The sequence below is a fragment of the Dendrobates tinctorius genome, unplaced genomic scaffold, assembly GCF_039654945.1.
Source record: "Dendrobates tinctorius isolate UK_male_01 unplaced genomic scaffold, ASM3965494v1 ptg000049l, whole genome shotgun sequence".
NCBI lineage: Eukaryota > Metazoa > Chordata > Amphibia > Anura > Dendrobatidae > Dendrobates > Dendrobates tinctorius.
The window spans coordinates 26,113,870-26,258,048 of NW_027361717.1; the positions used below are offsets into that span (position 1 = coordinate 26,113,870).

General features: G+C 45.8%; 1 protein-coding gene across 2 annotated transcripts; it reads left to right on the forward strand.

The window, feature by feature from the left end:
• The first annotated feature begins 17,758 nt into the window (after window positions 1-17,758).
• Window positions 17,759-76,670, forward strand: NRROS (negative regulator of reactive oxygen species). 2 transcript variants are annotated; one of them, XM_073576570.1, is made up of 3 exons: window positions 17,759-18,118; window positions 56,562-56,688; window positions 71,825-76,670. In XM_073576570.1, the coding sequence occupies exons 2-3, from the start codon at window positions 56,581-56,583 to the stop codon at window positions 73,760-73,762; spliced, it is 2,046 nt and encodes a 681-aa protein (XP_073432671.1). In that variant the 5' UTR covers window positions 17,759-18,118; window positions 56,562-56,580; the 3' UTR covers window positions 73,763-76,670. The 2 variants fall into 2 exon arrangements, with proteins under 2 accessions (XP_073432671.1, XP_073432670.1); XM_073576569.1 differs by having other exon boundaries at window positions 56,565-56,688.
• Window positions 76,671-144,179: the final 67,509 nt, after the last annotated feature.

Here is a 144,179-nt window from a genome sequence, read left to right on the forward strand (position 1 = left end):
GGCAGGGCTGGAACCAAGCTGGGCAGGAGGGAGTACCCGTGCCAAAGTCAGTTATGAGCAGCAACTGGCGATGTTGGAGCCCAGGACAAGCACTTAGCAGGCTGAGGCCTGATGTGCTGTCAATTGGGAGGCAGCAGGACAGATTGCCATCAAAACAGCAGGGGAACAGCTGACGTTACTGAACCCCACAAACACAGGAGCTAGTGTTTTACTCTGTGAAGACGGCACTTCCGAGCAACAACTGGCTGTGTTGAAGCCCAGGGACAAGCACGGAGCAGGCTGAGGCTGCATTGAAGAAATTTTAAGATCGGTTGTAGACTACTAATTTGAACCAAGCTCCACTTAGGCCTGTGGCTTCACTGATTTTCGTATTTCCCCTGTCCTCCAACCCCGCCAGTTACAGCTCCGAAGTGGCGTCTGCACAATCCACACTTGTTCCTGTGTTACAGGTGTTCAGTCCGGTCAGTTAATCCCCTGATGTGTGTCCGGCAATATCGCCTGCTCTGTCCACATTCACATAATGGGAATGTGGACAGAGCAGGCGACATTGCCGGACACACATCAGGGGATTAACTGACCGGACTGAACACCTGTAACACAGGAACAAGTGTGGATTGTGCAGACGCCACTTCGGAGCTGTAACTGGCGGGGTTGGAGGACAGGGGAAATAGGAGAGACAGTGGAGCCACAGGCCTAATTGGAGCACGGTTAAAAATCAGTAGTGGTATGACTGTGTAGGCAGCAGGAGACTTTGCCATCTACACAGCAGGGGATCAGCTGATGTTACTGAACCCCACTGAGACACGGGAGCAAGTGTCTCTTTCCGTGTGGACGGCACTTCCGAACTACAACTGGCTGTGTTGAAGCCCAGGAAATAGGAGGGTGTAGGCAGAGGCCTACTGTATTTTGAAAGAGGTGACAGCAGGAGAGACTGCCATCCACAAAGCAGGGGATCAGCTGACGTTACTGAACCCCACTGAGACACGGGAGCAAGTGTCTCTTTCCGTGTGGACGGCACTTCCGAACTACAACTGGCTGTGTTGAAGCCCAGGAAATAGGAGGGTGTAGGCAGAGGCCTACTGTATTTTGAAAGAGGTGACAGCAGGAGAGACTGCCATCCACACAGCAGGGGATCAGCTGACGTTACTGAACCCCACTGAGACACGGGAGCAAGTGTCTCTTTCCGTGTGGACGGCACTTCCGAACTACAACTGGCTGTGTTGAAGCCCAGGAAATAGGAGGGTGTAGGCAGAGGCCTACTGTATTTTGAATAAGGTGACAGCAGGAGAGACTGCCATCCACACAGCAGGGGATCAGCTGACGTTACTGAACCCCACTGAGACACGGGAGCAAGTGTCTCTTTCCGTGTGGACGGCACTTCCGAACTACAACTGGCTGTGTTGAAGCCCAGGAAATAGGAGGGTGTAGGCAGAGGCCTACTGTATTTTGAATAAGGTGACAGCAGGAGAGACTGCCATCCACACAGCAGGGGATCAGCTGACGTTACTGAACCCCACTGAGACACGGGAGCAAGTGTCTCTTTCCGTGTGGACGGCACTTCCGAACTACAACTGGCTGTGTTGAAGCCCAGGAAATAGGAGGGTGTAGGCAGAGGCCTACTGTATTTTGAAAGAGGTGACAGCAGGAGAGACTGCCATCCACACAGCAGGGGATCAGCTGACGTTACTGAACCCCACTGAGACACGGGAGCAAGTGTCTCTTTCCGTGTGGACGGCACTTCCGAACTACAACTGGCTGTGTTGAAGCCCAGGAAATAGGAGGGTGTAGGCAGAGGCCTACTGTATTTTGAAAGAGGTGACAGCAGGAGAGACTGCCATCCACACAGCAGGGGATCAGCTGACGTTACTGAACCCCACTGAGACACGGGAGCAAGTGTCTCTTTCCGTGTGGACGGCACTTCCGAACTACAACTGGCTGTGTTGAAGCCCAGGAAATAGGATGGTGTAGGCAGAGGCCTACTGTATTTTGAATGAGGTGACAGCAGGAGAGACTGCCATCCACACAGCAGGGGATCAGCTGACGTTACTGAACCCCACTGAGACACGGGAGCAAGTGTCTCTTTCCGTGTGGACGGCACTTCCGAACTACAACTGGCTGTGTTGAAGCCCAGGAAATAGGAGGGTGTAGGCAGAGGCCTACTGTATTTTGAAAGAGGTGACAGCAGGAGAGACTGCCATCCACAAAGCAGGGGATCAGCTGACGTTACTGAACCCCACTGAGACACGGGAGCAAGTGTCTCTTTCCGTGTGGACGGCACTTCTGAACTACAACTGGCTGTGTTGAAGCCCAGGAAATAGGAGGGTGTAGGCAGAGGCCTACTGTATTTTGAAAGAGGTGACAGCAGGAGAGACTGCCATCCACACAGCAGGGGATCAGCTGACGTTACTGAACCCCACTGAGACACGGGAGCAAGTGTCTCTTTCCGTGTGGACGGCACTTCCGAACTACAACTGGCTGTGTTGAAGCCCAGGAAATAGGAGGGTGTAGGCAGAGGCCTACTGTATTTTGAATAAGGTGACAGCAGGAGAGACTGCCATCCACACAGCAGGGGATCAGCTGACGTTACTGAACCCCACTGAGACACGGGAGCAAGTGTCTCTTTCCGTGTGGACGGCACTTCCGAACTACAACTGGCTGTGTTGAAGCCCAGGAAATAGGAGGGTGTAGGCAGAGGCCTACTGTATTTTGAATGAGGTGACAGCAGGAGAGACTGCCATCCACAAAGCAGGGGATCAGCTGACGTTACTGAACCCCACTGAGACACGGGAGCAAGTGTCTCTTTCCGTGTGGACGGCACTTCCGAACTACAACTGGCTGTGTTGAAGCCCAGGAAATAGGATGGTGTAGGCAGAGGCCTACTGTATTTTGAATGAGGTGACAGCAGGAGAGACTGCCATCCACACAGCAGGGGATCAGCTGACGTTACTGAACCCCACTGAGACACGGGAGCAAGTGTCTCTTTCCGTGTGGACGGCACTTCCGAACTACAACTGGTTGTGTTGAAGCCCAGGAAATAGGAGGGTGTAGGCAGAGGCCTACTGTATTTTGAAAGAGGTGACAGCAGGAGAGACTGCCATCCACACAGCAGGGGATCAGCTGACGTTACTGAACCCCACTGAGACACGGGAGCAAGTGTCTCTTTCCGTGTGGACGGCACTTCCGAACTACAACTGGCTGTGTTGAAGCCCAGGAAATAGGATGGTGTAGGCAGAGGCCTACTGTATTTTGAATGAGGTGACAGCAGGAGAGACTGCCATCCACACAGCAGGGGATCAGTTGACGTTACTGAACCCCACTGAGACACGGGAGCAAGTGTCTCTTTCCGTGTGGACGGCACTTCCGAACTACAACTGGCTGTGTTGAAGCCCAGGAAATAGGAGGGTGTAGGCAGAGGCCTACTGTATTTTGAAAGAGGTGACAGCAGGAGAGACTGCCATCCACAAAGCAGGGGATCAGCTGACGTTACTGAACCCCACTGAGACACGGGAGCAAGTGTCTCTTTCCGTGTGGACGGCACTTCCGAACTACAACTGGCTGTGTTGAAGCCCAGGAAATAGGAGGGTGTAGGCAGAGGCCTACTGTATTTTGAAAGAGGTGACAGCAGGAGAGACTGCCATCCACACAGCAGGGGATCAGCTGACGTTACTGAACCCCACTGAGACACGGGAGCAAGTGTCTCTTTCCGTGTGGACGGCACTTCCGAACTACAACTGGCTGTGTTGAAGCCCAGGAAATAGGAGGGTGTAGGCAGAGGCCTACTGTATTTTGAATAAGGTGACAGCAGGAGAGACTGCCATCCACACAGCAGGGGATCAGCTGACGTTACTGAACCCCACTGAGACACGGGAGCAAGTGTCTCTTTCCGTGTGGACGGCACTTCCGAACTACAACTGGCTGTGTTGAAGCCCAGGAAATAGGAGGGTGTAGGCAGAGGCCTACTGTATTTTGAATGAGGTGACAGCAGGAGAGACTGCCATCCACAAAGCAGGGGATCAGCTGACGTTACTGAACCCCACTGAGACACGGGAGCAAGTGTCTCTTTCCGTGTGGACGGCACTTCCGAACTACAACTGGCTGTGTTGAAGCCCAGGAAATAGGATGGTGTAGGCAGAGGCCTACTGTATTTTGAATGAGGTGACAGCAGGAGAGACTGCCATCCACACAGCAGGGGATCAGCTGACGTTACTGAACCCCACTGAGACACGGGAGCAAGTGTCTCTTTCCGTGTGGACGGCACTTCCGAACTACAACTGGCTGTGTTGAAGCCCAGGAAATAGGAGGGTGTAGGCAGAGGCCTACTGTATTTTGAAAGAGGTGACAGCAGGAGAGACTGCCATCCACAAAGCAGGGGATCAGCTGACGTTACTGAACCCCACTGAGACACGGGAGCAAGTGTCTCTTTCCGTGTGGACGGCACTTCCGAACTACAACTGGCTGTGTTGAAGCCCAGGAAATAGGAGGGTGTAGGCAGAGGCCTACTGTATTTTGAAAGAGGTGACAGCAGGAGAGACTGCCATCCACAAAGCAGGGGATCAGCTGACGTTACTGAACCCCACTGAGACACGGGAGCAAGTGTCTCTTTCCGTGTGGACGGCACTTCCGAGCTACAACTGGCTGTGTTGAAGCCCAGGAAATAGGAGGGTGTAGGCAGAGGCCTACTGTCTTTGTAATGCGGAGACAGCAGGAGAGACTGCCATCTCCACAGCAGGGGAACAGCTGGCAGTGCTGAACCCCACTAACACTTGAACGAATGTGTTTGGCTCTGTGGAGACGACACTTCTGAACACCAACTGACGTTGTTGGAGCCCAGGATTAGGCGAGGAGCAGGCTGGGGCCTACTGGATTTTGGCAGGTGAATGCAGCAGGAGACTTGCCATCTCCACAGCAGGGGAACAGCTGACAGTGCTGAACCCCACTAACACTTGAACGAATGTGTTTGGCTCTGTGGAGACGACACTTCTGAACACCAACTGACGTTGTTGGAGCCCAGGATTAGGCGAGGAGCAGGCTGGGGCCTACTTGATTTTGGCAGGTGAATGCAGCAGGAGATTTGCCATCTCCACAGCAGGGGAACAGCTGACAGTGCTGAACCCCACTAACACTTGAACGAATGTGTTTGGCTCTGTGGAGACGACACTTCTGAACACCAACTGACGTTGTTGGAGCCCAGGATTAGGCGAGGAGCAGGCTGGGGCCTACTTGATTTTGGCAGGTGAATGCAGCAGGAGACTTGCCATCTCCACAGCAGGGGAACAGCTGACAGTGCTGAACCCCACTAACACTTGAACGAATGTGTTTGGCTCTGTGGAGACGACACTTCTGAACACCAACTGACGCTGTTGGAGCCCAGGATTAGGCGAGGAGCAGGCTGGGGCCTACTGGATTTTGGCAGGTGAAGGCAGCAGGAGACTTGCCATCTCCACAGCAGGGGAACAGCTGACAGTGCTGAACCCCACTAACACTTGAACGAATGTGTTTGGCTCTGTGGAGACGACACTTCTGAACACCAACTGACGCTGTTGGAGCCCAGGATTACGCATGCCGCATGCAGAGGCCAATGGGCATCGGTTTTTATGGAGGTTGTGGACTACTACTGATTCTAACCATGCTCCACTTAGGCCTCTGGCTCCACTGTCTCTACTATTTACCCTGGCCTCCAACCCCGCCAGCTACATCTCTGAAGTGGCGTCAGCACAATCTACACTTGTTCCTGTGTTACTGGTGCTCAGTCCCATCAGTTGATCCCCTGATGTTTGTCCGGCAAGTTCGCCAGCTCTGTCCTCATTCCCACTACTGGTTATGGGAATGTGGACAGAGCAGGAGACCTTGCCGGACACACATCAGGGGATAAACTGATGGGACTGAGCCACAGGAACACAGGAACAAGTGTAGATTGTGCTGACGCCACTTCAGAGATGTAGATGGCGGGGTTGGAGGTCAGGGGAAATAGTAGAGACAGTGGAGCCAGAGACCTAAGTTGGGCACGGTTAAAAATCAGTAGTGGTTTGAATGTTGATGGAGCTGGTGACTCTGCCGTCCACACAGCAGGGGATCAGCTGGCATTACTGAACCCCAGTAACACAGGAGCTAGTGTGTTTCTCTGTGCAGACGACACATCTGAGCGACAACTCGCTGTGTTGAAGCACAGGGATTATAGTTCAGGTGGTAGAAAAATGAACACACCAGCAGACCTGGATACAGTTGCCAACCACTAATTTAGTCTGTAAGAGGAATGGCAAAGTCTTTGGAGATCCATGCCTTGTTCATTTTCAGAAAAGTCAGCCGGTCAACATTATCGGAAGATAGTCGCGTGCGACGGTCTGTTAGTACACCACCTGCGGCACTAAAGACACGTTCCGATAATACACTGGCAGCAGGGCAAGCCAGCACCTCCAATGCATACTGGCTAAGCTCTGGCCATGTATCCAGCTTAGAGACCCAAAACTTGAAGGGGGAAGAGCCATCTGGGAGTACAGCGACAGGGCAAGACATGTAGTCTGACACCATCTGACGGAAGCGTTGCCTCCTGCTGACCCGAGGCGTCGCTGATGGTGTAGACAATTGTGGTGGACACACAAAACTTTGCCACATTTGGGCCATAGTGGTCTTGCCTTGTGCTGCGGCACTGCCTCTGCTCCCTCTTTGTGCAGAGTTTCCTCCACTGCCTCGACGCACAGAGCTGCTTTGTAAAGCACTAGCAACAATGCTGTCGGGTGGAATGGAAAACATTATGGACTGCACCAGTGACTCTTCGTACTCCCGCATTTTACGCTCCCGGTTCAACGTTGGTATGAGCCTTTGTACGCTGTCCCGGTAGCGAGGATCTAGGAGGGTGTACACCCAATAATCAGCCGAGACGAGAATGTGGGCGATGCGGCGGTCGTTTCTCAGGCACTGCAGCATGAAATCAACCATGTGCTGCAGACTCCCAACTGCCAAAGAACCGCTGTCCCCTGTTTGAGGCGTGACCTCGACCTGCTCTGCATCACCCCACCCTCGCTGTACATACTGAGTAGAGGTTTGTGTACCTCCCTCCTCTGGAGAGATGTCTTCCTCCTCCATCGACTCCTCCTCATCCTCCTCACAAAGTGTCCCCTGCCTAGGCCTTTGTGAGGAAACACGTAGCGCAGACTGTCCAGAAGCAGATGGCATTTGGGACTCCTCATCCTCCACCTCTTCTGAAACCTCATCCCTTAGTGCTTGCAGTGTTTGTTGAAGCAGGCAGATAAGGGGGACAGTCATGCTGACTAGTGCATCATCTGCACTCGCCATCCGCGTGGATTCATCGAAGGCACGCAAAACGAGGCAGATGTCCTTCATAGAGGCCCACTCAATGGTGCTGAAGTGTGAACGGCGCACAGTGCGACTTGTTTGCGCCTGATGCAGCTGGTACTCCATGACTGCTGCCTGCTGCTCACACAACCGCTCCAACATATGTAACGTTGAATTCCACCGGGTGGGTAGGTCACATATGATGCGATGTTCCGGAAGGCCAAATCGTCGCTGCAGAGCAGCGAGGCGCGATCTTGCCGTGCTGGAACGTCGCAAGTGAGCGCACTCTATGCGGACCTTGTGCAACAGTGCATCAAGATCCGGATAGTCCCTCAGAAAGCTCTGCACGACCAAGTTAAGAACATGTGCCAGATATGGGATGTGTGTGAGGTTGCCTAGGCCAAGAGCTGCCACCAGATTTCGGCCATTGTCACACACTACCAAGCCCGGCTGGAGATTCGCTGGCCCAAACCACACATCGCTCTCCAGCTTGATAGCATTCCAGAGCTCCTGCGCTGTGTGGCTTCGATTCCCCAAAGAAATTAATTTGAGTACAGCCTGATGACGTTTGGCCACGGCTGTGCTCATATCGGTCGTAACAGGCTCCTGCTCTGCTGTTTCTGAGGAACTTGAGTAGGAGGAGGAGTCTATGTGTACAGACTGGAGTCCTGCAATCCGTGGCGTTGGAAGAACACGTACAGCGCCACTCTCCAGATCCGTACCCGGCTCCACAACATTGACCCAGTGGGCAGTGAGGGAAAGGTATCGTCCCTGTCCATGGTTACTGGTCCACGCATCGGTGGTCAGGTGGACCTTGCTACTAACGGCGATTAGTAGCGCATGTTTTATTTTGCCCTCAACATGTTTCTGCAGGGCAGGGACGGCTCGCCTGCTGAAATAAAAGCGGCTGGGCACGTTGTATTGGGGGACTGCCAATGCCATTAAGTCCCGGAAGGTGTCAGTGTCCACCAGCCTGAATGACAGCATTTCAACTGCCAGAAGTTTGGCAATGCCAGCATTCAGAGACTGTGCTCGGGGATGGTTTGCCGAGTAAGGGCGCCTTTTATCCCATGCCTGTGCTACCGATGGCTGTGATGGATGGGAACGTGCTGTTATGGGTGGAATCTGACAGGGTCTCCGGACAACAGTGGCAGAGGTTCTTCCTTGGCGATCCTGTGAGGAAGCCGAACCAGCAGTGTGTGAGCTGGAGGAAGAGGGCCCAACACGAACTGAAGAGGTGGTAGGTGGTGCTGTACGTTGGCCTACGTCTTCAGGGTGTCTCTGCAACTCCAACTCGTGCTTGGTGCGCACATGTTTCCACATATTTGTGGTATTGAGGTTGCTGACATTTCTCCCTCTTTTGACTCTCTGATGACACAGCTTGCATTTGACAAAGCAAATGTCATCTGCAACTGTGTCAAAAAAGGACCACGCACTGCAACTCTTGTGAGCGCCCGGTTTGCCTTTGGAAGGAGGAATGCTCCTAACGGGTGCCGAAGTGGAGGGTACAGGCAACCAAGTCTTCCCCCTCCCTCTGCCTCCTGTTTTGGCCGGTAGGGGAATCTCTTCCTCCGAGCTGCTCCCACCACCTTCCTGTTGCTCACGCCATGATGGGTCAAGGACCTCATCATCTTCCCTCCCCTCTTCAAACAGCTGCTTCTCCGGGGTTGTCTCGCCAGCACCGTACGCACCAGAAAGTGGCAACTGAGTCTCGTCATCATCTGATGCGTACTGAGGTGTGCTGACCATAGGCACTGGCCCACTCGCCTCTTCAGATTCAGAGGGACAAAGAAGTTGCGCATCACTGCATACTCCCTCTTCTTCACATTCAGGAATGCTGCTTGGCTGGCCCCCTCTTTCCAAGCCAACAGATTCCGAGAACAGAAGTAGAGACTGTGATGGCTCCTGTCCATGTCTCTCTGACTGCCTGGGCACTTTGGCAGGTGGTGAAGAGACAGATGGTTGCTCTTCGGTGCTCTGACCCTGAGAGGATGCGGAAGTAATTGAAGTCGATGCGTTAGCTGCCATCCATCCGACAACGGCTTCAATTTGTTCCTCCCGCAGCAGTGGGGTACGTTGAGGTCCTACAAAGCTGCGCATAAAGGACTGTTGCCTGCTAAAACTGGGGGATGCTGATCCACTGGTGCCCGCAGCAGGCCCAGAATCCCCACGTCCTCTACCTGTAGAATCCCCACGTCCTCTCCCTGCAGAATCCCCACGTCCTCTCCCTGCTGAAACTCCACGCCCACGCCCACGCCCCCGCGCCTTACTCCCTGCCTTCTTCATCTTGCAAGACTGCTTAAGATAGGCAAAAAAGTACAAAGGGGGGCCTTAGTGTGCTTATTCCTGAACAGCTGGTTACAGGTACAAGAAACACTAATTTTATGAAGTGTGTGTGTGTGTGGACTAGACTTTAATAGGAGCTGATGTGGCCTACACAAGTTCAAAATGTAGTGTTTGGTGAACTTTTTATGTGGTTTCTTTGTTTGAAACAAACTCAAAGTATGAGAACAAAGAATTGAAACTGATAGTATCACCAACTTTTTGGAGCTATTACAATGCAGGCAGGTAACCTACAATGCAAAAGATGAGGCTCCCAAAAAATTGGGTAATACTAATCTGGCTGCGCCGGCAGGGCACAAGCCAGAAAAAAAGGCTCCTCTATCTACTCCTATATAGTGTTTGCAACCAACCAATGTTGATGGATACGGATGGATGCACACTAATAGGAGAAGAAAAAATGAGCTGCACTCAAAGACAAATATGTGTGAGGCAGTGACGCACGTTGAGCGTCCTACAACCAGACGTAGCTGCAGGACACTCTACTCAGCGTGAGCTGCACTCACACACAGTCAGAGACCTCTCAGACAGCCGTCAACAGTGCAGCTAAGTGGGCACTGGCACTGACAGGCTGCAGAAAGGCTCCGCTGTGTACTCCTATATAGTGTTTGCAACCACCGTAGATGGAGACGGATGGATGCACACTAATAGAAGAAAAAATGAGCTGCACTCAAATAAAAATATGTGTGAGGCAGTGACGCACGCTGAGCGTCCTACAGCCAGATGTAGCTGCAGGACACACTACTCAGCGTGAGCTGCACTCACACACAGTCAGAGACCTCTCAGACAGCCGTGAACAGTGCAGCAAAGTGGACACTAGCACTGAAAGGCTGCAGAAAGGCTCCGCTGTCTACTACTAGTGTTTGCAACCAACGTATATGGATACGGATGGAAGCACACTAGATTGAAATTATTTAAAAAATGCAGCTCAAAAAATAAAAGATGTATGAGGCAGCAGTGATCACACTGGGTGGCCTACAGCCTGACGTGGCTGCAGGACCCACTCCACAGCGTGAGCTGCACTCACACAGCCCTTGCAGACAGCTGTGAACACTGCTGCTAGGGCAAAGAAGGCTACAGTGGTGGTTTATGTAGCCTGGGTAAAGCACTAGATGTTTGGTGGAATCGCTATTTCTAACTGTCCCTCACAGTCTTCTACAGCAGCCTGTCCCTAACTGAATTCACAGCAGAGTGACCAGAAATGGCGGCTGCGGTGGCTTTTATAGTGCATCATGACATCATTTCGGCAGCCAATCACAGCCATGCCAATAGTTAACATGCCTACATGCCTAACAGGATGTGCCCACACTTCGGAGGATTCCCATTGGCTTAATCAAAGCAAGCAGGCTCATAGCATGATGGGAACTTCCTATTCCGATTCCGATCCCGGAATCCGATATGAAAAAAGTATCGGAATTAAGTATCGGAATTCCGATACCGCTAATATCGGCCGATACCCGATACTTGCGGTATCGGAATGCTCAACACTAGTCACAGGTAGCGAGATCGCTGGCGAGGTCGCTGTTGCGTCAAAACCTGTGACGTTCCAGCGATCTCGCTAACGATCTCGTTATGTGAGACGGGGCCTTAAGAAAAACAAGTTAGATTATACTCACCGGGGGCGTGGTCGGGTCGGTGGGTGTCGTGGTCCAGTCCAGGGCCTCACATCTTCTAGAGATGCAGTGCGCAGGCGCCGGGAAAGATCAGAGAGGTCCGGCGCCTGCGCACTGCAGTACTTTTCTCTGCACTCAACAGGGCAGAGAAAGTATGCCTGCGCAGAAGCCACGGCAGAATTAAGAAGGAGGACGTCATCTCTAGAAGATGGGAGGCGCCGGACCGGACAGCGACATCCATCGGAGCGGACCGGATGCCGGGGTTAGTATAATCTGAAGGGGGTTTTACACTAAGCGATATCGCTAGCAATATCGCTAAAACGTCACTGGTTTTGTGACGTTATAGCGATATTGCTAGCGATATCGCTATGTGTGATACTTACCTCCGACCGGCTCCCCTGCTGTCCATCGCTGATCGCGCGAGAATGTCCGGCTCCATTTCTCGTCGGGCGCTTCCTGCTGGGCTTCCTGCTGTGTGAGATGAGCGACGCGTGGACGCGGGCGGGAGGACGTCAGGATCGCTGTGTGTGAAAGGTGAGTATCGTGCGCTGCGTCGCTGCTGCATCGCTGTGAGATCTGCCTGTGTGACAGCTCACTAGCGATCATTTAGCGATGCACCAGCGATCCTGACCGGGTCGGATCGCTGGTCGGATCGCTGGTGCATCGCTAAATGTAAAAGGGCCTTAACTCTTTTTTCTTATCTTTCAGGTTACATCGGGGGCTTATCTACAGCACTACAGAATGCTGTAGATAAGCCCCTGATTGCTGTGGCTGCTGCTTATAGGCCAAAAATGGGGTGACAGACTCCCTTTAACGCATTAAAGGCAAGACATAGATAACTATTTAAAAACAACAACACTTGACTTACAATGACTATGAGGTTGGCTGTCCCCAACTGACTGTGTCTTGTGCAAAAACCTCACTTGATAAAGTCATGGCCTTTGTGGTTTCAAAGCTTTTCCTGTAATGAACTACTCTTCTCAGATATGTAAATTGTTGAAAAGTAACAAAATGCAAAAAGAAAAAAACCTTCACCAAAAGAATCCAGTTGGAATCCAATTGGAACCTGTAACATCTCCAGATGCTATTTACCTGCAAATATAGGGTTATTCTGCAGATATATAGCTTTCTCAAAGCTATCCAGACGCTGTACTGAAAGTGTGACTACTCTGAAAAATGAATTTATACAAGCTCGGACTGGCACACAGGGGAATAGGAAAATTCCCCAGTAGGCCCCTATGCAGGAGTAAGCCACGTAATCCCAACATGAGCAGCAGCTGGCCCAATATCCCTTTGATCCACTGCATACAGAAAAAGCATCATCTCTTCATTCAGTAAACAAACTACAGTATTTTTACTTAGAAGCAGAGGTAAATTTGTGAATGAGGTCAATGAAATATTTGCATGTAGGTGAACAGTGGGCCACCAGAGTGTTACTGGTGGGCTTTTGCCACCCCTATCTGACACTGAACTTATTTCCTCCCAGGATTTGCCGGCTTTCAGTCATAGAGATGAGCACAGGGTGGCTACAGTCACCTTTCAGTGAACAGTGAGCAACAACTGTAAGCATGCCCAGGCACTTTGATTGCCGGCTCGCTCTTCACAGTTGAGGGGTTAATCAAAGTTCCACAGTGTGCTTACTGCCTCCGCCCACTGTAGACAGATAGGTGGCTGTACCCACTGGAGGCTCTTCTCTATGACTGAAAACTGGCGGCTGTCGTGAGGATATAGGCTAACTTTCTCCCAGTAATCACTCTTTTATGTGATGATGACGTAAAATGGTGTCCCTGATATAATTCACTTTGCAGATGTTGTAGCTGTTTTCATTCTGACCCAAAGTCAGGCATCCCAGATCACCAGTGAGGCCAAATTAGGAGTTTATGCCCTTAATTTACAAGCGCGCTTGGAGACAAAGGAGACTGCACACAGGTCGTGGGCAAATCACTTTATCTGATCTACTGAAAACACAAGGCAATATTTTATACCATTTACAACAAATGTAACTCTATGCAGCTCATGTAGCCGCCACCATTACCCAGGGTCATTCCTTATTTACCATGTACCCAGAACATGTTGTGGCTGACTATTGAGAATGTGGCGCCCCCAGGAGTATGGTCGCCACAGTGGCATTACCTTCCTCCTAGGGAGTGTGATGTCATGCTTGGAAGCAATAAAGGGTCTCTCTGGCAGTTACCACAACACACAACACAGTTTCCATTCCAGGTCAGCAGAGGGAGCTCTGAACCAAACCTGGGGGAGGAGCTACTCTCTGGGAGCCAGGAAGGAAGATTCAGGCATTCCTGTGAGGAGGGCAACATGTGTGGATGTGAGGAGAGGAGCTGGAAGATTGAGCAGAGTTCAGAGCTCACTTCTAGCTATAGCGCCTGATGTGGAGCCCCGTCTCCAAGGCTGTACGGACACTGATGGTCCTGCAACAGAAACCGGAGGAATAGGAAGCTGTAAAAGCTCTATTCCCACATAAGACTCGGAGGCACAACAGTGACGTGTGAGCCCGAAGAGGGAGGCTACAGCTGTCTGCCATACGAGGGAGTTCTAAAGAGAATAAGCAAGTGGAACTTCAGTGTAACACAGTACTGCAAGTACCTAAAACTAAGCGCTAGGAAGGAGACTACACAACCCATCTGCCTAGAGAGATTCCTAAGTTGCTTCCAGGCTAGCCAGCTCCTGTGCCATCTGTAATCTGGACCCTGGACTGCATTTGCCAAGCAAAGTAAAGGTAAAGAAACTGCACCCTGTTGTGTCCTTGCCTTCTTCCTGCAACCCTGTCAGCACTGCTACATCTCTGTGCCAGACACTACACCCTCTTCTCAACACCTATCCTCACTGCCCTGGGACTACAGCCCTGCCTGTGGAGGGCCACAACATCATTGCTGCACCACACCATCTGTCCCAGAGGATCTGTCTGCAGCGTCGGCTTAACATCTTCATTGCCGAACACCACAGGTGGCGTCACGAATCATTCACTCATAAACTTTATTCCATCACTTAATCCCTTTTACATGGGCGCCCAGGGCCACGGACCGGGTCACCGCTGCTGTGACAATCCCCTTTGAGAGTCGGGCCCGGTACCAAGTACCCCACAGCCCTGGGAGGGCGACCCAAGAACATATATGATAAGAAGTATAGTCTCATTGAAGAGGAGACTGACAGATTGCTGTGTCATGAGAATAAATTCTAGCAATTAAAGGCAAAAAGGCAATTAAAGAATTAAAGGCAGTTAAAGGCAAACCATTAACCCTTCTATATCACAGACTAGTCACGTGTCAGGTTGGGCTGCAGACTAAATACATAAAAGCTCCAAAGACCCGCATCGCATGTGACAAGAGCTGTATCACACTTACATCAATTGGAGGTGGTGGCCAGGAGCACGGCTGTCATATGTGAAGAAATATATCACTTTCTTGCCAAGAACAAGGATGGAGGTATCTCCAGCTTCATTATCCTAAATGTTTTTTTGATTTCCAGTTAGGTGCATCTGTCAATCTTTGTGTTCTGCTATAAAGCTGTCAGCCTGATGGAGGAGGAAGAAGGATCAAGCTGCAGATCTCCTCACCGAGCACAACTTGGGTTAAAACATATTTCTTCCCATATGACAATCGTGCTCCCAGCTGCCAACTGGGTATGTGTGGTACAGCTCTTGTCAGGTGAGATGCAGGTCCTGACATGTGACTAGGATGCATCTGGATGCCATTTTATCTTCTTAGAGAACATAATCACTTGGATATGCCAATACCTTATGGTAGCTCTTATCTTTAAGACCCTCTCTGATTTTAGGAAGTAAAGGGGTTGTCCGCTTCCTACTATTGTTAGACCACTGGTTTTGTGATGTATAAAAAAGCAGAGACAGTTTTTGATGATTGACTGCAGCAGTGACGATGTGACAATGCTGCTAACAATCATTGAACTCTATAGCGCACCCTGTCTGTATCGGCTGAGTCGCTGCGCTCAGTGATTGGCTGCAGTGCTATAAACTTGACATCACCTGTATATGAGCAAGACAACAGGATTGTTTTGCCACCCTACAGAAAGCTGTGCAGCTTGTGCTTCATATACTGTAGTTATCAGAACTTAATAGGGGGGAAATATCTGTCTGACTTCCCTCAGCAAAATTAAACCTCAGTGTAACCTTGTATAAGCTGCAACTGCAACCAAAGGAGAAATATATGAAAGATTAAGCCCGGAAAAACTAGCAATTTATGGGCTTACTGGGAGGGGACATTTATTAAGAATTAACGGGTTTGTCCATTACCTTGACAATCCCTTTTTAAAATATGGTACGTACTTTTTATAACATGAAAATATCCAATACTAACCTTGCGTACTCGTGCTGTTCCAGCTATGTCATATTAAAGTGGCCGAGGGCGGCAGCAGTGGCCGAGCTGTTGCTCCATAACGCCCTGGTACGTTACAGGAAAATCGTGTCCCAGTCCCATTGTGCTCTCATGTGTGGGGTGTATGGCACTCACTTGTAGGCTGCAAGCCTTCGCCGTCTCTAGGCCTCCATCTTCAAGAGTCACCGCACATAAAACAAACCAGGTGTCCCTTGATCTAACAGCCAAAAGTTTACTGGACAGTTAAAGTTCATCAGATTGTAACATGCAGTATTGATCACAACACTTCTTGTTTCCTTAACACAGTATACTTCAGCATTGCTTTCCATTCCTCCTAGATTATCCCTAAGATTACTGGTCCTTCAGCAACACAGATTTCCCATCAAGTCCCACAGTACACCCGGGATCCGTTACATTCCCTTCACACCTTAACGCTTCCATCGTCCCCTGTACATCAGAGGGTAAGACACTCTCCATAGTACCTGTACCGAGCCTTGAGCTCCGGACATTAAAGGAATGTCTGCAAGAGATTCCAGTAAAGCCTCTTACTTACTGCCGTGAACGATAGATCCTTGCTGACACTAGCAGTCCACTGCACTTGAACTTGACCTTGGTTAATGTACTTCCCTATCTAACTAACTACTAGGAAGCAGTCCCTTTTTACTGGGACTTGTAACTCCCGCTATGGGCTAGTCCCAAACTTTAACTATGTCTGTCCCTATAGTATGTAGCTGGGCAGATCTCCTTCACAACATTATGCAATACAATTCACTTCTGTAAAATCCTATTACACTTAAAGTCACTTATCTTTACATTATAGAGAATATCTGCTGCACACTATGTATATGGTACTAAAAATACTTAAATACCTTATCACTCTCTATACATTATATATTGAATATTTTACACTTACATTGCTTACCAAGTCCATTTTACATCCTAACTCTTAACCTATACCACTCTTACAATGTACACTATAGATTCCCATACCACAGTAAATATATAAAAATGCATAACCTTATTCACACTAGACTACATTGTGATTGGTGGCTTCAGGGGTAGTAACGTGACAGTGCACTCCACCACTCTTTCATCGGCACTGTGTCTCCCGGAGCTCATGTGACTTTGTTATACCATATGCGCCCTTCAGCCAATCAGCAGCACTTTTGGTCTCCTCTGCTCTTACTTCCCTCTAACAAACCTCAAACAAGTGGAAGAACTGAAAGCATGGCAGCTTAATAGAAGTCATTGATTGGCTGCAGAGCTCAGGTGGCATAACAATGTCACACATGCTACAGAAGACTAGGCACAGACATTGTCCAGGTAGTAGACAACCCCTTTAATTCTTAATAAGTCTTCCCCATGCCCTATTAAAGCAGAAGCCATCTAGTGGGCACATCCTTGCTCCATACACTTGCATTGAGTGAGGCCGCGCCCCATCTAGACAGGACAACGCCTCAAAGCGTAAAGTGACAGCAGACTTGTGAATCATCATATCAGGCGCACTGTGTATTGTGAGGACTCTCTGGCACTGAGAGTGAGCGTTAATGTGACCACAAGTATACAATTTGCCACATTATGACTAGACTTGTCCGGCCTCGCTCAATACAGTTACATTGAGAGGGGCCGCTTCACACCTTCTAGTTGGCATGTGATTGCATGTATGCAAATCACGTAATGGCAGTTATGCGCCTGCAGCTCTCTGCATCGGAGAATTTTCACTACTCACAGTACTCACAGTGTAGGTTAAGACCAAACAACCTACTACGCAAACATTCTCCAAATAGCCTCCATTCATGTCCCATGCATTCGGCTTTGCCTAAAACCATGCAAGAATAAGTGAGCTTTTCATGTTGTAGACCCCATTCCTCCCACCCAGTTCATGTAAATAGGCTTAAGAACAATGTGAGACAAAAACCAGAAGAAAAATATTGCGAGAGTTACCCAGAAAAAGTCTTTGAGGTTCTAAAGATAATTAACTTAAACCGAGAAGAAGAAAAAGAAGAAGTGTCTATAGGTGACACACAACCTGGTGACTGCTCTCAAACTTTTTTTCATTTCACAGCAGTTCATGTGACTTTGGTTTCCGTTATTTCCTTCCGCAAGAATTAAAATAACCTCTAAAAGGAAGAAATGTGCAGTTCTGCTTCTGAATGTGCCAAAGCCGACCACATGTACACCTCGCTAATCAACTGAGTGGCCAAGCCTCAAGCAACGTCCTACAGATGCCTTCAGTGGCCCATGGTCACCTCCAGGTCTGCCAATATTAGGTCACTTTGCTCTTTTCTTGGGGGATCTTTGCATGGCTGAAGCTGTGGGATTTTTCGGCACCTCCTCTACAAGGGATCTCCACGGAAGAGTTTCATACGAATGGTGTAGGTTTGCTTTGGGGATTTTGCTGATGAGTTCCAATTCCAAATCCCAAGGTCATTCAATGTGATGACACCACTTCTTCTTTCATTCCTGTGGCCCCGAGCAGCTCAAGTGGAACCCAAGATGGTGTGCTCTCAGTTATGTGCGGTAAGTGACTCTCCTATTGTGTCTTTTGGGGCTTTGTAGCCCACAAGCAAATGAATAAATCAAAGGAGTTGCACTATTAAACTATACGTATAGACACACATTATATCATGAGATTTAGGACACTGTAGGTCAGAAGATATTATAAGTGCAACTGTCATTGTATAACATTGCACATGTACTCACCTTTTCATTTTCGCTGCTAATTTCAGCACCTTTCTGCACGTTGCTTTAGATTTGTTGCTTTTATCAGATTAAAAGTCTATAAAAATCTTTATAAAAAAAAAATTATATTAAGAATGGCCAGCGCAAGCTGCATTTTAAGAAAAAAAATGGCTAAGAAATATGGCAAACTTAAATACTATGTATGTAAAGTCATATGGTCCTATAGACTAAATATGTGAAGAAATAGAAAAAAGGGGTTTGTGTGAATCTGAAGTTGTCTCGTGGAGGGCAGATCACCCTCTCTGGACCCCCTATTAGAGAATAACTCTGTAAGAGCGGGGATCCACCCTGTCCATCCATTACACAGACCACTATTCATCTGAATGGTGGCCACTGCAAGTACATTTTATGTCTGGACACCAAACTCCATATGAAAAAGGTCTCACCTCACTAGTAGAGGAACATTTATTTACAGAATTGCAAAAGTTGAATGGGTCACCATGTGAAAGCTTCAATACCAGTTATATTGGCTTTCCTAGAAACAGGTTTGCCTGATATGAGATACGGCCTTTTGGGGCTGAAATACTCCTGATTTTCTTGGCCGGTCTCCACAAGCCTCCATGCCCACATGGCTATCCGTGAGTCTATGAGTCTACAGTTAGGACGTTGGCAGAGGTGGTCACAGACTGCTCCTGCGTTTCACGGACAGGGCAAAAAAGTGCTAGATTTTTACGGACCGTTCAGGAATTCCTGGATGGTTGTGTATTTTGACTCTGGGTATATTCACACTGTTGTTACTACCTTCTATTAATGAATCTGTCATGGTCACCATTCATTTTGTCATCAGGAATAGTGCAGCAGGCGGCTTTACTTTTGCTGTCGAACAAAGCCCCAACAGCTCACATGTGACCTGAGTCAATAGTAAGGTGCTGCTGTGACGATGGCTGAAGGAGGAGAACTGTGGAGGCCGGAATAGTTCTATGACTATCGGGGAAAGCCTCTGCTGTGACTAATATGGAAGGGAAGGGAGACTATGACGTGACTATAAAGTATAACAGATCATTCTTAATCCTGGGAGGGAAGAGAGGGAGCACTAATTATTGAAATGACGTAGGGACAGCGAAATGATTTCTATTACTTTTTTGTGACTACTGAAAGTGAGAGTGGGAACAGTGCTGATGACCTTACAGAAGAGGTTACACGGTGCGGTGATGACTGTTGCGGGGATTGCGAGTTGGGAGTTGTACCAACCGGTGAGAGCGCATGACTGTTGTGTATACATTGTGAACACTATTCTATAGAGTGTTCACAATGTAAAGCCAGGACTGCATTTTCATTTTTGTTTTACAAGATGCAATGTTTACCTACACTAAAAGGCCCTACTGTATCCGGACCTGGTGGCCATACCAGCAGAATACCCTACTGATTATCTATTGTATAGTAACAAGGCTGTGTGCATATAACTAATGTAACCTATATAGGCCTCTGCAGGGAAATTTTAGTTTTACATAGCACCAGGGCCGGACTGGCCATCTGGCAATTCTGGAAAATGCCAGAAGGGCCTGTATGGTCATGGGCCGCCTTGTCTGCTACGTTGATAACAGAATTGGGGTTCTCAAGACGCCCACACTGTTAAAAGTTGTGAAAGAGCACAAAGTCGCCGACTCCGTCACTTACCCCAGCAGGTCACTGGTGTCAGTAGAAATATGGATCATGTATTAAATCTTGCTTTCCTCCATCCAGGGAAGCACCCTAATGGAAGAACTTATTTAGCCTTATATCAGAATCTACATGCAAAGTATAATACATTCGCAATTACTTTATTTACAGATCTTGCTCTCGTCCTGTTCAATAATGTACCTTGAGCAAAACTCACAAGAAATTAGGCTTTGTTCAGAACCGCATTTTGACATGCTGTTTCTCTTTTCTGTTTTGGGAAAAGACCAACACAATTAATGTCAAAAACAAATCTATTGCATAACTAATGCAAAGAGAAGTAGAAGGATCCCATTAATTACTATGGGATCTGGATGAGTTGCATTATGTATCCATATTTACAGTTAAAGAAAAGAAGGGGCCTCATGCAAAACTTTTACTTTCAATGTAACAATTTACACAAAATGGAAACTAGACAGATATCATAGCAATTGATAGGTCCCATCTCCTTCCATTTCCATCCATCATGCAATAGACCTGCTTCTTATACTAATTCTAGGGGCGGACACTGACAGCTTGGGGCCCCTACGCAAGAAACGTGTCTGGGCCCCCTTCCTTTTATGGTGACAACGCTACATATACATTTTCCCCGTAAATGTACCTACCTACTGTCAATGTAATGCCTTTATGCATCTGTATCTGTACTTGTTCCTGCCTTGCTACTGTAATGCTCTGAATTTCCCCATGGTGGGACGATTAAAGGATTATCTTATCTTATCTTATATAGCCACACACACATACATGTATATACAGTGCCTTGCAAAAGTATTCGGCTCCCTGGAACTTTTCAACCTTTTCCCACATATCATGCTTCAAATATAAAGATACCAAATGTAAATTTTTGGTAAAGATTCAACAAGTGGAATACAATTGTGAAGTTGAATGAAATTTATTGGTTATTTTAAATTTTTGTGGAAATTCAAAAACTGAAAAGTGGGGCGTGCAATATTATTCGGCCCCTTTACTTTCAGTGCAGCAAACTCACTCCATAAGTTCATTGTGGATCTCTGAATGATCTAATGTTGTCCTAAATGACTAATGATGATAAATATAATCCACCTGTGTGTAATCAAGACTCTGTATAAATGCACCTGCTCTGTGATAGTCTCAGGGTTCTGTTTGAAGCACAGAGAGCTTCATGAAGACCAAAGAACACAACAGGCAGGTCCGTGATACTGTTGTGGAGAAGTTTAAAGCCGGATTTGGATAAAAAATTATTTCTAAAACTTTTATACATCCCAAGGAGCACTGTGCAAGCAATCATATTGAAATGGAAGGAGTATCATACCACTGCAAATCTACCAAGACCCGGCCGCCCCTCTAAACTTTCATCTCAAACAAGAAGAAGACTGATAAGAGATGCAGCCAAGAGGCCCATGATCACTCTGGATGAACTGCAGAGATCTATAGCTGAGGTGGGACAGTCTGTCCATAGCACAACAATCAGTCGTACACTGCACAAATCTGGCCTTTATGGAAGAGTGGCAAGAAGAAAGCTATTTCTCAAAGATATCCATAAAAAGTGTTGTTTAAAGTTTGCAACAAGCCACCTGGGATATACACACCAAACATGTGGAAGAAGGTGCTCTGGTCAGATGAAACCAAATGTCATGATCCATGCTGGGTCATGACAGATATTAAACACAGGTAACCTTTTTTTTTCCTAAGCTGTGCTTATGGTGGGTTCTTGCCCCCGGTGGCCATTAGGATTATTGCACTGTGGTGTCGTTTTTTCTAAGTTTCCCCCCGGTGGTGGTGAGCGTCATTGCACTCTGGTTTCTTACTTAAGTGCACATGATTAGAATGCAGGTGTGATTGCTGGCTCTGCTATAAGAGAGTCACAGGTGTTGCAATCAGTGATGGTGATAGTGTTCATTTCAACCATCCTTGGTGGAGGAAGGAGCTGGAGAGCAGCTCTGACAGAGCCTGGTGTGAAAGGAGTCATAGGGGATTTCCTTAGCTCTGACAGAGCTTGGTGGCAGTGATTCTGAGGAGAGCTGCATGCTGGTGGTGGACTTTGTTGCCAGGAGCAAGTGCAACAGAGTAAAGCTAAGTGGTGTTTCCCTGTTTGTGTTTTTTCCTTAGTGTGTATTAGTACAGCGGTGGGGCCAGTGCCTGCGCCACCCAGCTCCCTAGCAAGGGATAGGTGTAGGGTGTGCTAGGGCGACAGGCTCATGATCGGCGCCCGGTGCGGAACCGGCATAGGGAACGCTAGGAGCGTTAGGGACAGTGACTCAGGGGAGTGCAGGAGGTCTCCACGTCCCCTTTCCCTATCGCAGGGCCCACCATTGTAACTGTTTCCCTACCCCTTGTCTTGCTGTTTTAGTTACCGTCCTGCAAGCCGTGTCACACAGGACAATATCACGTGCTGCGTCTTGTTACCGGCCCGCTGGTCGCGTCACACAGGATGGGTCTATGTGACATTTATCACCAACCTTAACATTTTTTTTTCTATTGAGCCATGGACCCAGTTAAGCCCTTTTCCCAATTGCTGCAGACCCTTACTAATGAGATTAGGGGGCTGCGCGGAGGGTTGGTGCGGCAACTGCGGCTGTTGGTGGGCTGTGGGGGCTTGGTCCAGGAACAGGCTCAGCCAGAACCCAAGATATCCTTCCATGACAGATTTTCTGGAGGGAGAGATCAATTCTTGGTATTTCAGCAAGCCTGCAAATTATATTTCAGGCTGCGCCCTCGTTCATCAGGGAGTGAAGAGCAACGAGTGTGAATCATTATGTCCCTTCTTAAAGGGGATCCCCAATCCTGGGTCTTCTCCCTACCAGACAATTCTCCATCTTTAGAGTCCGTGGACGAGTTCTTTGCAGCTTTGGCGCTTGTGTATGGGGATCCTGATGGCGTCGCCCTGGCGGAATCTCGAATCCGTAGGTGTAAACGGGCTGCCCGGGTTGCTGAGGAGTACTGCTCAGAGTTTAGGAGGTGGGCCACTGACACTCAGTGGAATGACACTGCACTTAGGAGTCAATTTGTGCAGGGTTTGTCTCCAAAGTTGCAGGATACTCTAGTGCAGTACGCCGCCCCCATGTCGCTGGAGGCCGCCATGTCCCTTGCCATCCGGGTGGATAGACGCCTTAGGGAAAGACATATACGAAGAGTGCCCCCTGATGTCCTCGCTAGGGAGGAGGACCCACCAGTGCGGACGGAGGAACCCAGACAGCCCGGTGTTGTTGATACAAAAAAGGGGGTGTCTGCGGCTCGTCGTGGTGGGGGGTATGCTTTTCCTGTGGGAAGCCTGGCCATTTTATGAGAGCCTGCCCAGTTCATGCCAAGTCTCCAGACGAACCTATGCAAGTAGGAGGAGCTAGTTTGTTTTCGGAGCTGCCTATGGTTCGGGGAGTGGTGTCGGCATGTTTGTATTGTGGGCAGACTGGTCATGTCCTGAAGGCTTGCCCATTGCACGCCAAATTATCTGTGCCTTCTGAGAAGCCACATTCCCCTGGGCGCTTGGAGGGAGGCGACCAGGGAGTATACATTTCCTCCATTTTGCCCTCCCAATGTACCTTGTCAGCAGAGGTCTTGGCTGGCGGGGTACCGGAGGTGATACCGATGTTTGTGGACAGCGGAGCAGGAGTCAGTCTGGTGGATTCTCGCTTTGTCCAGACTCATGGTCTGAGGTGTAGGATGCTAGCCCACCCTATAAGCGCCCAGGCCATAAACTCTGTTCCACTGAGCCAGAGGAGCTTGACCAAGGTCGTAGAGAATATCCATCTGCGTATAGGACATCATGAGGAGTCCTTGTCATGCTACGTCTTGGAGGGAATGTCAGTACTAGAGTTGAGCGACTTTTGGTTTTTTAGGGTCGCGTTTCGTTTCGTGAAACCCGACTTTTCCAAAAGTCGGGTCGAGCAAGATCGTCCGATTATAGGGAAAAGTCGGGGTCGTCCCGAAACACGAAACCCAATGTAAGTCAATGGGGAATAAAAGTCGGCAGTGAGAGGAGGACAGGAAACACACCTACAGTGCCCATTTGAATGCCAAAAGCATCAATTCTTCTTACTTAAGCTTGTCAACCTTAATTAACTTCATAATATAAGTTACGCACTGAAAAATGGGGGTTATTTGGCTAAAGTTGTGGGGGGGGAGGGCTGGCTGCAGGTTTTCATGTGCCCTGGGCGAAAGAGCGCCCCTTTAACACATACCACAACTCATCATGCTCCGATACGGCAGATAAATAGCGGTATAGTACAATGAAAAATACCTCACTTTTTACATCTCATGACGAGGCCCATCTATTTCTCCATACAGAATCATTGGTCCCATATAATGTTTGAAACAGTATATGATGAGCTCCACATAATGCTACAGTATATGTTGGTCCCCATGGATGAAGCTCCACTGTCTTATGGGCCCAAATAATGCTCCAAACATAATGGGCCCCATTTCTAATGCTCTAGTGTATAATGGGCCCTGTAAATGCTGCTCCAGTGTCTGATGTCCACCTTTGGAATGTTCCAGTGTATGGTGGGCCCCATCTATCATTCTCCAGAGTATAGTGCTCCCCAAAAATTGCTGTCCCAACATTGGAAACAATCAAATAAGTCTCCTCGCTAGGGAATCCCTGTACTTGTCTGGACAGGTGCTGTAGCTTGCTTAACAGCTCGCCAGCCGTTCTCACGCCCAGTATGGATTGCACGTGATTGCACAAATGTTAGAAAGGGTACTGTATCCCTGGATAACATGTATGGATAGCGTACACATTCAAAATATATGTCTCAGGAGGCAGGCTCAGACGGTGTCAGGCCCAGTATGGATTGCACGTGATTGCACAAAGGTTAGAAAGGGTACCGTATCCCTGGATAACATGTATGGATAGCGTACACATTCAAAATATATGTCTCAGGAGGCAGGCTCAGACGGTGTCAGGCCCAGTATGGATTGCACGTGATTGCACAAAGGTTAGAAAGAGTACCGTATCCCTGGATAACATGTATGGATAGCGTACACATTCAAAATATATGTCTCAGGAGGCAGGCTCAGACGGTGTCAGGCACAGTATGGATTGCACGTGATTGCACAAAGGTTAGAAAGGGTACCGTATCCCCGGATAACATGTATGGATAGCGTACACATTCAAAATATATGTCTCAGGAGGCAGGCTCAGACGGTGTTAGGCCCAGTATGGATTGCAAGTGATTGCACAAAGGTTAGAAAGGGTACCGTATCCCCGGATAACATGTATGGATAGCGTACACATTCAAAATATATGTCTCAGGAGGCAGGCTCAGACGGTGTTAGGCCCAGTATGGATTGCACGTGATTGCACAAAGGTTAGAAAGGGTACCGTATCCCCGGATAACATGTATGGATAGCGTACACATTCAAAATATATGTCTCAGGAGGCAGGCTCAGACGGTGTTAGGCCCAGTATGGATTGCACGTGATTGCACAAAGGTTAGAAAGGGTACCGTATCCCCGGATAACATGTATGGATAGCGTACACATTCAAAATATATGTCTCAGGAGGCAGGCTCAGACGTGTTAGGCCCAGTATGGATTGCACGTGATTGCACAAAGGTTAGAAAGGGTACCGTATCCCCGGATAACATGTATGGATAGCGTACACATTCAAAATATATGTCTCAGGAGGCAGGCTCAGACGGTGTTAGGCCCAGTATGGATTGCACGTGATTGCACAAAGGTTAGAAAGGGTACCGTATCCCCGGATAACATGTATGGATAGCGTACACATTCAAAATATATGTCTCAGGAGGCAGGCTCAGACGGTGTTAGGCCCAGTATGGATTGCACGTGATTGCACAAAGGTTAGAAAGGGTACCGTATCCCCGGATAACATGTATGGATAGCGTACACATTCAAAATATATGTCTCAGGAGGCAGGCTCAGACGTGTTAGGCCCAGTATGGATTGCACGTGATTGCACAAAGGTTAGAAAGGGTACCGTATCCCCGGATAACATGTATGGATAGCGTACACATTCAAAATATATGTCTCAGGAGGCAGGCTCAGACGGTGTTAGGCCCAGTATGGATTGCACGTGATTGCACAAAGGTTAGAAAGGGTACCGTATCCCCGGATAACATGTATGGATAGCGTACACATTCAAAATATATGTCTCAGGAGGCAGGCTCAGACGGTGTTAGGCCCAGTATGGATTGCACGTGATTGCACAAAGGTTAGAAAGGGTACCGTATCCCCGGATAACATGTATGGATAGCGTACACATTCAAAATATATGTCTCAGGAGGCAGGCTCAGATGGTGTTAGGCCCAGTATGGATTGCACGTGATTGCACAAAGGTTAGAAAGGGTACCGTATCCCCGGATAACATGTATGGATAGCGTACACATTCAAAATATATGTCTCAGGAGGCAGGTTCAGACGGTGTTAGGCCCAGTATGGATTGCACGTGATTGCACAAAGGTTAGAAAGGGTACCGTATCACCGGATAACATGTATGGATAGCGTACACATTCAAACTATATGTCTCAGGAGGCAGGCTCAGACGGTGTTAGGCCCAGTATGGATTGCACGTGATTGCACAAAGGTTAGAAAGGGTACCGTATCCCCGGATAACATGTATGGATAGCGTACACATTCAAAATATATGTCTCAGGAGGCAGGCTCAGACGGTGTTAGGCCCAGTATGGATTGCACGTGATTGCACAAAGGTTAGAAAGGGTACCGTATCCCCGGATAACATGTATGGATAGCGTACACATTCAAAATATATGTCTCAGGAGGCAGGCTCAGACGGTGTCAGGCACAGTATAGATTTGACGGCCCAGATTACACAGCGGAGGAGCAGGGAGAGGTAAAGATTGCAAATGCTGGGGCCCTGCCCAAGCAAGGGGGGCCCACTCGTGGGCGTCGGTACTGGCACTGGGCCCCTCATAGTACAGCGGTGTGTCTGACGGCGGGTGTGCACCACCACCGTCAGAGACACTTGATTGCACTATGAGGGACCCTGTGCCAGTGCCCGCGCCCAAGAGTCGGCCTACCCACCTGTCCAGGGCAACGGCACTCGCACGGTGTCGTGCGCTAGGTGGTGACCCCGGCCATGGGGGGGGAGGCAGCACAGTTAGGGAGTTTTAGAAAGTGGCATATGTTGATGTTGGACATTCAGCTGATGCAAAAGGCGAAATAGGTGAAGTACCAGGAAGAGGTGGACCAAAGCAAGCCATTTTTCTGTCACCCTATGTGTCATCAGGGGAAGGTGGGACAAAATCCTTGGAAACCCATGCGTGGTTCATTTTAATGAAGGTTAGATCATCCACATTTTGGGTTGACAGACGGGTCCTTTTTTCTGTCAGGATTGATCCAGCTGCACTGAAGACTCTTTCCGATAGCACACTTGCAGCTGGGCAAGCGAGCTCCTGTAAGGCATATTGGGCCAATTCAGGCCAGGTGTCCAGTTTAGCGGCCCAATAGTCAAAGGGGAATGACCTGTGTGGGAGAACATCGATATGGGAGGAAAAGTAGTTTGTAACCATAGTTGACAACTGCTGTCTCCTGTCACTTTCCATCGATGCAGTATTACCAGTTGTGTGAGCGGTATTTGAAAAATCAGTCCACAACATTGTCATGAAACCCCTGTCTCCAACGCCACTTCTGCTGTGTGCACCACGAACACCTCTGCCAAGCTGCCCCCGGCCCGTACGGCTCGTGTGAGAACCATCACCGCTGCTGTGTGCTGGGAATGCCTCAAGCAACCGATTTACCAGAGTTGCTTGTTTATTAGCCAATATTAGGTCAAGGTTCTCCTGTGGCATGATGTTTTGTAATTTGCCTTTATAGCGTGGATCCAGGATGCTGGCCAACCAGTAGTCGTCATCGTTCATCATTTTGGCAATGCGGGGGTCCCTTTTTAGGATCCACAAGGCATAATCTGACATGTGGGCCAATGTTCCCGGTGTCAATGATTCACTGCGAGTGCTGGGTGGAGGAGCACTTTCTGGCAAATCCACATCCCTCCAGTCACGCACAAACCCTGTACCAGACCTTGCCACGCCAACATTTTCACTTGCCCCACGAGATGCATCCTCCTCCCCTAAGTAATCATCCCCATCATCCTCCTCCTCCTCCTCTTCTTCCTCCACCTCGTCCAGGAGAGGTCCCTGAGCAGACAATGGCTGAATGTCATCAAGGATTCCCTCCTCCTCTTCCTCCTCATCAACATTGGCTGCAGACGCCTGCTCCTTAAGGTGCGTCAAAGTTTGCATGAGCAGACGCATAAGTGGGATGCTCATGCTTAGGATGGCGTCGTCTGCGCTTACCAGCCGTGTGCATTCCTCAAAACACTGAAGGACTTTACAAAGGTCTTTCAGCTTCGACCACTGCACGCCTGTCAACTCCATGTCTGCTCTCAAAGTGCCTGGCCGTGTATCCTCCCACAAATGCATTATGGCCTGCCTCTGCTCGCACAGCCGCTCCACCATGTGCAGGGTGGAGTTCCACCTTGTTGCAATGTCGATAATGAGGCGGTGGTTGGGAAGGTGGAGCAATCGCTGCAGCTTCTGCATACGAACGGAGTGTACAGGCGACCGGCGGATGTGCGCGCACAGTCTTCGCACCTTCTGGAGCAGGGCTGTTAACTCCGGATAATTTTTGAGGAAGCACTGCACCACCAGGTTCAAGGTGTGAGCCAAGCAAGGTATGTGGCTGAGTTTTGAAAGGGCTATGGCTGCCACAAAATTACGCCCGTTATCACTAACTACCTTGCCTGCCTCAAGATGTACACTGCCCAGCCATGACTCAGTTTGTCGCTTCAAGTACTCGGCCAGCACCTCGGCGGTGTGTCTGTCGCCCAAACACATCATCTGCAACACAGCCTGCTGACGCTTTCCACTAGCTGCTCGATAGGGGGACACATCGTGTGCAACAGTGGCAGCTGCAGATGGAGTGCTCGTACGACTGCGCTCTGTGGACGAGCTTTCGCTTCTGGAGGAGGAGGAGGGTCGAACGCCTACAGCCAACTGTTTCCTATACCGTGGGCTAGGCAGCACTGTCCCACCACCACTGTCCCCTGTGGACCCTGCATCCACCACATTAACCCAGTGCGCAGTGATGGACACGTAACGGCCCTGGCCATGCCGACTGGACCATGCATCAGTTGTGAGGTGCACCTTTCCGCTCACTGACTGCTTGAGTGCATGGACAATGCGGTCTTTCACATGATGGTGGAGGGATGGGATGGCTTTGCGAGAGAAGAAGTGGCGACTGGGTAGGTCATAGCGTGGTACTGCATAGGCCATGAGTTCGCGGAAAGCTGTGCTTTCCACCAACCGAAAGGGCATCATCTCAAACGAGATTAGTTTGGCAATGTGGGCGTTCAAACCCAGTGTACGCAGATGAGAGACTGAGTACTTTCTTGACCTACTCATAGTGTCTGGGAGGGTGGGCTGGACTTGAGAGCTGCATATGGTGGAAGTAGCGGTGGACAGGCGGACTGAGAGAGGGTTGATGATGGTGATGGAGTTGGTGTTCTTTCTGATGGCCTAGAATCAGTCTTTCGTTGATATAACAGTGGGATTCCCTGACTGCTGTGGCCTTGCAACGACACCTCAACATTTGCTGCTGTGCTAACCGGTGGGCTTACAGTGGGGGAAACAATGTAGCGTTGCTGACTACCTTCGTTGTGATCAGTTGCACATGTGGCACTTGAGGTTTGGTGTTGTGTCCACGCTTGCAAGTGCATGCTGGTTAAATGTCTAAGCATGCAACTGGTATTCAAATTTTTCAGATTTTTCCCTCGGCTAAAGGTCTTTGCGCACTTCTTACAGATAACCTTGGCCTGATCATGAGGATTTTGTTCAAAAAAGTGCCACACTGCACTCTTCCTACTTTGGCAGACATTTTGCGGCCTAGCACGCTGTGATCTTTTGACCCTCTGGACAAGCTGTCCAGCAACTCTTTTGATGTTTGGAACCTGTCTTTGGAGTGCTCCGGGCCTGCCAGATAACAGCTGTTGCGATGTCGATGTCTGCTGTGGATGCTCCTCATCTGAGCTATTGGAAGCAGCACCCTCTTCCCCCAATGGATGCCAATCTGGGTCAACAACTGGGTCATCCATCACCTCCTCTTCTATGTCATGTGCACCTTTCTCTGTGTCACCGTGTATGGTGGTATAGTGTGCGGGAAGGGGCACCTGAGTCTCATCAGGGTCAAAATCTGGCTCTGTACACTGCGAGGACAATGTAGTGCTCTGAGTGAATGTACCAGCAGAATCATCCATCAGCGGCTGTGCATCAGTGCACTCCATGTCAGATTCATCTTGGCCTGGGTAATTCACCATTTGACTTGATAATCCTGGCATGGTATGTGAAAACAGCTCCATGGAGTAATCAGTAGTATGGCCTGCGTCATCCTTCAATCTTGGTTGGGGTGAAGGACACAAGGAAAGGTGTGGTTCATGAACATGAGCCTCCAATGACGACTCAGTGCTTTTACTTTTTACAACTGAAGAAGAGGAGGCGATAGAGCTGGAGGCTGAGTCAGCAATGTAAGACAAAACTTTTTCCTGATGCTCTGCCTTTAAAAGCGGTTTGCCAACTCCTAGAAAACTAAGCGTTCGAGGCCTTATGTAGACAGACGATGACGCAGGGTCAGCACCTCCTGCATTCGGTCCTATTTTGCTCTTGCCACTACCATCAGATCCACCACCAACACCATCATTACCAGCTGCCATCCCCCGCCCAATTCCACGGCCTCTTCCACCAGCCTTCCTCATTTTTGGTAGAAATGTAGACAAAATCCAACAAACTATATAGTAATGTAAAACAAGGTACAAGGTGTCTATAGGACAGCGGAGATTTAGAATTTCTGCACACACTTGTGGACAGTGGACACTTTTGGATTGTGTGAGGCCCACTGATATCTGAGCGCTATGTGACACGCTCGATGTCACAGCTGCCTGTGACCAAAGTGACGAGAGGATAATGGAGATTTTGAATCTCTGCGCACACTTTTGGACACTGGACACTTGTGGATTGTGTGAGGCCCACTGATATCTGAGCGCTATGTGACACGCTCGATGGCACAGCTGCCTGTGACCAAAGTGACGAGAGGATAATGGAGATTTTGAATCTCTGCGCACACTTTTGGACACTGGACACTTGTGGATTGTGTGAGGCCCACTGATATCTGAGCGCTATGTGACACGCTCGATGGCACAGCTGCCTGTGACCAAAGTGACGAGAGGATAATGGAGATTTTGAATCTCTGCGCACACTTTTGGACACTGGACACTTGTGGATTGTGTGAGGCCCACTGATATCTGAGCGCTATGTGACAGGCTCGATGGCACAGCTGCCTGTGACCAAAGTGACGAGAGGATAATGGAGATTTTGAATCTCTGCGCACACTTTTGGACACTGGACACTTGTGGATTGTGTGAGGCCCACTGATATCTGAGAGCTATGTGACACGCTCGATGTCACAGCTGCCTGTGACCAAAGTGACGAGAGGATAATGGAGATTTTGAATCTCTGCGCACACTTTTGGACACTGGACACTTGTGGATTGTGTGAGGCCCACTGATATCTGAGCGCTATGTGACACGCTCGATGGCACAGCTGCCTGTGACCAAAGTGACGAGAGGATAATGGAGATTTTGAATCTCTGCGCACACTTTTGGACACTGGACACTTGTGGATTGTGTGAGGCCCACTGATATCTGAGCGCTATGTGACACGCTCGATGGCACAGCTGCCTGTGACCAAAGTGACGAGAGGATAATGGAGATTTTGAATCTCTGCGCACACTTTTGGACACTGGACACTTGTGGATTGTGTGAGGCCCACTGATATCTGAGTGCTATGTGACAGGCTCGATGGCACAGCTGCCTGTGACCAAAGTGACGAGAGGATAATGGAGATTTTGAATCTCTGCGCACACTTTTGGACACTGGACACTTGTGGATTGTGTGAGGCCCACTGATATCTGAGCACTATGTGACACGCTCGATGGCACAGCTGCCTGTGACCAAAGTGACGAGAGGATAATGGAGATTTTGAATCTCTGCGCACACTTTTGGACACTGGACACTTGTGGATTGTGTGAGGCCCACTGATATCTGAGCGCTATGTGACACGCTCGATGGCACAGCTGCCTGTGACCAAAGTGACGAGAGGATAATGGAGATTTTGAATCTCTGCGCACACTTTTGGACACTGGACACTTGTGGATTGTGTGAGGCCCACTGATATCTGAGCGCTATGTGACACGCTCGATGGCACAGCTGCCTGTGACCAAAGTGACGAGAGGATAATGGAGATTTTGAATCTCTGCGCACACTTTTGGACACTGGACACTTGTGGATTGTGTGAGGCCCACTGATATCTGAGCGCTATGTGACATGCTCGATGGCACAGCTGCCTGTGACCAAAGTGACGAGAGGATAATGGAGATTTTGAATCTCTGCGCACACTTTTGGACACTGGACACTTGTGGATTGTGTGAGGCCCACTGATATCTGAGCGCTATGTGACAGGCTCGATGGCACAGCTGCCTGTGACCAAAGTGACGAGAGGATAATGGAGATTTTGAATCTCTGCGCACACTTTTGGACACTGGACACTTGTGGATTGTGTGAGGCCCACTGATATCTGAGCGCTATGTGACAGGCTCGATGGCACAGCTGCCTGTGACCAAAGTGACGAGAGGATAATGGAGATTTTGAATCTCTGCGCACACTTTTGGACACTGGACACTTGTGGATTGTGTGAGGCCCACTGATATCTGAGCGCTATGTGACACGCTCGATGGCACAGCTGCCTGTGACCAAAGTGACGAGAGGATAATGGAGATTTTGAATCTCTGCGCACACTTTTGGACACTGGACACTTGTGGATTGTGTGAGGCCCACTGATATCTGAGCGCTATGTGACACGCTCGATGGCACAGCTGTGACAAAAGTGACTAGAGGATAAGGGAGATTGGATTGCTTTTAAAAAAGCAGTTTGCGGAGCAGTGGGTAAACAGCAATGCCAGCGTGTCAGGAAGCCTTAAAAGGCAGCCCAACAACCAACACCACTGATACACCACTATATAGCCTCCCCTTGCACTGCACACACAGTGACTTGTGTGTTGTGCAGGCCAAATCGCTAGCAGCAGAAGCAGTTTTTTTGTCTTCTTCCCTGCCTAACGCTCTCCCTACAGAATCAGCAGCAACCTCTCCCTATACTAAGATCGGCAGAAGTAAGATGGCGGTCGGCGTGCACGCCCTTTTATACCCCCTGTGACGCCCACCAAAGCAAGCCAATCACTTGCATGCCCTTCTGAAAGATGGTGGTGACCCGTGCCTAGGTCATCACGTTGCCCACAGTGTCCGTGGATCCTGATTGGCTGAAAAAGAGCGCAAAACAAACTTTTGAAACGCGACTTTGGCGCGTAAGTCGCCGACCTCGTGGCCGACCTCATCCTAGGGTCGGGTTTCGTTTCATGAAACCCGACTTTGCCAAAAGTCGGCGATTTTTGAATTTTTTCGACCCGTTTCGCTCAACTCTAGTCAGTACCTATTGTTTTAGGCCTCCCTTGGCTGAAGAGACACAACACGGTAATAGATTGGCGGGCGAGGGAAGTGGTCAGCTGGGGGCACTCGTGTGAGGGCTGCTGCCTAGGAACTACTGTCTCTGCCGTCTCTCTTCAACCGACCCCTTCCTCTCCGGTGAGGGCAGCAGATGTGCTGCAGGAGAGTAGGGGCAAGTCTCAACCCTCGCCATAGGCCAAAGGGTTGGAGGGTGGTGTACCCCTTGGTGAGGTGCGGGGGTGTGAGTATGGTGACACAGGGGGACTCCTCTGTTGTCAATCCTAGAAAGAGTTCTCCAAGTGGTGACAAACGAACGAGTGGCAATAAACATTCAGGTCCGGACCTGTGTGTGAACGAGCATGTATGGGTGGCCACCAAAAACCATCCAGTGGAAGTGTGTTGTGGAGTGTTACCAGCTCATACCAAACATACACATACACAACCCGTTCCCCAGGTCAGAGCTTCGGAGATGTGTGTTGCCTCCAGAACATACGTTGCCAATACCAGCGGGCTCGTTTCTCATCAACCTGACATGCAGGTAGTTGCTGGGGTGAACTCTGGGTCTGGGCGTCCCCGCTGTAGGTGGTTCCCTGATGGGGAGTGGTCTTGAGGGTCCAAAGGCCCCTCATTAAGGGGAGGGTACTGTCATGATCCATGTTGGATCATGACAGATATAAAGCACAGGTAACCTTTTTTTTTCCTAAGCTGTGCTTACGGTGGGTTTTTGCCCCCGGTGGCCATTAGGATTATTGCACTGTGGTGTCGTTTTTTCTAAGTTTCTCCCCGGTGGTGGTGAGCATCATTGCACTCTGGTTTCTTACTTAAGTGCACATGATTAGAATGCAGGTGTGATTGCTGGCTCTGCTATAAGAGAGTCACAGGTATTGCAATCAGTGTTGGTGATAGTGTTCATTTCAACCATCCTTGGTGGAGGAAGGAGCTGGAGAGCAGCTCTGACAGAGCCTGGTGTGAAAGGAGTCATAGGGGATTTCCTTAGCTCTGACAGAGAGCTTGGTGGCAGTGATTCTGAGGAGAGCTGCATGCTGGTGGTGGACTCTGTTGCCAAGAGCAAGTGCAACAGAGTAAAGCTAAGTGGTGTTTCCCTGTTTGTGTTTTTTCCTTAGTGTGTATTAGTACAGCGGTTAGGCCAGTGCCTGCGCCACCCAGCTCCCTAGCAAGGGATAGGTGTAGGGTGTGCTAGGGCGACAGGTTCGTGATCGGCGCCCGGTGCAGAACCGGCTTAGGGAACGATAGGAGCGTTAGGGACACTGACTCAGGGGAGTGCAGGAGGTCTCCACATCCCCTTTCCCTATCGCAGGGCCCACCGTTGTAACTGTTTCCCTATCCCTTGTCTTGTTGTTTTAGTTACCGGCCTGCGAGTCGTGTCACACAGGACAATATCACGTGCCGCATCTTGTTACCGGCCTGCTGGTCGCGTCACACAGGACGGGTCCACGTGACACCAAAGTCGAACTTTTTGGCAACAATGCCAAATGATATGTTTGTCATAAAGGCAACACAGCTCATCACCCTGAACACACCATCCCCACTGTCAAACATGGTGGTGGCAGCATCATGGTTTGGGCCTGCTTTTCCTCAGCAGGGACAGGGAAGATGGTTAAAATTGATGGGAAGATGGATGGAGAAAAATACAGGACCATTCTTGAAGAAAACCTGTTGGAGTCTGCAAAAGACCTGAGACTGGGACGGAGATTTGTCTTCCAACAAGACAATGATCCCAAACATAAAGCAAAATCTACAATGGAATGATTAAAAAAATAAACGTATCCAGGTGTTAGAATGGCCAAGTCAAAGTCCAGAAGTGAATCCAATCGAGAATCTGTGGAAAGAGCTGAAAACTGCTGTTCACAAACGATCTCCATCAAACCTCACTGAGCTTGGGCTGTTTGCCAAGGAAGAATGAGCAAGAATTTCAGACTCTCGATGTACAAAACTGATAGAGACATACCCCAAGCGACTTGCAGCTGTAATCGCAGCAAAAGGTGGCGCAACAAAGTATTAAGTTAAAGGGGCCGAATAATATTGCACGCCCCACTTTTCAGCTTTTGAATTTCCACAAAAATTTAAAATAGCCAATAAATTTTGTTCAACTTCACAATTGTGTCCCACTTGTTGCTGATTCTTCACCAAAAATTTACATTTGGTATTTTTATGTTTGAAGCATGATATGTGGAAAAAGGTTGAAAAGTTCCAGGGAGCCGAATACTTTCGCAAGGCACTGTATATTACATAGTCTCCATTATTATGTATATTGCCGTCCCTTATACAGTGCCCTTTCTTGTACAGCACCGTCCTTACATATTGGATTATATAGAGTCCTGTTTTTTATTACATACTGTCCTCTCTTGTTAGCTGTATAATGCAATGATGGCTGATGGAGCATGGGAAAGCTTCCTTTCTAATGGAGGAGCTGATGGACTGGTAGTCTGGTCACCGGCTCCTTGATCAGCAGTCATTTTATATCTAAAAAGAGAGGGTACTATGTAATAAAAGAGGGCACTGTGAATAACAAAATTCACAGGAATACACTATGTAAGAGACAGCACTATACATAACAGCAGAGGAAGCTGTATAATAAGGGACGGCACCGTGTATAACTAGAAAGGATGGTACGTAATAAGGGACGTGTTATACATAATAAAAGAGGAAACTATGTAACTAAGGATGGTGTTATACAGAATTAGTAAGTACACTATATACTAAGGGACTGTGTTAGACATAATAGGTGAGTACACTATATACTATGGGACTTTGTTAGACATAATAAGCAATAATGTCTCCCTCCACCTCCCTCTGTTCCTAAATCTGTTATAAATCCCCCTTCCTCCCATCCCAATCCCCCACACCCCTCATTGTCCTCCTCCCCCCGCATCTCATTATTGTCCTCTCCCCACCCCATCATTGCCCTCTTCACCACCTCCATCATTGCCTTCCCCCTACCACTCCCATCATTGCCCATTCCACAACCTCCATCATTTCCTCCTCCCCCACCACCCCCACTACTGCCCTTTCCAACACCACCATCATTGCCTTCTCCCCAACCACCCCATCATCATTTCTTTTTCCCCCACCGCCACATCATTGCCCTTACCACCGCCTTCATCATTGCCTTCTCCCCTACCACCCATCAATGCCCTCTCCATCACGCCCATCATTGCCTTCTCCCCATCATCCCATCATTGCCTTCTCCCCATCACCCCATCATTGCCTTCTCCCCATCACCCCATCATTGCTTTCTCCTCATCACTCCCATTATTGCCTTCTCCCCATCACTCCCATCATTGCCTTCTCCCCATCACCTCATCATTGCCTTCTCCCCATCACTTCCATCATTGCCTTCTCCATCACCCCATCATTGCCTTCTCAATCACCCCATCATTGCCTTCTCCCCATCACTCCCATCATTGCCTTCTCCATCACCCCATCATTGCCTTCTCCCCATCACTCCCATCATTGCCTTCTCCCCATCACCCCCATCATTGCTTTCTCCTCATAACTACCATCATTGCCTTCTCCCCATCACTCCCATCATTGCCTTCTCCATCACCCCATCATTGCCTTCTCAATCACCCCATCATTGCCTTCTCCCCATCGCCCCCATCATTGCCTTCTCCCCATAACTCCCATCATTGCCTTCTCCATCACCCCCATCATTGCCCTCTTCACCACCTCCATCATTGCCTTCTCCCCTACCACTCCCATCATTGCCCATTCCACAACCTCCATCATTTCCTCCTCCCCCACCACCCCCACTACTGCCCTTTCCAACACCACCATCATTGCCTTCTCCCCAACCACCCCATTATCATTTCTTTTTCCCCCACCACCACATCATTGCCCTTACCACCGCCTTCATCATTGCCTTCTCCCCTACCACCCCATCAATGCCCTCTCCATCACGCCCATCATTGCCTTCTCCCCATCACCCCATCATTGCCTTCTCCCCATCACCCCATCATTGCCTTCTCCCCATCACCCCATCATTGCTTTCTCCTCATCACTCCCATCATTGCCTTCTCCCCATCACTCCCATCATTGCCTTCTCCCCATCACCTCATCATTGCCTTCTCCCCATCACTCCCATCATTGCCTTCTCCATCACCCCATCATTGCCTTCTCCCCATCACTCCCATCATTGCCTTCTCCCCATCACCCCATCACTGCTTTCTCCTCATAACTCCCATCATTGCCTTCTCCCCATCACTCCCATCATTGCCTTCTCCATCACCCCAACATTGCCTTCTCAATCACCCCATCATTGCCTTCTCCCCATCACCCCCATCATTGCCTTCTCCCCATAACTCCCATCATTGCCTTCTCCATCACCCCCATCATTGCCTTCTCCCCATCACTCCCATCATTGCCTTCTCCCCATCACCCCCATCATTGCCTTTTCCCCATCACCCCATCATTGCCTTCTCCCCATCACTCCCATTATTGCCTTCTCCATCACCCCATCATTGCCTTTTCCATCATCCCATCAATGCCTTCTCCCCATCACTCCCATCATTGCCTTCTCCCCATCACCCCTATCATTGCATTCTCCCCATCACCCCCATCATTCCCCTCTCCTACACACACACACACACACAGACACACACACAGCACCATTGACCTCTCTGCATATTCCCATGCAGCGCTACGCATGCAAACACACACTCACCACCACCACTCATCTCTACACACACACACACAAAACACACACACACATACATAACACACACATACATACACACAAAACACACACATGCACACAAAACACACACACATATATACAAAACACACACACATATACACATACATACAAAACACACACACCAAACATATACACATACATACAAAACACACACATACATACAAAACACACACATACATACATACAAAACACACACACATACATACAAAACACACACACAGCACCTCTCACCTGTCCGCAGCATCACCGGCGCCTGCGCTTCCTCGCTCGTGCAGAGCGGCTAGCTGACCACTGAATAATGACGTCATTCAGCGGCGCTGCTCTCTGTGTCAGAGACAGGAAACGCGTGCACCGGGCAGGAAGCAGGACGGATCCTTGCAGCTCCACTCCTGCTATATTCTCTTGCAGGCAACGGAGCTGCTAGGATCGCTCCCTGCCCGCTGCACAGCAGGGCAATCTGGCCAGGGGCCCCCCGGAGCCTCGGGCTCAGAGAAACCGGCCAGATTGCCCTCATTATTAGCTGCCCTGCAGGGGCCTCCTGGAGCCTCTGGGCCCCGATGCAGCCGCACCGGTTGAACCGGCGGTATGTCCGCCCATGATTAATTCCATTTGTCTGTTCCTAAAAATGGAACAGAAAAGTGTAATGTTTCAAAACGCAAGTGTGAACATAGTCTACAACTTCTAAACTGTTTTCCAATAATGCAATTTTCTCTAATGCACAGCTTTATGGCAAAGAGAACTTTCCCTTACTGCTGCAGAATGCATGCTACCAATGCAAAGTGTGTGCAGACCCTGAACAGGCAGGGGTCATACGGAGTTTTTAGCTCACAAGCTTTAGTATTTTGCAATTGCACCATTTCCTGTCTAAAATATTTTTGGATTCTCATAAACCTATTCTTGTAAAAAACAAAAAATTGTCTTCAAAAACGCATGGCAGAAACGTTGCCCAGTGAATCTTTGCTACTACACTAAACTTGGTTTTATCACTGCCCACATCATGGATCCCTAGGGAAATATTAATTTTTCTAACAAAATGCATCTTTGTATGTGTCAGTTCTCCACAGCCTTTCTATTCTGTTGCTCTATTGCAGGCTCACTTTCAGATGATGCACTTTGTGGCCAATACATGAAAGTGTTTACACCAGAACTTTGCGCAATGCGAAGTTGTGCCAAAATGTCATGACTTTTACCGTTTTCACACCAGTTTTGAGCAAATTCACCAGGATGAGGCGTGGCAAAGAATTTTTAAATTCTTAAAAAGGGCAGTATTTCTGACACCAAAAATGTTACTACAGTCTGTGACTAGGGTAATTTTTTTTTGTGAGATTCACAGAGGCGTACCCCCTGATAAGATGTGCTAAATTAATTGAATTAGGGCACCTCTTGAGTACGCCTCTCAATGAATTTGGCTCATCTTATTACTGTGCACCGTTTATTAAAAGATAAATCAACAGAAAAACGGTGCTACAAACTATCTCAACTTTTTTAAACATAAAATATCACGCCCCTTATTAAGGCTGGTGTATGAAACACCAGCCTTAATTAATCAGAACCTTATTTGTTTTTTTTTTATACAATCACTGTATGTATTTCCAAAGTCTTCCAAAACAGTGAAAATCTGTCCCTGCATTCTGTCTGTTATGTAGCACACCTCCATTAAATAAGTTATATTACAATTTGATGAGGGTGTTTTTTTGCGTAATGAACGAGGACGTGTTCTTCAGCTGTAAAACCAGTGGATCCAAAGGTCCAGTGGTTTGTGCCAGGACAGGAAAAAGTGATGTGCCATTATTCGGTCAAATGACCGCTAAGATCTGTAATTGGCTGCAGCTGTCAATTAATTGGAACATGACATCATCTAAGGCAAGGTTAAATTGTGTTTTATAGCAGTTGGGCAATCGGTGTAGTGGATGGCACAGGGTGAGGCTTCGGTGTAGTGGCTGGCAGAGGGTCACGCTTTGGTGTAGTGGCTTGCACAGGGTGAGGCTTTGGTGCAGTGGTTTGCACAGGGTGAGGCTTTGGTGTAGTGGCTGGCATAGGGTGAGGCATTGGTGTAGTGTCTGGCATAGGGTAAGACTTCGGTGTAGTGGCTGGCATAGGGCGAGGCATTGGTGTAGTGGTAGAATAGAAACATGAGCCGGATTGTTGCATTCATAGTAGATTGGAGAGGGGAAGACTTAGGGCCCGTCACACATAGCGATGCACCAGCGATCCCGACAACGATATCACCTTGTCAGGATCGCTGGTGTGTCGCTACATGATCGCTGGTGAGCTGTCAAACAGGCAGCTTCACCAGCGATCAGGACCAGCGACACGTGGGTAACCAGCGACGCACGTCGCTTAGATACCCGCAGTGTATCTTAGTTACCAGCGCGCTGATGCAGGGAGCTGGTAACCAAGGTACACATCGGGTTTCTAAGGGGCGCGCGGCACTTAGAAACCCGATGTGCACCTTGGTTACCTGCTCCCTGCATCAGCGCACTGGTAACTTAGTTAAACATCGGGTTTCTAGGCGCAGCGCGCCTCTTAGAAACCCGATGTGTACCTTGGTTACCAGCTCCTGCTCGCTGGTCTCCCGCCTGTCACACGCAGCAATGCGTGCTGGCCAGTGGGAGACCAGCGATCCCAAAAATGTCCAGACATTTCAACAACGATCAGCGATACCCGGCAGGGGGGCCGGTCACTGATAGCTGTCACACACAGCAATCTCGCTGGTGAGATCGCTGTTGCGTCACAAAACTTGTGACTCAGCAGCGATCTCACTAGCGAGATCGCTGTGTGTGACGGGGGCTTTAGTCATGAACCACCTCATTTATGACTCTTTAGAAAATCCTCCTTTTTTGTAAAGTAGTAGAGATCCACTTGCAAGCAGGGCCCACAAATTCAATGTGAAATAAAGTAAATTGTTATATTATCTTGGAGCACTCTTTGTTCAGTGGCTGCACTACCCTAGGGGAATAATTGGTTAAAAGGGGGCTCCATCTACTAAATTTAACCACCTTTAACCACTTTGCCCCGCACGCCTGTTTTCACCTTTATTATCAGGCCAAATTTAACAATTCTGACCAGTGTGAATTTATGTAGTAATAACTCTGGAGCGCTTCAACGAATCCCACTGATTCTGAGATTATTTTTTTCATGACATATTGTACTTCATGATCATAGTACAAATTGTTTGCTATGACCTGTGTTTATCTGTGAAAAAATAGGAAATTTGGCAAAAATTTGGAAAATTTGGCAATTTTTAAACTTTTCTATATCCTTAAATCAGAGAGTTATGTTACACAAAATAGTTAATACGGTAAATAACATTTCCCACATATCTGCTTTACATCAGAACAATTTTTGAAACTTTTTTTTGTTAAGAAGGGTTAAAAATTGACAAGAGAGTTCTCATTTTTTCAACAAAATTTACTAAACCATTTTTTAGGGGCCACATCACATTTGAAGTGACTTTAAGGGGCCTATATGAAAGTAAATACCTAAAAGTGACACCATTCTAAAAAAACTACAGAAAACCACATTCAAGAAGTGTATTACCCTTCAGGTGCTTTATAGAATTTAATGGAATGTGATCGTTTAACTTTTTTTAACAAAAATTTTACTTTAAACCCAAATTATTTTATTTTCACAAGGATAACAGGAGAAAACGGACCCCAAATTTGTTGTGCAATTTCTCCCAAGTACGCAGATACCTCATATGTGGAGGAAAGCTACTGTTTTGGTGCTTGGAAGGGAAGGAGCGCCATTGGACTGTTAGAGAGCATTATTGGCTAAAATCATTAGCGGACACCATGTCGCGTTTGTAGAGGCCCTGATGTGTCTAAACAGTGGAAACCCCACCATTAGTGACACCAATTAATAAACTAGACCCCCTCAAGGAATTTATCCAGACATGTGGTAGGCACCTTGAACCCCCAGGTGCTTCACAGAATTTTACAATGTTCATCTGTGAAAATTAAAATAAAAAAAATTCCCACAAAAATGTTGCTTTAGCTCCAAATTTTGTTATTTTCACAAGTATAGCGGGAGAAAATGGACCCCAAAATATGTTTTTGCAATTTCTCCTTAGTACATCGAACACTTCTACGTTTGAAAACAGTGCAAAGCTCAGAAAAGAAGAAGCATCATATTGAAGTTCAGATTTTACTGGAATGGTTTTAGGGTGCCATGTCATATTGGCAGAAACCCTGAGGTACCAGAACAGCAGAATAAGTAAACTTGTTTTGCACACTACATCCCCCACCGAATTTCTCTAGAAGTACAGTGATCATATTGACACCACTTGTGCCTTACAGAAAATTATACTATTTGGCGGCGAAGAAAGAATAATTAAATTTTTACCACTAAAATAAAATGTTGTTTTAGGCCCAAGTTTTTTTTAATTTTTAAAAGGGCTAATAGGAAAAAATGGACTTCAGTTTGTTGTAAAAAATTCTCCTGATTGTGCGAATACCCTACATGTAATCAGGATCTACTTTTCAGGCACAGTGCAAAGTTCAGAAGGGAAGGAGCGCCATAATATTAGTGCAAATTTTACAATTACAGTTTGCGGTAGCCATGACCCACTGGGAGAGCCCATGAAGTTCCAGAACATCAGAACCCCCCATAAGTGACCCCATTTTACAAACTTTACCTCTAGGGGTGCAGTGATCATATTGACACCACAAGTGTCTCACAGAATTTTATATCATTGGGCTGTGAAGAAAAAATAATTACATTTTTACCACCAAAATTTAGTTTTAGCTCCAGATTTTACATGTAGAAATGGGTAAAAATGGCACCAAAATGGCTGTACAATATTGCTTAGTAGTGATGGGCGAACCCAAACAGTAAAGTTCGGGGTCCTTAACGAGCACCTACTGTTCAGGCACTGACCTCAAACACAGGAAGTCCTTGTTACTGTTAGGGTTCTGCACCCTAGATATCAGGTGTTTCGTATGCTGTCATCTGCATGACAGAGCGAGAAACACCGGTGTCTCTGATCGGCAGTAAGGTTACAACCGATCAGAGAGCTGCGGTTCTCACGCTTGTCAGTTGATGGCATGAGCCAGCAATCACGGAGGCGTTGGCTGATGTACTACTCTCATCAGCCTATGCCTGCTGTTGCTGATAACAGTGAGAGCAGGCGACACAGATGGGAGCATTCATCAGCAGGAGCCTGCGCTATAAATAAATACTTTTTTTTTTTAAAAATGACTTGGGGTCTGTTTTAATTGTGATAATAAATAAAAAAAATAGCAGCCCGGAGCTGCCCCCCAAAAAGCACATCATTTATTAGATGCGCTAATTCTGACGCTTCCCACTTGCCCTGTGGTGGTGGCAAGTGGGGTAATATTTGTGGGTTTGATGTCACCTTTGTATTATCAGGTGACATCAAGCCCACAGGTTAGTAATGGAGAAGCATCTATGAGACACCTATCCATTACTGACCGCATAGTCATATTGCAAATAAAAACACCCAGAACAAAGTCCTTCATTTGAAATGAAATCAACACCGTTTTACAAATTTAAAAAAAGTTATACTCACCGTATGCCCATTTCACCTTAGTCCCCTGTAAAAAAAACAGATAAGCTCATTGAGGTCACCACAGTTCATAATCCCAGCTCACAGTGAAGTGTGGGAACACAGTATCAGTGACTTGATGATGTCATCGCTAGTCACTGAGGCTGCGTTCCCTCATTCTCCTATGGTTTTCAGTCTGGACGGTCGCATCATGGCACTGTGCAGATTGTAAATCACATATCACAGACAAGGATTATGGCATGTTACATCTTCACTTCAGACAGGTGAGGGATATTGTTGCTTAGTATTTTTCTTTTTTTACAGGAGACAAAGACATTGATCGAATGAGCGTAAGGTTAGTATTTTTGTTGTTTATGATTTTCTGTTTTTTTAAAGGAGACAAAGACTTCAATGGATTGGGCATAAGGTGAGCATTTAGGGGGTGAAACTTCTGGGATCAGTGCAGGCAGTGAGTACTGGGTCTCAGCAGTGATATCAACTGATCATTTGGCTGCAATCAGTCACGTGTGCATGCCTTCAGTGCGAGCAATATCACCAAGTCGTACCCAGTACATCCAAGGTTGGAAAGTACTTCCCAATCATGCCATACTGGGTATGTCAAAGGTTGGGAAGGGGTTAAATAAAGTGATTATTACTGATAAGGACACTGACTGGTTAGTGCTTCCCATACTTTGCAAATTTGATTACATATAGCTTATTACAAAGTGCCCAATAAACTCAATGAGAACAGATAGATGTGCATAGTCTATCAGAGACTAGCTCACATTGCGCTTAAAGTGACTAGTTGACTTTTGTGAAATCTGCTGTGGTGCTGCGTCATTGGAAGACACAGTCTACTATCTCTGAGGTTCCATCTCCAGTAGGCGTATATACCCAAAAATTATGCACAGCAGAACATATTTGCTCTGTCAACACCATTTTTGTCCATTTTGCGAGGAATTCAGATGTAAGCAACGATGTGACCACTGGGCAGGTGCCACAACGCAATGTGAAAGCAACCTTTCAAAGTCTCCTAACGGGCAGCTCACTTAATAAGTAACAACGGTAATGTCATCAGTAAGTTTACACAGATCAATTCCAACATGCAGCTTACAGTGCAAGACATAAAACTTTTGTTAACACAGGAAAAAAAGTTATTCTCGATTTGTCCTATCTTCCAATGTCTCATTGGGCTTGTCATTGTCGCTGTTGACCACAAGAGTCTACCTAATCCACCATACTAGAAAAATAAGTAATTTCAACAGGCCTCAGGGCAACCAGTCTCAGTAACCTCGGCCTCTTCAACACTAGTTTGACACTTTCACTGCCCACACCGTCTCCTTTAGATTCTCGAAGTATCTCTCTATCACCACTCATTGCTGACTTCGACAGCAATGACACATGGTTGTATAGCTACAGCTTCATTCAGTGGTCTAAATCCTCTGGCACATCAGTCTGTCCCAATAACAGTCTCACGGCAGTTTTTTTGGACCACACAGAACTGCTCCACTCTCTGTGTGGAGCAGATATCCTTACTTAGAAGCAGTGACACAGCAAAATTTTAAGATACTGGCCTCAATAATTAACATCTGCCAAAACTAACCAAGATTTTAATCTCAGTATGGTTTTCTCTTTCTACTCCTGGATACCAATGACCCCTTTTTATTTTTTTTGTAATGCTTGTAATATACCTAGAAAGTGATTCATCTTTTAAAAAGAGTAGTGAAAACAGAGGGTTGAAAAAGACTGTTAGGCCTGAGTCACACTGGCGAGGAATACGGGTGCGTGAGAGGCGCAAAAAGCACGCATTAGACACGGACCAATGATTCTCTATGGGGTCACTCGCACCAGGCGTATATTTCTCCTCAGTATCCTACGCTCCGTGCCACTCGCAGCATGCTGCGATTGTCAGCGTACTACGGCCGTAATACGCCAATGCAAGTCTATGGGTGCGCAAAAAATACGGATTACACACGGACCACACGTGTGACCTGCGAGAAATACGCACCCGGTGTCTTTTAGCAAAGCCGGCAATTCAGTGCGCTATACAGTAAACTCACACTGACAGGTTTAATAAAGAAACGAAAGAATAGATATAGACACATAGAATACATATATATATATATATATATATATATGCATTCTATGTGTTTATATCTATTCTTTCATTTCTTTATTAAAACTGTCATAGGGCTCCATTATATGTCCATTTTGCAAGCCTGCGAGAAAATCTCACCATACGGATGCCATACGGATTACATACGGATGCTGACATGCGCAAAATACGCGACCACACCTTGATTACGGATGACATACGGAGCACTGTTTAGGGGTCTGTCATCCGTATTAGGCTGGTTTCACATTTGCGTTTTTTAGCGCTGGAAAAAAACGCATACCTGCGCATGCGTTTTTTCCCCTATATTTAACATGGGTGCGCATACCTGCGCGCTGGTAAGCGCATGTATGCGATTTTCATGCGCTGCGTTTTTTTGGGGTGTGCGTTGGTATTTTCCAGACGCAGCATGTTGCATTTTTTGGCCCTGCAAAAAAGCGCATGCGCACATATGCGCACGTTTTGCGCTAAAAATGGCCATTATAGCCTATGGATGCGCATATGTGCGCACTGGCATGCTCATGTATGCGTTTTTTTGCATATGCGTTTTTTTTTTTAACCATGGAATTTAGGGGTTTGGGTTAGAGTTAGGGTTAGTTAAGGGGGTTTAGGGTTAGGGTTAGGGTCAGGGTCAGGGTTAGGGTTGGGGTTTGGGTCAGGGTTAGGGTTAAGTATGGTTTGGTTAAGGGTTAGGGTCAGGGTTAGGGTCAGGATTAGGGTTAAGTATGGTTTTGTTAAGGGTTAGGGTCAGGGTTAGGGTTAGGGTTAGGGTCAGGGTTAGGGTTAGGGTTGGGGTCAGGGTTAGGGTTAGGGTCAGGGTTAGGGTTAAGTATGGTTTTGTTAAGGGTTAGGGTCAGGGTTAGGGTCAGGATTAGGGTTAAGTATGGTTTTGTTAAGGGTTAGGGTCAGGGTTAGGGGTAGGGTTAGGGTTAGGGTCAGGGTTAGGGTTAGGGTTAGGGTCAGGGTTAGGGTTAGGGTCAGGGTTAGGGTTAAGTATGGTTTTGTTAAGGATTAGGGTCAGGGTTAGGGTCAGGATTAGGGTTAAGTATGGTTTTGTTAAGGGTTAGGGTCAGGGTTAGGGTTAGGGTTAGGGTCAGGGTTAGGGTCAGGATTAGGGTTAAGTATGGTTTGGTTAAGGGTTAGGGTCAGGGTTAGAGTTAGGGTTAGGGTCAGGGTTAGGGTTAAGTATGGTTTTGTTAAGGGTTAGGGTCAGGGTTAGGGTTAGGGTTAGGGTCAGGGTTAGGGTTAGGGTCAGGGTTAGGGTTAGGGTCAGGGTTAGGGTTAGGGTTAGGGTTAGTTAGGGTTTAGGGTTTGGGTTAGGGTTAAGTATGATTTGGTTAAGGGTTAGGGTCAGGGTTAGGGTTAGGGTTAGGGTCAGGGTTAGGGTTAGGGTTAGGGTCAGGGTTAGGGTTAGTAAAGTCATGGTTTGGGTAGTGTGAGGGGCCACCTAAAAATGTTGGAAAAAAACGCAAACGCAGTAAAAACGCACTAAAAACGCATACAAACGCATAAAAACGCTGCGTTTTTTTCATGCATGCTCATAAAAATGCTTGAAAAAAACGCAGCAGTTGTATGCTTATGTATGCGTTTTTTCAATGCGTTTTTTTGCGGGAAAAACGCGCTGCAAAAAAAAGCAAGTGTGAAACTAGCCTTACGCATGTAAAATACTGACCGTATTTTACGCAGGTTAGTGTGACTCCAGCCTTATAGGAATTCTCATACAAGAGATATTTAGAAATTGTTGCCATTCTTTCCCACTATACGAAAAACTTGTTAGGTTGAAGATTTACCCAGTTGGCCCAGCGTGCTCTGACCTTTTTAAATAAATAATACATGTTTTAGTTGATGGACTTAATGACGCGTGTGTGGATGAATTGAGGATACATGCTTGGCAGAGTCATGGGCCATAGTATCTCTGATGATTATCAGAAAAAATGGTCTGAAGTATATGTTAGTATTCATGCAAAATATAGGAACTGTTAGGAACGGCGAAACGCACTAAAAGTAATAATAAAGTGCGTTCGCCGCTCGGGGTCCACCGTGCAGTAGGTGTTACAACCGCTGCTGAGTAATGGCAGACGAGCAATATGGCGATATAATGCGCACGGGTTCAAATTCACCCGAAGTGCGCAGAGCGGGCTCTGTTCACATACAGAGGCGCCGCAACAAAAACATACAAAAAGGCTGAGCCTGAAGTGCACACGTACCGGAACTCTCGCGGAAATTACCGCGAGAATTCCGGAATTCCAGTCCGCGGGAAAATCGCATTTTAAATTCCCGCGATTTTCCCGCGGAAAAACTAGCACTTTGCAAGCGTACTTAGCTTGCAAAATGCTAGCGTTTTCCAAGCGATCTATAGCATCGCTTGGAGAACTGATTGACAGGTTGGTCACACTCGTCAAACACAGTGTTTGACAAGTGTGACCAACTTTTTACTACTGAGGCTGCCTATGCAGCATCAGTAGTAAAAGATAGTATGTAAAAAAAAAAAAAAAAACGGTGTTATTCTTACCTTCCGACGTCCCGCGCAGCCGTTCCCAGTAATCCTTTGCGAAAATGCCCGCATGACGTCCGTTCTCGCGGGATCGCGACGTCTCGCGGTAATTCGCGATGACGTCGCGTGAATGACCGCGAGACTTCGCGATCCCGCGAGAACGGACGCCATCGCGGGCATTTTCGCAAAGGATTACTGGGAACGAAAGCGTGAAGAGAAGCGGGAAGACTGCGCGGGACGTCGGAGGGTGAGAATAACAATATTTTTTATTTTTAAATTCTATTTTTTACAGGGATATGGTACCCAAAGCCCGGAGGACAGTCTCCTTTCCTCCGGACCGTGGGTACCATCCGCAAATGTTCTGCTTACTTTCCGCATGGTGGGCACAGCCACATGCGGGAAGTAAGCGGAACAATGCATTCCTATGGGTGCGGGATCGCCGCGATTCCGCAAATTAATGAGCATGCTGCGGTTTTTACCGCGAAGCAATTCCGCCGCGGTAAAAACCGCAGCATTAGCACAGCATTGCGGAATCCCATAGGAATGCATGGGATGCTTATTTTTTGCGTTTTCGCGGCAAAATAGCGCGGTTAAAACCGCCGCGGAAACGCGAAAAAAACGCCACGTGTGAACTCAGCCTTAGAGTCACAGGCCTCAGGTAAATGCACACAAGGTATCAGGTCACAGGAGCAGGAACTAAGACAGAGGGGCTGCGTCCGTCTAGATCTACCGTGTGTGCGGCGTCGCTACTGCGAACGCCAAGAAGGGCTGCAACTGCAGCGCGGCGCAGGACACTGCCGCTGGACGACACAGCTACAAAGCAGGTGCTATGTCAGACGCTAGCGCAGAGGTGCGGTGTGCACAGTGGCCTAAGGCTTGCCACAGACTGGCGCAGACTACTGAACTAATTCCCTAACCACATGCCTAATATCAGAGGGAAGGGGTTTCATAATAAGTCAGTCACCAGAATCAAACATCCGTCACCATTAACACATAGCAGTATAGTCTATACTAGCGCATGGCGGAATGGCCATGCGCACTTTTTATAGCTGTGCGGGACCTTCCAGATCTCCGAGATGGACCAATGAGATCTGGAATAGGACCTGGACACATGACTCCCGATCTCCAATGGGAGATTGTCTAGTGAGCATGCCCAGTAGGAGCACAGAGGGACTTAGTCTCTGGAGTGGTCTGCTGCAAAGTAATCTCCTCTGCAGTAGAAAGACAGCAGGAGACCGCAGAATGTGAGGCTCTGGATTCCTGCAGAGCAGACGCAGAAACCTGACGCCTAACATTACCCCCCCTCCTAGGGCCCCCTCCTCTCTGAGTCTTTCAATCCACCTCCCTGTGCCCATCAGAGGCATAGGTCTCAGACTCGTCTGAAGGCAAGTCTGGTGTCCCGGTAGGTGACACGGAAAAGCGGGACACTTGAAAGGTATCAGAGGTGGCAAGATCGCCAGGTTTAAGAAGGGACATGTGGGAGACCACGGGAGTGGAAAAACCGCCCGGAGCATAAGTTGAAGTGGGACGCCGCGGTGTGTCGGCGGACGTCTCCACTCTCTGTTTAAGGAAGCTTACCCGAGCACACGAGGCACATGCCTGAATATATTTTTTAATGTCCCGAGCCCTGTACAGCCACCAATACGACCCTGCCAGGAGTTTTGTGGTCTGCATGTAGCCACAGAGACCACCTGCCCTGGATGCGTGTGCCCACGCGAGAACCTTCAGCCGAAGGCGAGGGGGGACAAAGGTCTTGCCTGGTGGCACAGAGTTTGGCCATTACGGGGCCCCGTTATCCTGGTAAACAGAGTGCTGACAGTGGCAGCCGCAAGTGGAGCTTAGAGCCGGACGCGCCTCGAGATTGGCGAGAGACACCTCAATGGGCTCTGGGAGTGAACACTCTGGCTCGGGTGATTCCAGAGGTTCAAAGAGGTTGGGAGCCGGAGTAACCTTCCGTCTGGATGGAGCACGCTCCAGCCCACACTCCGAAAAACAGAGATCAATGCAGGTGGCAATGGCAATCAGCTCCTCCAGACTTGCAGGAACCTCTCTGTTAGAAAGAGCATCCTTAACATGCTCAGCTAAACCTCTCCAAAACACATGGATGAGGGCTTTCTCAGACCACTCCAGCTCGGAAGTCAGTGACTGAAAACGAACGGCATACTGACTAACCGAGAGGGATCCCTGAGTCAAAGCCAGTAGCTGTAGAGAGGTGTCGTGCGTGACCCGTGGTCCCAGGAAGACCTGCTTAATAGCTGTTAAAAACTGAGCAGCGGTCCAAACCTCTGGGTCACCACGCTCCCATAGTGGCGTAGCCCACTCCAACGCCTTGCCCGACTGAAGGGAAACAATAAACCCCACCTTGGCACGCTCCGTAAGGAATCGCGCAGCCAGTAACTCCAGCTGGATAGAGCACTGGCTGACGAAACCCCTACAGGAGGCACCATCGTCAGAAAATTTATCGGGCAACGGGAGGCGGGTAACTGTCGACGCGGGGGAGGACATGGACGAGAAACCGCCTCTGCGATCGCCTGTACAGCAGCCTCCGAAGACTTCGCCGCTGCGATAACACTCTCAAGAGTAGCCGACCGGCCCTCTAGCTGGCGAATGCACTGAATGAGTTGCTGCTGATCTGCCATCACTAGCCAGACCCTGACGCTAGCATAATGTTAGGAACGGCGGAACGCACTAAATAAAAATAATAATAAAGTGCGTTTGCTGCTCGGGGTCCACCGTGCAGTAGGTGTTACAACCGCTGCTGAGTAATGGCAGACGAGCAATATGGCGATATAAGGCGCACGGGTTCAACTTCACCCGAAGTGCGCAGAGCGGGCTCTGTTCACACACAGAGGCGCCGCAACAAAAACATACAAAAAGGCTGAGCCTGTTAGAGTCACAGGTCTCAGGTAAATGCATGCACGGTATAAAGTCACAGGAGCAGGAACTAAGACAGAGGGGCTGCGTCCGTCTAGACCTACCGTGTGTGCGGCATCGCTACTGCGAACGCAAAGAAGGGCTGCAACTGCAGCGCGGCGCAGGACACTGCCGCCGGATGACACAGCTACAAAGCAAGCGCTATGGCGGACGCTAGCGCAGAGGTGCGGTGTACACAGTGGCCTAAGGCTTGCCACAGACTGGCGCAGACTACTGAACTAATTCCCTAACCACATGCGTAATATCAGAGGGAAGGGGTTTCATAATAAGTCAGTCACCAGAATCATATGTCCGTCACCATTCACACATAGCAGTATAGTCTATACTAGCGCATGGCGGAACGGCCATGCGCACTTTTTATAGCCGTGCGGGACCTTCCAGATCTCCGAGATGGACCAATGAGATCTGGAACAGGACCTGAACACATGACTCCCGACTCCAATGGGAGATCGTCTCGTGAGCATGCCCAGTAGGAGCACAGAGGGACTTAGTCTCTGGAGTGGTCTGCTGCAAAGTAATCTCCTCTGCAGTAGAAAGACAGCAGGAGACCGCAGAATATGAGGCTCTGGATTTCTGCAGAGCAGACGCAGAAACCTGACGCCTAACAGGAACATGTTCACAATGGCCACTAAACACACAAAACCATAGATAGAAACAAAATGAACATAAAACCTGTAAGTAAATAAGTAAAAGCAATAGTGCATATAAATAACCTAGGGCACTTAGTAAACACCATTTTTTATTAAAAATAAAAAAAAAGAGGAAAAGCCATTCCATCAGCGTCAAGGTGTATCGAAATCGAGATGGTCCTAAACTCTCCTTTTTTTTACGCTGCCTGTGTAAGCATGTGACTTGTGAGTTTATTTGTACTAAAAGTGTGAAGGAGTAAAAGAGTATTGCTGCCCTTGCTGAGTGAGAAAGTGCAGAGCACAGATGTTTCCACAGAAGAGTGAGTGCTTGAGGAGGAAAGAGTCCTTTGATTGTGAGCTTTGAGTTACCCAAAGAAGTAGCCTAAGATTTTGATGAGGCCACCAGAGAGAGAATTGTGGGTGGAAATGCCATTAAGGCCGGGTTCACACTTGCGAGTGCAATTCGAGAAACTCGCGCAAGTGTCTCACCTCAATACCCAGCATTGCTTCCGACACTCGGGACTGGAGTGTGCGGCTGCAAGTATTTCTATGCAGCTGAAGCTCTGATCTGAACTTCCGGCGGCAGTGCCGGGTATTGAGGTGAGAGACTTGCGCGAGTTTCTCGCATTGCACTTGCAAGTGTGACCCCGGCCTAAGACCTGAAAATGTCAGGTAGGTCCTGAGACTTGAAGGCATGAGGGAACCTTATGTTTAATCCCACCAGACTTTGTCCAAGAGGGCAACAGCCATGTGGGAAAAACAAAATGTCTGAGAAAAAGAGGAAAGATGCGGCTGAATGGACGGTGAAGGAAAATAAGCCAAACAGAAGTAAAAACAAGTTTGAACTCTTTTCTGTCCATGTCCTTGCCTGCTTGTTTGGGTAACAGTCTGGCCATATGGTCTAGCCTATTGTTGGTAGGGGAACACTAAAACAGCTCTTACAAGTTACATCAATGTTTATAAGAAGGTTTCAAATGTAGTCCTCCTTTATCAGGTGTCTGAAACACAACGCCCCCGATGCTGTCTTCTCAAGTCCACAGGGCACTGGAGCTCCACAGACATCCTCAGGGCAAAAGAAAGCAGGAGAAGCATGCTTTTCCAAGGAAGTTATGCAAATTGTGTCTTCAGAGAGGAAGAGGACTAGAACTCTAGTGCCACCTATTGGAAGTAGCAATCCTAAAAGTCAATGTCGACCCTTTAACAAGCCTTGTTACATGACTTAGGATAAAAGCCAAGCCAGCATCTCAATTTGCAGACACTGTGTTTCGGGGTACTGCACCTTGTCAGTGCAAAGAGTGAGATCTGGTTTGGCTGTGAGAGAGGCGTCTAACTGATATCCAAGAAGTATCATTTCTCCTTGCAGAGAATGATATGCTAAGCATGTCGAGATGAGGCGATTTAAAGCCACAATGCTCCTCTGGGAAATATGCTAATTAGGCAAATTGTCTCTTCAGAAAGGAAGAGAACTAGAACTCTAGTGCCACCTATTGGAAGTAGCAATCTTAAAAGTCAATGTCAACCCTTTAACGAGCCTTGTTACATGACTTAGGATAAAAGCCAAGCCAGAATCTCAATTTGCAGACACTGTATTTCAGGGTACTGCCCCTCGTCAGTGCAAAGTGTGAGAATTGGTTTGGCTGTGAGAGAGGCGTCTGACCGATATCCATGAAGTATAATTTCTCGCTTTAACATTTCCCTGATTTTTCATGTCCTAATAGACAATAGGCCATTAGGATGTAAAAGGGCAGTGATTAATAACCATGCGATCATAATTCTAGGGTGAATGCTGCATAGCAGTCTTTAGGTCCCCCTGCTAGCAGAGATGGAGCAGAGGGAATTCATTGTTGCTAGCATTTGCAGCAGCTCAATTAACTCAATTCATTAATCAATTTACTTTCTGCTGTCAAAGAGTGTGATAGAGAGATTGCTCCCTATTGTCATTCCATTGGCTTCTTGCTGTGCAATCGTAGGGAGCCGATGATTGCTATAGACCATAGAACCTAATATACTGTGTAAGGGTACGTTTACACTTAGCGACACTCCAGCGTTCCAAACAATGATACGACCTGGTAAGGATCGCTGGTACGTCGCTACATGGTCGCTAGTAAGCTGTCAAACAGGCAGACCTACTCAACGACGCAGCAACGATACGGCGATCCATATAACGACCGCGGCGGTCGTTGGGACCTTGTCACACAGCAGCTTTTCTGACGACTCACGCCTGCATCCCTGAGTTCTGCGTCGCCAACTAGGTCTCTCGTCGGCGTCAAACACAGCAATGCATGCTGGCCAGCGGGACGCCAATGATCAAAAAATGGCCTAGGACATTCGAGCACGATCAGCGATATCCAGCGGGGGAGCCGGTTGCCACTATGTGTCACATGTAGCGAGATCGCTGGTGAGGTCGCTGTTTCAGCGATTTCGCTAACGATCTCGTTATGTGAGACGGGGCCTTAAGAGACCAGGTCTATTAAATAGGCTGTCAGTGTAAACAATTGATCAAGGTCTGACACAGACATAATAGGGCTCCAGTGCAAAAACAATATATGGGCTTTTTTCAGTCTTTTTTAGCTCATGATAATGCACATCTCCACCTGCTTTGGAGGTGGTAGTGACTCCCTTACCTCCTAGGCCCTTGTGCAGCTGCACTGATTCCAACAATCATATGTTTGCACTGGGTAATGCTCTGTACTGCATATTTAGTGCAGAGCATTAGCATTGTGACCCCTTGTGGGACTAATACATATTTTAAAAAAAACCTTTTTAAAGAGTTGTCCAGGTTTAACATAAAATTCTGCAGTCACTTTATGTGAATCCTCACACTGCGCTGTGAGGATTCTCCAGTTCCGGCGGTGAGATCAGGAGGTCATGTGACCACAAGTACAGCTCTGGCAAAAATTAAGAGACCACTGCACAGTTTTATAAAAAATCAGCTTCTCTACATGTCTGACAGCCATTCCATTCCAGTGTCAGTTGAATTCCAACCAGAGTACACCTCATTCTACTTAATGTGCTTCTGATTAGGTGATCACCTGAACCAAATCTTATTTAACAAAGGAAAGTATGAAAAAACCCTGCTGTGGTGTTCACAATCCTCTTGCAATAGGGCAAGCTGGATGACGAAACAAGTGCTAGTAATATCCCAAAAGTAATAGGAATGACAAAATAACTTTTAACCATGCCAAAGGAGTTGAAAAGAAAAGTCTTGAGTGAGGAAAAGAAGGGCTCAATTCTGGCTTTACTAGCGTAGGGATACAGTGAACATCATGTTGCCTCCATCCTTAAAATTTCTAAGACAGTAGTCCATTACAACGAGGTCAAGCAGCAGACATTGGGGACAACAAAGCTACAGACTGGCAGAGGGCGAAAACGACTCTCCACTGACAGGGATAACCGTCATCTTTTTCGAATGTCACTCAGCAACCGTAGGATGACATCAAGTGACCTACAAAAGGAATGGCAAATGGCAGCTGGGGTGAAGTGCACGGCAAGAACAGTTCGGAACTGCTCCTAGAGGCCGGGCTCAAGTCATGTAAAGCTAGAAAAAAGCCTTTCATCAATGAAAAGCAAAGGAGAGCCAGGCTGAAGTTTGCCAAAGACCATAATGACTGGACCACAGAGGACTGGAGTAAGTTAATCTCTGATGAGTCTAATTTTCAGCTTTGCCCAACACCTGGTGGTCTAATGGTTAGAAGGAGACCAGGAGAGGCGTATAAGCTACAGTGTCTTGCACCCACTGTGAAATTTGGTTGAGGATCAGTGATGATATGGGGATGCTTCAGTAAAGCTGGAATTGGGCAGGTTAATCTTTGCGAAGGATGTATGAATCAAGCTGCATACAAGGTTAGCCTAGAAAAACAGTTGATTCCTTCTGCTCAGGCAATGTTCCCCAACTCTGAGGACTGTTTTTTCCAGCAGAACAATGCGCCATGCCACACAGCTAGGTCAATCAATGTGTGGATGAAGGACCACCACATCAAATCCCTGTTATGGCCAGCCCAATTTCCAGGCCTGAACCCCATTGAAAACCTCTGGAATGTAATCAAGATGAAGATGTATAGTCACAAGCCATCAAACAAAGAAGAACTGCTTAAATTTTTGTACCAGGAGTGGCAAAATGTCATCCAAAAGCAGTGTCAAAGACTGGTGGTAAGCAGCCAAGACGCATGAAAGCTGTGACTAAAAATCATGGTTATTCCACAAAATATTGATTTCTGAACTCTTCCAGAGTGAAAACATTAGTATTGTTGTTTCTAAATGATTATGAACTTGTTTTCTTTGCATTATTTGAGGTCTGAAAGCACTGTTTTTTTTTAATTTTGACCATTTCTCCTTTTCAGAAAAGAAATACAAACTTTATTGCTTGGAAATTCGGAGACATGTTGTCAGAAGTTTAAAGACTAAAAGAACAATTTACATTTTACTCAAAAATATAAAGAGAAAAATCAGACAAACTTAACATTTGAAAGTGGTCTCTTAATTTTTGCCAGAGCTGTATATATTATTATTATTTATTTTTTTTATCACCAGTGTTTGTCTCAGTTTTTTTTTTACTAACTTCTACTTACATGTATAGGAAAAATATGGTAAGATATCATCCTGTAAATGTGTCCTGAATAGCACATTGAGCTGTGATACCACAGTAATCATGACTGTCTCCTTTTCCTTCAGCAGGACATCTACTGATGATATGGCCATTGTGTCCTTTTGCTGCTTATTGAGTTACATGTCCATTTTATTACACTGGAGGAATATTGCTGATGGAGCAAAACATTTATCACCAAGCGGCTGCCAGCTGGTAAGTATGGCTATCCCAAACTGGATCCATTCATTATGGTAGAGTCTGTGCATCCAATCAGCATTTTATAGACACTACTGTATGCATTATTTTTTTGACAAATTTAACACAGGTCTATGGGAGGAAGCAGCTTCATATGTCCAAGGGTTATCAGTTTCATTATCTATTAATGTGCAACCTTTTATCTTCCATATATGTAAATCATACAAGTCATATAAAACAAACTAATAAAGGCCGCACTTTTGTAACATACTTGTTCAGCATAACTTTAAAGGGTGTCTGTCCGCAGATTTTTTCTATGTAATCTGAGGACAGCATGAGGTAAGGGTTAAAACACAGAACTGTGTACATAAAAATCCCCTTAAAACACAATTTTATTAATGATCATAAAACACACCTTCCCAGTGACGTTGAAAAAATGTCAAAAATTAGACCTAGTATAAGGTGCTGCATAGCCCTACATTAAGGCCTAACTGATACCTTCCTATCCGTGGAGGTTGGCACCCTAATAGTACGATATTGGCGCCCCCACTCAACGAGGACTATCCCTCACTTCCCTAGTGATCCCTAGTATCACAGAGGGGAAAACAATTTCCAAGATAGAACAGTAATGAAAAGATCAGAATGCCCTAGGACTTATGCAGACCAAACAGATAATACAGCAATAAAAACATTTACCACATCATGATATCATGTGACCCACAAAGATAGCAGCTATTCTCGCTTGGAGAGATAAACATCCTCAGATACAATCAGCAATTAATAAAAGGTCACTTATCATGTCTCATGGGGGACCCTCAACGCGTTTCCCCGCCGTAGCGGTTCATCAGGAGGAATAGTCCTATCAAAGATATTGTTGCTGCTTCATGCCTGATACCTTCAATAATAATGGCACCAGAAGTCTAGGAAACCGGATTTAAATAACCGGTGTGATTGTATTGCATACCACCCACAATCCGGCAGTCCAATCGGTGTGAAGATGTAAATAACTAAGAGCCAGGTGTGCAGCAAAAAATGTCATATACCTGAGAGCCCGCCGCTGCATTCGAAATTCAAAGCGGAAGGGGGGTCATTAGCGTGCGTTCCACCGTGGGGCGTATCCAATATGGCGCCCATACTTCCGGTCGCGCAACCCCCTCAGCGGGCTGTAGCCTCCGGAACCATCCTGTGCGGGCAGGACGGAGGGGAATCAAAAATGGCGCCGGAACTTCCGGTCACATGTTTCCCCTTTGCTCCCGGACACGCCCATAGTAACCAGCAATGGACGCATCACCAATGGGGCCGGACCTTCCGATCACATGTTTTCTCCCTGCTCAATGATGTAACCATAGAAACAGGCAGAGCGCATCACATGAGATCGCCAGAAAATAAAGAGTCTGCCCGCAATACAATGTCCCAGGAGTCAGATTTATCACAGTCAGGATAACCCCAATAAATCTAGTAGTACCAATGTCCTCATATTCGGCATAATGCTGCACATCAGAAATTCAAAGAATATAGAAAAATAAAAATATGTGCATATTGCTATGCGATAAGTCAAATCAACCATACAATGTGGTCCATGCCATACAGGCATCATCCAATATGCCAGACATATAGAGCCCCTTATCATAACCCCCTATAACAGAAAAAGGGCAAGTTCAGCCAACCAGAGAATCAAAAGATCATAAAAAACATGCATATGAGATGCATTCATTCATCCCATTAGGGAAGACCGATTGCAGTCTGAACATCCATTCACACTCCCGTCTCAGAATTAAATTGTCCAGATTACCTCCCCTAGCCCTTGGTTTGATTAGTTCAATCATATTAAAGGTGATGTCACCCATTCGACCCTGATGTATACCATTGATGTGTCTGGCGACAGGGGTATCACGTTTATTTCTGATATCCCCCAGGTGTTCACCCACCCTCACCCTTAATTCTCTAGTGGTTTTTCCCACATAGTCCAATGGGCAGGTACACGTAGCCTTATAGACCAGACCTATAGATACTGTCAGGGACACTGTTGTCAGACTTATTGGCACTTATGATGGTCAGTCAGACAGGGTGTACCATGTTCTTAAAAAGCACTGGGGGATACTCTTAGCTGACCCGAATTTGAAGGGGCTGGTACCATCTAAACCCTCTATTACATATAGAAAAGGGAGATCTATAGGGGATCGGCTTGTGCACAGCCTCTATCAAAGACCCAAGGGAACGGGTACATGGTTAGATAGAAAACCTTTGGGCTTCTTCAAGTGTGGGGACTGGTACCAAATGCAAATATATGCTTCAATGTAAGGCCTTTATGAGTTCACACAATGGTAAGACCTTTTATCTGAGGGATTTTGGAAACTGTAAATCAACAGGTCTGGTCTATAAGGCTACGTGTACCTGCCCATTGGACTATGTGGGAAAAACCACTAGAGAATTAAGGGTGAGGGTGGGTGAACACCTGGGGGATATCAGAAATAAACGTGATACCCCTGTCGCCAGACACATCAATGGTATACATCAGGGTCGAATGGATGACATCACCTTTAATATGATTGAACTAATCAAACCAAGGGCTAGGGGAGGTAATCTGGACAATTTAATTCTGAGACGGGAGTGTGAATGGATGTTCAGACTGCAATCGGTCTTCCCTAATGGGATGAATGAATGCATCTCATATGCCTGTTTTTTATGATCTTTTGATTCTCTGGTTGGCTGAACTTGCCCTTTTTCTGTTATAGGGGGTTATGATAAGGGGCTCTATATGTCTGGCATATTGGATGATGCCTGTATGGCATGGACCACATTGTATGGTTGATTTGACTTATCGCATAGCAATATGCACATATTTTTATTTTTCTATATTCTTTGAATTTCTGATGTGCAGCATTATGCCGAATATGAGGACATTGGTACTACTAGATTTATTGGGGTTATCCTGACTGTGATAAATCTGACTCCTGGGACATTGTATTGCGGGCAGACTCTTTATTTTCTGGCGATCTCATGTGATGCGCTCTGCCTGTTTCTATGGTTACATCATTGAGCAGGGAGAAAACATGTGATCGGAAGGTCCGGCCCCATTGGTGATGCGTCCATTGCTGGTTACTATGGGCGTGTCCGGGAGCAAAGGGGAAACATGTGACCGGAAGTTCCGGCGCCATTTTTGATTCCCCTCCGTCCTGCCCGCACAGGATGGTTCCGGAGGCTACAGCCCGCTGAGGGGGTTGCGCGACCGGAAGTATGGGCGCCATATTGGATACGCCCCACGGTGGAACGCACGCTAATGACCCCCCTTCCGCTTTGAATTTCGAATGCAGCGGCGGGCTCTCAGGTATATGACATTTTTTGCTGCACACCTGGCTCTCAGTTATTTGCATCTTCACACCGATTGGACTGCCGGATAGTGGGTGGTATGCAATACAATCACACCGGTTATTTAAATCCGGTTTCCTAGACTTCTGGTGCCATTATTATTGAAGGTATCAGGCATGAAGCAGCAACAATATCTTTGATAGGACTATTCCTCCTGATGAACCGCTACGGCGGGGAAACGCGTTGAGGGTCCCCCATGAGACATGATAAGTGACCTTTTATTAATTGCTGATTGTATCTGAGGATGTTTATCTCTCCAAGTGAGAATAGCTGCTATCTTTGTGGGTCACATGATATCATGATGTGGTAAATGTTTTTATTGCTGTATTATCTGTTTGGTCTGCATAAGTCCTAGGGCATTCTGATCTTTTCATTACTGTTCTATCTTGGAAATTGTTTTCCCCTCTGTGATACTAGGGATCACTAGGGAAGTGAGGGATAGTCCTCGTTGAGTGGGGGCGCCAATATCGTACTATTAGGGTGCCAACCTCCACGGATAGGAAGGTATCAGTTAGGCCTTAATGTAGGGCTATGCAGCACCTTATACTAGGTCTAATTTTTGACATTTTTTCAACGTCACTGGGAAGGTGTGTTTTATGATCATTAATAAAATTGTGTTTTAAGGGGATTTTTATGTACACTAAGTTTTTTCCAATCTCCATGAATTAGTGATTTTTTCTGGTTTAAAACACAGAACTCAATGATGTATCACATGTCAAGCTGTGTGCTGTTGTTTTCTTTGAAGGTTTAATCTATCAGACAAGCTGGCACTCATCCCACTCTGCCCCCTCCTGTGATAAGCCATGCAAGCTCTATGGACATTGTACACAGAGAGCCCGGTGTGGGCGGGGTTAGCTTTCTCAGCTCTGCTGCATGGCTCAATCTAAGACCTCTGATTGTGTGAGAACAGCTGCACCCAGTAATGTAAGTGATACATCTTTAGATTTGGGGTCTCTTTGCAGATGAGGTAGCAAAAATCTGCTGACAGATTCTCATTAAACCCTTCCAGGCCAGGAGATTTTAGATTTTTGGGTTTTTGTTTTTTCCTCCCTTTCTTCCAATAGCTCTAATTTTTTTTTTTATTTTGGATGGGTTTTTTTTAACTGTATTCATTGTTTACTAAAAATGACCTGCCAACATGATTCTCCAGGTCAGTATGATTTCACTGATACCAAACTTTTATCTTTTTTTTTATTAGGTGGAGCAAAAAATTTAGATACTCATAAAAAAATTGTTGCTTGTTTCACCATATTTAAATACTTGCAACATTTTTATTTTTTGGTTGATGGAGCTGTGTGAGGGATTGTTGTTTGCGTGACGATCTGGCACTTATTTAGATACCCTTTCTCATTACGGTGTTTACCAGTCAGGTTAATTAAATTAATTTTATATTTTGATAGATGAGACTTTTATGGTCACAGAAATTGCACATATGTATATTTTTTTAAATTTTTTATCATTCTTTATTTTTAATGGTAAAAATGGTAGTTGATTAAAACTTTTATATTTTTACACTTTAAAAAAAAATTGTCATTGTTCAGTCTCTTGCACTGTATACTGCAGTATCAGAGTATTGCAATACTGTATATAGTAAAAATCACAGTCTCCCATTAACGCCAGCCACGGGACCTTCCTTCCACTTTAAACGCTGTCGTCAGAGATTAAGGCTGAGTTCACATGTCGCTTTTTTTTGCGTTTTCGCAGCGGTTTTAAACGCGCGATTTTGCCGCGAAAAATAAGCATCCCATGCATTCCTATGGGATTCCGCCATGCTGTGCTAATGCTGAGGTTTTTTTCCACGGCAGAATCGCTTTGCGGTAAAAAACGCAGCATGCTCATTAATTTAGCGGAATCGCGGCGATTCCGCCCACATAGGAATGCATTGTTCTGCATGTGATAAGTAAGCAGAACATTTGCTGATGGTACCCACGGTCCGGAAGAGAGGAGACTGTCCTCCGGGCTCTGGGTACCATATCCCTGTAAAAAATAGAATTAAAATAAAAAATATTGTTATTCTCACCTTCCAGCGTCCTGCACAGCTTTCCCGCCTCTCTCCACGCTCCCGGTCCCAGTAATCCTTTGCGAGAATGACTGCGATGATGTCGCGATCTCACGGGAGCGCGAAGTCTCACGGTCATTCGCGCAAAGGATTACTGGGACCGGGAGCGTGGAGAGAGGCGGGAAAGCTGTGCAGGACGCCGGAAGGTGAGAATAACAATATTTTTTAATTTTTTTATTATTTTTTACATTTTATCTTTTATTACTGATGCCACATAGGCTGCTTCAGTAGTAAAAAGTTGGTCACACTTGTCAAACACTATGTTTGACAAGTGTGACCAGCCTGTCAATCAGTTCTCCAAGCGATGCTCCAGATTGCTTGGAAAACGCTAGCATTCTGCAAGCTAATTACGCTTGCAAATTGCTAGTTTTTCCACGGGAAAATCGCGGGAATTTAAAATGCGATTTTCCCTCGGAATGGAATTCCGGAATTCTCGAGATAGCTTCTGCGAGAGTTCCGCTACGTGTGAACGTAGCCTTATAGTTGCATTTAGTTGGTTAAAAGCAGTGGATGGAGCTCGGCTTAGAGACAGATCCTGGCTGCTAAACACAGCCATTATGTGGCAGGAATGATGCAAGCTCTGATGAGGACCCAACATTGGATGTTCCAGCATGTCCAATATCGGTACAGGGTTTATAAAAAATATAAAATGAATCAACTTTCTCAAGTTGAAAATAAATGTATTCCTTGCCATGTTATTTCATAGAGACTTGTGTATCCTTAAAGGGGTATTCCCATCTCCAAGATCCTATCCCAATATATAGTAGGTTTATTAATAATAATAATAATAATAATAATAATAATATTAGCAAACATCTCCAATTACAAATGTAGTACAGTTTTTCTGATTCGCTATGTCTTTTTCCTCATGAGCAGGCATTGCAGGACCTTAGGTATCCATGGTTACGACCACTAGAAACTAGCTTGATCAGTGGGAGTAACAATGGATACCTAAGGTCCTGCAATGCCTACTCATGAGGAAAGAAACATAGCGATGCAGAAAAACTATACTACACTTCTAATTTGAGGTAATTGCTAATATCATTATACCTACTATATATTGGGTTACGATTTTGGAGATGGCAATACCCCTTTAATATTAAAGAGCACAAATAAATCCTGTGCTTGGAGTGATCCCCTGATTAAGTGTTATAATCTTCCAAAATGGAAACGTTAACTCTTCACGCAAAAAAATAAACCCTCGCACAGCTCAGTAGATGAAAAAATTATAGCTCTCTGAATATGATGATAAAACAAAAACCAAATGAATAAGTAAAACTGAAAAAATAAAACACAGTACCAAGTAGAAAAACATAGAAAACATACGTCTGTAGAAATATTGAAGAAATGTTATATTATTATGTTTACTTGCCTTTTGTATTAACATTTCTATCTTAGCATATCACATTTTCTAAAACTTTTACTATTGAACCTCCATGACTGAATTAAGAAGGCCACGCGCATTAGATTAAATGGTCTGAATCTCATAATTTCGGTTAAATTGGCTGCTGGTATACAGTTTAAGGTGACAGTCTGACTTTATCCCAATTTTCACATACCTGATTATTTCCTCCATAGCAGTTACAGTATTGGTTAAAAGTTTGTCCGCACCTGTTCATTAAATGGTTTTCCTTGTTCTTATTTGGAATGTGCATATTGTAGAATCAGAGTGAAGGAAGCAAAACTACAAAAGGAAAAATTATAGTAACAAGAAGAAAATAAAGCGTGAAACAATCCAGTATATGTCTTACCTTAGTTCTTCAAAGTACACCTATTTTACTCTGATGCCAGCTTTATACCCGCTTGTCATTCTATAAAGCAGTTTCATCAAGTAGTTAGTCACCTGGAATAGCTCCAAATAAACAGGCATGCCTCATCAGAGTTCATTTGTGGAACCACCAGGGTACATAAAGTGTTAGCAGCCATCAGATATGGTTTGCAGAGGCATTTTTAGTACTCAGCTTCATACAGTGCTGAGCTGTATTCCACAACAGTTCTAAGCCAGGATATGGCAAGAATCACTGAACTAAGAAAAAGAGACAACAGTCCATTACTACAAGGTTTTAAGATCAGTCTATCCAGGAAATTGCTGGACGTGATGCTGAATCGCTTTCTCATGGACATGCAGTCAGGTGTGGAAATCAAGGAGTCAAAGGTCAAAAGCCAGGAGGTTACATCAAAGACAAAGGAGACAAACAGATATTCAGAGGCAATGTCCAGGGTCAGGTAACTAAGGTCAGAGTGCGGCAAAGGGTGTAATACAAATGAGTAGTCATGAGGCAAACCCAAGGTCTGGCCACAAAGGTCAGAAAATTAGAACTCACTCACAAACACACCACAGAGCAAGGCTACAACTGGCAATGTTCTTATCATTGCCAGCCAGCTAAATAGCCAGGTAATATCCCTGAATGGGTGACACCTGGAGGAAACCATTATTACAAAATAAATGTCGAGGTTCTAGTGGACTGATTGACCCGACTGTTAAAGGGAACCTGTCACCCCCCCAGGCGTTTTTAAGTAAAAGAGCCACCTTGTGCAGCACTAATGCTGCATTCTGTCAAGGTGGCTCTTTTATTTAGGGTACCTTGCACTGCAGAAATAATCGTTTTAAAAATTGGTCAGACATACCTGATATTTGTCAGGGGGGCAGGTCTTTCTCCATCTGACAGAGACGCCTCACATACATCAGCCATGTATTCCTGCATTGTGTCGCCGCCTCCAAATCTTTATTTTCAAATCCTGGCGCCTGCATCGGCTGTACTATGTATTCTTGGTTACCGTCGCCCGTCCTCTGTCATGATGTCGGCGGCCAGAGATCCAGCCCCACAGTCGCTTATGGTTTATTCACACTGCGGGGCTGGGAATCTCGGACGCAGATAACTACTGCGCATGCCCGAGATTCCTGCCCCGCAGTGTGAATAAACCATAAACGACTGCGGGGCCGGATCTCTGGACGCCGACATCATGACAGAGGATGGGCGATGGTAACCAAGAATACATAGTAAAGCCGGTGCAGGCGCCAGGATTTGAAAATATAGATTTGGAGGCGGCGACACAACGCAGGAATACATGACTGACGTATGTGAGGCGTCTCTGTCAGATGGGGAAAGACCTGCCCCCCTTGACAAATATCAGGTATGTCTGACCAATTTTAAAAACGATTTTTTCTGCGGTGCAAGGTACCCTAAATAAAAGAGCCACCTTGACAGAATGCAGCATTAGTGCAGCACAAGGTCTCTCTTTTACATAAAAACACCTGCAGGGGGTGACAGGTTCCCTTTAAAGGCAAACTCAGCAAGAGATACAAATGAAGAACAATCGTCCTGCTGAGCCGCAACAAAACACCTTAAAATTTGTTCCAAAGAATGATTTGTCCTTTCTGTCTGAACATTGGTTTCAGTTTGGTAGGCAGACGAAAATGACAAGTCAATCACCGATCTATTACAAAAAGCTCTCCAGAATTTGAAGACAAATTGCACTCCCCTATCAGGCACAATGTTAAATGGAATTCCATGCAATCTCACAACATGACAAATAAACAACCTGGAGAATGTCTCTGCATTAGGTAAATTTGACAAAGTAATAAAATGAGCCTGTTTACTGAATCGGTCAACCACCACCCAAATGACAGTTTTCCCGCCAGACAGAAGCAAATCTGTGATAAATCCATGGATAGATGAGTCCAAGGTCTTTCTGGAATTGACAATGGAGCCAATTCACTGTAGACCACTAAAGCCAGAATCATTAAACTCCTGCAACAGACGCAGTCTATTAGGTACACAGGTACAAATAACTTGGATTCTGTAGCGGTGGGAGGAGTAGTTTATGAATCTCCACTTCCAACTTTGAGGATACCACAGAGACCACAATGCCTTTAGGGAGAATGGAGGATGGAGATTCTGAAAGAGAAACTGAATTAAGATTGCATGATAATGCCTCAGCCTTTATATTCTTGGATCTCAGCCTGAATGTGATAGAAAAATTGAATCTAGAGAAAAATTAAGACCATCTGGTCTGTCTAGAAGATAGCCATTTAGCTTATTCAATGTACAGTGTGTCCGTAAAGTCATAGTGCACTTCTGACCAGTCACTGGAAAGTAACAAAAAACAATAGAAATGTGAATTCTGCTCCAAATAAAAGAATATGCAAATAAAGTCTGTGGAGTCTCATTTAAGACTCTCAAACACGAGACTAGCCAGATCTTCCTCCAGGGAAGGATCCAGCCAAGGGGTGGTTTCTTTCGGAAACCACCATTACCACCATGTTAAGTGGCCCTTTAACGCCTTCACTTCCAAGGGTGATTTGCACGTTAACTCCCGGGCCAATTTTTACAAATCTGACCACTGTCCCTTTATGAGGTAATAACTCTGGAACGCTTCCATGGATCCCGGTGATTCTGACATTATTTTCTCATGACATATTGTACTTCATGTTAGTGGTAAAATTTCATTCATATAACTTGCGTTTATTTGTGAAAAAAATGGAATTTTGGCAAAAATTTTGAAAATTTTGCAATTTTCCAACTTTGAATTTTTATGCTCTTAAATCACAGAGATATGGCACTCAAAAAACTTAATAGATAACATTTTCCACCTGTTTTCTTTACATCAGCACAATTTGGGAACCAAAATTTTTTTTTTGTTAGGAAGTTATAAGGGTTAAAAGTTGACCAGCGATTTCTCATTTTTACAGCACCATTTTATTTTTACGGACCACATCACATTTGAAGCCACTTTGAGGGGTCTATATGATAGAAAATACCCAAAAGTGACACCATTCTAAAAACTGCACCCCTCAAGGTGCTCAAAACCACATTCAAGAAGTTTATTAACCCTTCAGGTGCTTCACAGGAATTTTTTGAATGTTTTAAAAAAAATGAACATTTAAATTTTTTTCACAAAAAAAATTACTTTAGGTTCAATTTTTTTATTTTACCAAGGGTAACAGGAGAAATTGGACTGCAAAAGGTATTGTGCAATTTGTCCTGAGTACGCTGATACCTGATATGTGGGGGGAGCCACTGTTGGGGCGTATGGCAGAGCTCGGAAGGGAAGGAGCGCTGTTTGACTTTTTCACTGCAAAATTGGCTGGATTTCAGATTGGACGCCATGCCACGTTTGGAGAGCCCCTGATGTGCCTAATCAGTGGAAACCCCCACAAGTGACCCCATTTTGGAAACTAGACCCCCCCAAGGAACTTATCTAGATATGTGGTGGGCACTTTGAAGCCCCAAGGGCTTCACAGAAGTTTATAACGTACAGCCGTACAATTAAAAAAATCATATTTTTTCCACAAAAATGATCTTTTCACCCCAAATTTTTATTTTCCCAAGAGTAACAGGCCCCCAAAAGTTATTGTGCAATTTCTCCTGAGTACGCTGATACCCCATATATGTGGGTAAACCACTATTTGGGCACATGGCAGAGCTCGGAAGGGAAGCAGCGCCATTTAACTTTTTTGGCTGGAATTGAGATAGGACGCCATGTCGCGTTTGGAAAGCCCCTGATGTACCAAAACAGTGGAAATCCCCCAATTCTAACTCCAAACCTAACCCTAGCCCTAGCCCTAATGGGAAAATGGAAATAAAGAAAAAAACAATTATTTTTCCCTAACTAAGGGGGTGATAACGGGGGGTTTGATTTACTATTTATGGCGGTTTTTATGTTTGGCAGCTGTCGCACGCTAAAAGACGCTTTTTATTGTAAAAATAGTTTATGCATCACCACATTTTGAGAGCTATAATTTTTCCATATTTTGACCCACCGAGTCATGTGAGGTCTTATTTTTTGCAGAACGAGTTGATGTTTTTATTGGTACCATTTTCGGGCACGTGACATTTTTTGATCGCTTTTTATTCCAATTTTTGGGACACAGAATGAACAAAAACCAGCGTTTCATGAATTTCTTTTGGGGGGTGCGTTTACACCGTTCCGCGTACGGTAAAATTGATAAAGCGGTTTTATTCTTCGGGTCAGTACGGTTACAGTGATACCTCATTTATGTCATTTTTTTATGTTGTGGCGGTTTTATGCAATGAAAACAATTTCTATATAAAAAATAATTATTTTTGCATCGCTTTATTCTGCGAGCTATAACTTTTTTATTTTTTTGCTGTTGACACTGTGTTGTGGCTCTTTTTTGCGGGACAAGATGACGTTTTCAGCGGTACCATGGATATTTATATGCGTCTTTTTGATCGTGCGTTATTGCACTTTTTGTTCGGCGGTATGATAATAAATCATTAGTTTTTGCTTCGTTTTTTATTTTTATTTTTTAAGGGGTTCCTCCAGGGAAGGACCCAGGGAAGGCAACACCCCGAAACAGCTGTCTGTGGATGGATACCTGGCCTTGGTATTTCCCTTGTCTTATCTGTAAACTCGTAAAGAGCTGGATATTGACTTAAAGGGCCACTTAACATGGTGGTAATGGTGATTTCCAAAAGAAGCCACTCCTTGGCTGGGTCCTTCCCTGGAGGGAGATCTGGCTAGTCCTGTGTTTGAGACTCTTAAATGAGGCTCCACGGACTTTATTTGCATATTCGTATTTCCCAGGGAGCATTGCACCTAGGATTTCACTGATTGAGCGCCTTTGCCGGCTACCGCAGTGTTTTCTTTGACTGGTCTCCCTGAGGTCAGTGATTTTTTCGAAATAAAAGAATAACTCTCTCAGTTTCATACCTATTCAGTGCAGTTCAATGTGGGCTCCATTTTTTGCTCTACACACATCCAAACGATAGTGAAGTTCTTGCCACACACGGGTAAGGACGTCTGGTGTAACATTGTGAATAACATCTGTGATTCTCTGGTTTAAGTTATTAATGTCGTTGATACGTTCAATGTACACATGTTGCTTCACACAACCCCAAAAGTAAAAGTCTAAGGGCGTCAGATCCGGGGATCGTGGTATACTTGTATGCTTTCCTGTGACTGGTCAAAAGTGCACCATGACTTTACGGACACACTGTGTACTAAATTCTTTTGGTCAGTGACCACAATGAGTTGATGAACTGCCCCCTCCCAAAGATGCCTCTATTCCGCAAAGGCTAATTTAACAGCGAGTAACTCATGATTCCTATGTTAATACTCAAGAAAAAAATAAGTGTGTACAAAAAATGGCCAGGATCACCATGAATAAATTTCAAATAGTAGAAACAATATATTTTATTAAAGCATAATTACACAGGATCACACAAACAAGGTACAGACCACATGTTAAAAATAATTTAAAAACCATTGAAGGTATAAACCATAACACCTGAAGGGAAGGGTATGTACCTTACAGCTATCTCCACTGTGTGCACCAGATATGTTAAAAATAACGCAGCATTGAACAAATGACAATCAGCCAATAGTCTAAATGAAGTAAATTACCCCAAAAACAGACAGAATATTCAAGTCCAGTAGCTAAAGCTGCACTGAGAGACCACCAATAGAGAAAATGCAAAAAACCTTAAAAAATGGGGTCAGTTGGGCTATAAGTTTAAATAAAAAACTATAGCATATGGCAAAAGCCATTTAGGGATAAAAAAAAAAAAGAAGGCAGCAAAAAAGCCTGTAGGTGGATGCGGAGATACAAATACCCGGTCACAGCATGGTGTGTGGAGAGAGGAACCCCACGTGTATCGCCAACTCATTATTTTTGACATATCTGGTGCACACAGTGAAGATAGCTGCAAGGTGCCTAACCGGTCCTTCAGATGTTATGGTTTATACCTTCAGTGGTTTTTTAATTGTTTTTAACATGTGGTTTGTACCTTGTTTGTGTGATCCTGTGTAATCATGCTTTAATAAAATGTATTGCTTCTAATATTTGAAATTTATCCATGGTGATCCTGGCCATTTTTTGTACACACTTCTTTTTTCTTGAGTATTAACATAGTCATGTTTCAAGTGTTGAGCTAGTGATTCCTAGTATTATTTTGTGGTTCCCTCAGACTTCTTTTATGTAACTCACGATTCCTCACATCATAATTTCTTTCAGCAGACAAAAGTTTTCTCGAGAAAAAAGCACATGGCCACAAATTGGTCAAATTTTTGGAATGCTGAGATAAAACACAATGAATGGTTCTTAAAGATTGGGTTGGATTAGGACAGGGGAAGACCTAAAACACTCTTTCAAATGTCTCAAAAACCAATCTTTGAAATCCAGCCCCTTACGAGTGAGGTCAGTAAGATGTTTTGCAATCTGAGAGGAACACCTAATGAATTTCCTATAATAGTGGGTGAATCCTAGAAAATGTTGCAACGCTTTCAGGTCCGTAGGATCAGCCCAAACTGATTTGGCTTTCACCTTCCCAGGATTCATCTTAAACCCATCAGCCAATAAAATAAATTCCAGAAACAAAATTTTCTGAACAGGAAATATACATTTCTCAATTTCTCAACCTTTGTAATACAAACATATTCCTGGTGAGAGTCCAAATCAGGTGGAAAACTTAAAATATCATCAAGGTAAATCACAAGAAATGTCCCAATGCAATCATAAAAATTATCATTCATAAAGTTTTGAAATACTGCTGTCGCATTGATTAATCCAAATGTCATGACAAGATTTTCGAATAAACCCTCAGACATCAAAAACACCGTTTTCCACTCATCACCCTTCTTCATGAGTTTAAAATTTTAAGCCACCCCCTAAGGTCAAGCTTAAAAAACGCTTATCTCCCACAGGCTGATTATAAAAGTCGGGGATGAGTGGAAGTTGGTATGTATTCTTCACTGTGGTTTTGTTCAGTACTTGAAAATAGAGGTAAGGACGGAGGCCATCAACTTTCTTTTTTACAAAGAAAAATCCAACGGCTACAGGGGAGAAGGAAGGATGGCTATGACCCTTCCGTAAACTTTTGTTCATGTAATTTTTCATGCCGGTGCGTTCGGGCCAAGACAAATTGTAAAGGCGAGCTTTCTGTAATTTGGCATTAGGGACAAGATTAATAGCAGAATTGTAAGGACGTTTGGGAGGTAATGTTTCTGTCCCTTTTTCCAACAACACTTCTCTGAAGTCTTTCATTGGAACCATCATTTTTCTTGCAACAGGACAAAGATCCAAAACACAGCTCCAGGGAATGTAAGGGTTATGTGACCAAGAACGTGAGGTATGAAGTGCTGCATTAGATGACATGTCCTCCACAATCCTCAAATTCAACAAAATTTAGATGGACTGGATAGTGAAAGCAAAGTAGGCAAGAAGTGCTCATAGTCAGTACCTCTGGGAACTCCTTCAATACTGTTGGAAAGACATTCTAGGTGAACACCTGATGAAGCTGCTTGACAGAATCCCAAGAGGGTATATTGTTGTCAGAGTAACAATGGGGTACATTCAGAAATATAAGGTTTAACACATATTCTTGTTTATTTCATAAGTGTTTCTTTACTCCTTAGTTCCATGTGTTCCTTCATGTTTTTTGCCTTCAGTCTAAATATACAATGTGCACATTCTAATAAGAGCAAAGAAAATCGGGGGCTGGGTTGTGTATAAGAGGTATGTCTCAAATCTGTATGTTAAAACTGTGTGTGCCTTGTCTCAATTTTGTAAGTTAAAACTGTTTAATAAAAATAATCTGATTTAAAAAAAAGAGCAGAGAAAATCAGTTCAAGATGTGTTAACTTTTTACTAGCAGTAAGTCACTGCTAATGACAATATGTTACCTGTATGACCATCATTACTTAATAATATATTATTTTGTTTTCTTGCATATATTAAGTAACATGTTGACTCTTCTTCAGGTTTCCAAAGCAGCAAATTGCAGATATTTACAGCTAACTTCAATTCCTGAAGACCTCCCATCTGATATACAAGAACTGCACGTAGATCACAACAATGTGAAAAGTCTAGATGAAGATACTTTGCAGCGATATCCCAATCTTAACAGTTTGAGCTTAAGATCCAACAGTTTGTGTCACATAGACTTGAATGCTTTTAGGCACACTTCAAAGCTGGAGTCACTATCACTACAGGACAACACTATTTTCAGTAAATATACTTTGGTATCTTCTGGCTTGAGTTCTGCTTCATCTCTTAGGTGGTTGGATCTTTCTAGAAACGCTCTGAATGAGGACATGATAATTACTCTGGTATCAAATTTGACGTCCCTGGAATATCTAAATCTGGACTATAATGTTATCATGCGTCTGGATAGATTCTCATTTGAAGGTCTGAAGAACTTAAAAGAGTTGAGCCTTCAATGGAATTATATTTACGAGATTGGAATAGAGACATTTGACAGTCTGGTGAACCTGAAGACTCTGAACCTTGCTTTCAACCTGCTGCCATGTATTGTGGACTTTAGTCTGACGCAGTTACAAATTCTCAATCTCAGCTACAACCATATCGAATGGTTTTTCTCACGGGAAGTTGATGTTGACTTCCAGCTGCAGAAACTAGACATTTCTCACAACCAATTGTTATTTTTTCCTTTTTTGCCAAAGAGGCATCACTTACATACATTGCTGCTCTCTGATAACAAAATGAGGTTTTATAGCAAACATTTTGATGAATATTCTTCCTCTGCGGATTTCCTAATTTTTAAAAACAATGGGTCCAATATCACCACTGTTTATCTGTGGGGGGATATCATAAGTGACCTCTCTGCATTAAGTGTTGTGGATTTTAGCAGAAACCAGTTTGATTACTTGCCAGAATACTTTCTTGCTGCAATGTCATCTATGTCTTACCTGAAGCTGAACTGGAACTGCTTACAAACATTTGATTTATCGAGTAAACAGATTACAAGTAATCTCAATTTTTTGGATCTTAGTAATAATAGACTGTCAAGGATAAGCTTAGAGGAGAGTAGCTCCAGCCTTCCCCAGCTAAGCTTCTTTAACCTTAGCCAGAATGAACTACAGGAACTTCCCAGTAAGATTTTCCACACCATGAAAAGTCTTAGAACCCTGGATTTGAGCCATAACCATATCTCCCTTTGTTCTTCTTCAACTAATATGGTTGGTTACCCGAACTGTGTGGACCTTAGAAATATACCATCTCTTCAGCATCTTCGCTTGTCAGGCTGTGGGTTAAAAATGGGAAAACAATTTATTTTCCATGGAACTACATTAACATGTCTGGATGTTTCATACAACCAACTTATGAGCCTTGACTTTTTGCAAGACACCGTCAAAATGCTAAAGTCTCTCTCTCTTCGAAATAGCTTACACTTTGTGAGCATCATTGACTTCTCTGAGTTCAAGAGCTTGACTTCCCTTGATATATCTGAAAATAACCTCACTACATTCCCCATGTCATTAATGGATCTTACTCTTCAGTTTTTGGATGTCCATGAAAACAAGCTAACTTCAGTACCGGTATTTAGTTCTTACCAACCTCTCATAAGGAGCCTCAATACAATTTACCTAAGTGGAAACTCATTTGATTGCTGTAAGATAAGCTGGTATGAGACAATTACCACATCCAAGGGTATTATCATCCCTGATCTCAAGCAGATCACATGTAATTTCACCAACAACTATATGTTTGTGCAGGATCTTCCGGAGTCTGTTATTCATGCTTGCCATTGGAGAAATGGAGGCACTTTGCTGTCACTGGTACTTTCTCTTCCCATTTGTTTGACTTTGTTGGTGGCTTTTATCCTTTTGTTTCTTCTATTTAAGAAACCATTGCTTAAAATGTTCAAGAAACATTTCAGGACATCATCAAGCTACTAAGATGTAAAAGTAGATGTAGCAGATGTAGCCAAAAATATAGAATGACAATTCCAGAGATAGTGGTGCTATACATTTTTTTGTTTGAAGGAAAAATGGTAAGCATGCATAATGCATTAGTAAAGAAACAGATTAACAGTAGATTAAAAAAAATGCTAACTGCATACATTATTAAATAGATATTTTATACCTGAGGAGACTGGTGTATTTACTTTGAATATCCATGTCAAAATGGCTGTATAATCCAGATAAAAAATATGAAGATGAAAGAAACTTGGCCCCCCAATAAGTATAATAAATCTTTATTCAGGCAATCCAAAAAGTGAGTCAGTAACGTTTTGACCCTACAACATTTGACTTCTTCAGACACGGATTACAATAAGAAGAGGTATAGTGTAGTATGTCCACGCTATGGAATGATGAATTGAACTGCATTGTACTAAGCGCTCGTCTTTTCATTTGTATGGGGTGGAACTCTTCCTGAGCTCCCAAACCCTTTATTCTTCAAGAGTCCTGTATACCTACTTTTATGCCAGATATAAAATAAGAACAAATGAGCTCATGAGTCCAAATGTGTTTAGTCTCTATCCAGCCAGCCTTAACGACAGATGCAGCTTGTACTGAGCAGTGAGGGATTAGAGCAGGGAGGAGGGACACTTATATGCTGTCAGTTAGGCTAGGTTGACAGAGAGGGAGTTTAAAATTTCAAAAAGGATTACACAACCTTTCCATTCTGACATGAATTATCAAACTAACTAAACCAGTCTCAGGTTGAAAAGACCTATTAAATAACTTTTACAGTTTATATGGTGAAATTTAATGATAGTGCTGCTTTTAAGGGAGTCTATGATCCAAAACAAACTGACAGTGTTAACTTAGCATGTAGTCAAGTATCTACTATGTAATCGTCTTATTCTGACTGTCTGTAACCGAAATCAGCGACAGGCACAACTGTTTGTAAAGGTAAGCTGCGCCTGTCGCCGATTGGTCGCGGCTGCCAGGCTGCGACCAATGAGCGACAGGCGCAGTCGGGCGCAGCGCTCAATGTGTGGATGGTACCCAGGGCCCGGAGGAGAGGAGACTCTCCTCCGGGCCCTGGGTAGCATAAACCTGTAAAAACTAGAATTAAAATAAAAAATAGAGATATATTCACCTTCCGATGGCCCCCGGACTCTTTCCCTCCTCTCACCACGCGCCCGGCACCTTCCAGTCCCAGTAATGCTTTGCGTGAAACACCACTGATGACGTCGCGCTCTCACGAGAGCGCGGTGTCATCAGCGGTGTTTCACGCAAAGCATTATTACTGGGATAGGAAGGTGCCCGGAGCGTGGAGTGGAGATTGGGGGCCATCGGAAGGTGAGAATATGTAAAAAATAGAATTAAATTAATAAATAGTTATATACTCACCTTCCGACAGCCCCTGATCTCCACTCCACGCTCCACGCGCCCGGCATCTTCTGGTCCCTGTAATGCCTTGCGCGAAGGGCCGCGATGTCATCAGCGGTGTTTCGCGCAAAGCATTACTGGGACCGGAAGATGCCGGACGCTTCGAGCGTGGCGTGGAGATCGGGGGCCATCGGAAGGTGAGTATAAAACTATTTTTAATTTTAACAGAGACTCTAGAATACCCGATGCGATAGAATTGGGCCACCATCTAGTGATTTATAGCTCTTGTTAAACCTCTCATATTTAGTATTCTAATTCCTATCTCCATTTTGCAAGAATTGAAGTTTAATCAAATATGCAAATTAGGGTGCTCGATGTACCCTTTGTGTGGCCAAGATGCTCAGTGTATCTTTGTGCCCACTGGTTTTGCATGTCCCTGCCTGAATCACTGATGATTGGCAGCTCTGGCTTGCCTGGAGCGAGCAGTGTCTGCAGAGAAAGATCCGCATTGTCCATCACCAGTGAGGGTGGCGGGGATCGGCAAAACCAGTGGGCGGAACAGTGCACTAAGTCTCTTGACCCCACCAAGGGTGCACTGAGCTTCCCTATTACCATATTGATTAAGCTTCAGTTGGTGCAGAATAATGGCAAGAATTAGAACTGTAAAAGTGCAGTTTTTACAGGGGCTATATCCATTGCAGGGCTGTTTGCTTAATTTATAGTATTAGTTTGGGCTGACAGATTCCCTTTAAATAGTGAGCCCATTTTTAATATTGTATAGATTATGTAATACATGTACGCCATAACGTTTAATCATAATACATCTATAAACTCAACAAATTGCAATACACTTCACCTTATATACCATCCTGACGTTGAGCTGAACCGATGCAGTTATGAGCCAGTAGGTCTGTTATCTAATTATCTGTAAACTCTTAGCTGACAACATAAAACTGTGGTCACATCTACCTCTGAATAAAAGGAATATTTATTTTCAGAGACTTTTAGATATTAGAGTAATAGAATAGTTTTGAAGTTACCAACATATTGATAAATATCAGCGCTTAGAACACCGCCCCAAGGTAAAAATTAGAAAAATGCCAATTACACTTTTGGCTTAAAGTGAAAGTATAAGAAAATTTATGACTCAGTGAAAGCTGTCATTTTAACAGTGATCCTTAATTAAACGCATAAAAGAATAAGAAAAAAGTAGATTTCAATCTATTTCTTTGATGATTAATAAGTTATACAATTGGATGTGTTTAAGTAAATGTTTTTGTGCTTAGATACTTTTATAAATGTGTCCCTGCTGTGTACTGTGTAATGGCTTTGTCTGACCATGATGAGCTGCTCCAGTTTATGTTCATGTATACACACCTCCTGGTCAGGGAAGGAAGCAAAAGTGAATATACTTTAGTAAAGTCGGGAACTCTCAACTGCTTATTTGTGTGTGGTAACACATTTCCCTGCCTGCTTGTTTTATCACTACCCATACACTTGATATACGGTGCGGCCAATTGGTTGTTTGAGCATATAATATTAATGACTTATTCTTAACATAGGTCACCAATTTCAGATGGGTGAGAGATCGACACCTGGTACCCCCACTGATCAGATGTTACTCACGACAGTAGAACAGTTCCATTCAATGTGCATCAGCTCAACAGAACTGCAGATCAGCTGTTGAGTTATTGTCAGGATACCCACAACTGCTCCAGAATTTGTGTTGTGTATTCGGACTGTGAATGTCACATGTATGAAAACCGTCTTAGTTTCCACTTTTTTTAAAAAAAAAATAACATTTAACAGGACTTATTTTTCCGGGTCCTTCTGCTTCTAATGTGGGTTTCCAAGCCAAAAATATGTATATTTTTGCTATGCAGTAGATGCTCTGCTCACAAATATCAGCTGATTATAATTGTTCTAGATTTTCCCTTCCCCTTGGTCACGTAACCAAAATGTTTGCATGTGTGTGAGCTCATAAGCTCAAGCTTCAGTGATTTTATCAGAAAAATAAGTTTTCAATTTGAATCTAAACTACTGCTAAATTACTAAACTCATATGATCTAGTGGTAAACAGAATAATACGTCGCTACAATGTCAGTAAACACATTCAAAAAGAGGAACCGTTCATGTACCTAATAAAATGGCTTCAAAATAGACTAGTTGCTGACATGTATGTCCCCACAGTTCTTAAAATTATTATTATTGTCAAAGAATACAAAAAAAACTAGCCTGAATTTTAGTCACTTCTGATGGTGCTGGACATGCCTCCAAAACTCTCCCTAGCCTAATATTAAATACCATATATACTCGTGTATAAGCCGACCCCCTAATTTTGTCACAAAAAAAGTGAATACTTATTGACTCGCGTATAAGCCTAGGGTGCACAGTGAGTGGCCCCAGTTATGCCGCACAGTGAGTGGCACAAGGTAATGCTGCACAGTTAGTGGCCACAGATAATGCTACACAGTGAGTGGCCCCAGATAATGCTGCACAGTGAGTGGCCCCAGATAATGCTGCACAGTGAGTGGCCCCAGATAATGCTGCACAGTGAGTGGCCCCAGATAATGCTGCACAGTGAGTGGCCCCAGATAATGCTACACAGTGAGTGGCCCCAGATAATGCTGCACAGTGAGAGTGGCCCAGATAATGCTGCACAGTGAGTGGCCCCAGATAATGCTGCACAGTGAGTGGCCCCAGATAATGCTGCACAGTGAGTGGCCCCAGATAATGCTGCACAGTGAGTGGCCCCAGATAATGCTGCACAGTGAGTGGCCCTAGATAAAGCTGCACAATGAGTGGCCCCTGTTATGCTGCACAGTGAGTGGCCCCAGATAATGCTGCACAGTGAATGGCCCCAGTTATGCTGCACAGTGAGTGGCCCCAGTTTTGCTGCACAGTGAGTGTCCCCAGATAATGAGGACAGTGAGTGGCCCCAGATAATGCTGCACAGTGAGTGGCCCCAGATAATGCTGCACAGTGAGTGGCTCCAGATAATGCTGCACAGTGTGTGGCCCCTGATAATGCTGCACAGTGAATGGCCCCAGATAATGCTGCACAGTGCGTGGCCCCATCATGTTGCTGCTGCCGCTGCCTCCGTTACAAAAAACAAAACAAAACTGTATACTCACCACCTCCGTCGCTGCCCCCTGCTCGTCAGCGTTGCCGGCTCTGCAGTGACTGTTCAGGCAGAGGGCGCGTAATAACTACGTCATCGCGCCCTCTGACCTGAATGTCACTGCAGAGGATGCAAGACAGCAGAGCGACGCGCAGCAACGAGGACAGGTGAATATGGCTCCCCCTCATTCATACTCACCCTCCTGGCACTCGTCTCTGCAGCGCAACCCCTCTGCTTGTTCCTTGTTCTCGGCGCCATTGCTCTTCCTGCTTCAGCGGTCACATGGTACTGCTCATTAAAATCATGTTTATGTGCATATTCATGACTTTAATGAGCGGTACCACGTGACCGCTGAAGCAGGAAGAGCAGGGGGGCCGAGAACATGGAACAAGCAGGGGGGCTGCAGAGATGAGCCAGGAGGGGGTTAGTATGATCTCTGACACCCCCGCTCCCCCTCCCCCGCTGCTCCCCCGGTATATGACTTGCGTATAAGCCAAGAGGGGGACTTTCAGCCCCCAAAAATGGGCTGAAAATCTCGGCTTATACATGAGTATATACGGTAATATGATAAAACAAAAAAGTAAACAACATTCACTTGTTAAAGGGAATCTGTCACCTCATTTTTGGCCTATGAGATGCGGCCTCAGCCATCAGGGGCTTATCTACAGCATTCGGTAATGCTGTAGATAAGCCTCTGATGTAACCTGAAAGATAAGAAAAAATGAGCTATACTCACCCGGGGGTCCGGTCCGGTCCGATGGGTGTCGCGGTCCGGGTCCGGCACCTCCCATCTTCTAGCGATGACGTCCTCCTTCTTACTTCTGCCACAGCTCCTACGCAGGCGTACTTTATCTGCCCTATTGAGGGCAGAGTAAAGTACTGCAGTGCGCAGGCGTCAGGAAAGGTCAGAGATGTCCGGCGCCTGCGCACTGCAGTAGTTTACTCTGCCCTCAACAGGGCAGTGAAAGTACGCCCGTGCAGGAGCCGTGGCAGAAGTAAGAAGGAGGACGTCATCGCTAGAACATGGGAGGCGCAGGACCAGACAGCGACACCGACCACACCGGACCACGCCCCCCGGTGAGTATAATATAACTAGTTTTTCTTATCTTTCAGGTTACATCGGGGGCTTACCTACAGCATTAGAGAATGCTGTAGATAAGCCCCTGATGGCTGTGGCCGCATCTCATAGGCCAAAAATGAGGTGACAGATTCCTTTTAAATCTCCTTTCTCCAGGAGTTCTTGCGGCAAATGACGTACCACATTGTACATTGATTCCTAGATGAAAAATTTTCAGTCTTCATTACAAATTGTCTACCATTTTGTTAATACAAATGTTTGTAAGTCATTTATTTAGCTGAGTGCTTTTGCACAAATCAGATCCACTTGTTTTGCTCTTGTAGATTCACTCTGCTCCCTGTCCTTCCTCTCAGTCTTAGAGATAGCAGGTGGCAGAGGGCGAGGTACACAGATCTGCAATGGAGAGAGTGAAGAGTACAGACAAGACTGAAGCTATGGAGAAAAGCACAAGAATCAGAAGTCACAATTCCTTCTATTAGTGTGTCTGGACGTAGTGAGTGACAGTTCAGCCGTCCAATCTAGGGCAGGGGTGTGCTGAGCAGTCAGTATGGTGATGGAAAGCTCAGCAGCCCAATCGGAGGCTGGGGCATGCTGAGCTGTCAGTGTGTTGCGTAACAGTCCAGCCGCCCAATCAGAGCCAGAGAGTGCGGGGTTATCTCCATGTATCTCCTGTTTGAAATGATTACCTGGCAATTTAGCTGGCTCTCTGCCTCCAATTACTGCCAGTTGTAGATTATGCTCGGTGGTGTCTGTGTGCCTTCTGTTCCTGTGCTCAATCTCAGATCTATTGTTACCTGACCTTTGACCTTTCTTCTGACCATCCATTTGTCTTGCCCCTCTGTCGTGATCCGCTACCTTCAGGGAATCCCGACCTCGGACCGTGACCTGATTATGGCTTTGTCTTATCCTTTTGTTTATGATGAGCTCTCTTAGTATCTGACCCTGGACCTCTTGACTACCCAGCCTCTCTGCTAGTGAGCAGTGACTAGCGTCACACACAGGAGCTTTGCCTACACATGAAAGCAAGTGTAGTGTAAGATATATTAAAATTAAACGCAAAGCCACAGAAAAAGGAATACAATTCTCCCAAAATTTTAGGAATTACCACAGCAAAAAACACAACAGTATTTACCTGCCCAGGACACAGAAACTAGTGTTAATAAAGATACAATAAAGCAAGTGAAGAGAGCAGCACCCTGAATAAACACAGAGCTCCCATCCTTCCTATACCTTTGAAATAGTCATTCCCCGAAGAGAAAAATGTGAAACTGCATCGCAGGGAGTGAAAAATTGAATGAAGTAATACAGATTGCAGACTGAAACTTAGGGCTCGCTCGCTCTTGCGATTCAATTGGACAAATGAAATCTGATTAAAAATTGACCTTGCTGCTGGAAAAGGCAGAGACTGAGGGTCCCTGGGTACATAGATTCCAACATTTTGGGGAGCATTTAAGTCCCAACTGTGCCCCACTCCCATCAGTAATGTCAACGTTTGGGTGGATTTTATATAAATTTGATCCAACCATAAGTTAAGGTGAAGCCCCTTGGTCAACTGCTCCTTTTGTTTTATCTATAACATGGGCCTTTCTATTGGGGCATTGTGTGGGCACTCATTGTCACAGTATGGGGCATTAATAAGAAATTGGAATCATTTTATGAACACCGTGTGATATTTTGGCTTTTTTTTTTTCGGTTTGCGTCAAAATGGTACATTGGGAAACCCCTAAAAAATTATTTCTTTCTGCAGTCAGCACATCCCTAGAGACCAGTCTGTCCCAAGCTCATCACATTAGCACTCAGCTGACGACATATAAGTGGCACAGAGGCCATGATATATTTGTGTCCTCTTGTTTCTTTCTGCTGCATTAAACAGATTCTTATCAAGCCTTTGCAACGGTTTACTTGATGGTTTGAGAAGATACAGAAATTGTGGGTAGTTTGAATGAAGATATCCTCATGATGGAAGATAAAAGCGTTCAGAAGAACTGACACATAGCATTCTCTGAAGCTTCCTACACATAGCCGGAGGAGAAGTTAGAGGTGTTAAAGATAAAAATCCACTTTACTTCTAGTGTTAGGTCAAAGAAGAAACGTCAAGTGTAGATTGAACTCTGACTTCTCGGCATCTGATGTATAATTATTGTGAAGTTTCAGTTCTTTGAGTGATTTGTGGGTGTTCATCTGAGTGAATTAGCAGGAAACCACACAAGTAGCTATCTCTGAATCTTTCTCACCTCTCATTAAGAGGAGATGTCATTAAAACATTAATCCTTTCAAGCACAGACCATATTGTAAAATTGAGACCGGATTGTTTTTAACAGTTTAGCTGCCACTATCAAACCCTTAAAGTCAGTAGAATAGATAATGAGAAAGAGCCACATTGCAAAAATCAAAAGGCGTCCTGTTGTGAGTACATTTTCCCCTTCACCATTGAGGTCTGATGAACTCCCTCTTCTGGTGAAGGAAGGTAGTGAGGCTGATTACCAAGCATCTGGGCAGGATGATGATGACTGGGTGACGGGAACTGCTGACTGGATATAAGGCAGCCGACGCCCTTCTGCCTTGCTGGTAATCTCTCTGAGGGATTTTAGGAGATCAGTCTGATTCCTGCTCCTCAAAAGCTAAGTTTTCTGCTCTGTTTTTTGCATTTGTGTTTTGGTTTTGTTTTTCCTTGTTTTTCTGGATTTCTGCCATTCCCTGCTGGGGTGTGCTGAATTCCTTTTTGCTCTGTCTTCAGAAAATACCTGAGTACTGATATAGTCTTTTTGAAGCCTAGCGTCTTCAGGGCTTTTTTCCCTATCAGCTGTTGGCTCTTGTTTTGATAGGGTTTTGGCGGATTACAGACAGCAGCTTTTCTATCCTGTCCTATGTAGTTAGCTTGGGCCCCATCGTTTGCTCAGCCTATCTTTCTATCTGTGTGAGTGTTTTTTCATCTTGCTTCACCGTCATTATATGTTGGGGGCTGCCTATTGCTTTGGGGTCTGCTCTGGGGCAGTTTAGATTTCCCTTTCTGTCTTTAGGCTATGTAGTTCTCCGGATGTGATTGAGGGGTCTAGGGCACCGTAGGAACCCCCCACGGCTACTGCTAGTTGTTGTTGATAGGTTCAGGGGTCTGTAATCCGATAGCTGCCAACTTCTCTGGTTTTCTGGACTTAGCTAGTATTTCTGTTTTTGCCTCCTACGGTGACTCATTCATAACAGCGTCCACAATGTTCGCTATTTATTTGAACCACCATTCCCGTTCTGCACCCAAACATCAGACACAAATAAAATGCCAGCCTACCGGAGGTGGTAAGTGAGATTTGGGCTCTGAAGGACATTTGTGATTAAAAAGGGGAATCTGTGGCCAACACTATAATAACATCTATGACTAAAACTTCAGGAGACATTTGTTATCAGATATTACAATGCAAACTGCTTATATTATTAAAAGGAACCAGTCAGTCAATTCATGCAGTCCAAATCAAGGGCAGGAACAATCTGAGCCTGGCTGCATTTTTATAGCCAGGCAGGATATACTCTCAAACACTCTGGTGTTTCAGAAAAAACAGTTTGTGAAGTTGACTTTTCCCAGCACCGCTTCAGGTTATTGACAAGTTTCTCCCTGCGTACACACATGGGACTGACCTGTCAATCAACTAGGTTCTTTTTTCTAAAATGCCAGAGCACTTCAGAGAAAAATGTACCTGTCTGGAACCATGCAGCCAGGCTCTGATTCATGCTGCCTGTGGTTTTGGCAGCATGAATTGTCTGACAAGTTCCCTTTAAAGAATTTTTCAGATTTCAAGGCTGAGATGGGAATAGCTTTGCTCAGGTTCACTAGAGATCGAGATACAAGAATAGCCAAGATGAAATGCCTAGATCAAAAAGAATAGGCCATGTCCCAGTTTGTACAAAGTACAAGTAACTACAGCATAAACAAAAAATGAGCTTGTGACGGCGGTGGGTGTGAACCCACTGCGCCACTGGCAGGGCTTAAACGGGAGAAGTGTAACTAAGTGACTATCTGATCTTCGACTAGAGCCTCTGATGGTGAGGATAGGCTTGGGCTGTTAAGGTAGTCACCAGGTGCCATTCCAGGACAGTCCCCGGACCTGCAGCAGCTGACCAATGGGTGAAGTGCGAACTATGAGGCACTGAGGGCGAAGATACAGATGTAGTCAGGAAGTTTGAGTCCGAAGTCGGGGCAGGCCCCACAGGTTCAGGGAAGGAATCCGGGGTTAGGAACGTAGAAGTCAGACAAAATGAGTAAATAAGCCGAGAGAGTAACCAATAAAGCACATTGACAGGGACCTAGAAATAAACTGAAAGTAGGAACTTAAGCTCAGGCAAGGTGTGAGGGAGGAGCTGCCTATTATATACACTGCTGGCAGGGGATAGATCAGGGAAGCAGAACTCTGCATGATACAGTGGATTTAAATTCATGCAGTCTGGCTGCACCTCCCTATAGGCAAGCCCGGACGCCTGCCCCAAAGGGGCTACAGGGAGGGCGCACATGACTAAGGAGGGATGCTAGGCCTGAGGGTTAGTGAAGGGTAAAGTGTAGTGCTTTTGTGTTTGTGGGGAAGGTGTGGGTTGGAGCTATGGGGCTTATGGTGCAATGTGAGTTGGCAGGGAGTGGTCAGTAGTGCTTTGTGTTTGTGGGGAAGGTGTGGGTTGGAGCTATGGGGCTTATTGTGCAATGTGAGTTGGCAGGGAGTGGTCAGTTGTGGGATGGATATATAGGGCAGAACTGTGGGGGGATGGTCATTCCTTACCTTGCAGACGTCCGGAGTAATTCAGGTGGTGATACGGATATTGGCAGAGCGGTGGTGGATAGCCATTTCCATGCTGGTTTTATGGTTTATTGTTATAGGCATGGGGTCTTTGGGCTGGAGGATTATCGCCGTGCCTAGTATTTGATAAGGATTTGATGGTAGTTCACTGATGTGGTGAGCTGTTTTATCGCCGCGCCTAGTATTTGATAAGGGTTGATGTTAGTTCACTGATGTGGTGAGCAGTTTTATCGCCGCGCCTAGTATTTGATAAGGGTTGATGTTATTTCACTGATGTGGTGAGCAGTTTTATCGCCGCGCCTAGTATTTCATAAGGGTTGATGTTAGTTCATTGATGTGGTGAGCAGTTTTATCGCCGTGCCTAGTATTTGATAAGGGCTTGATGGTAGTTCACTGATGTGGTGAGCAGTTTTATCGCCACGCCTAGTATTTGATAAGGGTTGGATGGCAGTTCACTGACGTGGTGATCTGTTTGGGTAGTGCATCGGGCGGCTTAATCTTTCACTTTACAGTGGGGTGTGTTCTATTGCTGGTCAGAGGTGAGGGGGTAGGTGGTCGAGTTTTCATTACGGTGTGTTTTATTTATATGCCGGGTTCGGTTTTCCAATAGGGGCTTTGAGTGTACTAAGTGTTTTCATGTTCACTAGGGGCATTTTGGTTTGTTGCGGCAGACGTTCTGGTGAGGTCGAGATGCTTGGGACGGCAGATCTTTTGGGAACCTGCCTTTCTGGCAGCAATGGATGACATTTCCCCCGGGGGGCTTGGAGTTGACCTTTTACCGGATTTGTTTTCCTGGTTAATTTCTGGGGGTACGTAGATATGGCGTGGAGCTGGGGTTTTATGGTTGGTCAATGTCCGGTTGTTGAGGTCCGTGGTTTGGTTTCTGTGAGGTAGTCGGGGATTATCTGGTATTAGGGATGGTGCAGTGCTTATTTTCTGTTCATGGTCCAACCTGGGACTACTATGTGGTATTAGGGAAGGTGGTGTGCTTATTTCTGTTCATGGTCCAACCCTTGACTACTTTGGGTTTCTTCATGCTCAGGGCGTAGTTGCGGTTATCATGTGTTTGGATAAGTCAAAGTGTTTGATTCACCTGGGGCCCTATGTCTAAGTCAGGTTAGGTTAACGAGTACATCGTGTCAGGTCGGGGGTCGTTATTAGGTTCCCGTGTATATCGCGCTGCTCTTTTGGGGGGTTGATTTTGGTTATTGAATACGTGGGGCTACGATCCACTGGGGGTTTTTGCATGATCTGCAGTCATATGGCGTTCTTACGGTAATTTGCTGGTCGTGGCTGCCCTGGGGCAGTTTTAACAACTTTTGTACGTAAGGACTGGTGGGTTCTCACTGTGGTTCTTTAGGGTTGCCGATTGAGCTTTTGGCAGACTGTATCGGGTGGTATTTGTTACAGCCGTTGATTGCAGCTACGTAGGAGTTTATTATACAAAGTGGATAGTTTTTCGTTACGATGGGCTAGGAGGTTTATTGTGGGTGCAGCTGGTCCTGCTTTGCCTTCTGGGTATACAGCTCTCCTTAGAGTCTTTTCTTTTTGGGTGCCCCCGGACGGGGGGGCCAGGGTGAAGTGTTGCGCAAGGATGATGCAACATTTGAGTTGGGTAACCCAGCGTGTGCTTTACTGGTCTCGGGGGTCCTGGTTGGTGAACGGTTTGTTTATCCAGCAGGTGTTGTTCCATTTGTCAGGAATTCTGTATAGAGCATGAGGCAGGACATGTTGTTTCGATGGCCGTGTGAATGGTTTCCCGCGTGGGTGTAGCCCGTCCGGCAATACATGGCTATGTCATTAATTCCGTTATGCGCACTTGTCAGGACCGGCTGGTATTATGGGGACACGGTTGTGGTGCAGCGCTGCTGCGGGGGAGGTGTACTTTAGGTAGTGGGTGAGCAGGTTGCAACTATAACATTACTTTCATTAATGTCGGGCTGGTGGTACGCTGTGGCAGGGGAAGCTAGTGCGATGTGCATTGACTTTTAATGATTCTAAGGACCTGGTAATCGTCTGGGGCTGTGCTCCGTTTGGGGGTGCTTTTTGTGGTGCTTTAAGGCTGAGTGGTGGACAAGCATCGGGCACCGGTGAGTGCAATGTTTTGACGGATGGCCCGGGTTTATGGTGTCTGGGGTTTTCGGGAGATGTGATGTGTGTCTGAGTTTTCCTGGACTTCAGGTGGTGTGGAGTCGCTTTTCTTTCTTTTGTGAGTAGTGTCGAATCTTCAGTTCAGCGGGGAATGGGTGCGGAGTACATCTCACTTTTGGTAAGAGGGTGGCAACAATAGTGTTGTGATTCTGGGTTCGAAGTGCACGGGTGATGCACACAATTAATTCATTCCGGGTCGTGGTGATTACAGGGTGGATTGGTTTATGTTTTCTAGTTGGGTGGATATTTTAAGATAGATGCTATCACGCAGGGTTGACGGGACCAACAGCATTTTGGTACTGCACGTGTGTGGTGGAGACTTGGTCGCTGGGGCGTCAAGGGGTTTGATCTGAGACATCGGGCCTGAATGCTCCTGCCTGGGAGCCATGCTCGTGTTGTTGTTCATGACTATATAGTGGGGCACGTTTTTCAAGAATCTGTCGGAGGTTGGGGAACCAGTGTAGGTTCTGTTGTTACGTCTATAATGGTTGGCTTTGATTATTATCAGGTGGAGTGCAATTTTCTGCCTGGGAGCCGTGCTCGTGTTGGTGTCCATAGGGGCTCCTGTTTGGAATGACTACATAGTGGGTTTTACTGGGCACATTTTCAAGAATCTATTGGAGGTTTGGGGAACCAATGTAGGTTCTTTTGTTCACGGCAATAATGGTTGGCTTTGATTAGTTATTAGGTGAAGTACAATTTTCGGAGGCGCCTGCAATGTTGCGGTCTCAACGAGGCAGAGGCGGCGGCTCAGGTTGGGGACTGGTCGCGCAGGCGGTGCATAGGATTGGACGATGCGGTTGGCTAGTTGCAGGTCTTGGGTGTGGCTGACCTTGTTGTACTGGTATTTTGGTGTAGGTTGGCATTGTGAGGTCTAATGGGGATCAGTTTTGATCGATTGGTCTTGGTACAGAAACATTGGTTACTCGAGCCGCAGAGTCGGCTCGGGTTGGGGTTTTTTGGTGGTGGTACTCGCACGTACAAAGTGTCATACGTGCTCACGGTGGCGGAAAGGAGGGGGGTATTTGAAGTCGGTGGATTGCACAAAGAGCGGGGGGTGAACCCAGTGCAGGAGCGGGTTACCCCTGGTGGTGCAATGGTATACTTGGTTAAGGTGGGTCCCAGCTGTGCTGGGTCACAGCGGGACATGTTAACGTGGGACCCTGCTGTGTTGGGTCACAGCGGTGCATGTTAACGTGGGTCCCTGCTGGGCTGGGTCCCAGCAGGACATTGGTTGGGCAACACTCGGCTGGGTGTCCTCGAGCCGGTGTGGTGCGGCTGAGGGCACGTGGTGGAGCTGGTGTTGCAATCATGTACAATGGACTCTTCATTTACCCCCCCTCCTTTTGCTGGTGGTTATGTTTATGGAATATTTCTACGTTTATGGATAAAATGTTATTGCTTGTTTGGTGTTAATAAACGGGGCTGCTGTGGCCTTTTACATCCAATGTCACGCAGTCGTGTCTTATTTAAGTTAAGAAGGGGTAAGTGTGGGTTTTGGGAGGGGTCATTACAGTGAAGCCGTCAGTCAGACTTTCCTAAGTCAAGGCAAGCCCGGACGCCTGCCCCAAAGGGGCTACAGGGAGGGCGCACATGACTAAGGAGGGATGCTAGGCCTGAGGGTTAGTGAAGGGTAAGGTGTAGTGCTTTTGTGTTTGTGGGGAAGGTGTGGGTTGGAGCTATGGGGCTTATGGTGCAATGTGAGTTGGCAGGGAGTGGTCAGTAGTGCTTTGTGTTTGTGGGGAAGGTGTGGGTTGGAGCTATGGGGTTTATTGTGCAATGTGAGTTGGCAGGGAGTGGTCAGTTGTGGGATGGATATATAGGGCAGAACTGTGGGGGGATGGTCATTCCTTACTTTGCAGACGTCCGGAATCGTCCCGCCCTCCCGCCCTAATTTTAGGATCTTCTGGAGATCGACATGGTGAAGAGAAGAAGAGGTTTGACGTTGTCGCAGCAGACGGCGGAAAGGAGGGGGGTATTTGAAGTCGGTGGATTGCACAAAGAGCGGGGGGGTGAACCCAGTGCAGGAGCGGGTTACCCCTGGTGGTGCAATGGTATACTTGGTTAAGGTAGGTCCCAGCTGTGCTGGGTCACAGCGGGACATGTTAACGTGGGACCCTGCTGTGTTGGGTCACAGCGGGGCATGTTAACGTGGGTCCCTGCTGGGCTGGGTCCCAGCAGCACATTGGTTGGGCAACACTCGGCTGGGTGTCCTCGAGCCGGTGTGGTGCGGCTGAGGGCACGTGGTGGAGCTGGTGTTGCAATCATGTACAATGGACTCTTCATTTACCCCCCCTCCTTTTGCTGGTGGTTATGTTTATGAAATATTTCTACGTTTATGGATAAAATGTTATTGCTTGTTTGGTGTTAATAAACGGGGCTGCTGTGGCCTTTTACATCCAATGTCACGCAGTCGTGTCTTATTTAAGTTAAGAAGGGGTAAGTGTGGGTTTTGGGAGGGGTCATTACAGTGAAGCCGTCAGTCAGACTTTCCTAAGTCATGCCAGGTGGAGACTGTCCAGCAACAGGAGGATGTAGCAGTTCTGAGGCAGCTCAATGAGATGGTTTGATACTGAGAGGAGCAGAGCGGTGCACGCAGTTATTGGGACGGCTGTTACAAACCGTTTGAGTCACCCACATGACAGAACATAAGTAATTAGTGATAGTACATGAAAATAAAATGGGGTTATTTGCTAAAAATATTTTGATCAAAAGAGTGTAAAAGCCATCCCTCTGTGACAAGGTGTACCCAATTGTGAATAAGGGACTTATTAACCTGTTATTTACATTAAATAGATGTACTATCTCTGACAACTGAAACTCTACTGTCTAGAGATACAAAGTGATTCCAGCAATATATTGATAAAAACAATGATTTATTAAGGTATACTTAGAATTAAACCTACAAAAAAATAGAGAATACAGGGTGGGAATAAATTTCCAAGGGGGGAAGTGCAAAGAACAGCTGGGTCAACAATTGGGTCACTAAGAATACCATCCAATTTGAAGCAGGTTGATGCAGATTTCAGAACATAAGCTTCAGTTTAAAGGTATGTCTGTGTTAGGGGTTCCCAAAAAAAGTAAGAGCTTTTTGCAGTGAAGAAATCCAAATCCTTATCATCTCCTGCCTCGACTACTGCAACCTCCTACTCTCTGGTCTCCCCTCTAGGACTCTGGCACCACTCCAGTCTATCCTACACTCTGCTGCCTGACTAATCCACCTGTCCCCCCCGCTATTCCCCAGCCTCCCCTCTATGCCAGGCCCTTCACTGGCTTCCTATTGCCTAGAGGCTCCAATTCAAAACCCTAACCATGACATAAAAAGCCATCCACAACCTGTCTCCTCCATACATCTGTGACAGGGTCCTCACTCCTTCTGTACTTGTGTGTCCCTTGTCTTACACATGTTTATTGTAGTTGTCAATATTTCCCCTTTTCACATGTAAAGCACCATGGAATAAATGGCGCTATATAAATGTATAATAATAATAGTAATAAATAGGCAGATCACAGCAGGTTGCATTATGTAGTGTTACTTCCTGGAATGCCAGAAGCATAACATTTATGAAGGTAAAAGGAAAGGAGTACATCACCTGAAGCAATAAAGTAGATGATAGGACCCAAAAGACAGGACCAGGACAGCTGCCTGTTATTTATATGTACTATTACTATTTACTTGCTACAAAGTATATGCTCATATTTTTTTTCTTGAGTTTTGTCTGTGAAATGACCAACAACTTATGCTTCGGCTCATTTCTTAGATTTTGTTGAAATGAATGTGAGTTTGACAACAGTATACGAGGAGTTTTTGAAATTCCCATTCTGTAACTTCCTGTGAAGTCAATGGGAGTTACTGAAACATTGCAGCTCAGCAGCTTTCTGCTGTTTCCATGGTTCCACCTCCAATTGTCAAAGCCTGAATTGAGTTTCTCATCAAAAATGAGATGGAAATAACCCATTAAATAGATGTCATAAACCTAATAAGGCTGACGTACTTAGTTTAAAATCCATATCATATGGCTGAACCTTTTAAAAAGTTTTTCTGCTTTATATTAAAATAAGAATTACACGAGTCCAGCACTAGCTGAGCAATAAGCATTCTCTATTCCCCTCATTCGTTGCATTCTCTCAGTCCTGCCCCTCTCTACAGATTAGGATAGAGTTTTAGGCATGCTGCTATGTGGTCCTCACAATGCGCTTGGTTAGTACACCTTTATATTAATTTCTACTTACTCCTACTTGCTAGCTAGTTTTGGCATAGGCATTTCTCTGCTGCCACCTGGCTTCTCCTCCATTGTTCTCTGCAATGCGGCATCATCCTTACTTAATAACACCATGTTCTAACACATAACATGGCATAAAATAGCAACAATCTTACATCTGCATTGAAATAATGCAATGTACTGTAGGTAACTAGATGGTACCAACAAAGGGTATTTCAGTCGTATTCCGTTAAGAATATTAAAGCAAGCAGGTAGCAAAAGTCCTCAATTTTTAAAGAGGACAAAAAAAATGTATGGGCCCATTTCCAACCCACATATATGCATTCTACCCATTTAGTAAGGATTCAATGGTACAAAGCACCTGTTGTACATCTGATAGCACATGGCACAATCTTTATCTACTGAATTAATATGCAGTTTGACAGACATCTCTTTATGCCCAAGTATGAAATCAAAGGCGTCCCTCAGCACTCGGTTCTCAGCTGCCACTATTTTTGCCAGTGTGCTCTCCCTGCCTTACACCAGCATGTGTCCCATAACATCATCCGTGCAGTGACCAACACAGTTACTGGGAAGGTCCACTTAACGATCAACACGTGGACAAGTGCTTGTGGCCAGGGATGCTACATTTCCTTGACAGCATACTGGATGAAGCTAGTGGACCCTGGGACGGCACACATGATCCCGACACCAAGGATTACAGGTCTTCATTCCATCAGAGTTTCCTCCTCCTTCAACACCAGCTCCTGCACCCTCTCCTCCTCCATCTCCGAATTGTCATCCATATCAGTCACAAGTTGGAAGCACTGCAGCACTGCATTGGTGAAGTGTCAAAATACCTTGCTTGTTTAGCAGAGTTGTTGAAATTATAACAGACCAGATAGATCTGTGGTTCTCACTGCTGAACCTACAACCAGGCATTTATGTTTGTAATAATGGTCGTAACCTGGTGGTGGCTCTGAAGTTTGGAAACTCGCACACATGCCGTGTCTGGCCCACGTTCTCATCTTAGTGGTTCAGCTGTTTCTAAAAACCTGCACAGATTTTCCAGAGCTATTTATGAAGGAATGCTGTGTGTACACTCATTTCCGCAAGTCAGATATATCTACTGTCAGTCTGATAGTGCTGCAGCAGCGCTTGCATGTGCCAGCTCACAGACTAGTAGGCAACGTACCAAGGGTTGGAACTCCACATTGCACATGTTGGTAAGGCTTTGTGAGCAACAGAGGGCAATAGCTGCAACATTCCCATCGGTATTCTGGTCAGCATCCGCACATAACAGACGAGTGGGCATGGATGTCAGACATCTGTGACGTCCTCCAAAACTTTGAGGAATCAACCAAGATGGGGAGCAGAGATGATAATGTGGCGCCCCCAGGAGTATGGTCGCCACACTGGCAATGCCTTCCTCCAGGGAGGGTGATGTCAGGCTTGGAAGCAATGAAGGGTCTCTCTGACAGTTAACCATAACATGCAACACAGTTCCCACTCCAGGCCAGCAGAGGGAGCTCTGAACCAATACTAAGGGAAGAGCTTCTCTCAGGGCGCCAGGAGGGGAGATTGGTCAGTTCTGTGAGGAGGGCGAAGTGTGTGGACGTGGAGAGAGGAGCTGGGGGTTGAGCAGATTGTTGAGGCTCATTCCCAGCTGGAGCGCATGATCTGGAGCCTGGTCTCCAAGGTTGTATGGATACTGACGGTCCTGCAACAGAAACCAGAGGAATAGGAAGCTGTAAATGCTCTATTCCCATCTAAGACTCGGAGGCACAACAGCGACGTGTGAACCAAAGGAGATAGAAGGCTACAGCTGTCTGCCATACGAGGTAGATCCAAAAGGGAAGAAGAAGGAGGAACGTCAGTGTAACACAGTACTGCATGTACCTCAAGTAAGCGCTAGAGAGGCGACTACACAACCTATCTGATAGAGAGATTCCTAAGTTGCTTCCAGGTTAATCACCTCATGTGCCATCTGTAATCTGGACCCTGGACTGCACTTACAAGGTAAAGGTAAAGATACTACACTTTGTTGTGTCAATGCCTTCTTCCTGCAACTTCTTCAGCACTGCTGCATCTCTGTACCAGACACTGCACCCTCTTCCTAAACACCTATCCTCACTGCCCTGGGACTACAGTTCTGCCTGTGGAGGACTATAACATCATTGCTGCACTACACCATCTGTCCCAGAGGATCTGTCTGCAGCGTCGGCTTAACACCCCCCTTGCTGAACACCACAGGTGGCGTCACGAATCATCCACTCATAAACTTTATTCCCATCACTCAACCCCTTTTACATGGGCGCCCAGGGCCACGGACCGGGTCACCGCTGCTGTGACAATCCCCTCTGAGAGACCGGCCCGGTACCGAATACCCCGCAGCCCTGGGAGGGCGACCCATTTTGGCACCACGAACAGGATTTACAGAGTCCGGTATCCCAGGGTCCTGTGTGCCAGAGACTGTGTTGTGTGCTATAGACTGTTTGTGAAAGTGCCGCCATTACCCCGCTGCTTGGTGCGTGCGGGAAACCAAAGAAGCGGGCCGTCATGGGCGGAGCCTGCCGAGGAGCGTGAAACTGTGAAGTACCGCGCGGGAAGAGGACAGCGCGCAAGAAGTGAGGAGCTGAGGCCTGCAGCTGGTAAGCCTGCTCAACCCCAGGGCCTGGCTAACGTTTACTGGGGGGAAGAGAATGTCGGAGGCACGCGCCGATGCAGCGGCGGATGCCCCCGCCACCCCCTCAGCACCGCAAGATGCAGGGCCCAACGCGGCTGCTCCAATAGCATCCACCGCAGCGGTCCCCATAATGCCGCTGTCTATGCCTTACATACCGGGAGCAGCATGGCTACCACAGTATTCAGGGGAGTCACATACCCTGAGTGACTCCTTACGCAAATGAAAATAAAGATGATCCTTCTACAATGTGACAGCCCTTGAGATATTTGTAGACAGCTATTAAGTCTCCTCTCAGTCTTCTCTTCTGCAAGCTAAACATTCCCAAATCCTGCAACCTTTCCTCATAAGACAGGGTTTGCAGACCGGTCACCATTCTGGTCGCTCTTTTCTGAACTTGCTCTAGTTTGTTGATGTCTTTTTTAAAATGTGGTGCCCCAAACTGGACACAGTATTCCAGATGAGGTCTGACCAAAGAGGAATAGAGGGCAATAATGACTTCACGTGATCTAGACTGTATGCTTCTGTTAATACATCCTAGAATTGCATTTGCCTTTTTTGCTGCTGTATCACACTGTTGACTCATATTCAGTCTGTGATCTATTAGTATACCCAAGTCTTTTTCACATGTGCTGTTGTTTAGCCCTATTCCTCCCATCATACATGATGCTCCATACTGTATATTGGCCCCACATGATGCTGCATACAGTATAATGGCCACACATGATGCTCCATAATGTATATTGGCCCCACATGATGCTGCATACAGTATACAGTAATGGCCACACATGATGCTCCATACTATATAATGGTCCCACATGATGCTGCATACTGTATAATACTCCCACGTGATGCACCATACTGTTTAATGGCTCCACATAATGCTCCATACTGTATAATGGCCCCACATGATGCTGCATACAGTATAATGGCCCCACATGATGCTGCATACAGTATAATGGCCCCACATGATGCTGCATACAGTATAATGGCCACACATGATGCTGCATACAGTATAATGGCCCCACATGGTGCTGCATATAGTAGAATAGCCCCACATGATGCTCCATTATTTAAAGTGGCCTCATATAAAAAAAATACTCTCCTCTGCCTGTTCCAACGCTGATCTTGTCTTTTCATATATCAGTCCTATCTGTGGGCACGCACGTCATCTTGGCAATAGCGCCGCCGCCACTCTAATCAGCCACACGCCCATCCCCGTCCTCAGCACATGCACAGACTGATGGAATGGCACGCGGCCTGATGGGAGAGTTAGGAGCAGAGGAGAGTGGCCGTGGCACCGGTGCTAGTGATGAGGGGGAATACGAGTGGGCTGAGGAGAGTTGTGGCAGTGCCAGTCTTGAGGAGATGGCACGCGTGCCCACCGGGATGGCTTTGCGTGCCCCCTCTGGCACGTGTGCCATAGGTTTGCCACCACTGCTCTATACAGTATAACGGGGCCCTGCATTGCCTTCCATACAGTATTATGTGTCATGTCCGCCATGTCTGTTATGTGTCATGTCTGCCATGTCTGTTATGCTGCAAGTTGCCTGGAGCAGTGTGCACGCGCGCCTTGCCTCATGGCTGCACTCTGTTGCTGGGTAACCATCCGTCTCTGTCTGACTCTGCAATCCGCTGTATTCCTGGAACCCCTGATCATGTGACATTCTCTATGGTTCTACCCAAGCTGTTCATATCGATGCTCTCTATGATCCTGGAGGATCTGAACCGGAAGTCCTTCCATGATCCTGACCCGGAACTACAGGTGCTATGGTGCTATATCAGACCGCCTCTCCCTATGGTCAGGGCCTGATTACCGTGTTGCCTCCCTGCATGGCTGCTTGGTCTGCTCTGTCGCTCCCTGTATTCTGTGCCCATGCACTCTGCCCTGTCGTGCGTCTCTGCACACACTCTGTGCTTGTACTCTGCCTTGTCTCTTGCCATGTCTTATGTTGTCTCTCGTGCCATGTCTGTCCTTGCCTTGCTTTGCCTTGTAGTACTTCCGCTGTTCTCTGCCTTAGCCTGTTTTGCTATGTCTCGCCTTTGCTATTCTGAGCCTTGTAGTACTTCCACGTTCCTTGTCTCTGCCTGGTTTTCCGTACTCTGTCCTCTGGTGCTCTCTAGCACACTCCTGACTAGTCCCAAGGCTCTGCCTCGGCCCAGCTCTGGGCTTCGGCCTATGCTCTGCTGCTAGCTCTGTTCTCTCTCTGACCTGACTCTGTGTTTCTGCCTATGTTCCTCTTCAGGTTCCGCTCCTTGCTTTGTCTTTTCCTTACCCTGTTGGTTTTCCTTCCCCCCGTCTTGTTGTTTCAGTACCGACCTGTTGGTCGCATCACATAGGACAGGGTCACTTGTCAGTCCTGTTGTTTTAGTTACCGGCCTTTGAGTCGTGTTACACAGGACAGGCATACGTGACAAATTGCCCTTGCCCGCCTCCTGTGCCTTAGTCGTGTCGCGTGCTTGTGTCTCAGCCGTGTGCGCTGGCCAGTGAGGCGTGTCTCCTGCCTTGAACCCTGGCGTGGCTCCTAGCACGCACCCTGCCTTGAACCCTGGCGTGGCTCCGAGCACGCACCCTGCCTTGAACCCTGACCCTGGCGTGCCCCTCTGCACGCGCAGGACCCTGTCTTGTATGTTGAACCTGACCCTGTCTTGTACATTGAACCTGACCCTGGCGTGCCCCTTGGCACGCGCAGGACTCTGCCTTGTACCTTGTGCCTCGGCGTGTCTCTATACACTCACCCTGTCTTGTTTGTTGAACTTTTTTGCTTAGGCGTGTCTCTACACACGCACCCTGTCTTGTTTGTTGCTTTGAACCCTGGCGTTTCCCCTACACATGCACCTTGCCTTGCACCTTGCTTTGTACCCTGGCGTGTCCCCTACACATGCACCCTGCCTTGCACCTTGCCCTGGACCCTGGTGTGCCCCCTAGCACGCACCCTGCCTGGAATCCTGCCTTGGACCTCAGAGTGTTCCCTCACACGCACCATGCCTGGAGATCTGTCGTGCCTCCTTGCCTGAACCCTGGTTTGCATGCCGGATGCCCGGAACCAGCCGATCGCTGCCAGAAATCGTAAGCATGATGATTGCGGCCTGATGTCCGGAGCTGATGTCCGCAGCCTGATGCCCTGATCATGTCGATCGTTGCCAGCTGTCCGGAGTCCGATGCCATTGTGCCTTTGCCTGTACCCAGGCGTGCCACCTGGCACGTACTATGCTATGGACCTTGGCGTGACCACACACGCACCTTACCGTGTTTGCTTGTTCTCATGTTTTTGCACTGAATGTTCCTGCAGTTGTCTAAATGAAGATGCCTTGAACTTATGTCTTGTCTTGTTTCCTGCTTGTCCCTGGTTGTTAGACACTCACAAAGTGTCCCCCTGAGTCGGCCGTATGGTCCCGGCAGTCGTGGTGGCTGACCTCATTGGTCTTGCCCCTGACACTCCCTGTATAGGGGGTCGTTCCTCACAAGGTCAGCTTGCCCTCGGTGGGTGGGTGTCATGACCCAAAGGGTCCACTCAAAAAATGGGCTCAGCAGAAGCTGAGCCTGTCACATTATGGCCCCATATAGTGCTTGAAACCGTATTATGGCTCCATTCTGTATAATGGCCCCACATAGACCTCCATACTGTATAATGGCCCCACATGATGTTCCTTACTGTATAATGGCCACACATGATGTTCCATACAGTATAATGGCCACACATAGGGCTCAATACTGTATAATAGTCACACATAATGCTCCATAATGTATAATGGCCACATATGATGCTGCATACTGTATAATGGCCCCACATAATGCTCCAAACAGTATAATGGCCACACATAGGGCTCCATACTGTATAATGGCCCCACATGATGCTGCACACTGTATAATGGCCACACATGATGCTGCATACTGCATAATGGCCACACGTTGCTCCATACTGTATAATTGCCACACATGATGCTCCACACTGTATAATCGCCACACATGATGTTCCATACTGTATAATGGCCCCACTTGATGCTCCATACTGTATAATGGCCCCACATGATGCTCCATACTGTATAATGGCCCCACATGATGCTCCATACTGTAAATGGCCCCACATAGTGATCCATACTGTATAATGGCTACACATGATGTTACATACAGTATAATGGCTACACATGATGCTGCATACAGTATAATGGCCCCACATGATGCTGCATATAGTATAATGGCCCCACATGCTGCTGCATACAGTATTGTGGCCCCACATGATGCTGCATACAGTATAATGGCCCCACATGATGCTGCATACAGTATAATGGCCACACATAGTGCTCCATACTGTATAATGGCCCCACATGATACTCCATACTGTATAATGGCCCCATATACTGCTCCATACTGTATAATGCCCCCCCCTGATGCTGCAATCAGTATAATGGCCCCACATGATGCTGCATACGGTATAATGGCCACAGATAGTGCTCAATGCACTATAATGGCCCCACACATGATGCTCCATACTGTATAATGGTCCCACATGATGCTCCATACTGTATAATGCCACACATGATGCTCCATACAGTATAATGACCCCACATGATGCTGCATACAGTGTAATGGCCCCACATGGTGCTGCATATAGTATATTGGCCTACATGATACTCCATAATGTATAATGTCCTCATATAAAACAAAAATACTCACATCGCCCGTTCCAACGCTGGTCTGGTCTCTTCATATATCAGTCCTACCTGTGGGCATGCACACCATCTCGGCAATAGCGCCGCCGCCACTCTCAGCCATGTGCCCATCCCCGTCCTCAGCACATGCGCACACTATTGGAATGGCGCGGCCTGATGGGAGAGTTAGGAGCAGAGGAGAGTGTCCGTGGCGCTGACTCTAGTGATGAGGGAGATTACAAGTGGACTAAGGAGAACAGTGGCAGTGCCAGCTTTGAGTAGATGGCGCGCGTGCCCACCGGGTGGACTTTGCGTGCCCCCTCTGGCACGCGTGCCATAGGTTCGTCACCACTGACTAGGGCATAGACATCACAGCATACATGGAGCTGGGGCATAGGCACCACAGTAGACATGATGGTGGGGCATAAACATCACAGGAGACATGGGGACTGTAGCATAGACATCACAGGAGACATGGGGACTGTGGCATAGACATCACAGGAGACATGGGGCTGCGGCATAGACATCACAGCAAACACTTTGGGGTTGTGGCATAGACATCACTGGAGATGCTCCCTCAGTGGTCTTCTTTGGGATAGGAACGTATTGCACGCTAATTGTGCCCACAAAGTACAACCTGATGCTGGCACCAGCCAGCGTCATGACAATCTTTCATTGCACGTGCTGCAGCATTCAGTAGTGAACATTGTGTTCACATGCTGGCTCAAGCACTTTGATCCCCATGAATCTGCCCGGTCGTACAGGGCCGGAAATGGCCCGAAGGCCTTGGTTTCCCCACCACTGTTCTAAAGCATATGGGCACCTCTGCATATGGTTGTAGTAAACCCTTAGCTGTGAACATTAGGTCTACCCAGGTTTTCAGCAGGCTGTCACTCAGTACCAGGGCATGGTTTCAGCTGCTGCTCACTATGTACTTAGCAGTAACTACAGTTGTGCTAGCTGCATCTCCATGACTAAAAGCCAGGCATTCAGTGAGGAGGCCGCATTCCTTATTCAAACAACCGTCGTTCAAATGGGTTCATCTCTGCAGCGAACTAGAAACTGTAGCGCCCGCCAGGGTAATTGGGATACTCGGTATCGGGCCGCTTCTTAGAGGGACAGTGTCACGGCAGCAGTGACCCACCGTGGCCCTGGGCGTCCAATAAAAGGGGATATTTACAAGGGAAATAAAGTTTGTAAAGTTTGTAATAAAGTGTTCTTGACGCCACCTGTGGTACTCGGCAATAAAGTTGTTAGCCGACGCTGCAGATTCAGTCCACTGGCACAGTTGTTGATGTAGCAGAGTTGGTTCAGCCCTCTACAGGCAGAGCTATGTCCCAGGGCAGTTAAGATGTTAGAGGAGATGTTGGTAGAAAGTGTGTTGCAGGGTAGGTGATGCAGGAAAGATTCAGAAGACACAACAGAGTGCAGTTTCCTTTACCTTTTACTGAGCAATGCAGATACATTCCAGGGCTCAGGTTACAGATGGTTCTGGAGTCGGTCAGCCTTAAAGCAATTTGGGAATCTCCTTATTCAGTTGGGTTGTGAGGCCTCCTTTACAGTGCTATTCTCTGAGGTACTTGGTGCTGTAAACTCTATCCAAGTCCCTCTTTCTGTCTGATGCTTAGGTAGAACTCCACTCGCATGACAGGCAGCTGTAGCCTGCTTCAGGGATCGCTCCTTTCTGGCGTCTTCGACTCACACGTGCTGCTGTGTCACCGAGTATCACTTGGGGACAGAGGATCTGCAGTCTTTTGCCCTCCAGATTCTGCTGCTGGGGCTTTAGTACCCACACAGCCTCGGGCTCCAGGGCCCGGTCTCTGGCGCTCTAGCCTGGGGGTGAGATCAGCTATAGCTCCTGTCCCCCAGCTCCTCTCTACATGTCCTCTCTCAACCCTGTTCAGGGACTAACAAACCACTAACTTCCTGCTTCTGACCAGAGAGAAGCCCCCCAGAAGTCAGGTTTAGAGCTCCCTCTGCTGGCCTGGAGCAGGATCTGTGTTGTATGCTGGAACTACCTGGTAAGGGGATTCCTTCTTTGCTTCCAGGCATGACATCACCCCCCCCTGGAAGGAGGCAAGGCCACTGTGGCAACCTAACTCCTGGGGTGCCACATAACCACATACAGGTTAGTAAATCCTGAGGTGGGAGTGTGCACAATTACGGTGGGAGTGTGCGCGAACACACAGTAAGTTTGGTACCAGACTCAGACAGCCAAATATAGGCACTTGAACGCATCAGCGCCCATCAGACTCAGCTTGCTGAACCACTAGAGACTTAGAGAGACTACAGTATTAGGCCTCTTTGACAAGTCCGTGTCTCCGGTACTTGTGGTGAGTTTTCACACCAGCGACACTTACATACATAGACCCATTCAAGTGAATGGGTCTGTGCACATGACAGTGTGTTTCCATGGTCCTTTGTGTCCAAGGGCAAAATACATTGACATGTCTGTTTTTTAACAGCAGCACGGGCCATAAAACGTCCCACACACGTGCACATGGATGACACACAGGTATGTGTAATTTGCGGTGAACTCACTGAGCTGAACTGGGGTGAACTCAGTGACTTTTTTCTTCAGTACTGAGGTTATCGCAGTTCAGGCCAGCTGGGAGCGTGGCCTCAGTAACCTGTGGTATCCTCGATTATGTCACCGCTGGTCACTGATGCTGCACTTGCTGCTGCTCATTCACCAGTGGTTCTTAGCCTGGAAGGTCGCATCTTGGCACCGTCCAGGTTGAAAACTATTTATCCCCCAGACATTTATTATGGCGTGGGACAGAACGACAGACAGGTGAGGGATACTGTTGTTTTTTTATTTTTGTTTTATTACCTAAGACGAGGGATTTAGTGGAATGGACGTTAGGTGAGTATTACTGTGTTTGTTATTTTTAAATAAAAGCATAAAACTGTTTTGTTCTGATTTCAAATAAAATACTTTATACTTGCTGTGTGTTTATTTACAATATAACTAAAGGATTAGTAAAGGATAGGTGTTTTATAGATGCCTCTCTATTACTAACCCATGGGCTTGATGTCACCAGACAATACAAAGATGATATCAAGCCCACAAATATGAACCCCACTTTCCACCACTACAGGGCAAGTGGAAAGAGCCAGGCAAAGCGCCAGAATTGGTGCATCTAATAAATGTGCCTTTTATGGACGACTTTGGGCTGCTATTTTTAGGCTGGGGGGCTCAATATCCATGACCCCTTACTAGCCTGAGAATACCAGCCCCCAGCTTTCTGCTTTAGCAAGGCTTGTTGTCAAAAATGGGGGGAACTCCGCACCGTTTTTTAAAATTAGTTATTTAAATAATTAGAAACAAACAGCGTAGGGACCCCTCTATTCTAACGCTAACAGCTGAGAGATACAGCCACCAGCTGTGAGTTGTGCCTGACTGGTTATCAAAAATACAGGGGAACCCACACCGTTTTTTCTATTTATTTATAGTGCAGGCGTCGACTGATGAATACTTCCATCAGCTGCCTCCTGCTCTCACTGTTATTAGCGGCAGCAAGTGTAAGCTGATGGGAGTAGTAGTCCCATCAGCCGCCACCTGCTCTTGCTATTGTCAGTTAAATATAACTCTCATCATTCTCCACTGCTCGTGCTGATCACTGGCAGAGCAGGGGAGAATTATGCAAGCAGTCTTACGCACCCGGCACTGACTAATAGCACTAACTATACCACTGCTTCCCGGTGCCGGTGCATGTGGTACTGATGCTACACACGGTTTCCACACGTGTGCCACAAGTATTACACATATGGACACTTGGATACACGAACACTGATATCTCTGGTACCGCTTTTTTCTAGTATCGGAAATATCAGGACGTATGAAACAGGTCTTAAAGGGGATCTACCGAAGTATACAGAGGTGATCCAAGGAGCAGCCCACTGCACTCACATGATCCTTAAAGGGAACCTGTCAGCAAGATTATGCATAGTAGCCTACACACAGTGTCAGGTCGGAGCCGTTATACTGAATAAAATGATACCTTTGCTGATTAAATCCATTTTGTGGTTGTTTCTTAATCTTTATTTTCAGATTTGTGTTAATGATATGCTCTTGTTCTAAGGCAAGGTTCATGTATGTGTTGCTCTGATTAGGTATTCATAATGCAGACTGCTGACAGGTCACTGATCCCTCACTGACAGGCCTCCTAGTCTGCATAATGAATACCTAACATACTGAATAAAAAAAAACCCTTCTGCAGGCAGGTGCCGGCCGTGGCACCTGCACTGCAGCATAATCGCATGTTTACTGTGCACTTAATCCCTTTTGCAGATTTATTTGAGCGAGGAAAAAAGTCATTTTGAAAATGGCGCCTGACTTGCCTGCGCAGTAGCAGCTATCAGTTTATATAGAGAATCGATAGCTGCTGATGCCCAGGCGCCGGCGATGCCATCTTGTTGAAGAAGAAAAAAAAGTCCTCCTTGAAGATGGAGCCGCCTGCGCAGTGGCAGCTCTTGGAGATCACCGATAGCTGCTATTGCGTATACGCGGGTAATACATCATTTCTCTTCTCCAGCAAGATGGCCCCAACCTGACAATGTGTGTAGGTTGTTATACATAGTCCTCCTGACAGGTTCCCTTTAAAGTGAACACGACGGTGTATAATTTGATATCTGGTTTCTGCCTAGGGGGTCTAGAGTCATCTTGTTTTGTTTGTAAACTGCTGTGCTGCATCACCGATGGGCCATCCCTGCCATTAATTTGATTGGTTTCAGTTTTCCAAGTACACTATATATAGAGCTCCTGTATATAATGTCACTGGTAATCACTGTATTACCTGTACACTGACACTATATACAGAGCTCCCGTGCATAACTTCACCAGTGGTAATATTAGTGTTATTTTTATTGCGGTTTTTATTAATGATCAGTATTGTAGTACTCAGTCACTATGTGGCGGTAATATGTGATCTGGTCATGTTATGATGGTATTTCTCTTGTATGTGGTATAATACAGTCACTATGTGGTGATAATATCGCTGCTCCCATTTGCTTCTAAACTCCTGGAACAGCATGTCCACGCTGAACTTTCCTCCCACCTCTCATCTAACTTGCTCTTTGACAATCTACAATCTGGTTTCCGTCCCCATCATTCCACTGAAACAGCCCTGACCAAAGTTACCAACGACCTACTTACAGCCAAATCAAACGGACAATACTCTATACTCCTCCTTCTAGACATGTCCTCTGCTTTCGACACAGTTGACCACTGCCTCCTACTACAGATCCTCTCCTCCTTTGGCATCAAAGACCTCACTCTATCCTGGATCTCCTCATACCTTTCCAACCGCACATTCAGCATCTCCCACTCCCACACTACCTCGTCATCCCACTCTCTCTCTGTTAGAGTCCCTCAAGGCTCTGTTCTAGGACCCCTACTCTTCTCAATCTATACACTTGGCCTGAGGCAACTCATAAAGTCCCATGGATTCCAGTACCACCTTTATGCCGATGATACTCAGATCTACCTCTCTGGCCCAGACGTCACTTCTCTGCTGTCCAGAATCCCAGTGTCTATCAGCCATATCCTCCTTCTTCTCCTCTCACTTCCTCAAACTCAATGTAGACAAATCTGAACTGATCATCTTTCCCCCATCTCACAGATCTTCATTACCCAATTTATCTATAACAATTGACGACATCACGCTTTCCCCCATACCAGAGGTCCGCTACCTCGGAGTTACCCTTGACTCTGCCCTGTCCTTCAAACCACACATCCAAGCTCTCTCCACCTTCTGTCACCTCCAGCTCAAAAATATTTCCAGAATCTGTCCCTTCCTCAACCCTCATTCTACTAAAATGCTTGTACACGCCCTCATCATTTCCCGCCTCAACTATTGCAACATCCTTTTCTGTGGCCTCCCTGCTAACACCCTCGCACCTCTCCAGTCCATCCTTAACTCTGCCGCCTGACTAATTCATTTCTCTCCTCGCTACTCCTCCACTTCTCCCCTCTGCAAATCTCTTCACTGGCTCCAATTCCCTCAGCGAATCCAATTCAAATTACTAATTCTGACCTACAAGGCCATCTATAACCTGTCTCCCCCATATGTCTCTGAACTAATCTCCGGTCCTCTCAAGACCTCCTTTTCTCCTCCACACTTATTCCTTCCTCACCCAACCGCCTCCAAGACTTCTCCCGAATAGCCCCCATCCTTTGGAATTCTTTGGCCCAACACGTCCGACTATCAACCACAATCAGATCCTTCAGACAGAACCTGAAAACCCATCTCTTCAGGAAAGAATACAGCCTGCAATGATCCCCGCTGCCTCCTCACCACTACTGGAGCTACCGCCTCCCCATCACTGGAGCTGCTGCAACCCCCAACCTACTGTCTCCTTCCCCACCATCCTGTAGCATGTAAGCCCGAAAGGGCAGGGTCCTCTCTCCCTCTATATCAGTCTGTGATTGTTAAGGTACTGTCACACTTAGCGATGTACCAGCGATCCCAACCAGCGATATGACGCGGTCAGGATCGCTGGTACATCGCTAAGTGGTCGCTAGTGAGCTGCCACACAGGCAGATCTCACCAGTGACATCGCTGGGGACGGGGGTCGCTACTTACCTATCACACCAGGCGATCCTGCGTCCTCCCGCCCGGCTCCATGCGTCGCTCGTCGTCACAGCAGGAAGCGCCGCAGGAAGCAGACGACGAGAAACAGTCCAGGACGTTCTCGCGCGATCAGCGATAACCAGCGGGGGAGCCGGTCGTAGGTAAGTATCACACATAGCGATATCGCTAGCAATATCGCTATAACGTCACTAGTTATAGCGATATTGCTAGCGATATCTCTTAGTGTGACATGCCCTTTAGTTTGTTTACTGTAAGTGATATCTGTACTTTATATGTAACCCATTCTCATGTACAACACAATGGAAACTGTTATGATTGAGTCACCGTAGGAGGCAAAAACAGAAATGCTAGCTAAGTCCTGAAAACCAGAGAAGTTGGCAACTATCAGATTGCAGACCCCTGAACCTATCAACACAACTAGCAGTAGCCGTGGGGGGTTCCTACGATGACCTAGACCCCTCGATCACAGCCGGAGAGATACATAGGCCTAAAGAAGGAAAGGGGAAATCTAACTGCCCCAAAGCAGACCCCAAAGCAATAGGCAGCCCCCCACATATAATGACGGTGAAGCAAGATGAAAACACTTACACAGACAGAAAGACAGGCTGAGCAAAGACGGGGCTCAAAAACTACCTAGATAGGAACGGATAGGAAGGCTGCTGTCTGCAATCTGCCAAAACCCTATCAGAGACAAAAGCCAACAAGCTGATATAAAAATGACCCTGAAGCAACTAAGCTTCCAAAACTAAATCAGCACTCAGGTACCTTCAGAAGACAGAGCTCACGGAACACTGCACACTCCAGCAGGGAGTGGCAGAATCCAAAAAGCAAGAAAAACAAAAACAAATCTTAGATGCAAAAAGGCAAAACAGAAAACTTCGCTTTAGGAGAGCAGGAATCAGACTGGTGTCCAAGAGTCCACAGAGAAATCACCCGCAGGGCAGAAAGGGCGTAGGCTGCCTTAAATCCAGTCAGTGACTCCACTCAGCCAATCGTCTTCATTAGTCCCAGGTGTCTGATAATCAGGCTCACTACCTTCCTTCACTAGAATAGGGAGTTCACCAGGCCTCAGTGACGGAGGGGAAAATGAACTCACAACAGGAATCAATGGTGCTATATAAATACATAATAATAATATGTAGTCTGGTCATGGTGTGGCAGTATGTCTCCCTTGTATGTGCTATTTTTGGTCTTGGTATTGGGGACTGTGTTGTGTATGGCAGTTACTTGTTCCCTCTGATATCAATAAGGAGAAGAAGATTCTTGATTTCCAATAGATTTTAAATACTTGGATGTTTAATCCCTTCCTGTCCTGTGACTATTACACAGTAGCAAATATGCACTTACACGGGATCTATGGTGAAAACAAGTAATCACTTATTCTAAGGCCATGTTCACACATTTAGTATTTGGTCAGTATTTTGTCTCAGTATGCTGACCAAATACTGAATGTGTGAATGTGGCCAAAGGATAGGTCATAAGTTATTGATTGATGTGCGTCTGACTGCTGGGACCTGTAGAATGTGCAACTTTTATTCCCATTAGTATGGAGCGGCATGTACGACTCGGCCACTGATCTATTCATTCCCTAAGGGGCTGCACTTGGCTTGGCTGTCAAACATCCCAAATGCTGCTCCATTTTAAAATGTGGATAAAAGTGTCCTGTCAGGGATAAAAGTTCCCGATTCTTCCGATCATTGCGGTTTCCAATGGTTCCAATCAATAAGTTATCACCTACCTAACCTGTGGATCAGTGGTGACTTGTTTTCATCAAAGAACAGTTTATTGCAAACTACTGTAATTGTACTTCCCAGTTATAGTATGTGAACAGTAGATGTGCAGGAGCCACCTGTGTTTTACAGTCGACGCTCCGCTATAGTGGGGGTAACTGGTAACAGATATTTGCATATAGCTGTAGGGTCGACCCCTAGAGTCCATTCCCCCTGCAGGTTCCAGACACCCCTGTCCGACTCTGCACACGACTAGGGTGTGCAATCATAGTTGCAAACATAGTTATCTAGTACGGACCCACTCAGATGTATCGCCTCTCATGTGTTGAACCCTTGGCTACGCCTCTAGCTGGGGGTGTCTGCTGAACCCCCAGGATCTACAGCACAGGATACAACCTTTTTGTATGCATAGAACTGAAATAGAGCACCAATTAGGTAAAGGGAGTGTGTCTTTTTCTTGTGGATTCCGCAGGGATCCCTCATTAAAAACACTCAATAAAAATGAGCACGACTAAACATATGCAATGTAAAAACAACTTGCTGTGCATACTGTATGTTTCAGTCTTTTTCAACCTTTTTTCCCCTTTTCTGGCTTTGAAATCCATGAAGTTGTTAACGGAAGTGACTCATTCATTCTGCTGGAGGCTTCTGTTTAGAAGACGCTTCCTACTTTATATACAGTTAAAATAAAAAAGACACCAACTGCAAAAATAACAAAAAAAGACACCTGAGGAAAAACACTGCTTACATTTTCCTGCAGCTTCTACCTTTAGAACAAAATTCAGTGGGCATGCTGGCATCCATGAAGTGCTATGTGCACGTACCCTTATGAATAGCAGAATCTGTGTTACCCTCCTCCACTTTTGGCCGGGGTAGATAGGATAAATAAGAGATATAGAACCAATCTTCTCCTGTTTGGTGTCCAAACCATCAGACATTTCGGACATGTATCATATTGATATTCCATTAATGTCGCTAATTTTCCAATAGATTCAAAAAGACATAAATCAATTTTAAAGTTGTATTTATTTATATTTTTAATTAAGGATTGAATGAAAGGATGAAGAGATGTTCTTGAAGAGGCCTTTGGCTGTTGCAGATCATAGAATCATAGAGTTGGAAGGGACCTCCTGGGCCATCTGGTCCAACCCCCTGCTCAAAGCAGGATTCGCTAAATCATCCAGACAGATGTCCGTCCAGCCTCTGTTTCTTATAACATGTTTCTTATAGGTCAGGAGGCCACAGGTAGATGGACAAGTCCTTCCATACAGATACAGCACTGATGGTGGACGTGCTGCACATTCTTCAGGGCGCTAGAAGTCGGGGATTTCAGTGCTCCAGATGTCAATGGGGCCTTGGGGATAGCAGGCAAAAAGGCAGGTTTCTCTGACAGCGTGAGCAGCCCTGGATATTCCACGCCAGCAGGAGGATATCATCCGGCGGAAGATCGAACCTATGAGAAAAGATATAAAACTCATGTAAGTAAAGGGACTCCATATTAGAAGATAATACTTTGGTGTCACTGTGGGAGGATGGTAGAGGAATCTTCTCCATACACAGGTACGGGATCATTGTCAGTCATCATACATGTGACAATCCCACCACTGACAGATCACATCTGCTCCACATGAATTCTTCTCACTGACATCATACAACATGGAGATATTTTGGTCACACTTACCTCTCCTCCTTTCCCCCTCTTCTACTTCTTCTGTTTTTTGTTGTTTTCTCCATTTTAGAGCAGATTTTCTTCTCTTCTGAACAGGAGAATCTAATCACAAAGTCAGAACAGATGTTAGTTATAAACTCCTATAAGATTAGCTTTGTATCTTTACAGAGTTATGCAAACTGATTAATCTGCACCTGTAGCTTCTCTGTGTGCCGCCATGTGGGGTCTCCCAAAGGAACAGTGTCCCCTTATTAGCATGACATTTCTTACAGCTAGCCACAATGTTTAATTTGTAATCAGTTAGATAAAACATCAGTGTAACTTTAAAGAGGACCCATCACTAGGTCAAAAGTGTCCAGGATTCACTTTTACTTTATTCCCGCTGATATCCTGAGAATTCTGCTTTTTGCTTTGCTAAAATCCTCCATAGGGTTCTAGAGATTTGGGCCTTTTTATTTAGTGCTGACTTTTATGGGCTTTACCATGGGGGTGTGGCTCACAGGTAATTATTGCAGAACAGCCTGAAGAACCGCCCCCAGAGAATCCTATGAGCCATGCCCCCATAGAATCATGTGAGCCGCACCCCCAGAGAATCCTGTGGGCCACGCCCCCAGAGAATCCTGTGAGCCATGCCCCTTTGGGGAAGATCCTAAATGTTATCATTAAATAAAAAGTTCCATAACTCTGGAACCGCATGAGGGAGTTTAACAATATAAAAAGCGGAATACTGAGAGGGGCAGTGGGAATAAAGAAAGTAATTTTCTGAGCCTTCATGTGCTAATTAATATTATACTTTTGTTTTATAGGCTATAATAGCATGGCTTAAAAATCTGTACACACCTGATAATGAGGACGAGAATGACTTGCTGTTTTTAGCAGTGAAACACTGATTGTCCCCATCAGTTTTGGAAGCTGAAGATTCTTCCTGCCTGTTTGGTAGAAAAAAGATAAGTAAATTACAAGTAAAAACCATAGAAAAAGGAAGAACACCTGCCTGTAAGACCAATTACTACACCATGAAGGGGATAACCTGCTCAGGACCCCATTCTACAAGCAAGAAAGGAGTCTAGTAGTATTGGCCTGTAATGAACTGGAAATGAATAGATGGTCACAGTTATCACAAGCCAGATGCATAGAAATCAGTTATCATGGGGAGGTGGATGCTGGACTTATATTTGTGTTGCGCATGTCTTGGAATTGGAGCTGGAAATATAGCAGAACTGAATCTCATAATAATGATAATAATAATATACTCACATGTCTGAGCGTTTTTCGCTGTTCTCTGGGAAACGCTCTGGAGGTGACAGAGGCTTTTCATTGGCCTTTATACCCGTATTTCTAGTGTATAGCTAAAACAAACAAAAAATAGAAAAATAGAAATATATATAAACTTTTTTTCTAATTATAGGTTTTATACATTTTATTGGCCACATAAAATATTCCATGGATGATGGAAGTATCCTGCTCTGCTGGAAAAATGACAAGCCACGATGAAGGATTAAATCTTTGTTTATTGTCAACGTATTTCGCACTCCCCCCGACTCCTTCTTCAGGATGACAACAAATTAAGCTCATTTGTGGTTATCTGGAAGAAGGAGGCAGAGTGACTCTGAAACGCATTGACAATAAACCAACATTTCATTCTCCATCATGGCTTGTCATTTTTGCAGCAGAGGAGGATACTTCCATCGCTCGTGGCATATTTCATTACATTTCCCTGGAAGCTACAGCAGCTGGTAGCTATGCCATTTTAATGGTTGCATCTTACACAACCATATAGTGTGAGCATTATTACCTATTGATTCTCCTTTACTACTTGGATGAGACCCTATTGCGCTTTTATATCTTTTTTTCTATCTTATTGGCCACATACTTACTTTAGAAAACCTTTGAGAAGAAGATATAAAATTTTGAACTTCTGGCCAGTCATTGTCCTCACTTGTGTCTTCCTCATCTGAAACCATACGCGGGTAATTCTCAAAGCTAGCTGCAAAGTACAAATGTTGTAAAAGATTATTAGTATAAGACCTTGGTCATACAGTAACCATGCTATCACAAATAATAATGGGAACTAATTGTCATATAACATGAAAGACAAGACACACTGCAGTTTCAGGCAGATGACGTCTCATTTTCCTTACTATTAAAGTAGCGGGTGTCCTCATCTGACTGCAGATCATGACAGAACAGGGGCTTCTGACTTGGAAGGTCGGGAAAATTAATGCAACATAGAAATGGATGATTTTTTATCTCATTTGCTCCTCCTGGAAAAGGAAGACAAGAAAGAAAGTGATATAGTCATTGTCCAAGAAGCTGGTCCATATATGTATAGTTTATATTAATCTAAACTGAAGATGTAATGTAGCCGACATGAAGGAAATGTACTGAAAGCAGGAAGAGAACCCCAGTGCTGATCCTCACAGACACAACCATTTGTCTGGTTACAGAGGTGTAATTAGTTAGTTATAATACTATTATAATATTACCTGTTCCAAGTCTTTCTGCTGGATTTTTTCTGAGCAACCCAGTGATTAAGTCCTGAGCATTACGTGGAGCAATGTATTTGTTATGTCTCCAAGTTATGTCGTCTGTTAAATAAAAAGCAAATATTACAGGAAATTAAACCTTTTCATTTATTTTCATATAAAACATTTTCCTTAACAAAGCTAGGAACTAAATCGCAAAATCAATTAAACCAAATAACTGTGACATCACACAGCACTCAGATTATTTTGCTTACCCCTGACGACACTGAGTAAAATCTCACTTCGGCAATCTCCATCAAAAGGTGTAAATCCATAAAGAAATTCATATAGGATGATCCCTACTGACCACCATTCAATGGACCTGCCATATCCTTTCCATGAGATGACTTCTGGAGCCATATAATGAGGGGTGCCAACAGTCTGGAAACCAAAAGAAAAATTAGATGATGATCATTAAATATAAATGTTACAAACATCATCAGTGGAAACATTTTATAGATGAGAAATTATCAGAAAAGGAGAAAGAGATGATATTTATGAAGTAGAAGGTCCTGTAAGTAAAGCTGACCTCATCATCAAGGAACTCGCAGGTGATGTCTTCAGCTGGAGCCTTGTAGATGTCTGATGTTGGTCTCATGATGCCGAGTTTTGAAAGTCCAAAATCCGTGACTTTAATATGTCCTGTTGATGTTATCAGGAGGCTGTGAAAGAAAATATGGTGTCAGCTCCAAGTAATAACTCATAGACTGTATAACAAACTCTGAACTTCTTCCCCTTAATTATATTACAGGGGACACTTACTTCTCGGGCTTCAGGTTTCGGTGCACCACACCATAGCTGTGCAGGTATTCCACAGCAGAAATAATTTCCGCAATATACACACGGGCCAGGGTGACAGGTAAAGGACCTCTGTCTTTTAAAAGACCGTCACAGGTTCCTCCTACAAGAGAAAGCAAATATGACAGGTGAGGGTTTGTTTCAATGTAAATTACACATGATTAAGGCGAAAAAGAAATAGGTGGAGACATTGGGGCAGGATCTCATACATAGAGATATACAGTAAACTATAGAGCGTATACTGTATACTACACAGTGGCCCTATACGAGAGAGCTGGACCTCATCTACAAGCCTCTAATTAATTCTATGAATTTATTTCTCTGTGAAAGTTCCCATGTATAAAAATCGTCCAAGTAAAGACAAATCTTCCTTTTATCCATAGTAGAAATTGCTGCCATGATCAGTGAGGACATACAGGCTAGACGTACACAGAGAAAAATGGTTTTCAGGCATGTTGGTAACAGATACGTTATAGTCATTGCAGTGTGGACATGTAACGGCCCATGTGGGCACATTATGGTTATATATAAGGTGCTAGGATTAAGCAGACAAGGCTGGATATAGATACAAAGGATGTGTCATACCTGGTATAAACTTCATGACCATACACAGATGATGTTTAGTAGCAAAAGAGCAGAGCATGGAGGCCACAAAGGGACAATCAGCGAAAATTGAGATGTCCCTCTCCAGAAAGGCTCGTTCAAGTCTCCTTGGCTCTTTCAGGGTCTGTTTGTCCACTTTCTTCATAGCGTATACTTTGTTTGTGTCTTTATGGTGCACTAGGTGGACGGCTCTGGAGAGGAGGAAAATCCAAGATTTATTATGAATTCTGACTAACAATGTGTCTATAGATCTCATCTAATGGTTAATACTAGATGTGAGGCCGTCACTAGAAATCCATGTCTAGAATTACATAAAATAAGACTCCATAAATGATCACTAGTGGGGGTCCTCATCCCCATCACATCCTACCTGACCTGAATAGTGAAAGATGTGGACAGTGATGTGGACTCATATAATTTGTCTATGGGAAAATTGCATGGGCAGGACACAAAGACATAGGCATCATCATAAGGAGTCCTGGGAAAGAAATATTACACCAAAATAAAGCTCACCCAAAGTTTCCAGAGCCAATCAGTTTGATCGGCTTATAGTCGTTCTTACAAGGTAACCTCCACGGGTTATATGATCCGATCAAGACCTAAAAAGGAATAAGAAATAACAATAAGACATTGAAGCTGGAGAAATATATAACCTCCAGATGGAGGAAGGTCTCACTTCTACATTATGTCCCCACTGATTACACTGCAGCAGATGTAGAGAACGTAATACATGTCGGACCCTCCACAGACACTATTATAATATAGGGGGATATCCCCCATTCACAGATGTCATTGTACTGTAAGGGAGGATAAGGGACATCACACAGAGGAGGCAGAATAATAACACCATCATCACACACAATAGGTCTGATCTACATGAAGAACAGCGATATCCCATTATCATATGGGGTATAATATGGGATGTGTAATTCACATCGTCATCTGATGATACACAGACGTCCCTCTGATACTTACTCTGGCAGATTTCTGGATGATCTCTGGTGTCTCACATATTCCTCCATCAGTATTTGCCGGCATAGTTATTACTAAAGTAATGATGAAATAATGAAGAGACGTCATGTATTAGTCTATATCAGCACTTACTATATAACACATTCATGTAATGAAGGAAGTGGCGAGACCCCTGTACATGGAGTAATACGAGGTGTATGGATATTCAGCACACTCTGTATATAATTATGGCATACCTATATATATTATACCATAAATGTGTGATTGCTCAGGATCTGATCGAGTCACAACAATGACATGATTGGGCGAAGAACCCAGAGGAGAAAAGCCGAATTACATGAGCACCCTCCATTATAGCCTATAGGGGATCCATGAGCCGTTACCGGCCTTAGGGCTCATACTCACTTGGGAGAGACTCGCACGATTCTTGTATGAGTCTCTCGCATGAAAACCTGGCACTGCCACCGGCACTGGGACTGGAGCGTGCGGCTACATGTATTTCTATGTAGCCGCATTCTCCGGTCCCAGTGCCGGCGGCAGTGCCAGGTTTTCATGTGAGAGACTCATACGAGAATCGTGCGAGTCTCTCGCAAGTGAGTATGAGCCCTCATACAGAAGATGAGGAGTAAATCTCCATATTCTTTGCCGTTCTCTATAACTTGATATTAAGTGTAAATTTTTAGATGATCGGCTTACCTTCCATCAGATCAGGGTTTAGCCCTGGCTGACGGGTATCAGGGTCAGCAATATGGAGGTTTTGTGTCTCTTTGGAATCATCTTCTGATGTTTCCTGATGGATATAATATGTACAATTAATATAACATTTCACAAACACTAAATTACTGTATATATAAGGCAGGAAGGAGTAATAGTGGATTTACATGATAATTTCAGTACAGAACGGACTATACATGGCCACTCCCTCCAGTAAATATGACTGGTAATCTGGATAAGAATAAAACCAAGAATGTGCACTTGCGCTAATTGAGATAGGTGGGTTATTAACAATATGATACAGTATAATGAGGGAATTGCATGTACAGTGGCAGTGTGCACCCCTGGACAAAATTACTGTTATTTTGAAAGATTAAGCAAGTTGATAATGAAAAGATCTCTAAAAGGCCTAAAGTTAAAGATGATACATTTAGCTTGTATTTTAGGCAAAAAAAAATATTTAATATTTTTATCTTTTACATTTTTCATTATCATCGTTAGGAAAGGCCAGGTGAAGCAAATTTCTCAGCTTTATAAAAACCCAGCTTCTTTTAACCTTCTTGTAAGCAGCTGCCTAGCACTCTGAAAATGAAAATAGTGGAAGCCCACAAAGCAGGAGAAGGCTTTAAGAAGAGAGCAAATCATTTTTAAGTTGCCATTTCCTCAGTTAGAAATGCAATTAAGAGATGGCAGATAACAGGAACAGTGAAGGTCAAGATTAGGTATGGAAAACCAAGAAAAATTTCAGAAAGAGCTGCTTGTAATATTGCTAGAGAGGCAAATCAGAACCCCTGCTTGACTGCAAAAGACTTTCAGAAATATTTAGCAGACTCTTGAGTTGTGGTATATTGTTCTACTGTTCAGACACCTGCCTAAATAAGGCCTTCATGGAAGAGTCATCAGAAGAAAACCTCTCTTGCGTTCTCACCATACAATTCAGCATCATCAGTATGCAAAAGAATATCTAAACAAGATTGATGCATCTCAGAAACAAGTCCTGTGGACTGATGAGGTTAAAATAGAACTCTTTGGCTATAATGATCAAAGGTAGAGTTGAGCGAAACGGGTCGGTCAAATTCATAAGTCACCGACTTTCGCTAAAGTTGGGTTTCATGAAACGAAACCCGACCATAGCGTGAGGTTGGTGTGATGGTTACGTGTGACTGGACACACCGCCTCCAGCAGGGCGAATTTCAGGAAAAGAATATCTCGCCAACCACTCAGCATGAGGTGGATCAATCATACTTTGATGAAAATATAACACCATCTGTAAAAAAGCTAAAGCTGAAAAGTGGATGTCTTTCACAAATGGATAATGATCGTAAACACACTTCAAAATCCACAATAGACTACCTCAAAAGGCACAAGCTGAAGGTTTCACAATGGCCCTCACAGTCCCCTGATCTGGACATCATTGAAAATCTGTGGCTAGACCTCAGAATAGCAGTGCATGCAAGACGACCCAGGAATCTCACAGAAGTGGAAGAATTTTCCAAGGAAGAATGGATGAAAATCCCTCAAACAAGAATTTGAAAGACTCTTGTATGGCTACAAAAAGAGCTTACAAGCTGTGATACTTTCAAAAAGGGGTGCTACTAGGTAATGCCCATGCAGGCTGCCAAAACTTTTATAATGGCACAATTTTTTTTTGTAATTATTAATATTCAAAAGATGAATATATATATTTTTTTTTTTTTCTTCTTTTTTGCCAAAAATGCAAAGTAAATTTGTCATCTCTAACTTTAGGCCTTTTAGAGATCATTTAATCTTCAACTTGCTTAACTGTTCACAATAACAGTAATTTTGAACATTGGTGCCCAAACTTTTACATGCCACTGTACATTTCAAAATTGAATAACACCGAAACCATGGGTATATAGAGAGACCAAAATCTCTCAATAACTGCGGAATTCATGACTAAATAGAGCCTACCAAAACATGACAGATCTCTTTTCCTCTTTCTGTTCATTTAATTGCAGTTATTTTGTGGGACAGATACTTATTTTCTGGAACAATTTCAAGGGTGCTAAGACTTTTGACCATAACTGTCGGTGGCAACTGTTCTAATCATCAGCATGTGATTATTATAATAATAATAATAATAATAATAATAATCTTTATTTATATAGCGCCAACATATTCCGCAGCGCTTTACAGTTTAACAGTTTCAAAACACAAGTCATAAGTAACAACGCTAACAATACAATAATTAAAGCAAAATAAGACGAAATAAGACGACCCTGCTCGTGAGAGCTTACAATCTACAATGAGGTGGGGGAGATACAGAGTACAGGTGTTCTATGTGTATAAATAATTGTTTGCATCTGGCATCATATACGTGTAATTTATCTACAATATACCTGTAATCCGGTCATTATACTGTATTAGATGGCTAATAAACCCGTCTATCGCAATTAGCACAAGTACACATTTTTTGTTTTATTCTGATTTATACTCAGCGACAATTGGATTTACCGCATTATTCGCTGCTTGTGCAGTCAGCAGTTTTTAGCGCCATTGTGGACATTTATTATTAATCTAGAGAAGATCAGACAAGGACATGAGATATAGAAGATGACGGATCCTTACCAGATGCTCCGATGAGTAGGCCGGATACTCTAGTATGAGCAGGACGTTGTGGGCCAGTTGTTTAATCAAGGCCAATTCTCCACTGCGGGATTTTTCTTCAGCCTATAGAGATGAGAATAAATAAGAAAGGAAAATCATGAGAGAGAGTGCAGAATGGAGGAGGCCATTTATGTCACCATGTTACTCCTGCTATCGGCACTACAAATACTACATGACCGCTCACGAAGGAACCGGTCGCCTGTAAACCTTTAAGGTTATATGCCCACTGTCAGGAATTGTTATTGTTTTGACACTGCGTATTTATTCAGCAGCAAAATCACAGAGGCCGTGATGTTACAGCAAAGTACAGCGGGGAAAAAGAAAGTATTTAGTCAGCCACCAATTGTGCAAGTTCTCCCACTTAAAAAGATGAGGAGAGGCCTGTAATTGACATCATAGGTAGACCACAACTATGAGAGTCAAAATGAGATAACAAATCCAGAAAATCACCTTGTCTGATTTGGTAAGATTTTTTTTTACAAATTAAGGTGGATAATAAGTATTTGGTCACCTAAAAACATGCAAGATTTCTGGCTCTCACAGACCTGTAACTTCTTCTTAAAGAGGCCCCTCTGTCCTCCACTCATTATCAAATTAGAAAAACTTGTGGGCCTTAAAGGGATAACTGATCCAATTCCACCGCCCTACCTCCCGCGCATCCACAACCTTCTAACCCCTACTTCTTTTAACCCTTTAGATCCTACCCTCTCCTTTGTCATGTAACCTGTATGCCCTGTTTCAGCTCCCAGCTATTCTTATCTTCGAATTTGGTACAGGTTATCCTTTAACTTGTAATCCATTATTATTAATTTTATATGATTTATGCAGATTATCTGCTGCTTACCTGATGTACTAATGTCCAGATGTTCTGTTGTAAATGCTCAAGGTATTCTTGGCTTATTCGACCTTGGTGGTATTTGGTCAGGCAGTCTCTCACGAGCTCCATAACCAGCCGGTAAGTGAAGCTGAGGACGCCATCGGGTAGGGGTAGCACAGAGTCAGGGTCATAGATGGTCAGAATCCCCTGGAGTAGTGCTAGCACCTGATGCTTGTCTGAAGAAATTCCAGACATTTCAAGTAAATCCAATCGCAAATAGTATATGACTCGCTATACAGCTTATCACAAACAGCAATGACAACAGGTTGTCAAAGTGACGATCGGAGTGTAAACACTTGTGTAAGTAGTGGTGGTTCATTGTGATGTCATAATGATGTCATAATGGAATCTCATGTTCTGATTTTAAAAGGGTCTCTTACCTTATAAGGAAGTTGCCTAGAATCTTAATGAGGCAACAATATAGGCTCAGCATCAGTACCAGATGCTGGCATGGAGGAGATGGCAATGGGTGCTTTACTTTTCTGATCAGTTAGGCTATTTTTATGTTGTAAGATAAATTATTTATATTTGTTATACAGAATTATTTATTATTATTTATTATTTGTGTCACTAATAAATTTAGATTTTGGTAATAAAAGAAGTATCTTTAACTGTGGGAACAGGGTCAGACTGAGAAAGCATCCAGCCCTGGCATATGAAGCACACAGATCCGTGCTGCTCTCCCACACTCACTTCCAGAAATTGGGGGTCTCTATTTCAAATACGACCCTGCCTACCATTGGAGAAAATCAAAATTTACTGTTACCAATAATAAAAATTTATGAAAGTGCCCACTTAGGTTTCTTTATATTCTTTATGCCAGTTTTAGGCAAAGTAGGGCCCGAGGCAAAGTTTATCACACAGAAGCATTTCGGTTGTATTTACATGCTCTGAGTTCACGCCGCTAAACGAGCGTGATCAACAAGATTGAAATCATTCAACACTTGTTTCCCGACCTCTTTCCACTGTCTGAGAAAGAATGATGGGAACAGAACAATCATACAGTATTATGTTATCAGCAGCACATCTACAGTTAACACCGGCGATGTGCTGCTGAGAACAATGATTTTTGTTCCAGTGTAACAGGCCAGATTAACCCCCCCGCCCAGAATATACCCCAGCTGCTGTAGATCAGATTTTTCACGCTTTTGAGAACCATCAAAAATGGGGCCCCAGGCAGCACACGGGGGGGGCAGAGACAGCGAACAGGGTCCCAGGCACCGTATAGGGGCCCGAGGCAGCACACGAGGCCGCAGGCAGCACATGGGGGCCCCAGGCAGCGCACAGGACACAGGGGCCCCAGGCAGAGCACAGGGGCCCCAGGCAGCACACAGGGCCCCAGGCAGCACACGGGGGCCCCAGCCAACACACAGGGGCCCCAGGCAGTGCATAGGGCCCCAGGCAGTGCACTGGGGCCCCTGGCAGTGCACAGGGCCCCAGGCAGCACACAGGGGCTCCAGGCAGCACACAGGGGCCCCAGGCAGCACACAGGGGCCCCAGGCACACACGTTGGGCAGAGACAGTGAACGGGGTCCCAGGCACAGTGCAGGGACCCCAGGCAGCATGCGGGGCCGCAAGCAGCACACGGGGGCCCCAGGCAGCGCAAAAGCCCCAGCCAGCACACAGGGGCCCCAGGCAGAGCACAGTGGCCCCAGGCAGCACACAGGGCCCCAGGCAGCACACGGGGGCCCCAACAGCACACAGGGGCCCCAGGCAGAGCACAGGGGCCCCAAGGCAGCACACAGGGGCCCCAAGGCAGCACACAGGGCCCCAGGCAACACAGTGCCCGAAGCAGCACAGAGGGGCCCCAGACAGCACACGTGGGCCCTAGGCAGAGCACAGGGCCCCCAGGCAGCACACAGGGCCCCCAGGCAGTGCATAGGGCTCCCAGGCAGTGCACAGGGCCCCAGACAGAGCACAGAGGCCCCAGGCAGCACATGGGACCCCAAGCAGCACACGGAGGCCTCAGGTAGCACACATGGGCAGAGACAATGAATGGAGTCCCAGGGAGCCCTTGGGGCCCCTGGCAGTGCATAGGGCCCCAGGCAGTGCACAGGGGCCCCAGGCAGCACACGAGGCTGCAGGCAGCACACTGGGGCCCCAGGCAGTGCACAGGCCCCAGCCAGCACACAGGGGCCCCAGGCAAAGCACAGGGGCCCTAGACAGCACACAGGGCCCCAGGTAGCACGTGGGGGCCCGAGGCAGTGCATAGGACCTCAGGCAGTGCACAGGGCCTCAAGCAGCACATAGAGGCCCCAGGCAAAGCACAGGGGCCCCAGGCAGCACACGGGGGCTCCAGGCAGCACACGGGGCCCCAGGCAGTGTACGGGGCAGATACAATGAACGGAGCCCCAGGCAGCATACTGGGGCCCCAGGCAGCACACAGGGGCCTCTGGAAATGCACAGGGGTGCCAGGCAGCGCACAGGGGGGCAGAGACAGCGCACAGGACCCCAGACAATGCGTGGGGGGCAGAGACAGCGCGGGGGGGGGAGGAGACAGCGAGCAAGGGGGGAAAAGACGCATAGGGCCCCTGTGTGCTGTCTCTGCCCCCCTTTGTGCTGTTTTTGCCCCCCTGTGCACTGTCTGGGACCCCCTGTATGCGGTTTGGGACTCCCTGTGCGATGTCTGGTCTGGGACCCCGTTCTTGAGTATATCACTCAATCCTGTGCGATGTCTCGGGCCCCTGTGTGATGTCTAAGGCCCCTGTGTGATGTCTAGGACCCCTGTGCAATGTACAATGTTTGGGGCCTCTGTGTGATGTCTGGGGCCCCTGTGCGATGTCTGGGACCCCGTTCTTGAGTATATCACTCAATCCTGTGCGATGTCTGGGGCCACTATGTGATATCTAGGGCCCCTGTGTGATGTCTCGGGCCCCTGTGCGATGTTTGGGGCCACTGTGCAATGTGCAATGTCTGGGGCCCATGTGCGATGTCTGGGGCCCCTGTATGCTGCCAGTGGCCCCTGTGCGCTGCCTGTTGCCCTGTGCACTACCTGAGGCCCCTGTATGCTGCCAGTGATCTCTGTGCACTGCCTGAGGCCCTGTTCACTGCCTGGGGCCCCTGTATGCTGCCAGTGGCCCCTGTGCACTTCCAGGGGCCCCTGTATGCTGCCAGGGGCCCCTGTATGCTGCCAGGGGCCCCTGTGTACTGACTGGGGCCCTGTGTGCTACCTGGGGCCTTGTGTGCTGCTGGGGTATATTCTGGGCGGGGGGTTAATCTGGCCTGTTACACCGTCTCTCGCCATACTGTTTAGCATTGGGTACCTGTGTATTTGTGCCAGGCTTCCCTGCGTGGAAAACCGTTGTTAGCTTTGCTATTTATCCATATATAAAAGATAAGCTTAAAGGGAACCTGTCACCCCTTCCAGGCGTTTTTAAGTAAAAGAGCCTCCTTGTGCAGCACTAATTCTGCATTCTGTCAAGGTGGCTCTTTTATTTAGCGTCCCTTCCACCGCAGAAATAATCGTTTATAAAATTTGTGAGACATACCAGAATGTTGACTGGTGGGCAGGGCTTTCCCCCTCTGACACCGACGCCTCACATCCGTCAGTCATGTCCTCCTCCAGTCTCTGCTCCGCCTCCTCAGCGTTCATTTGAAATCCTGGCGCCTGGGCTGTACTATATTTTCTTGGGCATGTGCAGTAGGCGCTGCCCATGCTCTGACATCACATCCTGGCATTCCTATCGCGCCTGCGTGGACGCGCAGCCAGAGATCCTGCCCCGCAGTCGCTTATGATTTATTCACACTGCAGGGCTGGGTATCTTGGGCATGCGCAGTAGTTCTCTGCGGCTCTCCCTCAGCCTCTTTCTTACTGTGCAGGAATTAGGAATCGTCCACTCATCACTAATTCCTATGACGCTGCACAGTAGGAAAGAGGACCTGAGCGCGTGACCTTCGACCTCCAATGAGAGGTCGTCCCACCGGCATGCTCAATGGAGCGAAAGAGGGACTTAGTCCCAGGAGGCTGCTCGCTGCTGGCTAGTGCAGGTTGCTATAGCTGAACCAGGGATGGCAGCAGCAAACGACCTGACAGCACTAGCTTGAGCAAGACGCCAGGATCGACGCCTTTGCTGAGCAGCCTCCTCTGCGGTCGGGAAAGAATGGGAGATTGCAGAAGGCAAGGCTCGGGATTCCTCCCGTGCAGGGGAAGAAACCCCACGTCTAACATTACACCCCCTCCTAGGGCCCCCTCCTTCCTGAGCCTCGCTACGCTCAAGGGCCGCAATGCGCCTATCCTCTGGACCATGACCCTTCCAGTCCACCAGATAGTACTTTTTGCCAGGTACTACCCTGCACCCCACAATGGCATTCACCTCATACTCGTCCAAGGACAAGCCAGATGTCCCAGCAGATGACTCGGAAAACCGTGACATGTGGACAGGCTTAAGGAGGGACACGTGGAAGGTGTCGGTGATACCCAGGCGTGGAGGAACCAATATTGCGAGGTGCGAACTTAGTGGACTCAACCCGCAGCCTGATGTTACGGGCAGAGAGCCACACTAAGTCGCTTGGGGCAAAGGTCAGAGCCGGGCGCCAGTGCACGTCAGTGGAGACCCTCATTCTCTCGTTGTAGCCCTGGATGGCATCCTGAGTGCGGTCCCAAACACAGGCATGGGCACAGGGACGCGCGGATGCTGGCCGTAATTAAGGAGGAATGGGGTCTGACCAGTGGTATCGGCCACAGCAATGTTCAAGGCGAACTCCGCCCACGGTAGCAGAGATGCCCAGTCATCCTGCCTGGGTGAGACAAAATGTCATAGGTATGTGACCAGAGTCTGGTTGGCCCTCTCCTCCAACCCGTTCGTCTCAGGATGATAGACTGAAGAGAGATTTAGCTCAATGCTGAGCAAGCGACAGAGCTCTCTCCAGAACCAAGACGCAAACTGGGGACCTCGGTCACTAACAATCTTGTTTGGCATGCCGTGTAGGCAGAAGACGTGTTTAATGAACAACGCTGCCTAGGCCCGTGCAGAATGTAGCCGTGAAAGAGGCACCAGATGCACCATTTTAGAGAAATGGTCGGTGACAACCCAAATGACGGTATAGCCACCGGACTTAGGCAGGCCGACTACAAAGTCCATGCCGACCATCTCCCAGGACCTGTCCGCCACCGGCAGGGGGTAAAGTAGCCCAGCGGGCCATTGCCAAGGAGACCTATTCTGGGAGCAAGAGACGCATGCCTGAAAATAGTCTCTGACGTCACGGGCCATATGTGGCCACCAGTACGTCCTTGCCAGAAGCTCAGAGGTCCGCTTTGTCCCGAAATGTCCACGCACCCTGGATGAGTGAGCCCAAGAGAGGACCTCCGGTCGCAGACGGGCAGGGACGAATGTCTTGCCTGGAGGCACCGACTCGAGGGCGACCGGAGCCACGTTCCTCAGGCTCTTGGACGGGACAATCAGCCGAGGCTCCTCCTCCTCCGATGACACCACGGAGCAGGAGAGAGCATCGGCCTGGATGTTCTTCTCTCCGGTGAGATGGTGGAGGGTAAAGTGGAACCGGGCAGTTTGTTTGAAGTGTTCTGAAAGACAGAAGGTGAACATCCTTATTGGGCAGCTAACAGGTGCAGCACAGAGAGAGGTAAAAGCCTGGCAGGACACTGATAAGGAGACTGTTAAAAAGATCCTGGCTAAGCTAAGAAGCACCTTTGACACTCGCACTGCCACTGAAATCAAGATGAGATTCTTTGGGTGTAAGCAGAAAGCGCAGGACAGTATACGGGACTATGCTCTTAACCTGCAGGAGGCGCTGCGGGCCGACAAGCAGATTGATCCAGACAGTGTGAAAGATGGAGACAGACTGTTAAAGGGGCAATTAATTGAGGGACTCCTATCCAGTACCCACAGAGCACAGCTGCGCATCATAGCCCTACAAAACCCTGACCTAGACTTTGCTGATTTCAAAGACAGGGCTATCCGGGTGCTGCATGAACCAAATGTCAGCCGTCCAGCGCCCCCTAGGCGCCCAGCGATTACATACCACCAGGAAGCAACATCTTTCCCTTCCATCCCTGTGGAGGCTGATGCACAGGCTCTGGACAAAGATCCATCTGCAGAACTGCATCTTCAGGTCCAGGAGTTGACCAAGGGTATGGCTGCACTTGCTAAAACCGTGCAGTCCCTGCAGGTATCCTCCAAGGAAAAGATCCAGCTCGCCTCCAGTCCAGAGGATGTCCCGTGGCTAAAGAAGAAGAGGATCCCGCCACTCCATGAGAGGAACAACGATCGCTATGACCAGGACGGACGTCCCATCTGTCGTCACTGCCACAAGGCAGGCCACCTTGCAAGATTCTGTTATTTAAACGAGCAACCCCTGGGGCAGAGGGCCAACCCCCAGGATTATCAATACAAAAAATGGTGGGGGGAACAAGAGGCCCAATAGTGCCCTATCACTAGTGACACTTGAAGTATGAACGGTATAATACAGTTCCACTCACCTATTCCAGTTGTGTAACCCACAACTGGCTTGAGAGCATATCACAGAATCAGCTGCTGCAGGACCTCCACCAACCACTCACACGTGGAAAAACCTTCAGAAAGTTGTGGGAAGCAGGGTGTGTTGCAGTCCATGCTGCCGAGATTCACAAATCACCTAGGATACAAGATGTTGTAGCAGTGTACTCCTTTATTTCCTCCTACGCGTTTCGGCGCCCTTCCTGTCACCTTCCTCAGGGATATTACATCAGTCATAGGAGCAGGGAATTTATAGCCCCTTACATTAGCAATTATGGGTGTGTTCTGTTTACATGTGATGTCATAATGGTCATCACTGGGGGAGGGGCCAGCATTTTTGGCGGAATTTCACATAAATAGCATGATAAAACAAGAAAATGGTCCAAAACACTTGCTAAAATGTACATAAAAATCTTACAAACAGAATGACGTAAAAATTTCCATGAAAAATGCAGCAGAAACGTTGCTAAAATATCCAGACTATCACTGCAGAAAAAATGTTTTATAAACCCATTGTCACCCGACTTTCAAGGTAGTGGAACCCATGTATTTGCTGGTTTCAGTGTTTTCTCTTGTGACTAATGTTGAGCGCCACCATCTCACTGGTATCAGTGCCGTTGGATCAAAGGTTCTATAAACTGCTTTTTCATGACACTATCCTGTTAAATATATGATCCTATGATTGTTATAAAAGAATTGTTATAAAAAATTATCAAAGAAATATGTCAATAGCATATAGCATAAAGGACAATGAGGAGAAAATACACGCCATCAGAAAAACCAGAAAGTTCAAATAACTATTCATTAGATCTTATGTCGGTGTTGGTATTTATATGCTATCTTCAACAACCAGAAAAAAACAAGCCAAATTCATATAGCTGTTCATTAGATCTTATGTTGGTGTTAGTATTCTAAAACACCAGTAAATGGCACTACATACATTCATACCAAGCAGTGTGGATGCTGTTACTATGTGGAAGTAGAGATAAATATATTAAACCATCAGTTGATTATTGTGAATTCGTGTATCTTGTGTTCGAGTGAACATTATTCTAATAAATACTAGTGAGTTGTGATTGCTATATACCAGTGGGAAAAAATAAAAATAAAAAGTAAATACAAAACTGTGGGTGAAACAGATATGAAAATAACAGATTTTAGAAAGGGATTGGGAGTGATCTGGTGTGTATGTGTTTATAGTGATAGCATCTATTACCTGTGATTGTGTCACCCACTTAGATAAATGTCAGGAAGTGAGCGTGGTGTGGAAATTCATATCAGAAATTATATTCAAGCCTTTTGGTTTTAATGTGTCCAGCTTAAACATCCAGTATTTCTCACGTTTTTTTAGGTGTTCAAACCTATTTGGTACATTGTCTGCTATGTGATCAATTGGGATTAGTTTGATTGCTCTTATATCTCTGTTGTGATGGGTGTCATAATGGAGTGACACACCATGGGCTCTATAACCATTCTTTATATTTGAACGGTGTTTGTTTAGCCTTTCGTGAAGCGGTCTGATGGTCCTCCCTATATATTGCAATCCGCACGGGCATTCAAGCAAATAGATAACGAATTCTGTTAAACAATTCATACCATATTTGATGGAAAAGGATTCTTTTGTCGAGGTAGATTGGAAGGTGGTTGTCTGTTGTATACTTAGACAACAGAGGCATCTATTTCTTCTGCACTTTGAGACCTTTTTCAGTGGTTCTTTGCTGGGTTTCGTGGTCATTTTTTGTTTAAGCCGACTTGGAGCTACTATTCCTTTTATATTTGGGGCTCTGCGGAATGTTATCCCTGGTTTCCCAGGTATGATTGATTTCAAAATGGGGTCACTCTGAAGCAGATGCCAATGAGTGTTCAAACATTTCCTGATGGTTTTGTGGCAATTATTGTATGTTGTTATAAAATTCAGTGCTTTCGTTTCCTCGGTCTTTTCCTTATTCTTCTGTGTTAGGAGAATTGCTTGAGGGATTTCTCCACTGTGTCTCTGCGTACTGGATATTAATTCCTTCGGGTAACCTCTCTCTAAGAATCTATCTTTGAGGATTTGGGATTGTAATGTATAATCTTGTTCTGAAGTGCAATTTTTCTTTATTCTTCTGAATTGGTTAGCCGGAATATTACGCAACCATTTTGTGTAGTGTCCACTCATATAGTTGATGTAGGAATTCTTGTCTGTCAGTTTAAAATATGTTTTTGTGTAGATCTGTGCATCAACAGAAAAGATTGTAAGGTCAAGGAAATTGATGTTGTTTTCATGTATTGTTGGCTCGAACTTGATGCCCCAGTTGTTATTGTTCGTATTATCAAAGAAATTGTCGAAATTGCCAAGCTCAGTGTCCCAGATGAGGAACAGATCATCAATGTACCTTTTGTATAGGACCAGGCCATTCTTATGTTCGTTGTCATATATATGTATTCCTTCAAAAAGACCCATAAATAGGTTTGCATAAGAGCAAGCTGTTTTTGAGCCCATTGCTGTGCCATGTTTTTGATGATACATTGCACCATCAAATGTGAAATAGTTGTTGTTAAGTATAAAGTTCAGCCCATCGAGGATGAAATTGATGGTTCCTTTATCTAATTGTGTATCCTTTTTCAGGTAGTATTCTGTGCACAAAAGTCCTATGTCGTGTCCTATGTTCGTATACAATGAAGTAACATCCATAGTGACAAATCTGTAAGATGTCTTCCATGTAATTCCTTTTAGGATCCTGATCATGTCTGTCAAATCTTTGATGTAGCTGTCTAATGTCACCACACATGTGAGAGAGTCAATACCTGAGATTATTGGTCGTCCAGGGGGATTGACCAGATTTTTGTGAATTTTAGGTATATGGTATAAAAATGGGGTGGGGGTTTGCCTTTTTATCAGAAATCTCTTTAAATCTGCAGTGATTATTTCTTGTTGGAATGCTGTATTTATTTTTTGGTTGTAAAGTTTTGTCAGAGAGGGATATGGGTTGTCTTTGATTTTTTCATAATATTTCGTATCTGATAATAATCTTGATGCTTCTTTTTTGTAGTCATCAATATTTTGTATGACGATGCCCCCACCTTTGTCGGCTGCCCGAATCACTATTTCTCTGTTCTTGCTCAGATTCTGAAGTGCTTCTCTTTCTTTTCCCGTCAGGTTATTTTTGTCCTTCATCCTGCCTGTGTAGGTGTTGTTATTCTTCATTAGAATATCTTTCTTGAGGTCTTTCAATAGTAAATCTTGGAATGTCTCAAGTATGTGGCCCCTGCTCTCCAGGGGATAAAAACTGGACTTTACTTTTAAATTGGGATTGGATTGTATTATGTCTCTATTATCACTGTTGTTGTCAGGTTTAAGTAAAAAGTGTCTTTTGAGGGTCAACCTCCTAATAAATTGGTGCACATCTAAGAAAAGATTAAAATCATCTGGCTGGTTAGTGGGGCAAAATAGTAAGCCTTTATTGAGAACCCTTGTCTCCTCTTCTGTTAGTGTATGGTCTGACAAATTGATGATGTTCACATTATTATTGGTAATTTTTTGTTTCAATCCCGAAAGCTTATTCTTACTTTTTTCCTTGCTTCCTTTTCCTCTTTTTCCCCTTTTTTTCTTTTTCCTGTAGTAGGGCTGAAAAACTTCGTTACATTTTGGTTTGTTCCCTTTACTGCGGCTAAAAAAGGAACTATGCCATTGTTGTCATTTTTCAAGTTGTCCAGTATGACTCTTTGTGTAGGTGTGTCACTGTTCAGTTCTATCGCTGTTGGTGTTGTTATGTTAATTAGATCTTCCTGAATTTGATTGGTGTCTGATATGACCATCAAATCTGGTTCTGGATTTTTGTTATTGTTTGTTGTCCTGCCATTACTGTGCAATATGATTGGATCTAGGGGCTTCTCCCTATTGATTTTATTAATGAGTTCTTTGATCTTCTTTAGGTGTTCTTCATCACTTGTTGTTGCTTTTTTAATGGGTGTGTTGTCCTTAGGGCTATTGTGAACTTGTGCCACAGTGGTTATTTGGTTGTTACTAGCTACTTTATTTGTAGGTGTTGCACTATTTTCACTGTAAATCCTGCTGTCTGATCCCATCAAATTGCCGGGTAGTTTTACCACATCAATGAACCCGTCCTCATCAAATATTTCATCTGGGAATAAACTGGATTCCTCCTCACTATTGATTTCCTCTTCGTCCATTATTTCAATCTCATCTATTGTTTCGGAGCCCGTGTTTCTATCCACTGCCTGTGTTTGATTTAGTGTCTGTGGGTTGGATTTGTTGGGGACGTTGTTGGACACTGTTTTAATCACTGTATTTCTTTACTAATAGATGGCATGACAGTGCTGTCCTTGATGTTGTTATTTTTATTGTCTATGGTTTTTTTGTCCTGATTGTTATTATTAATATTCTTGTTACTACCCCTATCTCTCTCTTCCTGGTTTCTGTTTCTCCTAAAGCTATTGGAAAAACTCCTCTCTCTTTGTTCTCTAGAATGTGTGCGAGTTCTGTTCCTTCTGTATGTATTGTTTTCCATGTCTGGTTTGCCTTGAACGTAATCCTGTCTGTCTCTGTTGAGTTTCCTTCATATCTGTTTCACCCACAGTTTTGTATTTACTTTTTATTTTTATTTTTTCCCACTGGTATATAGCAATCACAACTCACTAGTATTTGTTAGAATAATGTTAATCAACTGATGGTTTAATATATCTATCTCTACTTCCACATAGTAACAGCATCCACACTGCTTGGTATGAATGTATGTAGTGCCATTTACTGGTGTTTTAGAATACTAACACCAACATAAGATCTAATGAACAGCTATATGAATTTGGCTTGTTTTTTTCTGGTTGTTGAAGATAGCATATGAATACCAACACCGACATAAGATCTAATGAATAGTTATTTGAACTTTCTGGTTTTTCTGATGGCGTGTATTTTCTCCTCATTGTCCTTTATGCTATATTGCTTGCGCCTGTATGGAGACCTGTGATCTTCCTGGGTATTAGAACCTAGGTTTGCTGTACCAACAGACACACGATCTATGGGTGATACCACCACAACCAATATATAAAATAGTGACCATAAACACACGGAAGATGAGAAACACAGTTTTTAAGCCATTTTTAATAGTTTTAATACAATTTTTTAGATTTTTTTTATTGACAATAAATAATTAAAATAAAATAAAAATAAAAACTTTTAAGAAGCAGTTGATCTTAGGAATAATCTGATTTATATTTTATGAAGTTTATTTTAATAGCAGCACCACTCTTTGCTCCCCTCCTAAAACAAAAATAAAGAAGATTGTTTGTCAACATAATAATAATATTTTTGACATATTTCTTTGATAATTTTTTATAACAATTCTTTTATAACAATCATAGGATCATATATTTAACAGGATAGTGTCATGAAAAAGCAGTTTATAGAACCTTTGATCCAACGGCACTGTTACCAGTGAGACGGTGGCGCTCAACATTAGTCACAAGAGAAAACACTGAAACCAGCAAATACATGGGTTCTACTACCTTGAAAGTCGGGTGACAATGGGTTTATAAAACATTTTTTCTGCAGTGATAGTCTGGATATTTTAGCAACGTTTCTGCTGCATTTTTCATGGAAATTTTTACATCATTCTGTTTGTAAGATTTTTATGTACATTTTAGCAAGTGTTTTGGACCATTTTCTTGTTTTATCATGCTATTTATGTGAAATTCCGCCAAAAATGCTGGCCCCTCCCCCAGTGACGACCATTATGACATCACATGTAAACAGAACACACCCATAATTGCTAATGTATGGGGCTATAAATTCCCTGCTCCTATGACTGATGTAATATCCCTGAGGAAGGTGCCAGGAAGGGCGCCGAAACGCGTAGGAGGAAATAAAGGAGTACACTGCTACAACATCTTGTATCCCAGGTGATTTGTGAATCTCGGCAGCGCGGACTGCAACACACCCTGCTTCCCACAACTTTCTGAAACCCCCAGGAGTAGGACCACAAGGCCCAAAGAACTGGCGAGCCAAGTATGTTGGAGGGAGACCAGTCCTCCCAGTGGTGATTGACGGTATCCCCATGAACGCTTTGCTGGACACTGGCTCCCAGGTGACAACTATGCCCTATATCCTTTACAAGCGGTATTGGGCTGATTCTGAACTTACTCGCGGCCCAAGTGATGAACTCACAGTAGTTGCTAGTAATGGTCAGTCTTTACCGCAAGTGGGATGCAAAGAAATTACTATTAAAGTGGGTAGAGTAGAGTTAAAATCTCAAGGTCTGATAGTTGTAGATATTGATCGATGAGAATGTAACCCAATGATGACTCTTGGTACCAATGTGATTGAAAATTGTCTTTCCGAGGTTATTGTCTTGTTGCAACAGGTGGCTGAGACTGCTGGTTCCAATGAACAACGAGTCCTGCAGAAGGAGATCAAGGCCCTGATGCAAAGACAGCAGGTAGAACTCTCTGGCAGAGAAATTGACAGCGTCAGAGTGAGTGATTCTTTCCCCATTGCAATACCCCCCAGATGTGAAATGTTGATTTGGTGTCGGGCAGCCATAGGCCTAAGAGGAAAAGATTACCAGGCATTGGTAGAACCAGTGTACTCTGACAGCCGGCCCACTGTCCTGACAGCCAGAGGGGTAGTTGATGTTCGCAAAGGGAGAGTACCTGTACGCCTCTTGAATTGTGGGGAGGAGGAGGCCATAGTACCTCGGTATGCCACAGTTTCTAAGTTGCTTACTGTCAGCAACAACACCATATGGGCAGCAGAGCCCTTGGTCTCGTCCGACCAGGTAGAGGACAATGGCTCTGTAAAGCAGCTGGAGGAGTGGTGTCAGCAACTGCAGGTGGGAACTGACTCCACCCCTTCATACCAAAAGAATGGGATTTACAGAGTGACCCAGGAGTATGAGCGGGTATTCAGTAAACACCCCCTAGACTTTGGGAAGGCAAAAGGGATTCAACACCATATCCCTACTGGAGATCATCCACCCATTAAGAAAGGTACCGGACTATACCCCCAACACAATACCAATGTGCCAAAAGTATGTTGCGGGAAATGAAGGAGGCTGGGGTGATCAGAGACAGTTGTAGCCCCTAGGCAGCCCCAATAGTTTTTGTGAAAAAGAAAGATGGTACCATGAGAATGTGTGTTGATTACAGGAAAATTAACAGCATTACACATAAGGATGCCTACCAAGAAAAAGAAAGATGGTACCATGAGAATGTGTGTTGATTACAGGAAAATTAACAGCATTACACATAAGGATACCTACCCATTACCCAGAATTGAGGAGTCATTAGCTGCACTTAAAACTGCTAACTATTTTTCCACCTTGGATCTCACTAGTGGGTATTGGCAGGTTCCCGTGGCAGAGGCAGACAAGGAGAAAACAGCGTTTACCACCCCAATGGGTCTCTGTGAGTTCAACTATATGCCATTCGGGCTCTGCACCGCCCCAGGAACATTTCATCGGCTGATGGAGTGCTGCCTGGGACACAAGAACTTCGAGACTGTCCTGTTGTACCTTGATGATGTAATTGCTTTCTCCAAGACTTATGAAGACCATTTGAAGCACCTGGCTGAGGTGTTTGAAGCCTTGTCCAACTTTGGCCTGAAGGTGAAGCCTTCCAAATGCCACCTCCTGAAGCCCAAGGTTCAGTACCTCGGTCATTTAGTGAGTGCAGAAGGTGTGACACCGGATCCTGACAAAGTCACAGTCATCCGGGACTGGTAGAAGCACAGTAACCTCCATGAAGTACGTCAATTCCTCGGGCTGGTAGGCTACTACCGAAGGTTCATCAAAGGCTTCACTGAGATAGCCACTCGTATGCAAAATCTTCTGGTGGGTCAGCCCAAGAAGGCCAGAAAGTAGAGTCCTACATTCGAATGGAATGAGGAGCTGGAGAGGTCCTTCACTCGACTGAAGATGGCTCTCACAGGAGATGAAGTTCTGGCCTACCTGGATTATGACCAACCCTTTGTGCTGTATACTGATGCCAGCAACATGGGACTGGGAGCAGTACTGTCACAGGTACAGAATGGCAAAGAAAGAGTGATCTCCTACGCCAGCAAGAAGCTTCGTCCCACTGAAAGGAACCCTGACAACTACAGTTCCTTCAAGCTGGAGTTCCTTGCCATAGTCTGGGCTGTGACTGAACGATTCAAGCATTACCTAGCTTCAGCCAAGTTTACCATCTTCACGGACAACAACCCGTTGACTCACCTGGAAACTGCAAAACTAGGTGCACTGGAGCAGCGATGGATGGCTCGGCTGTCTAACTATGAATTCACAATCAAGTACCGAGAGGGGCACAAGAACGCCAATGCTGATGCACTGTCCAGAATGCCTAATCTGCCAGATGCAGAAGAAGACCCAGAGGCACTTGAAGAAATCGAGTTACCTGCCTTCCACCGGCCAATTGTGGCCCAACGTGCCCAAGGAGTGAGAAACAGAAGGTCTGGCTTGAAACAGACCACCCTAAATCCATTGCCTCATCATGACTGGGCAGAAACGCAGGATAGCGACCCCGCAGTCCGCCTGGTGAAGGAGCTACTGTGACAAGCTGACTCTCGCCCAGAGTCGGATGCTCCTGAAGAAACTCAACATTTGTGGAAGGAAAGAGGTCGGCTGTTAATCTATGAGGAAAGCTGTGCCGGAGGAGTATCAATGCCCGCACTCATGAGCTGGTCTGGCAGGTGGTAGTCCCAAAGAGAGAAGCATCAATGGTCTTGGAAGCATACCATAATGGAGCTGGACACTTCAGATGGAAGAAGTTGGAAGCCTTGCTCCGGGAGAGATTTTACTGGGTTGGTATGAGGAAAGCCATTGAAAATTGGTGCCGGGAGTGTGGACAATGCAACCTGCGCAGAAAGGACCGTAACAGTCGGCGAGCTCCTTTGCAGCCAATAATAACCAAACAGCCACTTGAGTTGGTCGCCCTGGACCATGTGAAGCTGGTCCGAAGCCGTTCAGGCTACATTTATGTTCTTACCATCGTTGACCACTACTCAAGATTCTTGGTAGTTGTGCCTGTCAAGGATCAGACAGCCAGGACAGCAGCCAGAGCATTTCAACAGCACTTTTGTTGACCACACGGATACCCCGAGCGAGTGCTTACAGATCAAGGTCCAGCCTTTGAGGCGGAAGTGTTCCAGGAATTCGGTAACTTGTACGGTTGCAAGAAGATCAGGACAACACTGTAGCATCCACAGACCAATGGCATGTGTGAAAAGATGAACCAGGTGGTGATCGACCTACCGAAGACCTTGCCTTTGGAAGAGAGGAATCTGTGGCCAGAAAAGTTGTCAGATCTGGTAGACCTCTACAACCATATTCCTGTGAATTCCACCAACTGCACTCCAGCCTACCTGATGAGAGCAAGGCCTGGTAAACTGCCTATTGATTTGGATATGGGAGTCCTTACACCTGAGTTGACGTCACCAGATGCTGACGGGGACACAGAGAGGCAGCAACAGTATCGAAGAGTACAAGAGTGTGTAGAAAAGAGTCTAGCTCAGGCAAGACAAAAACAAGAAAGGCACTACAATCACCATGCACCTGCAGTTCCCTTGTCAACAGGAGAACAAGTCCTAAAAAGGAAGAGGACGATGCATAAATTAGATGACCAATGGGAAGCTGAACCCTACACCGTCTTATCATCAAACTTCGACAACACCAAGGTGTGCCTTATCAGTAAGGATGGAGGAGAAACCTCAACAGCAGTATCAAGGGATCATTTGAAATTGTGCCCTGACCAGTTAAAAGAAAGAATGGAAGAGCAAAACAACATCCAACCCATAGAAGAAGAAGAAAAGGTCAGCACTGTACTTGGAGAATTCCCTGTAAATTGGACTAGAGCAAATAATGCCATAGTGGTGCCAGTTTTGACCTTTCCCCAACTGGTAGTGCAAGCAGAAGTGACTCAAGAGAACTCTGAAAATCAGGAAGTTCAGGCAGCAGATGCCACAGCAGCAGTGGAGCCAGAGAATCCTCGCCCTGCCAGTGGTGAATCTGTCATAACCATGGTGAGTCTAAGAGTCCGTAGACAGCTACTACCCAGTTTACCCACGCCAGTGTTACACAAGTCTGTCCATAGTACCCAAGGCATACCACCCTTCAGGTTTCACATCTAAATAAGTTATGCAAATAATGTAAATGTTAACCTGTACATGTAAATATGCAACGTTTCAAGTTTTGTGCCTACAGAGACTCTGTAAGAAATCCCCTTTTTGAATTTTCCAGTTTGTTTTGATGGACAATTGGGCCACAAGACTAGGTGTGGTCAAAAACTTATTTTGTACATAGTTCACCATTTGCCCAGGAATGGACCATGGACATGGACGCATAAACTAATCGTCACAGGACTATTTTTGGAGCTTTTGGTTTTTGAATTTTTCATTTTTTTCTAAATCTTATACATTTATAATTGTTCATTTGTTTATCTGTTCTTATGATTTTTTTTATCAGACCAGGAGTACTGAATTGCACTAGAGGGGAATGTGGCGCCCCCAGGAGTATGGTCACCACACTGGCATTGCCTTCCTCCAGGGAGGGTGATGTCAGGCTTTGAAGCAATGAAGGGTCTCTGACAGTTAACCATAACATGCAACACAGTTTCCACTACAGGCCAGCAGAGGGAGCTCTGAACCAATACTAAGGGGAAGAGCTTCTCTCTGGGGGCCAGGAGGGGAAATTGGTCAGTTCTGTGAGGAGGGCAAAGTGTGTGGACGTGGAGAGAGGAGCTGGGGGATTGAGCAGAGAGTTGAGGCTCATTCCCAGCTGGAGCGCATGATCTGGAGCCTGGTCTCCAAGGTTGTATGGATACTGATGGTCCTGCAACGGAAACCAGAGGAATAGGAAGCTGTAAATGCTCTATTCCCATCTAAGAGTCAGTGATAAGCGGTCATAGAGGAGCGCTTAGGAAGCAACCCAGGGGCAGACAAAAATGTCAGGTCTCCACCGCAGCTCCAGCCGAAAACCTCCAATGGAGGATAGAAGCAATGAGAAAATGGAAACGGTCTTAGGAGCGCAGGAAAGAGACTCAGACAAGAGATGGGGTTAAACCACAACACGTTTCGACGGAGAATCCGTCTTCATCAGGTGGAAGTTTATTATTGACATAGGGGATGGGGTATTTAAATGGGAGGCAGCCAATCACAACAGTCAAAACAGTCACATGTTATGATAGTCACATGTTACGACAAAATGACATCATATATTATAAAAAAAATAAAAAAAAGGAAATGAAAACAACTTACATAAAACGTGAGATATAACAGCATTAGGTAAACAAGTTTTAAATGTATAAAATGTGCAAAAAGGAGCAATAAAATAATATAGATAAAAATGAATAAAATTATTAACAGGTTAGTTAGTAGACCAGTAAAAAGACCAATAAAATATGGGTTCTAACTTGTTTACCTAATGCTGTTATATCTCACGTTTTATGTAAGTTGTTTTTATTTCCTTTTTTTTTTTTTTTTTTTATAATATATGATGTCATCTTGTCGTAACATGTGACTATCATAACATGTGACTATTTTGACTGTTGTGATTGGCTGCCTCCCATTTAAATACCCCATCCCCTATGTCATTAATAAACTTCCACCTGATGAAGACGGATTCTCCGTCGAAACGCGTTGTGGTTTAACCCCATCTCTTGTCTGAGTCTCTTTCCTGCGCTCCTAAGACCGTTTCCATTTTCTCACTATTCCCATCTAAGACTCGGAGGAACAACAGCAACGTGTTAGCTAAAGGAGATAGAAGGCTACAGCTGTCTGCCATACGAGGTAGATCCAAAAGGGAAGAAGGAGGAACGTCAGTGTAACACAGTACTGCATGTACCTCAAGTAAGCGCTAGAGAGGAGACTACACAACCCATCTGATAGAGAGATTCCTAAGTTGCTTCCAGGCTAATCAGCTCCTGTGCCATCTGTAATCTGGACCCTGGACTGCACTTACAAAGTAAAGGTAAAGAAACTACATTTTGTTGTGTCCTTGCCTTCTTCCTGCAACTTCTTCAGCACTGCTACATCTCTGTGCCAGACACTACACCCTCTTCCTAAACACCTATCCTCACTGCCTTGGGACTACAGCCCTGCCTGTGGAGGGCTACAACATCATTGCTGCACTACACCATCTGTCCCGGAGGATCTGTCTGCAGCGTCGGCTTAACACCCCCCTTGCCGAACACCACAGGTGGCGTCACGAATCATCCACTCATAAACTTTATTCCCATCACTCAACCCCTTTTACATGGGCGCCCAGGGCCACAGACTGGGTCACCGCTGCTGTGACAATCCCCTCTGAGAGACCGGCCCGGTACCGAGTACCCCACAGCCCTGGGAGGGCGACCCAATACCACAATCAATGCAACCATCCCGCTTCTGTGTCTATTCAAACATTCGCTGCTCACAATTAAAGAGGAAGCTTTGCATGTGGACCAGGTGGAGATAGAGGAAGAAAATACACAGGGTGATACTACCCAGTCCAGCCTCATATTCTCAGTGCGGATTGGTGATAGTGAGGAGGAAGAGGCTGAGGAGGAGGAACAGGGTACTACGCACACCAGATTTATCCTGACTGTTGAACATAGATGACCTGAAGGGGAGAAGGAGTAGGAAGAGAGTATGGAGGAGGATATGGATCGTCGACCTCCTGCTGGGGACAGGGAAGTCTTGCATGTTGGGAGTCTGGCAAGTCTCTTCCTTTCCCATAACCCTTGCGATATACACGTTTCAGCCAACAGTGGTTACTGGTTGTTCACCCTTCTCGACCCACGCTACACACAGAACTTTCCATTTCTTCTTCCTGTTGCAGAGAGGGCAAGTAAAACGATGTAATACTAGAAGACCCTAGTCAAACAATAATAAAAAAAATCCCAACTGACAACGCTGGTGATAGATGTTATAGATCCTTGGGTAATCAAGGAGGAGAGAAGAGGGAGACACACACCAGGTCCAACACAGGCAGGGGAACACTATCAAATGTCTGAGACAGTTTCAATAGACCCTCCAAGTGCCTATGCAGTGGTGCACGAGGTAGTTTGATATGGAGGGAATCGTTTTAGAAGATGGTGAAGGAGTACCTAGCCGACTGTACCGACAGTCCTCTGTGATTTCTCTGTGCCCAGCGTTGGACTGGAGCACCTTGGGCCCACCAGAGAAAATCATTCTTGGGGCCCACTATGTAGCTACATAGAAATAAATACAAGACCACCAATTGTGTGGTAAAACACACTAATATCAGGGTATAATATAAGGTAGTACACGTCTTAATTATGTAGCAGGGGTTGGCGTAGAATCATAAAATCATAGAGGGGTAGCCCCCTCATAGAATATAATGAAGCCTCTCTCATAGAATATAATGTAGCCTCCCTCATAAAAGTTAAAGCAGCCCCCCTCATAGGGTATAATGCAGCACCCTACAAAATATAATGCAACCACTTCGTAAGGTATAATGCAGTCCCCACCATAGAATATAATGTAACACCCTCATAGGGTATAATGCAGTCCCCCTCATATAGAATAATACAGCACCACCACAGAATATAATGCAGCCCCCCTATAGAGTATACTGTAGCCCTCTAATAGGGCATAATGCTGCCCCCCTCATATAGAATGATGTAGCGCCCCCAGAATATATGTAATCCCCTGAGAGAATAATGCAGCCCCACCACAGAATATAATGCAGCCCCCCAGAGTATATTGTAGCCCCCTCATATAGTATGATGTAGCCCCCCAGAATATAATGTAGTCCCCAGAGAATAATGCAGTCCCCTCCACAGAATATAATGTAGCCCCTTCATAAAGTATAATGCAGCTCCCCACCCCCATCATTGTCCTCATTACCACCTCCATCATTGCCTTCTCCCCCGCCACCCCTATCATTCTCCCCCACCACCCATCACTGCCCATTCCACCACCTCAATCATTGCCTCCTCCCCACCATCATTGTCTATTTCATCACCTCCATCATTGCCTCCCCCCACCACCATCATTGCCCATTTCATCACCTCCATCATTGCCTCCCCCCACCACCATCATTGCCCATTTCATCACCTTCATCATTTCCTCCCACCACCACCATCAGTGCCCATCACCTCCATCATTGCCTCCCCCCACCACCATCATTGCCCATCACCTCCATTATTGCCTCACCCCACCACCATCATTGCCCATCACCTCCATTATTTCCTCCCCCACCACCATCATTGCCCATCATGTCCATCATTGCCTCCCCCCACCTCATCATTGCCCACCACCTCCATCATTGCCTCACCCACCATCACTGTCTATCACCTCCATTATTGCCTCCCCCACCAATATCATTGTCCTTCCCCAACACCCCTCTCACACACACACACAGCACCGCATCACTCTCACACACAATACACAGCACCACATACACACGCAGACACACAGCACAACTCACCTCCCCGCAGCAGCAGCACATCCTGGAAGCCTCCGGCAGCTTTCTGTCTGAGACAGTACACTGGATGATTATGTCATCCAGCTGGGCTGTCTTAGACAGGAAGCACCCAGAAAGCAGGATGTGCTGCGGGGAGGTGAGTTGTGCTGTGTGTCTCCGTGTCTATGTGGTGCTGTGTGTGTGTGTGAGAGAGTGATGCGGTGCTGTGTGTGTGGTGCGGTGGTGGGGCTGGGCTGCTCGATATTAAAGAGAAATGGTATTCATGCCTCTCCTTGCCCATAGGGGCGTGGGGAAGCGTGAATATTCATTTCGATTTAGCAGTGGGGACAGGATCCTGTCTCCTGCTGCTGCTAGCTGGCACAGGGCGGGCCCCCCTTGACTCAGGGGCCCCATAGCCCCTGGTTTGGGGGTCCCTCGAGCAGTGGGGGGCACTTGGAGCAGTGGGGGCCCTAGGCAGCTGCTGGCCAGTATGCCAGCAGGTGTCAGTGCCTGGGCCCACCGGAGAATCCTCCGGTTCTCCAGTGGGCCAGTCCGAGCCTGTCTGTGCCATACAACTATTTGGCATCCAAACTGGACACATGGCAAGAACTGTCCCTCTACACTTGGGAGGTGCTGACCTACCCTGCCACTAGCGTTTTGTCAGAGCGGGTTTTTAGTGCTGCTGGGGGTATAATAACTGATAGGCACATCCACCTATCAAATGAAAATGCTGACAGGCTGACTGTCACGTGCCCCGTCCTGTGTGACACGGCCAGCAGGCCGATAACTAATACAACAAGACACAGGGGATAGGGAAACATTTACAACAGTGGGCCCTGCGATAGGGAACGGGGGATGTGGAGACCTCCTGCACTCCCCTGAGTCAGTGTCTCTAACACTCCTAACATTCCCTATGCAGGCTCCTCACCTGTCGCCGATCAGGATACCTGTCACCCTAGCACATCCTACACCTATTCCTTACTAGGGAGCTGGGTGGTGCAGGCACTGGCCCCACCGCTGTACTAACACCAACATGAGGAAAAGTGACAAACAAGGAAACACTTAGCTTTGCTCTGATGCACTTGCTCCAGGCAACAGAGTCCAACACCTGAGTGCATCTTCCTCCCACCGTGTCCAACACCTGGGTGCAGCTGTCCAGCAAAAGAGTCCAGCACCTGAGTGTAGCTGTCCAGCAACAGAGTCCAGCACCTGAGTGCAGCTTCCAGAAAAAGAGTCCAGCACCTGAGTGCAGCTTCCAGCAAAAGAGTCCAGCAACTGAGTGCAGCTCTACACCATAGCTGCCACTCCACCAAGCTTTGCAAGAATTCTTCACTGACACCATAGCTGCCACTCCACCATGCTTTACATGAACTCCTTGCTGACACCATAGCTGCCACTCCACCATGCTTTACACGAACTCCTCGCTGACACCATAGCTGCCACTCCACCATGCTTTACACAAACTCCTCGCTGACACCATAGCTGCCACTCCACCATGCTTTTCACGAACTCCTTGCTGACACGATAGCTGCCACTCCAGGACTCTGACTGAGCTGTTCTGGACTCTCCTCAGCTCCTTCCTTCACCCAGCATGGTTGGAAAAGCCAAACAATATCACCAAAGTCAGTGAGCACAACTGACACACCTTTATTGAGTAAACACACCTGTTAGTGATTCCCGTGCAATTACACTAACCACCACCGGGGGCAAAACTATCTCTAAAAACACCAGTGCGATGACCATACTGGCCACCGGGGGCAAACAGAACAAAAGACACCACCGTGTAATAATCCTAATGGCCACCGGGGGCAAACCCAAGTCCGAGCATACAGCTCAAGGAAGAAAAAAAAGGTTACTTTGCATTATATCAGTCATAATCCAGCATGGATCATGACACTGACTTATCAAAATGAACAAGGCCTGGATTGGCCAAGACTTCTCAACTCCACCTGATGACTGTAGCGAAACATAAAAATTAAAATGTAAGGTCATCATGCAGCCCTCAGTCCAAATTTTGAGAGGATCATCCTGCGTCACTCTCTCCAAATTTTTAGAAGGTCATTATGCGTCACTTTCTCCAACTTTTCATAGGGTAATTATGCTTCACTTTCTCCAGTTTTTTAGAGGGTCATTATGCTTCACTTTCTGCAATTTTTTAGGGGGGACATTATGTATCACTCTCTCCACATTTTTAGAGGGTCATTATGCATTACTCTCTTTAAATTTTTAGAGGGTATCGTGTGGCATTCAAAATTTTTGTCTTCCAGGGTGTATTGCTGTCCCTCTTTATAATTTTTGGCAGCCCTTGCATTTTATGAGTCTAGGAGTCACATTATCAAACAATTTTAACAGAACGTGTATGAGACCCTCCTTTATGTGTAATACAGGGTGTATCTAGTCATTCTTGCTTCTAATTTTTGCCAGCTCTTGCATTGTCCACATAGGCTTTGTGAGTTTCAGAGTCCCTCCTTCATAAATTAAACAGGATGTGTCTGACCATGTCATACACACACCACATGCTCAGATAAGGTAGTAAAATATTAAAATTACATTTATCCGTGACTACCAGTGGGTGTAGTTTATTTACCCTCCTACTATGACATCTACTGTAGTTATAGACAACAGGGAAATACGGTGATGGCTCAGCTATTAAGGGGTGTGTGTGTTTATTTCTCTTTTTAATTTTACCTTATATACAAGTCACTGTACAGGAAAGAATGTTTTCTAAACACTTTTTCCTGTAAAATCCATTTCATCTTTGGTTTTGTATGTTTTCTTGTCAGTCAGTAGAAGTGGAGTAATACGCTGACACCATTGTTCCCAGCAGTGACCTGGGAGGCAGAGAAGCTTCCAGGCGTCTTCCCCATGCTGTTCCCATTCCATTTTAGTGCTGTTTCCATCCTTGTTCGTGATGTTTCTGAACCCCCCCCCAACCCTCTGGGCAGGGTTTTCTAGAAAAATGCTCAAGTTTCCCACTTGCTTCCATTATACTTGTAACTCGAGTCAAGCCCATCCGAGCATACAACCTGCTCGATTTGGGTACCAAGCACTTAATCATCACTAGTGGTTGCATAAATATGGACATAATTAAACTTCTACTTTGCTGAAGTATGCTTTGAAATTATGACAGCATTCAGTCTTTTTGGGGTAGGGCTCTGTTAGCAAGTCACATCTAGATTTGGCAATCTTCGAACACTCTTCTTTGCAGTAGCATTCCAAATCTGTCAGACTGTGAGCGTATCTCCTGTGTACATCGGCCTCTTCAGGTCACCCACAAATTTTGTATTGGATTTAGGTCTGGGCTCTGGCTTTGCCATTCCAAAACTTTGATCTTCTTCTGGGGAATATATTCTTTTGTTTATTTGGAGGTATGCTTAGGGTCGTTGTCATGTTGAAAGGTGGCATTCCTTTTTATCTTAAGCTTTTTAGCAGAGGCATGAAGGTTTTTTAAATTGATATTTTGGACTGTTCATAATTCCCTCCATCTTGACTAAAGCCTCAATTCCAGCTGCTTAAAAACAACAGCCCCAAACTATAATGCTGCCTTCACCATGCTTCACTGTGAGCATGGTGTTCTTTTGGTGAAGTTGATTGTTGACTTTGCCCCCAAAATACCTATTGGAATTATGGCCAAAAAGTTCAACCTTGGTCTCATCAGACCATAGTACATTTTCCCACTTGCCTTTGGCAATTGGCTGACCTGTGTAGGTTTGGGTGCAAGATAACCAGGTTAGGATATTTTTTCACTGTAAGAAAAGGCTTCCAACTTGCTACTTTACCCCACAGGCGAGATATATAAAGAATACGTGAGACTGTTGTCACATGCAGTACACAACAAAATCCTGCAGCTCCTTTAATGCTATAGTAGTCCTTTTAGCAGCGTCCCAGACTAATTTTCTTCTTTCTAATTGTGCCAAATTTAAGTCACTTCTTGATGACTGTCTTCACAGTGTTCTACGGTATAGCTAATGCCTTTGAATTTTTTTAAGCACCCCTGTCCTGAATGATAACTTTCAACAATGAGATCCACAAGCTTTACATGAGGTTAATCAGAATCACTGTAAATGATGGAAGCTGTGAACTGACTACTATTCAACAGGAGTTTCAATGTGATTGACTAATTCTGAACACAACCACATGCCCAAATATTTAATATATAATTTTTATTATCCCCCACAAAATGAATTCAGTTTGTTTCTCAATGGATAGTTACAGATTATTGGGGGCATTAAAGCTAGAGAAAGTTCTGAAAAGCTTCTTGGTATGATTTTCTTTACACTGCACAAACTTGGTATTTTTACTGAGGTGTATTGACTTTGTATATTATTTGTATATACAGTATATGCCTTAGTTTAATAAAAATATAAACATAATAAATTAAATTTAGGGCTTCTGTTTATGATTATGACTTTTACAATCATAACTAAAAAGAAAAACATTTCTACAGAATTCACTCATTGCAACATTAAGAGTTTTAAAGGGGAAGTGTAAGTGTCGTAATTTATTTTATCATAGCTTGTCGTGACTAAACAGTATTGTGGAATTTTGGGGGCATTTTAGTAATTAAAATGAGTGACTGCATTTATCATTATGATCATTCTGTTTAAACCATTCTCTAGAAAAATGAGGTGCTTATTCCATTAAATTTAACGGTACAAAACTCTACCTATGCTGCCCATACACATTACACTGATGTTGGCACATACTATTATTTTTGTCCTAATGCACTATTGCTTCTCATAGGCTGGCAGATTCCCTTTGCAGGCCATTTGATGACTGGATGAGATGCCGGACAGGCCCATCATTGCCCTGCATGGGACGTAGGCTTGATCTTAGCCACCCATATGTGTGCTGATGGGCTGAAAGTATAGGTTAGTTTGGACTAATGACAGTGAAGGCTGAGTGGTAGCAATGCCCTCGGTGCCGTGAGACTGTCAGTGCAGTCAAGAGACGGAGACCCAGAGTCCGTGCCTAAGTGGAACCAAGCAATAAGGACTCAGAGTTGGCACCAAAGAGTTGGGCAAGTTTACTGGTGGAATTTAAAGTGTGAAGGGTTACAACTAAAATCAGAGCTGAAGTTTCGTTGTGTCCATTCTCTGAAGGTTTCGTTTCTCCATTTTTGTTGCTGTAAGATAAATATTTGTAATTGGGATGGGCTGTCATGAAACCAGACTGTTCCCATCAGGTGCAAGATAAGGGAGGTGGGGGTGTAGAACTCTGAAGAATATGCCATTTGGATACGTTCATATATGCAGTTTCCGGTTTTCTTGCAATATTATTGGCTTATAAAGTGAAATGATGTTATTGGTAGTTGAGAACTTTGCATAATTAAGCAAAATGTTATAAAAGAAGTGTCTAAAATAAAGTGGCTTGGTGATCTGTCTCGATCCTCCCGTTCAGAGACCCCCGTCTCCGTGTGGTCATTTGAGTTGCTAGCAACACTCTGTGGAATAATTTGGAAATCACTGGCTCAACCGTGAAGGGTTAATTTAGCCCTCCCTAAATAGCTACCTCAACAGCTGGCCGCCCAACCTGGGGCCCCCGAATAAGGACGCCTCTGCCCCCGGAGGGCAACAAGACAAAGGACCCTCGGAGCAGACACAGGTGCTGGAAAATTGGGACTGATCATCCCCCACAACAACCACGGTAAGTTGGCAGTTATACTGTTGAGACTGACCATTGGTGTGGTTTTCCTGTGCTTGTTGCTGCAAAGAGGATCTGAGGTTTGTCCCCGTGGTGGGGTGATTCATGGGTGGAATCATATAGAGGTGCAGTCCCATTGGGGGCCCAGTGCTCGAACCGTACCTCATAAGGGACGGACACCCCGGATTGACCAGTGATTGTGGCTCTCTTTATAGTCAAAATATCCTGAAATCCTGAATTCACTGTTAGAGTCAGGCGTGGTGAAGTGATCGAAGACTGGGTAGGATACGTAACTCAGGTATATATAGATAGATATATATAACCAGAGGTGTCCGAAGGGATAGTCTGAGACGCCCTCCTACTTTCACTGAGTACCGCAAATTTTGGGCTTCCCAGAGGGGGATTATTGACCCTGTGGAACAGACTGAAACGGCCACTCCAGATCTGTGCACAACTGAAGTAAGGATATTTAGCTCTAAATGAGAGAATCCGTGGAAGGAAAAGAAGAATTTTGTGGCTTGGCACATGAATTGTGTGACGAAGGTGTTAGGAAGAACAGAGAAAGTGAATTCTGATTGTTTCTGTTACTGCTATGTTGAAGAAGGAATAATTGTCTATTATTCTGGAAAGGACTGGATGTATTGTGGTTCAAGAAAGTGACTGTGGTGTGAGAAAGTGATTGGTTAAGAAGGAACTGTGATTGATACTAATGTGTCAGGCAGACAAATTGTTAAAATTGATGATTTGAAAGAAGAGGTTTCCCTGCTAGAT

Coding starts and splice junctions, on each gene's coding strand:
- NRROS (XM_073576570.1), top strand. CDS start 56,581: ATGGCCATTGTGTCCTTTTGCTGCTTATTGAGTTACATGTCCATTTTA. Junction 56,689..71,824: donor CACCAAGCGGCTGCCAGCTG/GTAAGTATGGCT, acceptor ACTCTTCTTCAG/GTTTCCAAAGCAGCAAATTG.